Genomic DNA, 105,800 nt, shown 5'->3' with positions numbered 1-105,800 from the left:
CTCTGAGAGCTCCCTATCTAGGTTTATTAAATAATTGATCTGCAAAACAACTTCATGCGAGGATGTATCATTATCCATGTTTTGTAAGTGGAGCAATTGAGGCTAGGTTACTTACCCAAGGCCACAAGATGGAGTTAGTGTCCCAGGTGCTGTTGAGGCCTTAGCGCTGGTACCACTTGGAACAAAGATGACTTCTTTAGATGACCTTCAAGACATTTTTCCCCTTAGAAGCTTCCCTGGCAGTTAAATCGAAACCATCAGTTTGGTGGCATTCTGAAAAAATATTTCGGGCGTGTAAGGAAAATAACCAATGATGGGAGCAGATCTAACCCACATGCATGCACTACAGCAGTCAGTGGTGTAAATAAGGAAAGAAGCAGCAGGGAGAACACATAGTTTCTTGTTTTTATTTTGAAGGCTCTGTACAGCCTTTGCGGGGTGACTCTGCTGGAGGAGCTAGAAACAGCCAAAAATGTGGGTACGGCAGTCACTAAACATGCCCGGTAGCCATTTTGAAGCTATATATGAAACTTTGTGGGCAAGCTAACTGGCAGGAGATACTAAAAGTAACCATCTGAAGACTGAGCCAGTTGAGGTCCCTGAGGAGGAGGCTATAAATAAGGGAAGTTGGAGCCAGCCTGGGAGAACTTAGCAGCTGAATCATGCAGTGATAAGTGATGACCACTGCATGGTCTATATCTAAAGACTGTGCCATTCCATTTGGATCCAGATGGTGTACTCCACAACTCAGGGGGAACCAGAGAAGGCAGAGAGCTCACCCCATGAGGACATTGGAGGGAAGTGAATATATATGTGTGGTTACAAAATACACATTTCCTCAATATTTTGTAATAGCAACAAACGTGGCAATTTGGGTGAGAAACACATACCAGTTGTTAGCGAAAAATATTCACAACTAAGTCAAACATCAATTGAAGATTGTTCATACTTATTACATGTTACTTTCAAAAGAAATTGTGTCACACTCTCGGTCAGAAATGTAACTGTGTCTAATGTCAAATCTTTGTCCTGGAAGGACTGAGCTCTGCTGTGTGCGTCTGTAGAAGAATAGGCTGAAGCACAGGAAAGGGGGAGTGATTAAGTGAAATCTCAGCCCCCTGGTCAAGTACACAGAGATGTTCTCAAGTTCTGTCTTTCCCCAGTGCTGGGCACAAGCACTCTGAACACTTCACATTCTTGACTGAATTGACTTCAAAAGAATAAAAACTACATGTTGGCCAAATTCTTTGCAATATCAAAGCATTGACTTTCCCTAATTGGAAAATTGGGGGGGGGGGGAGGGAGGTGTCTAATTCCCATTTTCATAAGGCTCATAGGAGCCTAGGTCTCATAGAAACTCAATGGAATTTAGGCTGCTAATTGCGTATGGGTAATGGTTTCAAGGGACTTGGGAGACTACATCCCATTTTCAAAGGTGATATAAGGCCCAGATCCTCAAAGGCATTTTGGCACTTAACTCCCTGTGGTAGGATCTGAGCCTTGGGCACTTAGGACCAGATTTTAAAAGGTATTTAGGTGCCTAAAGATGCACATAGTGGTATTTTCAAAAGTGCCAAGGTAGGGAGTTAGGCACCTAGGTCCTTCTGAAAATCCTACTAGGTGCCTATCTGCATCTTTAGACACCTAAATACCTTAACAATTCTGGCCCTTAGGAGCCTAAAAGTCAGTGTGACTTAGGCTTCCAAGTGCCTAAGTCACTTTTGAAAGTGGGACTTTGGTGTTTTTGCTTTTACTGGAGGGTCTATATATAAAGGAAAATTTTCCTCTTGTGCATGGAGCTTGCGCCTCCTGAATTGTTGTTTTGCACCCATACTCAGCCCTTCCATACCTTTTTACACTTGGATGCCCCACGGCTTCCTTCCAGCTGCTGGTCTCTACCTTTTGCAGAGTATTACTGCACTTTCCAGTAAGGTGGAGATGCAAGGAAGGTAATGGACTAGTAACCCAAAGTGAATTAAGACATAATCTATCCTTGGAAAAGCCCGAGTTTCACATGTGTGGTCCCTTAACTTCACACATTGAAAATGTTTTTTAAAACCCAGAAAATGAATGAAACAAGCTCTCAGACTAGAATACTTGTGGGTGACTTGTGACAAATGCTGTGAATAAACACCCTGTAAAAGAGAAGAATGCATTTGGCATTTCCTGCCACCAGAGGTCTCCCTTCTCCTTAGAGAAATGTCTAATCATGCATGAAGGAGCCAAGAGAGAAGCCAAGCAGATGTCCCAAGTCTCAAGACTTTTTGTTTTTGTTTTTTTTAAAGTTTGTGGCTAAATTTAGCATTAATGAAAGAGACTAAAGGCAGGCAGGCTGCAGGCTGGGGCTCTGCAATTTTCCCTATGCAGCCCTACCAGGCACTTCAGTCCTTATCTGTAAAACCCTGCCTTCTACTCCCAGCCTGTTCTTGAGCAGATACAACACCATGGTGACACCATAAGGCCATGTTCACTTATATTGTGATCCGTGTCTTTCCAAGAACTGGACTCAGTTCTCCAGAGGTAACCTGCCATGTCCCCTTAGTCACAGACAGCCTCTTATTATTAATTGCAAATAATTACTTCACTTCCTACTTGATGTTTAAACCCTTCAAATATTTATAGTTCTTTCCACATTCCCCACTTTCAGCAGTTGTCTCCTAGCCAAACAATAGATATTTTTATCCCTTTAACCTTTCTCCATAAGTTGACCCTTCCAGCATGCTGATCATTTTTGTTGATTTGCCCTGAACTTCTGCCAATTTGTCATTATCTTTCCAGTAAGGAGCTGGCCAGAAATGAACACTACCTTCCAGATGCAGTTGCATCAGAGCCAGGGCCGGCTCCAGGCACCAGCTTGGCAAGCAGGTGCTTGGGGCAGCCACTCCGGAGAGGGGCGGCAGGTCCAGCTATTCGGTGGCAATTCGGCGGATGGTCCCTCACTCCCGCTCGGAGTGAAGGACCTTCCGCCGACTTGCCGCGGGGGGCGCGGGCGGGGGTTTTTTTTTTTTTGGCTGCTTGGGGCGGCCAAAACTCTGGAGCCGGCCCTGATCAGAGCTACCAGTCTATAGGGAGGGATGTTTACCTCCCTGCTCCATGACTCATGCATAAGCAGAAAAAATTGCACAGGTCTTTTTCACTGCCCCCAACACCTTGCAAACTCCTGCCCAGTTTGCTCTCAGCCCAGCTCTCTTTCAGCATTACTGCTTTCGAGGCTTCTCCTCCCACTGATTAGCTGTGGGTTGGATGATTTTTCCTGAGTATTTTTATTTTACCAAACTGAATTTCATTTTATTCTCTGCCCATGTTTCCAAGCTCTCTCAATCCCTTTGTATTATTCCTCTGTCGTTTGCAACTCCTCCCAATTTAGTATTATCTGCAGAGGTTATTAACATGTTGGTTACACCTTCTTCCAGGGCCGGAGGGTATAATTAATCACCACAGCAAAGGAAAGGACAGTTGAGTAGATTTTTTGTGCCTGAGCGCATGACAAATTTGCAAGACCGGTTTATGGTTGTAATTTGGTTGTAATTTCCAAATCCTGAAGTCCTTAACTCAGGGCCTAGTTGATCCACATGGAACGGCCTCTCTTCTATGGAAAGGAAGTTCAACCATCTCCACAGTAGCCTCTCATCCAATCATGGACTCTAAGGAAGGTGCTCTTCAGGTCTGGGGTTACATTTAGGGGGTGGGTGGCTAAAGTTGAGGGAATAGATATGGCACAGGACTCCAGACAGCCAGAGGCAACAGGAGGCTTTATAAAGCATTTGGAGAACCTTGCTTGAATGAAAGACACTGTATAAGAGCAAAGAATGCATGCAAATGAAGTGAGTAAGTCAAATTCCTCCCTTCATTTATAGCAAAGCCAATGGGGCTCTACCAGGGATGAATCTGTCATTGACTGTTCTGGACACATTCTTTGATTTTTGTGGTTAGCCTAAGCAACGTAGTAGTAACTTCAAATGAGATGCTTCTTCAACTCTGGCCATTGTAATTAAAAGAAGAGCAGATAAAAATAATTAGAAGTAAACTAAGTAAACATCCCAAAGGTTTCTCTCTGCTACTTCCATTTAATGGGAGTTCCTCAGCTAAAATTCCTACCATTGCTTTGAAAACTTACCTCTCATTGTCTATAGAATAAGAGAGGGATAGAATGTATTGGCTTTGGGAAGATATGGAGAGAGATTCATACTAGCAATAGGAAAAGTTATCTCATAATTCTCCATTTAAGAGCATAGCCAGTCTGTATTTACAGGCATTTAGTATAGAAAGGCCTCTTAGCCACCAAAGGGTACTTTTGATTATATAACACAAAGTATTCAAAAGGCAATTTCTATTTTATGGTACCAGCTGTGCTGCTTACCTGAATAGAAAATGTGCATCTTAAGGATGCACTACGCTGCTGGGAAGTGAGGAGTTACCAGATCATGTCATGCCAAACAAATAGTTGTTACAATGGAATTATTAATGACAAAGGAATAGCAAAACATAGCAATCAGCTACCTCATACCTAACCAGCCAAATTTATTAATCTTGTATCTGTATAGATCCAGCACATTCAGGTTCCGATCCAAGGCCTATTGAAATCAATAGGAGTCTTTCCATTGACTTTAATGGTCTTTGGAGCAGGCTCTGAGTGGGGAAGTCTAGTAGCTTTACAATTTTTAACTGAACTATGGAACAAACATGAGTCTGAGGGCACCTTCCTTGAGACCTCATTTCAGTATTTCTAAGGAAGTCTAGCACAGGACTCTTAGTGTGTTTTTCTAAAAGGACTTAAAAAAAAAAAAAAAAAAAAAAAGAACAGAGGCGAGGTCCCAGAAGGTATTTGTTCTGCTCCTATGTGACACCCTCAGGTTTGCTGGGAGTATGAGTGAACCCTCTACAAAGTTGTGTTTCAGAGGAACAAAGCCTTTCCTCTGTGTCAAAGCCACATTAGATGTTTATACTAGATGTATATTAGATGTAGCACTTAGAGACCCTAATCAGGAGTGGGTCTCCGAAGAAGTGGGTTGTAGCCCACGAAAGCTTATGCTCTAATAAATTTGTTAGTCTCTAAGGTGCCACAAGTACTCCTGTTCTTTTAATCAGGAGTAGGTTCCCTTTTTGCTGGGCACATTACAAACACATTGGATGACATTTGAGCTTACAGTCCAAGAATCAAAAATATCTCATCGCTTTTGTAAGGTGACGTCTGATGGAAGTTTTTCCCTGTTTCTAGCAGAGTGATAATAATGGTGCTTCTGGAGCTTGTAACTCTGGGATCCTTTTAGCTCTTTTCTAAATGTGAGCTGCTTTCTTTAATATTACAGTCTCAGAGATGACAACTCAAACTTCCTGATAGAAAGTTCCTCTCTCAATTTGTGCTGTGGAACCCCTAAAATGTGTACATAGCCTTGTTTTCCAGGATCTCCTACAGAGATGGGCCCCAGCCTCAAAGCTTAGATCAGGATCTGAACTTTCCCCAAGACTTAGAGGGGCTTGGATTTGGGGTTTTGGTAGGAGTCCATCTTAAATCCTGAGCCTTCTCTGAGCCAGGAAATTGTTTTTAGTTAAACCTGTTAATTTGGAGAGGTCCAGGTTGCTTCTGGATGGGGTCACAAGAGTGGGAGAGGATGAAGTCTTTTCCTCACACACATCCCTGTGCCTCTGCAAAAGGCCAGACACAACTGGTGTAGGGTGCATAAGCTCTGCACTACGGTGGTGCTGTCATTAGCTTTTCCAAAGGCATGGGGAGAGCCATAATCCCAGTTCCCCTCTATACCAGTGAATCATAACTTTGCATGTCAGGGAAGCAACTCAGTTGGCAATGCTTGCTCACCACAGGGTTGACATGGACCCATAGCATCCAGGCTTCTCACCCAGAAGTACCATACCAGTGACAGTCCCCCACATACACATCACATACCTTCACGATGACTGAAGTTCCTCCAGCAGAAAACTGGATAGGGTGTAAAACTTCTCAATGCAAGTGGTTGCAGAAGCAGTCTCACAATTCCAAAGGAGACTTTATGTTTTATATATTACTAGAAAACAAGTCAAAAGTCTGGCCTAAATGAGATGGAATGTGTCACTCGTCTACACTGGGGCTGCTAGAACACATCAGTGCAGTCTGCAACACGCGGTGCGGTATTTTGCAGTTTCCCCAAGAACAATGGAACTTTTAAACTTCCCTACAGAGTGAGGGTTCAAAGGTGGTTACAATTTCAGATTTTGATGGACTTTATTGTCTGACCTGGATTGAGAAACTAACCACTGGTGATCTCAGCACATATCCAGTATGGAGTTGGTATGTATGGTAAGCCCCTTAATCCAACCATCTGTGATAAATTCCATCCAACGCTGACAGATGGAATTAAACATTGCTAGCGAAGGGCACCAGTGGATGTAGGCATTACTGTGAATTCCAAAGTATTTCCTGTTTGAGGACCTGGCTTTCAAGGTATGAACTAGTTAGGGTGTCAAGCTATTTGAGACAGGAGGGGGCATCAAGAGAACGGAAGTTCGGGGGAGTAATTCCTTTTTTTTTTTCCTACTGTTTATTCTGCTCAATTAATTAAATCTGACAACAGGATTGCAGGTCAAAACAGGCTGTAGGGTTTTTGCTGCCTTCGGCAAATTGGAAAATGTACTCTTAGTGTTTGCTTGTTGTGAGAGCAAGTGCCAGCCATGGATGGCTACGTTTTTGCCACCCTTAGCAGTTTTTCTGACAGTGTGGGGGAGCAGGCCCTGCTTCCAGCATGACAAAAGCTGTCTTTTCAATGGCCTAAGCAGATGGTGCTAATTAGCTTTTGTTGAGTTGAAGATTATTGCACTGACATGGACTTGAGTCACAGAGTCTGGTTCTGAATCTGAACGTCCCCATGGTCTGAGAAGATTATAGATCTATGTGCAAATTCTGAACCATCTCTAGCACTAACCAGACCATAATCATGTAAAGACACTAGGCTACTATAAGGTGGGTGCATAACTGGCTGGATAACCGTACTCAGAGAGTTGTTATTAATGGTTCCCAATCCTGCTGGAAAGGCATAACGAGTGGGGTACCGCAGGGGTCTGTTTTGGGACCGGCTCTGTTCAATATCTTCATCAACGACTTAGATATTGGCATAGAAAGTACGCTTATTAAGTTTGCGGATGATACCAAACTGGGAGGGATTGCAACTGCTTTGGAGGACAGGGTCATAATTCAAAATGATCTGGACAAATTGGAGAAATGGGCTGAGTTAAACAGGATGAAGTTTAACAAAGACAAATGCAAAGTGCTCCACTTAGGAAGAAAAAATCAGTTTCACACATACAGAATGGGAAGAGACGGTCTAGGAAGGAGTACGGCAGAAAGGGATCTAGGGGTTATAGTGGACCACAAGCTAAATATGAGTCAACAGTGTGATGCTGTTGCAAAAAAAAGCAAACATGATTCTGGGATGTATTAACAGGTGTGTTGTGAGCAAGACACGAGAAGTCATTCTTCTGCTCTACTCTGCTCTGGTTAGGCCTCAGCTGGAGTACTGTGTCCAGTTCTGGGCACCGCATTTCAAGAAAGATGTGGAGAAATTGGAAAGGGTCCAGAGAAGAGCAACAAGAATGATCAAAGGTCTTGAGAACATGACCTATGAAGGAAGGCTGAAAGAATTGGGTTTGTTTAGTTTGGAAAAGAGAAGACTGAGAGGGGACATGATAGCAGTTTTCAGGTATTTAAAAGGGTGTCATAAGGAGGAGGGAGAAAACTTGTTCACCTTAGCCTCTAAGGATAGAACAAGAAGTAATGGGTTTAAACTGCAGCAAGGGAGGTCTAGGTTGGACATTAGGAAAAAGTTCCTAACTGTCAGGGTGGTTAAACACTGGAATAAATTGCCTAGGGAGGTTGTGGAATCTCCGTCTCTGGAGATATTTAAGAGTAGGTTAGATAAATGTCTATCAGGGATGGTCTAGACAGTACTTGGTCCTGCCATGCTGGCAGGGGACTGGACTCGATGACCTCTCGAGGTCCCTTCCAGTCCTAGAATCTATGAATCTATGAATTTATGAAGGTTGTGACCTGTATCCAAACTCCTCCAAACTTTTGGACATTCAGATTCAGATCTAGACTTTGTGAGTTAGGCCTGCACGTTCACCTCGCTAGCACCATCCATGCCTTAGAGTTTGGGGCTAAAATTCTTAAATTTAGGTCTCAACTTTAGACACCCATATCCATAATTACTCCTCTGAATAAGTGGTGTTTGTTTGTTTTTTTAAGGCACTGACCACCCAGAGCTCCCACTGGTTTCCTTGGGGACTGCAGATGCCCTGCTCCTTTGAGAATCAGGCCACTTTATTTAGGCAGCCTAACTTGGGACACTCAAGTTTGGAAATTTTAGCCTAGGGCTACGAGAGATTTAAATGTATAATTGTGTCTGCAGTCCCAGAGAAACCACTGAACTACCTGTGTAGCTTCACTTTGACAAATCATAGCATTTTTCTTTTGAAATATATACAAAAAATGATTTTTGTGGCTAGAGCCGTGACGTATTAAATGTGCAAGGTGCCTGCTATAGAGTAAGATGCCCCAGAGTGGTTTGAGGGTGTTTACTGTGCATATCCAGGTTCTAAAGGGCTATGGAGAGCTGGTTCAGTAACTTCACAGCACAGTGTAATCTTTAGCAAAGTGTATTTTTTATATGATCCACTGGCTTTCAAAGTGCTGCCATGATAAATAAGCAAGAGGCAAACATATGATTAGTAATTTCCTTATGACAGGAAGCACAGCTAAATGGTTTCTGGCCACAGACCAAGGCTAAATAAAAATCATGTTCTCAGTAAAACAGAAAATAGAAAGTTGTCCCACGTCCAAATATTGTCTGGCAGTTTGTTGGCTCTCCACCATACATAGTGCACAAGTACCTGCTGTTAGGTCAAGGGAAATAGAAGACAAACCTGCAAACAACCTGATAAGACTGGCTTACAGGTGCCTCTTTACATGAAATCAATAGGTTCCTAAATCCCAATTAAAATTAAAAAAAATATTTACTATAGTAAAGCAAATGTCTCAGCACTTCTTTTTAAAGCAGGGAGTTTACAGCATCCTAGTTTTCTTCCAATTCCATCATGTTGATTAGCCTAACATGCCCTTGGCAGTCTTAGCCAGTGTTATAAATCCCTCCTACCACACAGAAGCCATAGGGGTGATAGGGTAGTTTAGATAGCATGTCTACACTGCAATTAAAAAACCCTGGCTGGCCCATGCCAGCTGATTCAGGCTCGTGGGGCTCAGGCTAAAAGGCTGTTTAATTGCAGTGTAGATGTTCAGGCTCAGGCTGCAGTCTGGGCTCAAGGACCTTGTGAGGTTGGAGGGTCCCAGAGCGCTAGCTGCAGCCGGAGCCCAGAAGTCAACACCAAAATTAAACAGCCCCTTAAGCCTGAGTCTCGAAAGTCCAAGTCAGCTGGTATGGGCCAGGCACAGGTGTCTAATTGCAGTGTGGACATACCCTAAAAGTCTATCCAGTCCCTGACTTCTTCGCCTGAATTGTTCTATTGCACACCCATCACAGTGCCATCTGAGCACCTTCCAGAGTTAAAAACTGTAGAAGGCAAGGCATGGCAGTAATGTTTCTGCTGTCTCCCACTGCTCCTGAAGGGAGTAAGTTTTGTGAGGATCAGGCTTTTATCCTGCTTTGTGTTTCAGAGGTGATACTGGGTTCTGAATTGTTGTGTGGGAAATCAAGGTCAAAGAAGTGGGATTTGCATTTGGATCTGAAAGTGTTGGGGCTTGTGGTCTTTAAATTTGCTGTGGGAGTTAATTCCAGAACACCGGGCTTGCTGCCAAGAAAGCCCTATCTGTTGCATACACAAGCTTCACCCCTGTGGTGAACAGTTGCATTGTTCCTCAGAAGCAGAGCTGTTGAGGTCTGGAGGGTAAGCTGTTTCTTTAGATAACCTAGGCCCAGACCATGGAGATCCTTGAAAATGAAGACGGAGGGTGAAATCCAGACCTGATTGAAGTCGATGGCAAACTTCCACTGTCTTCAGTGAGGCCAAGATTTCATGCAGAGAGCCTGAGTACAGAGCCAGTGGCGAGCACTGCGTGATGTGCACCTTGTGACCTCTATTGAGGCAGTTACAATGCTGCACTGTAAATCTGTTTTTCAAAGATTATGCTTCCAGAATAACGTCTATTGCGCTGAGATAATCCCAATGGAAGTGAGAAGCCTATGATGCAGTCCCAGTTATCATTGCACAGGAGGAACTGCGATTTCCTCAATCGTTGTAGGGGAGAGAGTATGCTTTTTGTAGTGACTGACATCTGCTGCCTAGGAGCCCCGTGTCAGTGAAGAGCCCAAGAGGATCCTTAGAGTTCAGATTACTTTGACATACATTCTCAGCCAGTGGACCTGTCGTGCCAGTGGCAGACTCTTCAAAGAGTTCTATTCTGCCTACAAATAGAACCTCCAGCTTGTTGGATAGAACTTCAAGTATCTCTCCCCCTGAGGACAGGAAGGTAAGGGTGGCATTAGTGTGTGTTGTGACTGATAAATAGAGGGTGCTAATAAGAGCCAACTGTGATTGTTGTTTGTGTGGCATAGACACCTGTTCCCTGGGAACTAGAACCTAGACTAATTTCATACAGACAAAATCACCAGTCACTCAGCAGGGCTTTCAGTCACCACTAGGTTGGGTTAGATCAGAGCTATTGAGCTGGAGAGGAAAATATTCTTAATCCGGTTAGAAATGATAGTTATTACCAATCACTTGAGCAACACAGAGCCTCAGCCTAGTTGACTTTTTTTTTAAAATGATTGAAGTGTTGGTGTTCACAAGTTACAAGTTTTAAAGTTCAGTTCCCCTTAAAACAATCACTTCTCCTGGAAGTAAATGAGGCAGAATTTTGGACCTTATACACAAGAGTCACTTAGGAATACAAGAACATAGGAATTACTCTACTACCTCAGATGCATGGTTCCACCTAGTCCAGTATCCTGTCTCGAATAGTGGCCACCCCCACATGCTTCAAAGGAAGGTGCAAGAAATCCCACAGTATGCAGATGTAGGGAAATCTGCCCCCTTCTTCCCCAAGAAGGTCTCATCCTAATCCCTAATACTGTAGTTAGAGATTATTTTAGGCCCTGAAACAAAGTTTTACCTCCCTTCCAATACTCTGTTAGCACTAACTCTAACTCCTAAATCATTAGCTATTGTAGTACTGCAGTGATGATGGCACTTTAAGATTGGCTCTGTTTTATGGATCTGAATTAGTCTCTCCCCCAAGAAACTGGGGGACAGACAGCTGTTCTACCTAACAGGTAGTTTGAAATGTATGTGCAAGTAATTAGAAGAAAACAATGCAGAGTGTCATTTTTTTACTTTTCCGTTTGAAAAGTTCCCTGCCATCCATGTCATTTGTACAAAAACAAGAAGGAGAAAAAGACAGGGTAAACATCATCTTGGGCTACATTTTGCTCTGTTACACCTCAATAGATCTGGAGTAACTCCACTGATATAAGTGGAACAGAATCTACTCCCTCTGTATTTAATCAGATGGCATAACCCACATGTTTTTGTTTCCTGATCAACATCATGTCCTGCCAAAAATCACATGCAAGGGATGAAAATAACCAACCTTTCAGATGAAATGTTAAAAGCCTGCTATTCAAAATAGTTACACAGTTATTAGGTACCTACAAATCAAGAGATAAAGTACCATTTAAGCAGATGGAATATTTTGTCCCAATCCTCTGTCTGGCCAAGTAAAGCACAAGATGATTGTCTTCCAGAAAGCACATTCTCTACTTTAGTTCCTGTGGCTGTGCTGAAAGACTTTAATACATTACTTCTGTAGGTATCCTGGAAAGACAAAGAAACTCCACCTATAATTCAAATTACTACAAGTATAGGACCTCTGCAACCTTGTTCAGGGTATGGCTTTCTGATCCACTTTCGTTGAGCAGTGGGTTAGGGGAATTGGAAAGCAAGTAGTGTGACCCTACTGGAGACTTCGTCCTTTGCTGCAGTTCTAGTTACACTGAAACATACCTACTTATTGGGATCCTGTGCTGATCTTGGGTTTCTGTACTTTTCCTTTTCCAAGGCTGCAACCTTGAATGGCAGTCTAGATGTTGTGCACGTATCTACGTTCAGAGCATAAGTCTGTGAAGGGATCACATCAGTAGTTCATTTAGTCATGCAAAGGAAAGACTTAGCTGGTGTTCAAATGAACTCATTGGAGACCTGACCTCTCTGGAGATAAAGTCACCAGGCAAAAGAATGCAGCTGACTTTAAAAAAAAAGTAGATGCTAGTCCTTGTCTAATCCTATGCGATGAATGTGAATAGGTAGGAGATAAGAACACAGCTGGGTTTGGAGTACCGTTTGGGCCTGAACCTTGAGCATTTCAGTCAGAGCAGAATGAGTGATACACAGTTTAAACTCACATGCAAGCTGTAATGTAACTAAATGACGTACATTTCAAATAAACCTGTAGTGAGAGCAAGAACATACATCTACACAGCTCCGTAACCCTTTGGAAACTAGTTCCTCTCCGCCTCCTCCTCAGTTGGATATCACCCAGGCACTGGCTGATTTTCGGTGGCTTCTTTTTGTTCAGTGTGTGTGGGTGGAGGGGAAAGGGGGACCCACAAGGGTGTGACGTACTAAGAACAATCTAACCTCTGGAGGGTGGGGCCTGTTTGGGACTTCTAAGAATAAGTCCCAACATACCTTCCCCAGGCATGGGCCCTCCCCTTAAAGTGGGAAGGAGCATAGTGCAGGCACCATAACAGCAGGAATAAATCATTTTTGACATAGGACTCACACTGGCTTTATGCAATGAGACTAGCTGAAAGGAAAGAGGAGAGTGGTGCGTTAAAAAGAGGGCTCTCTTTCAAGGCTCACAGGGAAAGCTGGGGGAAAAGTAAAGAACAGGTGCAGAGAAGAGGACAGGTACTTTGAAGGGGAAACTCAAGTATATTCCTTCTCACTGTCTTAGCACATGTCTTGTCTCCAGAGTTAACTCTGGCTCTTATTTGGGTATTGCCTCTAACCCAGCTTCTGTCAACACACAAAACTGTCTCACCTGAGTTTGGTGATGCTTTCAACCCAGACTAGCCGGGCCAGCTGGAGGTATAATCTAAACCCCGACTGCTGCGTTCACAGGCCTGGTAACCTGCCCACTTTGCAGTGAGGATGCAGGCTAAATTATCTGAGTGCTGATAGTCCAGTGCCTCCCCACTATTCTCTACATGTGCCCAAAAGGACAGACAAGTTCTCCCACTATTCACTGGGAAAGAATCAGATTGTCTCAACTCACTACAGCACTAAGAACCATGGGATATGCTCCCGCAAGTGCTAATGACACACACAGGTGAGTGCAGCACCAGTGACGACACAGGAAATCGGGTAGGGCTTTGCAGTGTGGCTGATCAGATACAGGATACTGACCACCTGGGTGAAGACACCTCCGTAGGGTTAATCAGCTAGAGGATTTGCTGTTGAAGAATTTCAAACTCTTTCTTCACGCTCTAAGGAATGACTCATTCTAGCCATTATCCTGCCCTAGCAACGCCATTAAAAAAGCCTATAAGATTCCTTTATTAGTGATATTAGGCCGCATAGCCTTGATGTTAGCCAGCACACCTGGATTCTACTCTTGCTTTGCCATTGACTTGCTGCAAGTCACTTCACTGCTCTCTGTGCCCCAATTTCCCTGTCCATTAGAAAGGGATAAGGACATCTGTCCCCCTCCGTGACGTGCCTTTTGATTCTCAGATAAAAGGCGCTGGCAACATCAGTGGTAAGGATTATTAATAATGACATTCAATTGAAAGACTAGCTGTAGTGAGAGCAAGAACATCAACAACAGTTTAAAACTTGTGAAACTAGATTTTCAATTGTAAGTTTCATGACAACAGCAATCTGAGACAAAATGATTCCATGTTACAGCCTCATCTCATGGAGATGGCCAGACAAGGATTTGTTTGCCTACTGAAACTCTTAAAACCTGTAGCTACCAAACACAACCTGATCAGGGCTATAGGAGATGAATGAGTGATGTCAGCTGACAATGTTAACAGTAACCCCAGAGTGTTGAACTACCCACTCATCCCAGCCTTGACCCGATCAATCCAGCATGCTTCACTACTGCAGTTGTAATTCACAGCATTTTGGATGATGGTAGATCACAACTAAAGCAGCAGAGGAGTATAACAGCATAATGAAATTTTATTTTGAAAATATGGCAAGAGTCTAAGGCACTTCAAACATTTAAATACATATGACTAAAGTGAATGTGACAAGGTAATAGCATTCCATAAATATGCACTGAGAACTACTTAATTCTGCTAGAGAGGAACATATAGCTGATACCTCTAATTTTATTCTCTGATAAACATTATGTATAGATCCTATGGACACTGACACATAGTTAATAAAAATATGGTAACAATACGTGTAATTCTTCATATAGTTTTTAATTACTAGAGAATATAAAATGTTGAAAATACTGTGCGATTTAATTTTATAGATACAATTATCTTTAATATAAAAGTTATACAATACATCCAACTGGTGACAACTCATTTATTTAGCTAATTTCAGACCTGACAGAGAGCCCTTCTTCTATTTCTAAACCATCAACCCACCAGCCCAAGCTCCAAAGAGCTGATTACATAAGCAATTGCAATTTTTATAATTTTAAAATTAAAAAGAACTCAAAACCATATTGGAATGACATTTATGAAAATAATAATTGCCAATAGCTCCATGTACAGTAAATATAAATATTTTAGAGAACAATTAAAAAGTGCCCTGGAGACTATGACACTTGTCCAAAGGGGGGGGAAAACACTCATACCTGTGAAGATAGCTTAAAATTCCTAAACTGTACATAATGCAACGGAATAGACTCTACAGCAAAGAGAAACAGGATTTATGCTGTATCCTGCAACGATGGATAGATGACAAAAGAATGGTTCTGGCTATGTTACTAGCAGACTACTATCTAACTGTATGCTTTCTTCAAGTTTATAGTCTTCTACCTTTAGCACTAGGTTCTGCTTTCAATTTGCTGGTGAGTTCAGGCACAAGACAATTACATTCAGTATCTGTCTCTGTAATACAGTAACAATTAGCAGCTTAGAGATGGCATTAAGATTTACAGATATTCGTGCATTACTAATCAAACGTGGCTCTGCGGGTAGGACCAGGAGATGTCTTTCTGCTGAGCCTAGGTGTACTCTAGAAAGGGGAAAGGAAAGAACAGTTAGTTAACTGAATTCAGCTAATTAAATAAAGAGATTAAACAGATTGCACAGGAACCACTGTCCCTTCAGTTTATGAAGGCAGCAATTAAAATTCAACCTATATAGAACAGGTAATGTGTTTTGTTTCAGTCCAGGAGCTGCTGTGCTGGCTACATATAGCCTAGTGTCTGAAGCAGCACGGTATTATCGGTAGTAAAACATTTAGGAACTGTTTATCATGAAGACAAGTGCAGACTGTGAGAGTTGGTGGATATTTGCCAGTTTGCATAGGGTTGCAACAAAACTAGAGCTGACCTTGCTTTGATGACTTGCTCTGTAATAGGCATCGCAATTATGCAAAAGAAACTTTGTACATTGGCCAGTCTACGTGGATGTCTGATTTAACACAGACGATGAATTGTCCTCACCCAGGGAGAAAGGGGAGGAAGTATCCTCTTGCCAGGGTCCAGGCTGTCCTGGTCTGTATTGCACTATTCGCTTAAAGGTTGTTTTGTGGATAAACACAGATTGTCTTATCCTGTGCTGCCCACCCAATACCTTTCAGAAGCTAAGTATTTACCAAACAAGAGATACCCACAAGCTATATGCATTTGTGCATGCAGTGATAGGTAGCATATTCACAGACAGATTACCTACATAGCACTGTTGAAGTTCTTTGTATGCAGTGTTATTACAGCCATGTTGGTCCCAGGATATTAGAGAGAAAAGGTGGGTGAGGTAATATAAGTTGGTCTCCTAAAAGATATTATCTGACCAACCTCGTCTCTCTAAAAAGTTCTTTGGTTAAAGTGTGGCCTCTCCAGACACTAACCACGTGATTTTTTTCAATATTTAGTCTCAAGAACAGAGAGATACCACGTAAATTCAGTGTTCAGTGACCAGGAACATTTAACATACTAACCGGTGACTGGGGTTTGGAAAAGTTTACATGAGCATAAAGAAGAACTGCTATGTCCTTGTGTCCAGCTTCCAGGGCTATCGAAAGTGCTGTGCTGCCATCCTTAAAGAATAAAAAAGAAAAAAAATGTATACTCGGGTGCATTATCAAGCCCCTTAAAAGCTCCTTCAGTCTACAGAGAGTAGAAGTTACTGAAATGAGGCCCTATTGCTCAAACAGCCAGCCTAATTTAGGGTCCTGATTAATTTCCTTTATTATAATTAAGTGACAACAAGCCTTGTGCTTCTGTTTTATGAGGCAATCCAAGTGCCAGAGGCCTCATAATTTCTCTCAACAAGGGGACTGGATTATAGCTGAGAAAGAATGAGTGTGCCATTATCACAATAATGTTACAAGTAATTCTGTGTAAGACCAGTGATTTCAGGAGATTGGTCTGAATTTGCTTGAGAGAAATTGCATTGTTGGTGGGGAGGGGAAGAAAAGTGAAGGGAGGGATAAAAGTTAATCAGATACAATGAGAATTAGCTGTGTTATAACTCCCATTAAGAGTAAGAGCAGCTGCATTTCCAAGTGCACCTGGCTGAGAGTCTACCCACGAATATTGTCCTTTACAGATATTATTTTCTTGTGTCAGAAGATATTTTATTTATTTCAGAATCGTAGGGGAACTTAAGATTGTACCTCATTTATGTGTATGTGTGTGTTTACCTGCTTTAACCTTGTAAATAAATCTCTCGTTTCTTTTTCCTAGTTAATAAACTGTTAATTAGCTTATAATAGGATTGGATACAAGTGTTGTCTTTAGTGAGAGATGTAGGGTGCACTTGACCTGGGTAAGTGGTTGGTCCTTTGGGACTGGCACTAACCTGAATATTGTTGTGATTTTTGGTGTAAGGGACCAGCTATCACAGAGGCAGGCTTGCCTGGGTGGCAAGATAGATTGGCATCCCCAAGGCTGCCTATTAAGGTTGTTATAGTGCTGGAGGTGTTCACACTCGTTACTTGGTTGGTGAAATCTAAGGATAGAACTCACAACCCGTTTGAGGGTTGTGCCCTGGTTCTTGACAGTCTGCCCTGAGGGTGGCATCCATAGTCGTGAGCCATTCCAGACAGCGTGACAGTTGGGTCAGCGTGACTTATCTCTGACCCCCTCCTGCACAGCACACAAGTTAGTCAAGAGAGAGGCTCTCCCTGCCCTGACTCTCCCTCCTGTGCAGCTAGTGTTTGCTTCCCCTCCTGAGGCTGAGCTCCTGTGACGGATGCAGGCATCACTCAGCCATAGCACCTGCTGACCAGTGATTTTTAGCTCACAAGGCATGAGAGGATTTGCCAATAACAGCCCTTATATCACCAGAACTCACTAGTGTGCTGCCAGCCTCTTCTCCCCTTGTCCACACAAGTTTCCACTACAACACCAGTGTTACAACTGGCATCACAGTGAAATGTTTGGGAGGAGCAGGCTTGTTAACTATTGCTGGGGCATTTGGTATTAGAGCAGTCAAGACCAATCTAAAGGAAGCTGCAGCCTTGATCTCTGCATGAGCCACCTTTAAGTGAAATGCTTCCTTATCAGGTGGTGATGAGTGATTAACATGTTTAATTCTACTGAATGGGCAGGGGGTGGGGTGGTCAACCACTTGGATATTCGTGCTGAGCAAGGAACACTGGTACATTTGTGGTGTACACAGATTTGTCCTGGAAAAGCAGGAAGCATTCAGCAAAGTTCCTGAATCATTAGCAAGATGGCACAAATCAATAGCACAGAGCTCATTTCCATAATGGCAGCTGGAAACCAAATTCTTGGTCATTAAAGGGGACCAGTAGAAATATAATCCTTCCTTAAAAACGCCAAAGTACCCTTCATTGCAAGCAAGGTACTTGCCCATATCAAAGAACTGGAGGTAATTTAATCTCAACAGATCTACAACGGAATGGCTTGTGTAAGTGACAGCACCATAGTACCGAAGTCAGGGCTGGTGCCATAGCATCGCCTAGATTTTAGGCACCACCATGGTGAGTGACAGAATGTTGACAGGCTGCTCAAAATTAGCACCTGTTTCCGGTGGCCCTAGACTGCTTTAAGAAGGGATCTGTTACACCAAGGTAACCTCACTCAGATGTCTATGGGTACGTCTATACAGGAATATAAGCCTTTATGGAATGGCTATAGCTGGCCCGGGTCAGCTGACTCGGGCTCAGGCTGTGGGGCTAAAAATTGCTGTGTAGATGTTTGGACTTGGGCTTGAGCCTGAGATCTGGGACCCTCCACCCTCGCAGGGTCCCACAGCTCGGGCTCCCAGCCAGAGCCTGAACATCTACACAGCAATTTTTCAGCTTCAGAGCCCAACCCCCATGAGCCGGAGTGAGCAGACTCGGGCCAGCCATGGGTTTTTTATCTCAATGTAGACATGCCCTATGAGGCCAGCTGTTGTACACCACTCACGTTGAGGGCAGTAAAACCAGCTGAGCTTTCTGACTAAGGTGGATGTACTGAAAGTGTTATAACTGTTGTACAGGGAAGTTAAACCCCCAAATTAAAAAAAAGCCAGACTTTGTGTAAGGACTGAAAGTGAATAATTGGGTGACAGTAATAGCTAGAATCCAAACATACCCCGGAACAATACTGTCACCAAGAACACAACCATAATACTCAGTCAAGACATTCTCAAGTTTTAAAGGATATATTGATCAAATCCTCTCTCAGGGGTTCTCAGACTTTTGTAATGGTGACCCCTTTCACACAGTAAGCCTAAGAGTGTGATCCCTCTTATACATTAAAAACAAACACTTTTTGATATATTTAACACCATTATAAATGCTGGAGGCAAAGCAGGGTTTGGGGGTGGAGGCTGATAGCTCGCGACCCCACATGTAATAACCTCATGACCCCCTGAGGGGTCCCGATCCCCAGTTTGAGAACACCTATTCTATCTACTCACACAGGATGCAGTGATCTTTTCTAACCAAGAAATATACAAGCATATCATTCTCAGTTGAGCACACACATTGCCTCAACAATGAACAAATGTGCAATGTTGTTCAATGGTTGGAGATGGCAAACTGACACTCACAAACTCACGGCATCACTGCTTTGGGCAAGAGAAGAACTTATGAAGAATAGTCAGTATTTTGATTATTTGTCATGATCATATAGAGGCACTGAAGGAGGACTATTAAGTCATAGAAGAAGGTAATATATGGAAAATTAGGTTTTGGATTTTTTTTTTTTTTTTAAAGATTTCTCACCACAAGTCTTTAAATCATTCAGTAAAAAAATGAGGTTTGAGTACTAAGGCCAATTCCCGCCCTCAAACTTGTATGCGTGAAGTTAAGCATCTAGGTTTAGGCACCTTAATAAGAGTGACCTGATTTTTGGAACTGCTCAGAAAATCATGTATTTAAAAGAAAAATAATCACAGCATGCACTATGACTAAGAAGATGATTCTGGCATTTCTACTTTAGGTTGTCAGCCATAAATTTCATGTAAGTAGATCTTTGAATCTCTCCATTCAGTCAAAAATAAATCAACATTCCAAAAGTTATCTCGTGGAAAGGTAGAGCAGTGTCTGGAAAGGCAACTCACATTGTCCTGCAGGGTGCCATTACATCCGGATTGAGCCAGCAAGAGCTTCACAATCTCTACATGTCCATGTTCACTAGCACACATCAGAGCAGTGGAGCCCTCATCATCCTGGATATTGACATCTGCACCACAGGCCAGCAGAGCTTTAACCATGTCTACCCGTCCATGACTTACTGCCAGCATCAGAGCAGTTTGGCCGGCCTGTGAGGAAAATCACAGCTAAAGTAACAACCAACCAAGCACATGCACACACTCACTCTCATCTGCAACTGCTGAAAGAAGTCAAAACTATCACAAGAGAAGATTTGCTTTAGGACAAAAGCTGGGGGTAACAATATCTCACAAAGTATAATGAACTAAGAGTTCTACAGAGTTTACAAACTTCTCCCGAAATTCAGTTTTGTTTTTCCACATAGTGCCCCCCAAAATTGAAAGAGGGACAGTTGAGGCACTTGAAAAAGAAAAATCTTATTTAAAGCTCAAATATTTTTCCATGGCTCCATTTTGTAAACAGGAACCAAAACCATACACACAGATGTCAAGAGGCAGTGACTGGCTGCGTACAGTCAGTGCAAACTCTGAACTAATGGAAAGTCACACATCTGCTCTGTAGTTGCAATAAAGGCAACTTTATATTCAATTTACAAAGCAAAACAGCTTTGAATGGTATCTGAGTGTGACAGTACTGACCTGACTGGCTTTAGCATTCACGTCCCCACAGCCGAAGAGTTCTTCCACTATTCGCATGTCTCTCTCAGCCTCCACAGCTGCAAGAGCAGCCAGCATGATGGGGGTATAGCCAGCCTTGTTCTGATGATTTACATTACAAACATCTGCAGAGGAATGAGATAGTTTCTTTGGAAAGCAGGAATTGTACTAATGAACTGAATAAATTGCTATTAGAACAGCCTATTGAATCTGCAGTAGTCGCTCACATAATGAAAGCAATTCAAAGGAAAGCTGAGGAAAAAAGGGTGCTCTTGAACCAAAGAAAGAAAATAATTCTTCTTCATTACATGTATGACATACGTGCCACAAAAAGGACACAAAGCAATTTATTTGTCACTGTTGAGGCACAGTTAAATTTTAAAAAATGATTGGAAATTTTACAAGAATATTACAGACAATACCAGCCTCGGGTTGGAATTTGGGGCAGGCCATCTGGGTGAGCCTTTTAATTACATTTAGGGAATCCTCATTCCAAAAATGAAATAGTCGGTGATTTTGGCCAATGAAATTCAAGACCAAAAGTTTCCCCCACAGCACATTTTCCTTTAGCTACTTATATGGTGCTAACCATTTTAACGATTTGCACAAGCTACTCTGACCTGTTTTGGAGCTTTAGAAAAGTCTTTCCAGTTAAAAAGTTTCAAGCTCTAACAACTACTTGTCTGGGAATAAATACAGTAAGTCCTCTGAGGAAGTGTCGGGAACTAATAGAGCTGTTCTTTTTGTTCCAACCTAATACACCAGTCTGTTTTCTATTCCTAAAATTCTTGAGTTCAGTGGGACTAGTACTCATTTACCATCCAGTAGCTTTTGAATGTGTTCATATTTTAATTATCATTTGGAGGGCAAGAGGGGATTTATATAAGATTTCTGTAAGAGGCTTGAAGTTTCAGCTCCACTGCAGATTTACCTTTGGAAAAAAAATTCACAGCAACATCTTCATGTTTCTCCCTGTTTTTCAGACAAAAATGGCATTTGCAAAAGCGATGAGGGAAGAAAAAGCAGGCTGGGAAGGTGTGAGGAAATGTATGCATCCACCTCTCAGAGGAGTGGCAGTCAATTATGCTAGCTATAACCAGGGCCGGCTCCAGGGTTTTTGCCGCCCCACACGGAAAAAAAAAAAAAAAGCCGAGATCGCGATCTGCGGTGGCAATTCGGCGGGAGGTCCTTCGCTCCAAGTTGGAGTGAGGGACCGTCCGCTGAATTGCCACCTAATAGCTGGACGTGCCGCCCCTCTCCAAAGTGGCCGCCCCAAGCACCTGCTTGGCAAGCTGGTGCCTGGAGCCGGCCCTGGCTATAACCAACTACAGAGATCCAGGCTTGCTTTCCAGTGCCAACATGCTGGCCCCTCAGTTACCAGTGGGGAATTCAGCTGAAAGGATCAAAGGTTTTCAAAGAACAGAAAAGAATCTGACCCCTTTTAAGTGCTGCTCTGCGGCGGGTGATGGATGCTACACCTTGTGGTAGTGCCAGCTGAAGCCATTCTTACTTGATTGATCTGCCTCAGCATTAAAATGCCTCGTAGGAAGTGAGTTCTAAACTACCCTCCCTTTCTTTATAGCTAGATGGAAGAGGAGGGTCTTGAACCTTTTTTCTATTGTAACATTGGGTGACAGATTGCAAAAGGTTGAGAGCCACTGTGCGCTATGACAACTCACTCCATCCTTGCCAGCTGGGGCTTTTGCACCTATGCACATACCTGATTTGGGAAGTTCACTGTTTCATGCGTCCAGTGACCATTCACATACAGTAATTAAGGGAAGGGCTGTCCACACTGACACTTACGAAGGAATTCCACTACGTTTAAACCTTTTAACAGGATGCCTGGCGCAACAGTCCTTTTCACACGGCACTAGCCCATAATAGTTGGCATTTCCAATTCCAGTCACTTCATTTAATTACTAATGCAACTACACTGGCTATTGTGGACTGAGGAACAATGACTTCCCACACAGCAGCAGTGTGCTCATGCTACCTTGAGATATTCAGGGAGGTAAGAGAGAAAATTCTTTCCAACACAGTCTAGCACTTACATCAGAACTCAGTCCTGTCCCATTTCACTGTGCCCTAGACATTGCCCACATTCTCCTGCAGTGACTCATTGCTTCCACCCGGCCTGCGTTCAAGCCAGCCTACAGCATTTGAAGTGCTTGTTTTCCTGTCGACGGACGAGGAAATCTTTGGTGCTGGATGTGCTGCATTGTTACAGTACATTCAGATCCGTTCATTCTCTAGCTGGTGTTTCTATTTTTGTTGATGAACAATCATTAGCACAGCACCTTTCATTTGGGAACCTCAAACCACTTTACTAGCATTAATCAAGCCTCTCTACACCCTTTTGAGGTACAGCAGGTATGTATTATAGCTATTTTACAGGGACAAATTCTGTTCTGTACCTCACATGGGTGGGGTCTGGACTGCCCTTATGCTATCCACCTTCTGCCGGGGGCCAGCTCTAATTTACAGCAGCCTTACCTGGGCTGTCCACTGCCTGAACTGCAGCCCAAAGCAGTCACTATGGCAACTCTCCCTCCTACCACTACTTCCTTCCCTCCCCCCTTACACTGGGCTGCAAAGAGGGCAGCATAGGGCTACATGTGGCAGCCCCACACTGCTCCTGTGCTAGGGAAACTCCCCCCTGGCTGCTGCCGCACCTTTACAGTCCCCATTTGCCATCAGGGCAGTGAATAGGTGCTGAGGTGGTGGCCAGGCTCAACCCTTAAGTCAGTGGATAGATTAGCCATTCAGCAAGTCACTGGCAAAGTCTGGAATCTAACCTAGGAATCTAGATGCCAGTTGCCTAGTCTAACAACTAGACAACACTGCCTTCTCTTCTGCAAGTTAAACAAAAACCATCACCTCCAAAGCAAGTCTGGAATCCTTACTTCCTAGTGCTGTTTTACTGGGAAGTTGCTGTGGACTGTTCTAGAATTAAAATTCTGGAGGAATTCTGCTGGAGGAAGCCCAAACCCAGAATTCTGGAGCTGACCGGTGGGATGTTACCTGTGAGGATCACAAAAAAACAACAACCCACCCACCATCCCAAAATCCCCTCAAAAACAGCCAACCTACTTGCATCCAAAAGCAGCTTTACAATCTCAAAGTTAGAGTGTGACACACTGTAATGGAGAGCTGTGTTGCCATTCCCATCTGCCATGTTGATTATGTGTCTGAGGACAGGGGGAGAAAGCTCTTCAAAAGCAGCTATGTAGTCGCCAACCATTGCAGGAACAGCTGACTTTTGACTCGATACACGAAACCACTCATGCTGGATGGTATTTAAACAAAATCTCTGCCAAAAACAAGACAAAAAGATTTTCAGATGGATGTACTATTTATAGTGTTTTCTGGCCCATGAGCTGGCAGTTCAGGAAACCAAGACTTCTTTAGTCAGATGTGGGCAGGAAGTATTCAACTCAAACCCAAGAAATAAAAATTGAATCTTCTCCTCCCACAAATCTCCATGTGAAACTCAGGTTATTAATTTCTACCCATTTCACCTACTTTCCAGGAAGCTTGCCTGTCTCTCTGGTGGTACTAAGTTCGACAAATGTCTGGCACCAGAATTCATAGGTATCAAGTGTTGACTGATAGGAGCAGGGCTTGGGATGGTAACTCTCTCCTTACATAGTTAACTAAGTGTATCTATTAGTCTTGTTTTAGGGAAATGTCCCAGACTAACAGCAATGGAAACTGAAGTTTTTCAAGTGCACGGCTACAGTGCAAGCTTCCCTATATTGCCTCACCAAGGTGTCTTCATCCTAACCTGGAAGGACTCAGATATTTCTCCCTTCCCTCCCTCTCCATTCTCTAGTTCTGGTCTCTCCCCAGCACTGCTCCCTTCAATACAAAGCCTCACAGGCAGGGAAACTTACTCTCATCAAGAAATCCAGGGGCAATCAATGGTGTAGTCACTCAATGTGTTTCTTTAGGCCCTTATGCTGCATCAGTATTTGCTGGTGCTGCCCCTGGCACTTGTGTTAGCAGATCTTGAGACAGAATCAGGGCCAGAGATTGTAAGCTTCTCAAAGGAAGGATAGTGTCTTCCTTTATGTCTTGTTTTATTACCTAAGCCATGGCATTATGCTTGAAAACATACAACTTTTAGGGTGTAAACTGTTAGTATAGTCCCTTTTGTTTATATAACACCTAGCATATTGTGGGCACTACCAAAGAGAAACAATAAAACAATAATTATTAATACAGAATGCCCTTTAGTGTTACAAACAGAAATATTTTCTTACATTTCTTATGCTGTTTTGTAAATAGCAAATATCAAACTGTGAATAAGGACCATGCTTTCTACAGGTGGATGCCTACATTCAGGCACATCATATTTAGGCATCTAAATAAAAGTGTCCTGCAGCTCCCACTAATGTAACTGGGAGCTGAGAATGCCCAATACCTTGGTAAAAGATCAGACCACTTATTTAGGTGACTAATTTTGGATGCCCAAATTTGAACATTTTGCACAAGGTTCATTTCCAACTTACAGATAAAGGGAACTAGAGTGGATTAGACTGGAGTTCTTAACTACAGAGAACCACTTGTGCTTGCAAACAGTTTGAACATGAAACAATGCACAAGTTCAGATTACCCTTGCTGGGCAAAAATAATCGCCTGATTATCCCATTATGGACACTTTCAACACCCACTAGGCTTGAAAGTTTGTTCTTTTCATGAAAAACTACCAGAGCAGGCAGGACTAATATAGGGATTAAAACTATATGTCACCCATACATTAACCAACAATGTCAGGCCCAAATCAGAATTAGAAAGACATTAGGTTAGAGACCTTTGGCCTGATTATCAGAGGTGCTGAGCACCTGGAAATCAGGAGCTGCAGTGCTTCCCATCACTTGATTATTGTATCTCACACCTCCTCCAATTATAAAGCTGTAGTTGTAAGTACAGAACACAATTTCACATTATATTTATAGCAATCTACATTCATTCATCTTCAGAAAACCCTCACAAAATGCACAAAGATGATGGAGGTAATTTCCATATTTAACAAGTGACATTATTTCTTTAAGATAATATTAGCACAGCAACCTCATTCTGCTTGTTTGCACTATATTAAGAATATTTTCACAAGTGAGAAAGAAACAGTATGTACGTCTATGTTTGGAAAGAGGCAGAGCACATTTCACATCAGAACATACTTTGTACTTTTGTAATCAAAAGGAATGCTAACTCCCGATGCCGTATATTTTCCCACAGGAATGTGGTTACCAAATCCATATCCAACCTTGCCAGCCACATTAGCACAACACTTTCTAAAATATAAGTGGAATGGACTGATGCAATGAAACTGCCCTTTAATAAGTAATACTATTTTTATGTGCTTGTCTTTTGGATGAATACATTCCTGGTATGGATGGGTTGGTTGACAAAAGTCTTCTGATGTGGAACCAGAAATGACATTCTGAGACTGTCTAAAGACAGTCTTTATTCTGCCCAACTATTTAATTTACAGTCCTGAAAACAGGAAGTTACCCTGACTTGTGCTAAAAGAGACTGAATAAGTGAGAAACATTCAGAGTAGTGACTTTACACTGGACTGGGCTTACCATATCTTTGCTGGCTAAGGCCTTGGGATCATCTAGGTTGCTTTTAAGTAGATTACATGCAGACAACATCTTTTCACTTAATTCATACCTGTGGAGCAAAACCAAAATAAAAAGGCATTTGTAAATTAGGTCCTCTTGATTTAAATGTTTTACCTTGTAACTTTTCAAAAAGTTACAAAGGAGCAAATGGTTCTAGCCCTGCCACAAGTGCTGAACTGTGGAATCCATCCTGGCAGCAGTTTTCAGTGCGAAAAGAAGAACAGGCTACACCATTGCACTTCAACCACAGAACAAAAAGTAGGTTTCCCAGATGCCCCCAGCAGGATAATTAGTACTAATAAAGTTGAGCAATATTTAACTCCTGAGTTTTAGATGCACTTACCCTTTACATGAAATGCCAATTACATTCTGTACTCTCAGAGGTAACTGTTACCAGCATTAAAAGGAAATCAAACTAATGGGTGAGAAGCAATGTAAGCTCTGGCTCCTTGCCTTTTCTCATTACACCCCATATGCCAGGAGCACCCTTGCTAATCCCTGTTCAACATGTGATTTCACTCTACTCCTTCGAATCCCTATTACTTTTTCGTCACTGACCTCCTCCCCATCCCTCATTATTGACATGGTTCCCAAACTGCAATATATTTATTTTAAAATCAGAAGAAGAACTAAAAGATATGAATGTAGCAACTGGGGTTGAATTGCCCAGGTTGCTGATCACATGCTGGTCTGTGGGAAATGTCCTGTATTTTTGCATGGTCTGAGAGACCAGCGACAATTTCAAGCAATAGTCTTTTATGAAGCACTAGGGATAGAAGACACATCTACGGGAAAGTTGGAGGTTTTAGCTTTCCAGTGATATAAAGCAGTTTTTCCTAGCTTTGATACTTCACGTGAAATCAGATGTTAAAAATCACATTTTGGTTATGCCCCTGCACACCTACTGCACCCGTGCTTGTAGGATAGCACTTGGGAATCTGATCTAGACAGTCCAATCTGGTTAAAAATAAAAGGCTTATCTCATACACTTCACCACTGTAACCTTCTTCCCTCTCCATTCACCTTTTATCATCCCTTGCTATGTATTAAATCGAAATTCAAATGCAAGTTCCTTGCAGAATAGACCTGTCATTTTTATTTTGTCTCTAAAATGTCAGACCCACCTATGGCACTGTATAAATAAAATAGAGAAGACTTTAAAAGTCACCGCCTAAACACATGTATATTAATAACCCTTAATTATTTAGTAGTGGTGCATACTTGTTATTTAGCAGTAGATAAATATACACATGTTTTGCTATTAAGTTTTATCCCCATTGAAATTCCACAGCTGAATAACTATTATCTAAAGGGCTTGTCTACATGGAACAGCAACGCAGCCTATGGGATTATGTGATTTCTGAAGCGTGCAAATGTGTTACTTACTAATGGGTCCACGTAGACTCTGCTGGTGAGCACTAAAAGTTCTCTACTGTGCTTCTATGTAGTGCTGTTTGAAACAGCACTATATTACAGAGCACTAGGGTACTTTTAGGGCACACCAGCAGAGTCTGTACAGACCAATTAATGCACAACACACTAGAATGCTTTAGGAATCACAGCCCCATAGGACACATAGGGCTTGTCTACACGGAGCAGCACAGTGGCCATTATGACGCCACTTATTTATTTTTACAAGTAAGTGCACTTTTAGCATTTTACATTTTAGCAAACCTTATGTGTTAAATTGGTATTTTATCTTGGTTCAGATTTAAGACCCCTCTCTCTATTCTTACAGTACTTGTTATGTAGCAGGCAGCAACCCACAACACAGTACTGTCTGCCACCTATGGAAAGGGTAAGTATTGCCTGTCCAATGCTATCTTACCTAGCTCATCACCAGGCAACCTTATTAAAAAGAAGCTTGGTAGTTGTATGCTGTATAATGCATGATGGAAACTTTAATTTACATGGTCTGGGACTTGATCCACCTGACACATCACACCCCGCCAATGCATCATCCTGGCAGCTGAAATCAGCTGAGGCATTTCTGATGACAGGCCTAAGTTCAAGACTAGTATGGATGAGTGGTAAGTGTTCAGTTTGTTAACCTGCAGCGCCTGGTGCAAGATTCATCTGTTTGCTCTGGCTTTTTTCTGATGAGGTGGTTAGGAAAGTGTTAACCAATGGCACTCATTTTTAAAAACAAAAAAAGATATCAGGGGATGGTCTGTACTGGCTATAAATAACCTGGACCTAGTTATAAATGGACTATTTTAAATTGGACATGGGGCAAGCATGTATATTACAAGAACACAGTCAATTAAAAACAATAAAAGTGGCAAGAAACTATAGTCCTCTGATATGTTCTTACTATTCAGAGAGAATCCTTTTACTGTAACAATCCCTCTCTTCTGGGATTACCATCCCTGGCTACATTTTTAACAAGCATATGCAGATAAATTTGGGAGAAGTTTAGTATTTACATATTGGGATCCTGCTGAGTATAGTATTCAAAGAGTTGAATGGAGAACAGAGAAGAATACACTATCAGGAAGAGGCGTACTCAAAACAAGCCTAAAATTATAGTTTTTAAATGATAGTCTCCATTGACCTAGTGACACAGGAAGTGGGTAGCATGCCAGTAAGAGTCTAGTTTTGTGCTTTCCAGAACACAGTAATTAGCAATGATGAGGATATACTACTGAAAATAAAAAGGCCTGCTCTATGCAGCTCTAGCGCCATATTATATATTAAACAGGGAAATATACCACACCTTTCTCTGACTTCAACCTTCTCAGGCTCACTCTCTTGAGCCTGCACCTCTTCATCCACCCCAACACACCCAACATCTTCAGCATTAAGCTCATGATGTCCTCCTTCCATCTTATGCAGGCTGCGCCTCTGCTCCTGGTGGGAATACTCATTGCCTTCACACTCATCATCCGACTCTGAGGAAGAACTCTCTTCTGAACTAGACTCGTCACTCGATGTGGTTTCATACCTAGATGGCAATTGGGAGTTGTAGAAATATTCCATGAAAGATTTCATTCAGTGACATTCGATATTTGATCAATGCCAGATTAAACTAATACTTTGCACATGTATATTACTATCCATTGCTATCCAAAGAACTTCAAAGCCTTTTACAAGTATTAATCAAACATCAAGACAACTTTCTGAGGCAGAGATCATTCCCATTTTACACAGATGGGGGAATGCAGATGTGAAGAAATTAAGAGGCTTGACAAAAGGTTGCACAGTAAGCCCCCAATTCAGGAAAGCAATTAAGCACATGCTTAACTTTAATTATGTGCTTATGTCCCATGACACATTCTTAGTGTTTTGTTGAAAAGATATGCTCTCCTGCACTGGGGCCTTAGCTTCGGACCTGAAATAGAAATTCAATATGACACCAGCCAGTGAGACAATTTCTGAAGATAATTCTAATCATACACAGAAAAATTGAAATAACAGAAAAATGTTAGTAAGACATCCAATATTAGATTATTGGGTAATTCTTCATTATCTCAAGAGAATGAGGCAGCTGATTAGATTTGATCATTAAATTCTTTGATAGTCAAAAATGAGGATAAAAGTCTCCCAAAGATTTTCAGAATACTTATTTAAGAGTTAATGCCTAAATAAATCTCTGCTAAACCATATTCTCTCCCTGACACTTTGACCATTACATTCACATTGTCCCATGACTGAGACTGTGCAATGCAACTGGTAGGGGAAAAAAAGAGAGAAACATCCCTTTTAACTGTAGAAACCTTCTTACAACCCCAAATATTACCTGAGGCGCTCAAGGGAAAGACAAACTCCTGCTTAGAGGGGAATTTGTTGCCTTGGACTTCCATCCTTTTCCCTGCCAAGCTAATGTTATCTAAGATCAGAAGCAATCTCCCCCACCACCACCACCTTTTTTCTGTGTACTATGATGATGGGAAAACTTTTGTCATTTTAGATTAAAAATAATGGGGGGGGGGGGGTTAGACCATTTTGAAACTGATTCTAATGAATTACCTGATTTTTACTGAGTTTTTAAAGAACACATGTGATGCTCAGTGATTGTTTACACATACATCCTCACATCTGCAGAAATAGGTGAAGTCTCAGCCCCACTGCAGTCAATGACAAAACTCTAACTACAACAGGGTCAGGATTTTGCCCAATATATACAATAGTAAGTAATTGTTTAATGTGTAGGTAAGATGTTCAGGCTTTACTTTTCAATTACCTTTTAAAGTCTTTGTTTTTTTCTTTAACAAAAAAGCATTTCAAAAAGACAATGATGTGGCTATTTGAAAGTTCCTTCTTTAACTGATAATTTGATGTAACATTCTGAAATTGATAACATTTTAAAACTGAAAGATTTTTAAACTAACATTTGTTTTGCACTACTTATGTTTACTTTAGTCAATTTCATTTCTTGATCTCATACAGATAGCACAATATTGCAATATCTTGATTGTCCACTCTTTATTAAAACTGTATGTGTTGAAAAACAATTCCAGTGAAATTAGAAGTGTTCCCATGGGTCTTTATTTGTTTGATTGGTAGTAAGTTTTGTAAAAGCTTATATATACAAAAACTTAGCTTTGGGACCACGTGTGACATGGTAGCTTCCATAAAAACAAAAACAAAACAAGGCACAGCAATGAAAGGTCTCAGTAAAATCATCCCAGGCAAAAATTTCATTTCTCTCCCCCTCTAATTCATGCCCTTCAAGATTGCTCTCTCAAAATTCTGAGAGAATTCCTGCACCACTATGTACACTTCCCTTGTTTTGTCCTGGGAAAAGGAAGAAAAGTGTTTTGATGAATTGAATAGTCAGATATTTTTAAAGACAGGATTCCTCTTACCCTCCATTTATACCGACAAATTGCAGATTCTTCTTTGCACCGTTCAAATCCTTTTCCCCATCCCTTTTCTTCATGATGGACTTCAGTGTACTTTCATTATTTGCACATACTGTTGGAGAGAGTGCCAAATGCATGCATCAGTACAAGTTTTGCACCACCTTTGGGTGCAACTGCTTGTTTTAGATCCTCTTAAAACAAACAGCTCTTTATTTAAGCTGTAGATTTAAGGTGGATTTGTCTTATTCCTTCTATATACAGAGTCACTGGTACATTAAAGTTACAAACAAACTATTGTTGTTTGTGTGCAGGAAATAACAACACAAAAAGTTACCCAGAAAATCAGGTCCAGAAGCAGAAAACTGAGAGATAGGGTTATCTAAGGGGGTGTTTTAGTTTGCTTGATGACAACCTGGAGACAGATACATTTTCACTGTTTTGTTGCTGGTGTCAATTTTCTGACCATTGAAACTGGTTCATTTAGTCTGTCAAGAAAATCCTAATTCTTGGTGTCAAATGACAAGTACTTGAGTGCCAAGACTGAAGTTGCCAATATGTTGGAACAGAAGGCTAGATATATATGCACAGGAAATATGTTTGACAAATACTCATTTAACTGGGGAGAGGGCAAGGTTTATTTAGATTGGTGAATTTAACTTTAAATATTCATTGAAGTAAGTCAACTTATTAGTTTAAATTTAAACACACTACAATTACAAAATATCTATGTACCAGGCATTAAAGGGTAGCAAATGTTAAGCCACATTTATCTCTTATTAGATTTTGTCTGATAAATCATTAACAAACTGTACTCAACCATTTTACATTACACTGTAACCTACCATTTAAAAATTAAATATTGACGGGACATGATAGCACTCACAATGTCCCTCCCCTTCACTTCTGTTTCTTCTGGAAGTATTCCTCCTACCTCTATAACTATACATGAGGAGTCATGTGATTTACTCCAACTGTGTTTGAATATTAAAGACAATCAGCATTAACAGAGCTATGTCTCTGCAGATAGTTACCATAGAGGCCAGAGGCAAGCTGGTCATCTGTTAGATTAATCGGAGGTATTGCATTGTCTTGAGAAGACAAGGATTTCTTTCCCCATCCTCTTTCTACTGTGGCAATCATCTTCTCCTCTTGGATGGTTCCAGCCTCCTGTTCAAATTTCAGTGTCCGGGAGCTAGAAGTCAAGCATGCACTAGCAAGCTGACCATGTGGGATGTACTCCAGGTTAGCATCTGTCAGCAAAGAGGGTGGACATTATTAGTACTGAGAAGTCAAACCAAAATTACTGCTTAGTACCAGTAGGAAAGTATCATGCTGCACTACTGAATACATTGTACACTATATTGCTCATTATAAAAATCCATTAAAAAAGAGTATGGTGATTTTCACAAGTTTAAAAATTAATCAGTTCTATGGATTTTTTTCCTCTTTCAAAGTACACAATAAAAAGACGACTACTGAGATCCAGGCAGTAAAGGGCCATCATCCAGGCAAGCGTTTCTGGGGGTATGCATGCTCGTGCCCCTTTTTCCTTCCATAAACCCTGGATTTACTCCATTCCTGGATTCTATTCCTTAATTCCAGGATTTCTCTCTCAGGCTGAGCTTCTGTCAGGTTGTAATCCCTGTCCCCCAGATCTGTGGCAATAACTACCATGGCTGCTCCTTTGCCAGGGCTCTCAGCATCATGCTCACTTTCCTACCTGCTCTGAAGTCTGCTCCTACGTGATTAGGGTCATATCTGAAAGTAATTTTTACAGGGAATGACCTTGTCCATGAAAGCAATTCAGAAGTTAAATTTCCATATTTCTCAGGCTTCCAGTAATCCTGATAGTTCTGTACCTTGTCTAGTTATCTAGGTACTACAGCCTTTTTCCACCTGCCAAATTCATTTGCAGCATTTTCTGGACAGTGCAATTATAACCACCCCTTTAGGCTCTGGTGAGCTGGTTCAAGTCAAATTACCACAAATGTCCAGAAGTTTAACTGGCCTAGAGAAACGTGTATCTGGCATGACTCCATTTCTCCTCTCAGGTTAACAGGGTAGTCCCGATGTTATTTTTCTCTTTTACAATCTGGAACCTCTCATGTACCGCTCTACAGTCTAAACATGGAATCCACCCTAGTGTGATGGGGCTGGAAAGGCTGCACCACCAAAACATGCTCCGTTTGCAGTGGTGCTGTTTTTTTCCATACATCTCCACTTAAGTAAACTGTTCAGCAATGCAAAGGAGAGGATGTGTTTTTATCTATTCTAACACTGCCATCTCTTCACCAGGAAAGCAGTGGATCAATTCCTTCCCCATTATAAAGAATTTTTGCCTTCAGTAATTAAACAGGGTTTCAAAAATGTATCTGAAATGCACTAGTCCAAGGACTAAAGTGTACCAGTCAGAGTGACAAATACCTGTCCTTCCATACACCCAAAGTTCATTTCCCCACAAAGTCATGAAGCCTGTATTTATATGAGAGCTGTACTGTTTATGATACTACATTTAACTGTTGCATAGTGTCAATCGACCTTCTATTAGTCAGCTTTTAAAATATACCTGACTACATCTTTCTTCCTTGTGTTGTCTTTCCTCCTTGGCTTCACTCCACTTTTTCCTTTTCCTATAATAGCATATGATGTTTGTACAGCCCCTAGTGTAATGGGCTCCTAGGCAGCATGATAGTAATAATAATAATAATGGTGAAATATCACTTCGTGGCCGTTTCTTCTCTTGTTTTCTGCTCACTGTCCTACCTCAGAGTCTCCTAGCTGCTCTGAAGTCTCTGCTACTCTAACCTCTCAATCAGCCCCCATTTTTGAGTCATGGAAATATCTGCAGATTAAAGAATATGGCATAGCTCCAGTTTATACATAGCTCATACTTGGAAGAATGCTTTGCTACCATAAGGACTAGAAAGTTATATTTTATTTTCAGTAAAGGCTTATATTCTGCAAAAGTTAATGGTACTCCTCTGGGTAGCTTCCTACTAAGTCTGGGTGAGTGGATTTTTCAAGCCCACATTAATACCAATGAATAATAACCATGCACATGCAAGGTGCCAGTCTGGCTGAAATAGCAATACAAGCTGAATGAAATGCTGGGAGAGGATTCAAACAATCTGATGGCCCCAGGTGCAGGGAATGAACCCTCCAGAAATGTTCTGCACACACCAACTGAAATGGTCATCCTTACAAACAAAATCAAACCTTCTGCATAAAGTCCTTTCGTATCCCAAATTTTCACTGTATGACCTCAACAATTAACGTAACACAGGGCATTTCCTGGTGTTCAGTGACTGGCTGGGTTAACATCACTTCTCATCGTCTGGTCCTGATGACCTTAGAAGTGGCCAGCAGAAAGGTCATTATTGCTTAAAAACACCCAGTTGTTTTGCTACCAAACTCCCATTCCCTCAAAACTAACACAAACTTTATCCAACCCCTTGGCTGAAAAAACAATCACGCCTCCACAAACCCCTCCACACCCTTTTGGAGTAGTGAAAGTTCCAGTGCATGTGTAACAAATAGGATTTTAAATGACTCAGGTGTTTGCGTTAATTCCTGAAGAGGTTGTTTTAGGAACACTTTTTATTTCGGCAGGTGCTCCATGAACTGATAATGCACCACAGGAGTGGTTAGTAAGTGGTTTGTGAAGTGAGTGGTTTATGAGCTTAATAGAAAGTCAGAGAAGTGTGCGCGCGGCAGGGTGGGTTACAACATATAATCTCAGCACACACTGGATCAAAGACTGTCAGCTTTTCAGAAAGAATGTGTGAGATATATAGCATACAGCCCCCATTTCTCCTTCTTCTGGTCCTCTCTTCTCCTAACCCCGTCTCTCTCCTCACTGCACTGATGGACAGGGGCTACTGGAGGGACCATGAGAGATGGGTAGCTTTGAACAGTTTCATCTGGATGTGCTGTAGCACTTCATTTCAGTGTAGTATTCCTACTCTGCTGCATGCCGTGCTGACCAGCAGGGCCAGGCCAGGCCAAATAGGGGTGTTTGTCATGGAGCAGGAGAGGAACCTTGGCCCACAATCCCATACTGAACTCAGATGCTGCAGCAGGATTTGGGATCCATGTCACAGGAAGAAAATATATGTGATTTTGGTCCCACTATGTGTGGGATTCAAAATGGCTGATGGGGCTGTTGCAGGAAGTTGCTGGTCCTGGTTTGAGATGGCCGGAAGCTGGGTGTGGGTGGCCTGGCTACTCCTCCCCCACACAGTGCTCAACTCCAGAGGCTGGGAAGATCTGCTTCAAGGAGACTATGGAGCCAGGTCCACAGCCTTTTGGCGTGCCCCTTCCCCTGCCCTGGAACGGAGTGCTGTGTGGGTAGGGATGGGGATGGAGCAGCAGGAACAGGAAGGAGGAAGAAAGGGGAAGAAAATATTGATCTTTGCCACCACTTCCAGAATTTCTCTCCTCCCCACCCCACAAACAAAACAAAACCACTACTGATACAACAAAACCCAAAAGGCTTCCCCCGCATTCCTCACAGGTGAGAAATACTGCCCCTTGGTCAAGATGTTATCTGGGGCATGGGTAGCTTCATGTGTGCTTGAAGAATCCTCCAGCACTTTAAAAGGAGGAATATGAAAGCATTTGAGAGTGAGCAGGTGAAAATAAATGTTCAGCAGTCACCCAGGAAATGCAGGCAAGTTGACAGGCCTATGCCAAGTAGAAGTGGTGTTAGAAAAGCTACTGTCTGAGACAAGTTTAAGTTTTAATTTTTTTGCTCTTCCGTGGCTCAGTGCAGCAGCAACCCCATTCTTGCCATTGATTGTTTTATCTTAAGTTATTCAAGGAAGCAGAGGGGTTAAAACATGCTGTATTGCACCAGTAATCTGTCACTTGCTGCATCGGTGTTGGGGTCACCTCATAGTGACTTGCATTATACTGTCGAGGGGACAACAAATACAAATGGATGTTAAGTGTGTGGTTTTTATCAGCCACTGACATTCAAATGTGTTTGGTATATTGATATTTTTGTTTGTTTATTATTGTGGCACTGATGTCACATTCAACATGAGGTTCCAAAGGGTTGATATTGCTAGTTAATCACATCAAACGGCCGCCACTCACAATCCAGGAATTTTTAAATCCACTTTGGAATCTAGGGTGGGATTTTCATAAGTGCCTAAATGATTTAGCAGAACAAGTCCCATTGATATTTAATGGAATTTGGGAGTTTTTGAAAATCTCACTTCTAGTCTGTTGCAAGTACGGGTTTCAGAATAGTTAAGTCACACTGACCAAGACTATTAGGCCTGATTCTGCTCTCACACCACTTCTGTAAATCAGGAGTAGCTTCAATGAAGTCAATGGAATTAAACCAGCATAACTGATTAGAAACAAGTTTTTTCTGGAGTTTTGTGGAATTCCGTCTACAAAAGGACAAGCTAATTGGTCTACTCATTGACTGCAAGGTGGATTTTGTTTTTTAACCTATCTACGCAGATGCTTTATGGCCCTCACCATCACACTATCTGAGCAAAAGTATCTATTTGAACACTGTTTCACACTGTGAAGTATTAACATGAAAAACAGAGTACATGGGTTTCCTTGAGTGTCGTATGAATTAGACATAGGTGAAGGAAATATTTCCCTTATGTACTAGAGACATGATCTGTAACATACAAACACAGATACAACTCTCACTGAGCTCACTAGAATCTGAGTGCGCTCAACATTTTGCAGGATGTGGTCCAAAGTCTCCTTAGGAAGATATTCTACTTTTTACTTTATCAATGTACTTTTTAATCCATTATCCATTTGTTCTACGCTTCATATTAGAACACTTAATGACATTGAAAATATTTTACTAAGGTAAATAAAATGCTGTGCTAAAGAGATGTTTAATCATAAAATATATCTAAGCTCACATTGAGGAAAAACTTGAAGAACAATATTTTAAGGCACAATCAGAACTGTTCTTCTGTCAGAAAGGTATCCATATTAAAGTGGTTACTTTATTTAAAAAGGGACACCATTGTTCATTCCTGGTTCATCCTTTCTATGTTTATTAATTTTGCAGGGCTCAAATTAAGATGGGCAACAAGTTCTGATCAAGCTTCAACTATGACATAAGTTAAAGATGAAGATGACCTACCAAACAGAGAACCTACCAAACAGCACCTTAGAAGAAAGCCAGACTTCAGAACAGAAGGCATTCTTGTTTAAAAACTTCAACAGATAGAAAATTTGTTTAAAAAAACCTAACTACTGTATGGGTCATGAAATTACTGCAGCTCTAATGCCAACACTAAATAGGTCAGCCAGTTTCTTAGAAGAATACGTTATAATGATTTATGACAATGCTGTTGTCTAGAAAGTGCTCACAGGTCACAGGTGTGGGTCCTTTTTCTGGAGTTTCCAATTTAATCAAATGGGAACTCGCTTGTGACACAGACTTGTTTAGCTGACAAAACTGGAAAGGGAAAGCCATTGGTATTCTTGTGCAAGTTTGCTTTGAAAAGTGAGACTCTACAGTTAGTATGTTGGGTTCTGTATTTACTGGCTGGCAGTGAGTTACATGGCAAATGTTCCGAGTTTACTTTATGCCTCCCCTCCAAACTACCATCCCTTAAAACTCAACCTGGGATCTGAGAGTCAAGCTGGATACTTTCCATCTTGCACATCATGACCAATAATACAGGTTCTAGAGATCAAATTATGCCTTTAATGACACACCACAGCTGATAATGGATTTGCACAGGTGTAGCTGATTGGAACTTGATGAACAAGTCTGTTGTTGATGCCCAAGGAGGAACTCACCTCTCAGCAATGCTGACTCTGGAAGGCAATAAGAATCAGCACTAGTAACTCTAGTCCCTTTTCAGAGTAAACCTGCACTTTAAGAGGTTATTCATTGTATCACTCATGCCAGAGCATTGGAGGAACTTTCATAATTTCTTTATTACCTCATGAATACACTGGACATACAGTTTAGCTTCACAAGACTGATTGTTGTTTTATTAAAAAAAAAAACCACTTTTAAACCATTACCCACTTCCAGATAAGAGTCTGAGTCAAACCAAACAGCCAAGCATGATGGATTTATATTGTTAGCATACTAGGCCAAATGTAGCCCAAGCACAAGCAGATACAAGGGGAGACGCATCCTTTTACAGGGTTGAATTTGGCTCAAGTTTAGACAATGATCTCCTATTACTAATTTTGTTTTAACTCTGGTCCCTCTATTTTAAGAGGCTACTTTCCATGATCAGACCAGTTAATGCGACTGGTACATAAAAACTAGAAGAAAATGCAGGTCACTTGAAGTGAAGATGCTGGAACATAAAATAAGCAGCTGATCAGCTTATATAAGAAAGATTTTCTTCATTAAAAAATAGGTGAAGCCAGGTTAAAGTCACTATTAATGTTGCTGCTGAATGTCAAATCAAAGTATCATTTGATGCTGTGCATGGCAGAAAAGGTCATTCCAAAGCTCTCTTTTCTCTGGCTTAGGAGAATTGACCGGTTAGGTTGAAGCTTTACTGTAGCTAAACTGAACCTGTATTTTCTTGGAAAATGGGAATCCACCCAGATTAGATATTTATAAATGTGCTCGTTACCATGGGAGCTGAACTCTGAGTAAATTCATTGCCCGGAACATCATGTGTCATGGTGAAGTGGGGGAACTGAGGGATTTACCAAATTCACTCTAATAGACAGTACTGCTCAGCAAGTTCAGATACTGTATACAATTTATACAGATTTTTGTCAGGAAGAATCATTTACAACAGAAGCAATTTTTTAAAATTAACAAACTAGATTTAAAGTTGATGACGACCTCCTAACCTAATTACACAAAAGTTAAAATGATCACAGACAAATTCATAGCTCAAAACCTGTGCAAATATGTAGCATGTAATTCTGACCAGGAATGTGATTGATCACATTAATAAAGACTTTATTCTATGCTCTCAGTGCTAAAGATAATAGCATTACAAGCTCAAACAAAATTTTTCCTAAATATTTTTGGCAAGAATGTGAAATATAAAGCCTAGTAAAAATGCCTTTATTAGAAGATGATCCACCACTCCACCTGTGCCTAGATAGTTTCTAGGTTCTTCAGACTAAATGTCTGACATCATATATTAAAAGTGAGGGATAGAGTGGCAGATTAACAGTTTGTTAAAATTCTGGTTGACATTTTTAAGTGCCATTTTAATGCCTGTTGGATATTCTTATTATAGTACCATTACCTTTATGAAGTCATATGTATAATGTGTACACTAGAAAGATAATAGTGTAAATAAAATATTATGTTGTATGGATATAGACAGGATATAGGATGTACAGTACCTTGCCTCTTAACTCATGTATATTTCATTTTAAACATTCACTTTAATAAAACATTTTCTTTATCCCAACGTAAATGTTGCCTACTGCTGTACTGTAGTAAATTAAAAATTTTAATAGATGGGTCCAATCAATGCATAAGAGGCAAAATATTAGATTTACTCAGCTGTCTTTACAAAACTACAAGAAGAAATTTATTTAAGATAGTAAGTAAACTGTAAAAGCTTCATTTAGCAGTGTGCTAGATAATCACTATTAAATAGACTTTTTATTATACAGATTTTTCCTATTCAGCATCTATGATACAGATATTCAAGTATATTTGAACAACTTTCCTATCTTTCTAGTAGTCTTACTATTTCACTGTGGGAAGAGTGCATTGTGCAGAAGTTATTGTTGGTTGGTGATCTCATAACAATCTCTAAGAAGCCAACGATTATGAATTCACTAGTACATAGGTGGAGTTCACAGACATACGCTGTTAGAAAAATATCTAGTTAGGTTTTTGTAGCTGACAATATACTTTAAAGTTGTGAGCAGAGGTACAAAAGCATAAAAAACATCCCCAAAGTTAATTACGCAGATTCTAAAATAAAACAGGACACCAAGAAAAAGAAATATTTAAGCCTTTCCCGAGCACCACTAAAACCCAAGAAGTCAATATTACTTATACCTTGCAAATGTGCTGCTGTAACTGGAGACTATTACAAGCGCTTACTGAAACATAGATGTTCTTGTTACTAAACATTCCTTAGTGGCCCATTGGTAATCAATGCTAACAGAGGGGGGAACAGTACCTAACAGTGGTCTAATTGGGAGACGAGAAGATGAATGAAGAATGTGAACGCAAAGCCACCAACCTTTGAGAAAGAGGCTGAAGATGCCTCATCATCAGCTAGAATATTCAACTTACAAAAGATGAATGTGACTATGGGAAAGTCAAACATGCCTTGCCATAGTTTTAAAAAGCTGCACTCTGCCATTAAGAAGGGACAGGGGAGCAAAAACAATGTCAATCTGAATAATCTTAAATCATAAAATATCCCAGGTTAAATTCTGTCACATCACCCAATCACCGGATGTTTATGTTTATATATATATTTAAGCATTTCTACCAAGCTCAGCACTATTCTTCCCCACCTTCTGAGAGTGACAGGAATGCACACACACTCAACATACCTGGGGTAGCACTTCTGTCCATACATTGTTTCTGGACGTCTAAGTTCCGCAGCTCCTCAGTGCTTGCATATTTCATGACAGAGTTGATGGACGAAAGGGTGTTTATGAGCTGAGAATTAAGAGACCCAATTTGCGAGTGTGGTTCTCCAAATGCTTCTGCCAGTTCACTGTAGTTTTCAGCTAGCAGCATCTGTTGTTCCTGCAGCAGCTTCTGTACTTGCTCAATGTAGTGATCCAAGCCAGTCCTCATTTCAGGTGGAGGGAGAGGACTTTCCACTAAAATGCTCACAGGTTCATACACAGGCTCATCCCCAACACCAATGCTTCTGGTACTGGCTGACACAACAGACAATGGCGGTGGACCACACGCAATATTTCTCATTTTAAGACCAACAAGATAGTTCTCATGAATGTTTATCTGCCCTACTCCACAATCCTTGGTCTTTATCACAGATGGCTTGTCAAAGCTAGAGTCACTAGAAAGCAAGGTTCCCACTCCAACAGAACGAGTTTTGGCAGATGTGTTTATGTCCTTTACCCGACCATCTCCCACTGCTACAGTCCGCATCTCGACATTCACAGTGTTAGTCTGTTTATCGTAAGTGTTCAAAATGGTGTTTGTGCTGGAATCCATCAGAGAAGCGGTTTCTGTATTGGTGAACTGGTTCACCATTGCCAATACTGTACTGGTTTGCTGGGTAGCTGTCTGAGGCACTGCCATAACTGCAGATTCTACTTTGCAAACAACCTCTGTGTTTGTGCTGCGGGACACACACTCCTTTGGTGGACAAACAGTCACATTCACTGAACAATCTCCACAACCTATCGACCGTACTTCCTTGATTTCCGCTTCTGTCTTGCAGAGACTCAAATTATCCACAGACTCTTCAGTGTTGATGCCAGTTTCACAAACACTCATTTCTGTGCCCACATTCTTGTCGCACATCTCAGTAGATCTCCCCGTGCATTGGTCACGCATGTCTGCTCTCTCCTTCACAAGCCACCGATTCATTAGCAGTTCTGGACCCACAGCTGTACTCTGCAAATTAGGCCTGCAGGAGATTCCAATATCTCTCATTTGTAGATGGTTCCCCACACAGGAGTCAGCAACATCCACATGATCTCCCACCATTTGGTCTCTTGTTTGTACTACAGCTTCCACCATTCTGCTGAAAACCAGAGGTTGAGCCATCAATGCTTTATCCACTTTTTTCCTAGATCCAGCTGCCTGCAGCTCTTGTTTTAATTTGGTCATTTCCCTATCATGAGTAGTTTCTTTTAATTGCACCTCAAGTCTGTAGATCTTCCCCTTTAGGGCTTCAATGGTCTGTTGCTGAAGCTCTATTTCTTTTTCAGCTTCTGTGGTGATGCCAAGCATCACCTCTGTCACCCCAACCCCAGAATCTCTAGTTTCTGTCTCTGTTCCCACAGCTACCTCCATGCATGGCCGGGAAGACCTGTTATATATAACCACATCATTCATATTTTCATCAGCACCCACAGCAACCGACTTGCTTTCTTTTGTTATATTTTCTCTGTTTGTCCGAAGATTAGATGGGATTTCATAGTTGCTGTCCTGGATTTTTCTCTCTAATGCTTGCATTTCAAAAGTCAATTGCCTAAACTCCTCTGTCCTCTGAGAGTTCTGCACCACTTCTTCCTCACAGTCTATATATAATTCACCTCCTCTTCTGACCTGAGACAGATGTCCCCATTGCTCTGCGTTTCCCGCACTATAAGATCGCTTTCTGAAGCCATAAGTGTCATTTTGATTGGGTATTCTTTGGCTTTTGAGTTCCGCCATCATCTGTCTTTTTTCTTCCTGTAATACTGAAATCTTGACCTGGAGCACAGGAATAGTTTTGACTTGTTCCTCAAGCTCCTTGAGGCGTTTGAGGGCAACTGCCATTTGTTCCCTGATATGCTGCAGATGCACTGGGCTCACATTGGTCACAGGGGTTGATATTCCTGAACTCAATGGGCTATGACGGATGGAGCTGCCCAAAGAGGAAGCAAGATAGACATTATAGTCTCCATTACCCTGGTACCCATTTTGAAGCTGTTGAGACATCTGATTGTGCCCACTAGATCCTACAAAGGAAGGAAGGGAGCTTGCTGAGCCCAAGCCTCCAAAGCTGGAAAGCCTGGGCCTGCGGACATCCCCTGGAGTCACCTGCATTATAACCTTCTCCTGTTCCAGTCTTCTCCGGGTTTCCATGAGAGTTTTTGTTACATGAAGATTGTGCCTAGGAAGCTGTGGTGAAGGAGGGGGAAGTTGTCTGCTCTCAGGAATGGTTAAGAAGGTAGGAGAGGCTTCAAAGGAAACTGATGGCCTTGCAGTGACAGACGATGCTACTTGATTCCTTGCTGCAAAGGAGGACTGCTTATTCTCATCACTGTTTGATGAAGAGAGAGACTCTGTTGAGGTCCACCCACTGTATTGGCCACTGGAGTTCTTGGTACCTGTAAAAGTTGGTACTAGTTTCCTCTTCTTCTGGATATTTAATTTCTTAATCGTGTTTCCCTTTTGTATATCATCCACATACTTGAGAAAATCCAAGTCTAACTGGTAGCCGTAAGGAGTTTCCACAAAATAGGGATCTTTCTGTTCTTTGTCATCTTCTCCACTCAGAACACCTTCCTCTTTTTCTGTAGGAAAAAAAACAAAATCAATACATTTAAAATATATAAAAGAAGCTACTTCTGGCTAAACTATACAGCTGAAAAGCAAAAGATAATTGCACTCTACTCATAGCCCAGACTGAACGTTATAAGTTGGGAGACATATTACTTGTCTATCTTAATTTACCTTGAAAAACATCTCTCCCTCTCTCTCATGCACACACAGATCTGATGCTGAAATCAAAAGTAAACGTATGGAAATATGTTGCTTTAATTGATGAAGGCACCGCAAAAGTCACTACTGATAGCATGAAATGATACGTTGAGGAACTTCTGCAGTACTACAACATCACAACAAACTTTCACACAGGCTAGTGCTAGTCCGTCATGAAAGGATCAGGTGATTCTTTATGCTGCAGTGAACCATCTGGAGACAGTGCTCCCTTCGGGGAGTATTAAAAGGGTTACACAGAAATCATTTCCTCCCTAATTTACCAATGCAGTTAGACTTCAGGCAACAGTTTTTAAAAAGGTTAAAATAATTTCAGATCAGTTTTAAGTCTGAGCAGCAATACAGGCTCTCTTCTTGCTTGGGAGCACACTGATGTGTGTCTGTGAATCTGTCTCTTTTATATTTCAATCCTGCATGAAGCCCATACACTAAAAATATGCAGCGAGACCTGTTTCCAATGCAGTCTAAAATTCCACAGCCAAAAGAGAAACCGCCAGCTCAGATGTCAGGACAGCACAGCTTCCTGCAGACACTGGGCTCACATGCCACCAAAGCATTCTAAATAAAACTTCGCCAAATCAGTTGTGCTTCTGCAGACAGAATGTTTATACATGAGGTCGCTGCAGAGCCTGCTCCTCCTTCTCCACAAAAACAAATCGTAACTCACTAGAGGAATCAGGTACTTTAGAACTGCAGGGCAAACAATAAAAGTTAGTTTTCCAGTTACCTGAATTAGCTACATATCTCTGCTCTCAGACCATACATTTCCCATCCAAATAAAACAAGGCCTCTGATTTTTCTCCTTGCCGTCCTAGCTTCAACAAGCTCTCTGTTCACTAAAGCCCTGCCTCTCAATTTTCTCATTCTTCACCCCTTAAGGAAAAAAGTCCACATTAGTGTAAACTTAGCCAAGCAGAGCACATTTTCATAGGCTGAGCTTTCACCAATGAGTTCTGTTCTACAGCAGAACTGAAAACGACTGCCTTTTTAGCACCCGTAAGGAACGTCAGCAGTCACCATGCTCTATTGTCTTAATAATAAGAGAACTGTTAGTCTTTTAAAGGTGTAGTAATCTCCATCCATTTTCTCCTCTGTCCCCTCCCTACCCATGAATCATTGTTAATTTGCATATACATTTCTTTTTACTGTATATATTTACTGCATTTTAGTTCCTCCTTAAAAACAACTGTTCAGTGTCTCTGGGCATATAAAGTTGATCTGGCACTTGGGTTTACAAGCTACTATTGTATGTTTGCTAAACTGGCTACCCCTCCTGTATTCCCCCAACAAAGAAACACAGGCTACTGCAGGCAGCGATAGTACCTGAAAACAACTTCTAGCTCATTTTTTGAATATGACTACATTTTAAATTGGTGTCCCTTTTAAAGGGACATATGCAACTTAAAAAAAACCAAATCACCCTGAATCTACTATTGCTAGAAGTGACACCTAAGAATGCAGCAACAAAGATTAGAATAAAGAAATCTCTAGGTTTTTCAATTTACTCAGTGAATTTGACCAAAGCATACTTTTGGTGCTTTGGAAAACTTCCCATAGTTCTGACTGGTCTTTCTCTGCCCTGTGCTGATTGGGTATTTGCACCAACTCTCCCTCTCCCCCACAGTCTCTTCATCTCAGAGAGTCACTCCTCTTACCCTACTCTTCCCTTCCTTGTCCTCCTCAGTCACTCTCCCTTCAGCTTATCCCTTCCTCACTAACCCAACCAACCAAAAAATAAATAAATAAAAATTGTGGAACTAACATGACTTTTGACGCCATCACATTGTTCACTCGACCTGCTCGACACTCTTTCCCGCACCTTAGGTCTGTCTTGTCTATTTAAATTGTAAGCTCTTCAACAGAGGGACCATCTTTTTGTTTTGCATACGTACAGAGCCTAGCACAATAGGGTCCCATTCCATGACTACGGCAGGGTCCCGTTCAATGACTAGGGCTCCTAGATGCAACAGTAATACAAATAAATACTAGTCAGTTTCACTGTTTTGTTGAGGATCATAATACCATCTGTCTCTTAATAGCACTTTTAATCAGTAGATTCCAAAGCACTTCACAATCTTCAATGCATTTATCCTCAGAACTCCCCTGTGAGGTCAGGAATGCTATTATCCCCATTTTACAGATGGGGAACTGAGGCTCAGAGACTTGCCCAAGGTCACAACAGGAAGTCTGTGGAGGAACAAGAAATTGAACCTGGATCTCCCAATTCCTAGGGTACTGTCCTAACTACTGGACCATCCTTCCTCTCAGTCACTTGTGCTTCCTGACTCCTGCAGCAACCTGTGGGCACCACACTTTCCTCTATGGTCGGGGAGAACTCACACTTTAACAAAGGTCCTGCAAAACGGTGATTTGCAGTCGTAGCAGCAAAACTGAGCTTGTAGTTGGTGGGTGTATGCACTAAAAAGGGAGGGGAGGCGCCAAACCTGCAATTGACAGCATGGGGCTGGACTGCCAGATAAAACACTTCCGTTTCAGACTGGGGTCTTGATGTTTTTACTCATGGACTTACCCAAAATAAATTTCCAAATATCAGCAGCAAAAATATCCATGTGTATATATATATATATATATTACACACAGAAAAACTATAAAGAATATTATTAAGGTTGCAAAGTCAAGCACTCAAAAGACAGGAATTGGCAGAATTAAGGTTGCATGCGCAGCCTTAATTCAGCTCCCTTGGGTGTATGCATGATGATGCTGTTAGGATATTGTTGGGTTAAACCTCATTGAATCTAGAGGGTGTAAGTGCTGCCCTTCATTTAAGATAGCTGTAAGACTTCATTAAGCTCTTTTAGAGAAGCAGGTAGCTGAAACAATAGGGATCTCCAACCAAACACAGGAACAGGTGAGGCTGCACAGGAATTTGAACTATATGAGAGTAGAGGAGTCACTGGGTATTGTTTTAATAGAGATTGTGACTTTGCAAAAGAGAGAAGGTAAAGCAGCGATGAACACCAAAGAATTAAGAAACAGCAGGAAAGCTAAGGACAGAGTGGGGACAAGCACTGGGAACATGGCCCTGAGAAAAGCTATGAGGGAGATTTTGGGCTAAGTGCTGACTGGAAAGGGGGCTTGGAAATGGGAGCTAACATACTCTCATGTTGTTTTATTCCTACAGTGTTCAGGGAAACAGGACTTTCTGTACATTCTTTGTACATAAAAAGGATTGCATCAAAGAAATACCTGACCCCATCATCAATTTCTGCTCCTGACTGAACAACTCACAAGATCCCAAATTTTTCACTAATAGCTTGGTCACAAGGGGTAACAGTCTTTAGTGACATGAGCATATACTATTTTTCTCACAGGAGATGAATCAGGGTTGTGTACTGAAGGAGGCCGTTCTCTTCTGGATCTCTGCCTCATTTGTTGCAGAACGTGGACGGTGTGTAGTGAAGGAAGCTGGGGAATATGCTTGAGTGGGCACACAATTCTGCCTCCCCCCCTCACCGCACTTGGTCCCTTCTACCCCATTCCTGTCCTCTCCCTTCCCTGTTCCTGTCTCCTCGTCCCTGTCCCATTCTCCTCAACCAGATAAATTCTCATTGCCCAGGAAGTTCTAGTCTCCCTCTCCAGACTCCCAGGTGCAATCATAGTATTCTCCTTCTCCCCTCATGCTCAAATCCCATTCCTTGCCTATCCTACCCACTCCTGATTTCCCTCCTACTGGCTCCTCTCCATGGATATGATTTTGACCCCACCAATTGCTTCCCCACCCATGATCTCCATCTCCCCCATGGGTTCCCAAGTCCTAATTTCTCTCCCCAGGCTCTTCATCAAATCTCAGTCTCCCAACCCCCGTGGCTCCTTGTCCCAGTCTCCACCCCTCCGCCCCCCTTGGCTCCATGTCCCAGTCTCTCTGTCCAGCCAGCGCCAGTTCTCCCCAAACTCCCTCCCTGCATGTCAGATCTGTTTCCCCTCCCTGTTCCCCACTCCTTCCTTTCAACCCATTGGCTTGCAGGCCAGGGATCCTTTACCTTGCAGGCATAATCTCCTGACCAACATGTCCCAGTCTTCTTTGCCCTCCTGGCTCTCATTCCTGATCTCCTTGCCCAGCCAGTCCCGGTCTCCTCTCTACATCCCAACTACAGTTTCAGTTTCCCTCTCAGCCTTAAGCCCCAGTTGCCTCCTTGTCCTGACCTACTTCCCCCATCTCATCCTCAGATCTGGCTTTTGTCTCCCCTGCAGTTGATGCAGGAGACTTCCTCCTCCATAATGCCTGGGCCCAGCAGAGGGGTCGATAAACGCACAGGAGAGGCACCCTTCTTGTCTCCACTTCCATACACAATCCTGGCACAGAGATCTGCATCACAGGGAAAATCCTGTTCAGCCTCCTGCAGCCCCGAGGCATGCTCAGTGTGGATTGAATGTTTGCCATTTTTAGTTGCATAGCTCTGGGAAGTCTCTACTTGGCATGTGTAAATTATGATTTTCAAAAGGGTGTATAACGTGGTCAAATATCAGCAGTTTTTCATGAGGCTGGCAAAAGGCAAGTCCCTGAAATTTGGCAGAGATGGAATTTGTTAAAGCCAGGGGGTACTAGAGCTTTTCAGAGAAAAGGCTGCCAGAATTTCACATGGGCAAAACAATAATTTTTTTTTCTGGCCTTGTTCTCAAAAACTGTTGAAGCCTTTTGGCTGAATATTTCCAAAAATATTCAACCTGAGACAGATACCCAGTATGGACAATTTCAGCCCAAACAGTTAAAGCTTGGCAAGATTATACGCAACTGAAAACAGAGATGTAAAGAGAAGTGTCAGGCAACCCTAACAGTAGACATTGCTACCAGCCACACTGCCTCCCTCCAATAATAGACATTTATTCATGACATATTATGTAAAGGTTATCTCAGAAAATTAGCTTTTGTTTTTTTAAAAATACAAGATGACAGTGTCACTTTAAGTGCCAGATGTTCTCACTGACTTTCTTCTCTGTAAAACCAGTTTACAGAAAGCAGAAGCATTTGGTTTACTGCAAGGACTCAGAACTTTGGCATATACCATAGAAAAGATTGTATTGTTTTCAAAATTAACCAGTTATATTTTTCTGTCAAATTCAAAACCATAAAGGTGAAAGGTTAAAAAAAAGTAGTCATAATTTTATTAAACATTTAACCCTTCATATCATGCATTGTGCTTTTGTGGCAGGAAAGTCCCAAGATTCCAGAATTAACCTATTAGTGGAAAATTACTCAAAACGTCTGAAGACAGCTCATTTAAGTTTAAGTCATAAGAGCTAAACTGTCAAATATTTCTCCCTGAAACAATTCAGGTGGAAATTACCGAAATGAAGCCTCTCCAAGACCATATCAATTCCTTGCATCTTTGCAATTAAGGCTGTGGCTAATTTGGTGGTCTCTAGGTAAACTGGCTATCATAGTAATGTTGACATTTTGCACCTGCCAGCCCATAATAAGAATTGCTTGCTTGTATTTTTTTTAAGAGATGTGTGCAGTTAATCACACACAATTTTTCATTAAAATAACACCGGGTACACTCTACCAGCACAATTACACCACGGTAGGCGGATCATTGCAGCAATGGTTCTTGATGCTACAGATAAACAAGGAGAAGTTATGTAATCTGGAGAAGAAAAAAAATCTATGATGCAGCATGTCAGAGCTGTGCCAAGCCTTTACGCATTTTACAGGCACATCCATTTCAGACTTTGCTGTGAGGCTTCAAAGTACAGAAACAAAGTGAAGTGGGTTGCTATTTTAGGGGAATGGAAAATGATTCTGCCAGTTTCAAAAATCTACTAAAAAGGAAAGGAAATAAAACTCTGTGAGAACATTATTCTTTTCTCTCCTAGCCATGATATATTGGATGCACCATGGATCCACTTGCTCCATTAGCATTTGGTGGATAGTACTGTGCTGCACAAAGCAACATTGATTAACTTTTGAGGAACTGTATCTATCTGCCATTTAGCCAAGAGGAAAGGTCTGCATATCTTGGGACTTTAAGTGAGCAAGAAATCCCAATGCCACTAAAAAGAGCGGCAACAGAGAACACTAAAGAGATACCTGTTGAGCCTCTTATTTTGTCCTTGGCTAGCTGAACATGGGCACTGCAACAAATAAAAGACATTCGCAGATCTCTGCAATACTTCAGACAACCATAAATTACAACATTGCGCCACACTGAACTTCTTTTCTTTGCGTGTTAATTTGCAACGGTTAACTTTAACACAGTCGCACAGACACACACAGAGACTTAAGTCCTCAGCTTGGTAATTTAATATGCATTGCTATTTCATCTGCTGAACACTCAACCGTTAGAAGCTGGACTTTACATTGTACGTGCTCATTTTGGACAAGTGGTTGTGAAGCAAGATATTCTGGAATATTTTTTAATTTGTAGAGGCCTCGTTGTGTTACTGTCACCATTAATTCAGTTATCTAGAAGTGTGCACAAATTGCATTTCCGTCTCCCTGCTGAATAATAATCACAAACTGGACATAAGCATCATTTAACAAACACACTGTTCTGTTCTCTCTTCCTGAACTGCTGTGACCAGCTCTGTCTAAACACTGCAGTCTTGCCAATTTCCATTAAATTATATCCTATCCGATGCACTGCACAAGAACTTCAGTATATTAAAGCACTGAGTCAGAGCTAGCATAGCCCACAGAAATCGCTTCTTCTCCCTGAATGGGAGATTCAAAGACTACAATGTTTAATTGATGGGTTCAAATTAGTTAAAAGCCTTAATATCACGTAAGCGTAAGGAATAGGAGAAAAAGGGAGAATTTGGACAGATGTAGTTTCAGTTCAACATGCTAATTAAGACAACAAATCACTACTGTATAGTGTCCTGGGAGGGTCAAGAAGTAGTGAATAGAAGAGAAGAAAGGCAGCCTGAAAACATTTTAAAAGCTTATTCTAAATCTAAGATGCTTTTAAGAATATATAGCTTGCATCTAAGCCATACGGTCATGGTATGTGCACTCAGGCATTTTATTTTCAGTCTGCTAACTATTTAAAAAAACCCTTTCCACTGAAATGTTATGAATAATACATTCTCCAAGAATAACCACACAGAAAAAGATCTAAGGAATGTTGCAAAGAAGCAGAACATTGGTATAACTGTGAAACCACATAGTATTCTTATGTGCCGGACTCAAATTTAAAAGGTGACACAGAAAAGGGAGAAAAAAATGGGGTCTCTATTTTGGTTCTTTGTTGTGTTTGCAAGGAACTTAATGGGTTTTCTGAACCCCTCTCTCACCCCCCATTTGTTCTTCTATCTAAGGACTATCAAGCAAATAAGGAGAGGAAAAAAGCCTGTCAGGCCTTCCTTATGCCTCAAAGCAGCACCAAATCTCGTTTTTCCTTTCCAGATTTTTTTTTAAAAGCATGACAATAAGTTTTACAATATCACCTCCCCCTCATCACCTACTCTGGCTAAGCAGGGCAAATGCAGAGAAGGAACCACTACCCTGGAGAGGAACAAGATTTCTCTTGCTTCCAGCCTTGCTACACCTGCTCCCAACCGGAAATGAAGAGGAGCTGATATAGCTACAGCTCCTTCCCATAGGCAGTAAAGGTATGGACTTCCAGAACGTACTCTCCATCCCACCCTGAACTACCACAACTGCAGAAAGCGATGAGAGACTCCATTACCACTTCCGAAATGAAAAGGAAGGGATTTTTGTCCTGGTTCTCCTGTTATAGAGAAATTTCATTTACAGTAAAGGTTGCTGGAAGAATAAGCCTACTTCACTGAAGAAAGGTTCACAGTATATTTAATAAGTAAAACAAATCACAACAGTGGTAAAACATGACCTGTTATAGAGTTAAGGAAAGCACATTTCCGACATCTATAGTTATAATATTCTTAAATTAAGACATAAGTTGTATTTTACATTTTGGAAAAGCACTAAGAGCTTTTCGGATAACAACTTCTTTTTGATGTTAATAAAGTGAAATAAAAATCCAACACCCAGACACCACGGTGAAGGCTACAATACAAATGTCTGTAGTGAATAGCATTTTCTTCCATTTTGGGTGTTGCAGAACACCCACACACTTGCATGCTGTAGATGACTGTTCTATAGTTTCCCCGATACCGTTATATCTGCTGTCTTTTATAATAGTTTCCAGAGAGAACACTGCCCTCATGATGGAAGAGGATGATGAAGATTTGTATATTATGTTAATTTGTTCTGTGCTGGCAAAAAAGGGTAAACTCTTACATATTGTTTAGATATCTGCAGTACCTAATTCCATAGTGGTGAGTTAAGGACCCAGCCTTAGGGCCTGTCTACATTTAAAAGGCTGAAGTGGTGCAGCTGTGCTTCCGTGAAGATGCTACCTACATGGACAGGAGGGCTTCTCCCATCGGCGTAGGTAATCCACCTCCCCAAAAGGCAATAGCTATGTATGTCGATGGAGGAAGCCCTTCTGTTGACATACCATTGTCTACATTAGGAGTTAGATCATTTACTAGTGAAGACCAAGCCTTAGAATCAACGAGAATAAGGAAAGTGAGCTAAACGAAAGACTGTTCGTAGATCACTATGTTGTGTTTGCATGCGAAGGGTCTTAGACCTAAGCGTTGCATTACATTTACTGTAGACATCACAATACTTTGGCAAAGGAGGTATTGTTAAGATGGATCTTATGCCTTAACTCTTTACTCTTTCTAGCTTAAGTGGGCCCATTAAGAAAACAAAGAATATAGGGCATGATCCACAATCTGCTAAAGTCAAGAGGTGTGTCTTTCCACTGACCACACTGGGCTTTGGATCAGGCCCACAGTGAACAGACTTTCTTCAACTGAATTAATTTTTCTCCCCCCCAAAATCACCACATGATAGGAACAGTGTCAGTGATGGCACTTTGGTCTGGTTCTAAGTGATCAAATCAATTCACTTGTTTATACATGTCCCATGACTATTTACTGCTCAATTTTTAGTTCCTAAAATAATGGAACCATTTCTTTAGCTCACAGGAAAGAAGCTTTGGCTTTTCATAGAATCACAGAATTGGAAGGGACCTCGAGAGGTCATCTAATCTAGTCCTCTGAAGTTCTATGCCCTGTTCTGCAAGCGTGCTGACTACTTGTGCCTGACCATGGTACAAGTAGTAATAGTTTTATTTTTTGGAAGCATGTTCAAGAGCCACCTTAGGACCCAATCCTACACACATGTATGCATGTGCAGAACTTCATGCATGTGAGGAGCGCTACTAAAGTCAGCCTGACTACTCATGTGCTTAAGTTATATATGGGCATAAGTAAGTGTTTGTAGGACTGGGACCTCAGTAACATCGTTCAATTACAAAAAAGTTTACTTTCAGAGTAACGGTCCAACACAGTTTGATGACTTTCATGACACTATGTGAGACACTTTTTCCATATCTGTATTTACATTATCTTCACCATGAATGTCAACATATTTCTGGAGGTAACTGGTTATTTTAATTAACACAAGCCATTGTGGGTGACTTACACAATTTATATTTCAGTTAGGCGTGGATGGATTAGTTTTTTTTTTAGTAAGTATCGGCAAATGTAGATTTCATCCTACACACAAAAACTGATTAAAAAACATTTCGATCAATAATCATCAAATGTACAGCTAAGCAGCATTTTTCTTACTTTGCCTAAGAACTTTTACTAGAGTTTGATTTAAGAATATTTACTTTGCATATTTTGACATGCGAGGTTGACAATTGGTGTTTTAACTGTTATAAAACTAACTTTTTGAATATCAACATCTGCTATCATTAAAAAATTGTCTGCCTCCCCCCACCATAATTCCCCAAAGCTGTGAAAATTTAAATAAAAAAAATCGTCAATATCTGTAAAATAAAAAAATAAAAATTGAATACTGCCGAGTCTAATTTTAGTACCTTTAGTACTTTAGTACATTAGTAAAAATGTGCCTAATAACTATGTCTACAAATCACATGCTGTAAGTTACTATTTAACAAAAAGACGCAAATGCAACAGACACACATAAGAGGGCAGAATTAAATTTGCTATGGGAGCCTTATCTTGGAATTTTCCAATTTTACATTCATGTGGAAGTAACTAAGAGCAATAAACAGTGGGTTTGGGCAGGGGGTGGGGGGAGGGATTTTGGAATCTCTCAAAGGGGAAGAGGAAAGAAAGATGAAGTATAAATAGTGCATTTTAAAAGTATTTTGCCAAAAATAGTTACATGCATTTATTTGAATGTTTGATCCTGATATGATTGAGCTGAACTTCCTTTTTCTTTAAAAAATAAAAAAACCTCTGAGCTGAGAAGTTGCAGCCCAAAAGGTGGCAATTTTGTAAAGTTATATGCCACTGCACCTCCAAGGTTAGCTATGGCTGAGGTGACATTTTGATTTTAAAATCAAGAACAGCTTATGAATAAGAGCATTCTGGTAAGAATAAATGAAGGTTGACAAGGCTAGTCTGGACAATGAGTGCAGGATATAAGGAGTCACCAAAGCTAATTAATACCAATAAAGGATTATGCTTATTTATGAGGAATTGTTGCACACACACACATACACACAAAATTGAACTAGGATCGTCTGCATTCAAATACAATATGGTTCTTATCACACTTAAATCAATCTACCTTCTCTGTTAGTAATCCCCTCATTTGAGGCCTATAAATTGTAGGCTGAAGCCTACTCTCTGGTTGTACTAGTTTTCCTGGTACAGCGCTAGTTTTGGTGATACTGCAGCACAGACACTTTGTAAGTGTACCAAATCAAGCCTTCTGGCTACTGAAAAGATAACTTAGGCCTTGTGTATGCTACGGGAGGAGATCGATCTCAGTTACGGAACTTCAGCTAGGTGAATAACGTAGCTGAAGTCGATGTACTTAGATCTACCTACCGCGAGGTCCACACTACGCTATGTCAACGGGAGATGCTCTCCCACTCGAATTCCAGAGCGCCCTGGAAAAAGGGCAGTCAGAAGAAAGTGGGCAGCTATCATGGGCTGGAGGGAGCGCCACAGAAAGCAAGTATTGGCTCACCACAGTCTCGCTGCCTTCAGAAAAGTTGCTTTAACAAATTGACTTTCTCTCTCTCTCAAATGTTGTGCTGCTGCATAAGAACTACATGGTGAATCTGCAGGCTCCTTTTGCCTTTAGCGGTCTCCATATCCAAGCACTGACATCCCAACCCAGTTTACTTTGCTTCCAAAACCAGATGCAAATCAGGCAGGTTCAGGTGCCCGGCTATTTTCAAGCATACTCTAAAATTGCAACTTTCTGCATCTCTCATGATTTATCTACTTGAGGATGCATCTCCATCATCTGATCATATTTATTTTATTCCACTCACTTTATTACATGCCTAGCCACTTGTTTTAGGCACGTGTCATAAAAACTAAAGTATAAAAGGTACAAGATCAATCAATGAAAAAATAAACTCCACCTTATTCATGTTAACCTGTCATGGCAATCAGTAAACACCCCCTAATTACACATTTCTCAAAAGCCTGAATGGAAAAAGGCCGTAAAGTTTGCACTGTCAACTGACTCTGGTGCTGCTGAAGTAGAGGAAAAGCCAGTGCTGGACTGGCAGGTAACTTCATGAGAATGCCAACTGCCCCTTCCTTTAAGTCACAGGGGTCTGTACTAGTTTAAGCACCACAGCTGATTTCAGCAACCACAACACCTCCAGGTTGTGAACTTTTCATACCAACGGCAGGCATGGGGCAACAATATCTTGTCACTCTTCCCAGTTGCTCCTCTAAGTCTTGTCTGAACTGCGTCAAGTAACCAGCCTCAAAGCCACAGGTTGCCATTTAGCACTAGGCAAATCACTCATCCACACAGACCGGTCTGAGGGAGATGGAGTTATCGAGCTGGGTGACAAGCAGCACAGAGAGGCCCCCCACTCCCCCCAATGTAGTATAAAAACTCCACAGCCCTGCAGTGGGGGATGGGGGAGCGGGGAGGGGTGGCAGCGTGAGGCTTCAGCTGTGGGGGGCTCTGGATTTCAGCTGTGTGTGTGGGGGTTACTGCTCCACGGGACTGAGGGGGGATCTCAAGGTCTCGGGGCTTTATCCACACTGGGGGGTAAGGGTGGCTTAGGGATTTAGCCTCGTGGGGTGGCTTCTGCCAAGGTGCCAGGGCTTCTGCCCCACCGGGCGGTTTCTGCCGGGGCTTCTGCCCCATGGGGCGCTGAGGCTCAGGGCTCCAGGCTTTAACCCCCCCAAGGCAGGGGCGGGGGGGATCCACCCCACAGGATGCCCACCCCACAGGGTGCCAGGGCTCAGGACTCCAAGCTTCAGCTGCTGGGGCTCTGAGCAACCCTGCTTGGTGGACCCCCTGAAAAGGCTTGTGGACCTTCAAAGGGCCACAGACCCCTGGTTGAGAACAGCTGACATAGAGGATGAAGCTGCCCATGTTTCCTTGCTAGTTACCCTATAGGGTGCATTTTTACTAGGAAAAGTGTTGCATTCTCAACTCATGTGAGCTAACTCTCCGTAACTAACATGAGGTAAAATTGTAGTGAAGACTAGGCAGACTGACTTTAACACAAGTTAAAACTACAATCTGCCTGGTCTCCACTAGGATTTCACCTCAAGTTTGTTACTGTGAGTTAGCTGACAGGATTTGAGAATACAACTTTTTCTTAGCAAAGACAAGCCTATACACACGTTGAACAGGATGGCAACAGAAGGGAACCCTGTGAAACTCTGCCTAAGAGAGCTCTTGATGCAGAGGAGAGCAGCTAACCAATAACACCTTGAATCTGTCAAAACGAAAGGAACACAGCCACTCATCCACCCCTGCTGGGGTCCAAAGGCAGGTCACCACTTCCTTCTGGTCATCTGTATAAGCACACACACCTGCCATCTATCATCAACAGATTACCAACCAACTGCATTCATGCAGACCTAAACCCAAATCAGCTAAAATCAAGGACAAACACTACTTCAGAGGTCTTGCCATAGCCTTCTCGATAACATTCCCTAACAAAAAGAGAGTAATGAGACTTGGCACGATATTGTTCAAGAGAGTCTAATTAGTGCTTCCTTAAAGAGAGAGTGTTGACAAGCAACTTCAATGGCTCCAGCGCCTTCTTGCTAGCTTTTGCCAGTCAGGATGGACACAGATAAAACTCAGGTCTTAACTAGAGGGCTTCTCCCATCCCATATCTATATCCCCAACCTAACCCTCAAACCAACTCTTCAATCAATTACATCAACTGAAACTCAAGCAAAGGCAGCTGCATTTGTCTCCTACCCAGACACAGCTGTGTACTCACAGAAACAGATTGAGTTTGTTATGTCATTACCTTTCTAAGTTTATAAACCTCTGAACAGGTGAGAAGTTGAGAACAGTTACATAGGTTACTGTTATAGGGAAAGGGTCACCATAAGGAAAGTTTCCAACCTCTTTAGCATATATAAGCTTATTGTATGAAACTATAGCGGAGACCCCCATTTCCAGGTGATCCTCTCTGCAGCTGTAAGGTCAGCTGGAAAAAACCTGTCTTATAGAATAATGATTCCACAAATATTTTCACTTCTGAGCACTGGGACAGCTACCTTTTGGTATGTGCTTAGGCCAGTACGAAAAGTGATATACTCTACATGCACTCAGTATGCAATTTCAAAAACAGGTTAGCTTTGTTTTTCCATTTGAAAATCCAGCACAGATTCCTCACTTGGGATTAGATACGTGCTGCCTTTGATACTTTAAAACAAAAGCCGTTTGTATTATCTGAAAACAAAATATCTGAACCATAGTCTCAACAAGACAAAGAAACCAAACAAACAAAACAAAAAACCCCACAAAACAAAAAACACCTTTTCTCCATACTTGGATAGCTCCGACTGCTGACCTGATTTTTTTCAAACTTTATTTTTTTTGTAAAGTTCAGCATCAGCCAGAATAAGCATATAAAATATCAGCCTAAAAGGTAGTTTTATGAGCAAATTATAAATAGCTGAAAACAGTGGTTTAGAAGTAGATCACTAGCAGCATAATCAAGCCACCCAAAGGAGATTTTGCTACCTCTGCTGCCAAGACCTTGATATAAGTAAATATGTCTGGCGCTTCACGCAACTGAAGAAAAAAGTATCCTGATATATAAGCACATCGCTGAACAGAAAATATGCATCCTTTCAAGAAACTAACTACTCAGTATGTAACAAACATAGGACAACAAAAACAACAAGAACCACGACCAGAGTTGACGTAAACCATAAACACAAACTTTCTTCAGTCTGCAGCCTAACGCAGTGCGACTCTGTCAAAGAGAACAGTCGAAACTTTATAAACCAAACCACAGCAAGAATGTATGCAACTAATGTGCATGTACCAGGACTTGGTGGTTGGCTTTCAATTACACCAGTTGGGGGGGAAAAAAGGGATATTTTTTATTCTTTTTTTTACCAATGGCAAACAAATCTAACATCCATTTTCCCCTCTAACTTCTCCTCTATTTGACAGCCTTACTTACCATTCCGCGAAGAGGTAATTGTTGAATGTTTCAGTGTTTCGTTTTCAGGAAATTAAGTCTGAAGCATACTTTTCCTCAGCCGTAAAGGGAATGCGTACTCCTAACACATCAGCAGGCAAGGAGCCCAGGGTTTGCTACAGAGAATTTATTTATACTCTTTTGGAATTTCCTGACAAAATTCTAGTCTGCCTGCCAGCCAGTGAAGCTTAGTTCCAATGTTTTTCTTTGCATCATAGACAGTGATAATTGACACTGAGGATTACTCCTCACAATGAGTTAAATGTATAAAAACAAACAATGACAAACGTACTGTACTAAAACATAAGCAAAAAAGGACTAAATCTTTCTGATGATGTCAAACTAGGAAAGAATGAAAAGCTGTCATGATTTCTCTTACTCATTCCCCTCTCCTCCCTGCTGTCTGTTGGTCTCTCTCTCTCTCTCTCTCTCACACACACACACACACAGATAATTTGGGCAAATAATTATCTCTATTGTAGCTGCCATCATCCCAATGCATTCTGCTTTTCTTTACTCTTGTCTAATGCAACTTATAATTTGAAGGATAAAAATAAAACCTTTCTATATAAATTAGACACAAGCATTTTTCTTTTTCAAGGAAATGGTCAAACTACAGTTGGTGCCTTTGTTTTAAAATGATACATACGCTTATTTGGTTTCATAGCGATATGACATCCCTCCTAACTCAAGTCCATGTAATGGGGAATCCAGGCCCAGAGATTTTAATTCACAGCATCTTAGGGCTAGTCTACACCGGCAACGTTAAAGCTCTGCCGCAGCAGCTTTTTAACGTGGCTTGAATAGTTGTGGGAGAGAGCGCTCCCAGTGCTCTAAAAAATCACCTCCACGAGGGGCGTAGCTCCCACTGTCTACACTGGCACTTCACAGCACTGAAACTTGCTGTGCTCAGGGGGGTGTTTTTTCACACCCCCTGAGCGAGAAAGTTGCAGTGTTGTAAAGCGCCAGTGTAGACAAGCCCTTAAAGAGATTCCTGAATCTCTCAGCTAAACCGCTTTTCATCTCTGCCTAAAATGCAGACTGTAAACATCAACTCAGGGCCAGCTCCAGGCACCAGCTGAACAAGCAGGTGCTTGGGGTGGCCAAGGGGAAGGGGCGGCACGTCGGGCTCTTCGTCAGCAATTCGGCAGGAAACGGTGCAGGCCGCAGGGACATGCTGGCTGCCACTTCCCGCAGCTCCCATTGGCTGGGAACGGCAAACCGCAGCCACTGGGAGCTGTGGGCGGCCATGCCTGTGGATGGGCAATGTAAACACTGTCTCACGGCCCGCCAGTGGTTTACCCTGATGGGCCGCATGCTGCCCACCACTGCTCTAGAAGAAAAGGGAAGTGGAGACCCCTTGCAGCACCATCCCATGCAGGCTGAGCACTAGAAACTGTGTTAGAAGAATAGCGTATCAGTAGTGTTTCCCTGGTTTCTGTTTGAATGCCTCTCCTCTGCCCTCGATTTACTGGATCCTACTACTGTACTTCACCCTCAAAAATGACATATGTCACCACAACAAGTGGGAAACTTTTTACGTCAAAAAATGCAGATTGAGCTCACATGAAATATTTAGTGAATTCATGTAGAATTTGGTGAACGGTTTGGGTTGAAAAAAATATTCCTAAAACATTGACATGTTTTCTTTCAACATGCAACATTTCAATTTTTTTATACAAAATTGTTTTGTTTAAAAATGTACTTCAATTTTATTTTTAAAAGTTAAAAAAAAAAAAAGCTCAAAAACCAAACAAAACACTGCGTTGCAGGTTGAATTAAATATTTTGTTTAACTCACAACGCGTTCTGTTTTTTTACTTTTCCATTTGCTAAAGTTTTTTGCCACCAAAACAAAACAAAGAGTTAATCTCAATGCTCTAGTCACTACCTTTGTGCCACAAAGGCAGCAGTGCGTCTCATCGCACATCTCACATGCTCAGGCCTGGTCTACATGAATATTTTTTGCACTGGTGCAACCACACTGACATAAACGTATAATGTAGACTCATGGTCCCAGCTGAAAATGGGCCTTGTACCAGTGTTGCGTGTGTACGCCGACATGAAACTTGCTACACACCAGCATGAAAAAAACCCAAAAAACTAGCCCGCAGCGAGATTATCTGAGCTGTATTTTAAGGGACATCCTGTATTTGTTGCCTAATATCAACCTGTATTCAGTAAGGAGCAAAGTAATATTTAATGAGATGAAAAAGAATTTGTTCAAGCATTGCTCATGAGTAGAATAACACCCTTGTAATATAAACCCAGGATTTTCTAACATGAAAAAAAAATATTTTTGGGGGGAGTGGTCTCTTAAAAATAAGCTTTGTCCAATTGTCTTTTACTTCCTTGAAATACAGGTGGTCACTATATACGTACTGCAACCCAGCCCTCTCCCAGCTGTCATGCCACTGTCAGGTGAACGTAGAGCAGATCTGAAGTTGATTCAAGAAGAAAGGAGGAAGTAACAATAAGTATCTGGGCAGAGTAAACAAAATTTTGCCCATGGTACTAAGCAGAAGTATGTGCCCAAATCTTGGGTGGAAACCAAACAACTAAGGCACTTGCCGATGTGTCAATGCACAATCTGCCTCATTCTTCATTGTGTACAGCTAATTGAGCAGCACACAGGCAGCTGGGACCATGCCCACATTTGGTCTTCACAGTACTCTAGCGTATACTCCCAGTTAGAACGGTGGCCAAACCCTGCATCACCCATTCCATGTAGAATGCTGCTCTCATTGTTCTTCTATACAGGATTCCTGCCTGGGGAGAAATCAGACCTAAAATTTGTCCCTTTCAAGCAGTTACCCATTTCATTTAAGAAAAAGTAATTCATAGGAAGCCCCTGAACTACTAGTACAATTTCTGGTTTGATCAACAGGTTCTTAACAGTGGTAAAAGAAAAACAGGACAACCCATCTTTAGTTTTCTTCCATAGAAGTTTGTGAGATACAGGAGAAATCACAAAAATAGAATACATGTATGAAAATGAAACAGTTCCTCCTCTTCCCCCCAAACTTGAAGTTATGCTCAAAAGTAGATGTCAAAATTCTTTTGGAAAAAACTGAGTAATGAAAACACATATTAAAGGATAGCGAAACATTCTGGAAAGGGAAAGAGAACAGCAGCTGTCCCCACATGTTCCATCTGCTTCTTATTATTTTGTGGTTTCAAGTGCTTGACATCTGACAGCGATTTCTCCCATCCAAGATCACGCACCCATAATAGACCTTCTTCAAAGCTCTCTCAATAATCCAGCAGGCCCAAAAGTTCTGCCATAAACATAAAGGGAGAAAAAATATCTGAAAATGTGTCAGAATTTTCTCCATAGATTGACTGCACATGTTGACATCTATTTGGACTAATGAATATTCAAACCAAAGGCAGAGATTGTGTGTTTATTCACTCTCTTGGCCTTCCAGATTATTATGGTGCCAAACAAAAACATTCAGCTACTGTTTACAGTGGAAGCAAAAAAAAAAAAAAGTTAGAGAACCGCACTAATGACTGAGTACCTGATCTGTCGGCAGAAAACAGAGGACCCAGTGTATAGACAGGTGTCTATTGGTGGCCATTCAGGCTTCATACAGCAACAGATTATATCACATCCCCTTCCAAAACAAAGATCAGACAGACCAAGAGACACAGGTCCAAGTGCAAGCTGGACAGCGTTCATCTCAGGCCTTGGCTACACTTGGGAATTCACAGCGCTGCCGCGGCAGCGCTGTGAAGCGCGAGTGTAGTCGCGCCGCCAGCGCTGCGAGAGAGCTCTCGCAGCGCTGTATGTACTCCACCTCTCCGAGGGTGTACAGCGCTGCACTCGCTGCGCTCGGGTGGGGGGCGTTTTCACACCCCTGAACGCAGCAAGTTGCAGCGCTGTACAGCGCCAGTGTAGCCAAGGCCTCAGACATTTGTCCAAGAGGGTCTTTGTTCCACCACTGATGGAAAAATATAGATGAAGTGCTCGCTTTTTAAAATGTTCAGAACACCCCATCCCCCACCTCTTTTTTAAAGGCGCATCTCACTAAAATTTGTGCCAATTTAGTGTATAAAATGTCAAACATGTATTTTTGGCTTAAATAATTGCTTTTAAAGACTTCAAACTTTAGCAGATATACCAATGATCGAAGCAGATTTATGGTCACCTTTCCAGCCAGCCCTAACTCAGCCTCTAAGCTTTCCCATGCATAATCTGCATTAGTATGCAAATAATTTGAGAGAACAGACTGGGTACTTAGCTACTCCAGTTCATGTGCAACATCAATTTGCATGTACCCATAGAGAGGTACAGCTGAAAACGTGACCTTTTATGTCATGAAATGTCCACTTAGTTGACTTACATGCCTGCATAAAACTTACATGCACTTTTGATGGCCAAGCAGGGGAGCTAGTGTCAATAATGGAGTACAGCTATTAGCATATTGTTAATGATTTCCCTGTTCAAACTCTTGTAAACTGGAGTAATAGAAACAGGGTGAAATGTAATAGTGCAAAGTACAAGGTCATGCATTTAGGGACTAACAATAAGAATTTTTGCTATAAGCTGGGGACATATCAGTTCGACGTGACAGAAGAAGAAAAAGACCTGGATGTATTGGTTGATCACAGGATGTCTATGAACCACCAATGTGATGCGGGTGTGGAAAAGGCTAATGTAAACCTAGGATGCATCAGGCGAGGTATTTCCGGTAGAGACAGGGAAGCGTTAGTACCATTATACAAGGTACTGGTGAGACCTCATCTGGAATACTGTGTGCAATTCTGGTGTCCCATGTCTAAGAAAGATGAATTCAAACTGGAACAGGTATAGGGAAGGCTTGAAATTAGGTGAAGGTTTCTAGCCATCAGAGGAGTGAAGTTCTGGAACAGCCTTTGAAAGGGAGTGAGGGGCAAAAACCTAACTGGTTTCAAGACTGAGCTTGATAAGTTTATGAAGGAGATGGTATGATGAGATTGCCTGCAATGGCATGTAGCTTATCTGCGACTGCTAGCAGCAAATGTCTCCAATGGCTGGGATGGGACACTAGATGTGGAGGGTTCCTAGTTATTACAGAGAATTCTTTCCCAGGTGTCTGGCTGGTGGGTCTTACCCACACGCATAGGGTCTAACTCATCGCCATATTTGGGATCAAGAAGGAATTTCCCCCAGGTCATATTGGCAGAGACCCTGGGGGAGTTGGGGGTAGGTTTGCCTTCCTCTGAAGCATGGGACACGGGTCACTTGCAGATTTAAACTAGTGTAAATGGTGAATTCTCTGTAACTTTAAGTCTTTAAACCATGATTTGAGGACTTCAGTAACTCAGCCAGAGGTTAGGGGTCTATTACAGGAGTGGGTGGGTGAGGTCCTGTGGCCTGCAGTGTGCAGGAGGTCAGACTAGATGATCACGATGGTAAAGTCTAAGAGTGTCCTTCAAGAATTTAATTGTTCTGACACCAGACCAGTGCTGTGCACTCATGGCTCAATGTCACCTTTTAAAAGAAATCTTGGAAGGAGTCTTTATTACAGAAGCCAGAATGCCAGTTTAAGTGAGAGGAGACTAACTTGAGCCATAAGACGTATGCAGTGTTGTTGTAGTGGTGTTGATCCCAGGATAGAGAGACAAAGAGGGTGAGGGAATATCTTTTAGTGGACCAACTTCTGATGGTGAGAGAGAAGCTTTCAAGCTATGCAGAGCTCGTCTTCAGGTCTGAGAAACTAACTCAAAAAGTGTTACTGCTAAATACAAAGTGGAACAGATTGTTTAGCATAAATAGTTAACACATATTTCAAGTGACCATTTAAGGAGAAGTGGCCATTATGCCATAAGATGCAGTGCAGGCCTTTTTTCGGTAAGTAAGATAGGCATGGCTCATCATATTTTGACTCAGATACCATATGATCTTTGCTCATGACACCCTCTGAGCACACCTGTGGAGAATGTGGGAAATTTCTGGACTGTTTTTATGAAAAGTAGGTATATGACTCAGTTTCCCCCAGTTCCTTTTGTATTGTTACCCACCAGGAATGAAGGAGGTAATTTCTTTCTTGGGACACAGCAGAGGGAAAGCAACGAAGTGACTTGGTGTTTACCACATAGACACTGAGCTGAGGTAGGAGTGGGTATGAATGGTCTGTCAAGACCAGTTAACATATATATGGAGTTACCTTGGAGATAGAATGGAAGATGAAGGACTGGACATTAACTTTTAAGGACTGCCAGGCAATGTGGGCATAACATGTGGAAACAGCATGACTGGAGCTTGAGATAAAGAACAGACATGTTAGCAGACTATAGTAAGAATGCTGCGAACGAATGAACTAGGGGGTGGAATCCTGGATGTTTGGGTGAGACGGGTGGACTGTGCTGTATCATGCACGTGCAGGTAAGCTTTGCTTTACCATTCTAACTCAATGTCCTAAATACTGTATTGCAGTTGACTAGTAAGTGGCATCTTGAACAGGCTGTCCTGTGTCACTGCAACACATCTGCTGGCTGTAGAGCTCACAAGAGGGCAAGTCTCCCACAGAGTTCAAACTCTTTTAGACCTGCGGAAGGAGCCATTGTGAGAAACGGATATGCTGAAACCAGAGCCTCAGTCTCAGAGTAGCGGAGCCACAGGGCTTCACCCTTGTAAAAAGCAGAGGCTCAAGGTCTAGCTCTTAGAAGGGTACACTGCCAGAGTCATAGCATGCCTTGTGGATCTGTGACAGCACCTTTATGTAAAAGGTATGGAGACACTTACCACTAACGTGGAGCAAAAAAATAATAATCCACAATTGCAGCGAGGAAGGAATGAGTTTTTGAACCTTGAAAAATATGCACTGCCTTTTTCCACAATGCTTTTCCAGGGAAAGATGTAAAATAATCTTGTGTCTATTTGCCATGCCTGTGACAGATATGGCAATTTCCTGCAATACCTTTGGAAGATCTTACTGAATTAAGTATCTTTGGAGTCCATCGTATTAAATGCAAAGGCTGCATATTATTATGAGTGTGGATGATCGGTGGACTATATTGAACAATGTGGCAGCCAAGTCTGAACTTTTGGGATAATATGTGAAGTGGATTTTCAAGGAAATTTCTAGGGGGAGGTAATCTATTCGCTGAATATAGGAAGTTCCTATTTATTCAAATATTGTGAATGAAAAGGAAAAAGGAGCTCCAGGAAGTTCCATATTCAAAATATTTGTTCTTTGTAAGTTACCACACACAGCATATGGGGTACAGGACAGTAGTATAATAAAATAAAATGCAGTAAAAGCCACATTCATAAAAAGTCAAATGACAGGACAAATAGGGAAGGGTTACCAGAGAGGCAGTAGTCATACTGTCCACTTTGAAGGGAAAAAATGTCTAGATGTTTGTAACTAGACAGAAATGAAGCAAGATGGATGTGAAACAGCAGCATCTGCCATTCTAAATCCAAATTTTGGGATCTCTAAAAAGCTGGTTGTGTCCAAGCTCAGACCAGGATCCATCAGAACAAGTCTCCAAGGGGAAGTCTGTAATTTAAAGTCTATCCAGCCAACTAGGAACTGTGTTATTCAAACACTGCTACTATTCTAAGCACCATGTGCTGTGAAAGCTGCAGTGTGTATCATACAGATAACAAGTTCAACCATTTATTTCAATAACTATGATAGTTATGAATTTGGATGAAAGAAGAAGGAAGCATGAGTATGTTCACATACAAAGTTACATCCCATTGGGAGCAGAGTGGAATTGCATTTCAGGAGGAAGGATTACAAGATATGGGGGTAATGCTGAAGTATGCACTGTGAGAACTCACTCACTCCCTAGTATTGTTGAGAAAGCAAAATCTGGTAGAGGCTGTTTTTATGTAATCTTTGGGCTTATGTACTATACAAAAGGGTGTGGAGTGAGTAAATTATTACAATAGCCCAAGTAAGGTCATTCCTTCATTCCTGTTGCAGAATTATTAATTGGAACTAGATTAAAATCAGACATCAGGCACTAAATTACTAGCTGTAAACAAACTACCAGTACTTCAATTAAGTCTATGGATTTAAAAACCTAGAAAACAGTGACAATCTTATAGATAATTCCCGGCTTCTTTTCCCAGGAGAAGCTCAGAGAAAAGTGTCAGGAATACTACAGAACAGTGCCAGAAAAATGTTTTTGGATCAAATGAATACAGGAAAATTTGGGACTCTTGTATCTGCACTTATCAGTGTCAGGTGGTAAAAGCTCATCACAGCCCCGCAAGTCTCAGGAGAGTTTATTCCAGTGCTTCCTCTGAGACACCTGCATGCACATCTACTGCTGTCTCCTGTGTGTGCTAGATTGCTCCTGGAAACAAATGAATTAAACATATCTAATACACTTCACCATGGGGCCAGATTCTTTTTTTCAGATCAGTGCAAATCTGGAGTAACTCTATTGACTTCAGTGGAGTTCCTTTGGATTTACACTAGTCTAAGTGAGAGTAGAATCCAGGCCACAGTGTCATATGAAAGTGAGAATCACATAAATTCTGCAAAGTTTCACACTGGGGACTGTGAGCGTCCATGCCCCTATTGATCACAACCACTGTGGTGGGGATAGGGAACAGGTGGTCGTTGAGATACTTTCGTCCCAAGACCATTAATGATTTTAGAAGGTAAGGGCCTGCATCTTTAACTGGATTCAGAATCGGAGAGGGATCCAGTTCATCCTGTTAAGAGGCAGACCACACAAGAAGGACTAGTTGCCATCTCCATGCAGCTTTCATGGTCAGGACCAGGCAGAGTACACAGCAGAAGTCTGAGAAGTGAGAAGAGGATGATGACCACAGGCAAATCTGCACTAGAGAGGAAGGGGAGTAGTCTTTTGGCTAACCAAAGATAGAAGGTGTTTGGAGCAATCCAACAAGATACAGATTGCGCTCCACCTTGGTTGCAATGCTCCTTGATGTAGAACGTTAAGTGATTGATCCTGTCAGTTACTCTCAGTGCTTTGCCCTTCCTATTAGCATCAATGCCATTTTATCTGGCTTTATCTTCAGCCAGACTTCAACTTCCTCCCAAATAAAGGGACATCTGGGAGAGTATTATTCACACATGAAGAAACAGCGGAGGCTTGGTCTACACAAGCAACTTATGTCAATATAACTGCGTCACTCGGGAGTGTGAATTTTCCACACCCCCGAGCGACAACGCAATTACACCAGTCTAGCTCCCAGTGTAGACAGTGCTCTGTTGCCAGGAGGGCTTTGTTGACATAGCTATCACCTCTCAGGGAGGTGGAGTACCTATGAGTATGCCCGTGGGAGAAGCCCTTACCTCAGCATAGATAGTGTCTTCACTGAAGCGCTACAGCTGAGCCACTGCAGCATTTTAAGTGTAGACAAGCCTCCAGTGTCATCAGCCACTAATGACATTTGTTTGTAAAATTACTGGGGAAGCTTGAGAAAAACAACACTCATAGGGAGTGGAAGCAGGTGAGGAGAGAGACACCAGGACTGAGTCCTGGGACCCCAGTCCTTCGGTGAGAGCTCTCAGGAAAGAGAAGCAGTTGCCCATTATGACTCTTTAGGATCTATCAGAGATGCATGAGCAAAGTCAGGCTTTGCCGGAGAGGATGCAGTGGTGTCAACAGCACCCCTAGAGTAAAATAATTAGTGTGTAAGATACTACTATAAATCCACTCTAAATAGACAGGTAGGTAGTCAGCTATTAAAACATGTGTCCATTCAGAATCGTTAGAAATTTGCCCCTTAGGCAGATTTGGAATCGCTATGTAAGAGATGTTGGGTTTAATGAAAATTTAGGTAAGTTTTGTAATGGCACCGTGCTGTTGAAACTGCTTGGGGCGCATTCAACCCTCCACCCCACTAATGTCAAGGTCTCCACCCTAGTTTGTTTTAAAGTGGTGTGCATCATCAAGGTGAATCAGCACATCTCCAAGGGTGAGGCACTGGTAAGGTACCAGCTGCATAAATCTTGCGGGTATTGCTGCAGTCTGCCCATTCATGGAACACAGAAAGAGATTCAACAACTCAGCACTGTTCTCTTGTTTGGAAGCAAAGGTGCCAAATCAACAGCCAAAAAAAGAGGAAGCATTCACTTTATTCTCTTTCACTGTAATCATGATAAGATGTATGCCTATCGCACTCTGAATACTGAAGGAAAGGCAAGCCATAGCTACATATTTATACTGTGAGTCACATTGTCCCATTGAACCAAACCAGCACTGGTTGGGTGACTGGTTCAACAAAAATATGAACTCATCTGAACCTGATTAGCTCATAACAACTGAACTAAGCAAACACTATGAAGTTTGAACTAAGGGGACTCAAATTTGCAGAATCAGAAGCACTGCAACACTACTCTGGAAATCCTGTTCTTCAGGAAACAATCCCTGGAGTGTAGAAGAATGCTAACAATTGTCTATATGCCTGCCATTCCCAGCGGTCATCCATGATGTTCAAATAAGTGAAAAATGATATTGAAGTTTCAGCCTTCATCACAGAAGCCAAATGTCTTGAGCTGCTAAGCTCTTAAACACTCACTTCTGCTCATCTCAATTTAGTGTTGAAATTCACAAAAAAATTATGTATTTTAACTTTAACCTAGATGACAAGAAAAACAACTGCCTTCCTAAGAGAATCATCAAACAACAGATTCCATTAACACTCTAAAGTTCTATTACAACCTCGTTTCTCCTTTACTAGCATACATTACAAATCCTGACCCTGCAGGGTCTGCCAGAGGTTTGTGCTTAGTTGTACATGGCCCAAGATCATATATTTTATGAGGAGTTTCCTGTAGTCTTAAAAAAAAAATATCAGGGAAGCTACTGTAATGATTTATCATAAAAATACCCTGGTAGCTCAAGCAAACTTGTAAGCAATGGAGAACATGCCTATTTTGTAAAATTTCCTAGAAATCAGTGAGAAGTTTTGCTTTAAAATAGTCATACCTTGTAAATGCAGCCTTAATATAAAGGCTTAATAAATTATTAATAGATGTTTTAATCAATGGCTGATCAATTATACACTGTTATAGAGCCCAACAGATGAGATTTCAAAAGTAATGCTGGATTCTTTTTATTTGTGTTTTGGCCTTGGGTGCCCTTATGATTCAAATTTTCAAGCCTCTTTTTGCAACCATGAGGGCTTGAAACTTTATTATGATTGCCGTATTTTTTAATTTAAAAAAGTAAGCAGAGATTCTCCCAATCAGATGATCCCAGGAGATGGGGCTTTAAGAAAAACTCCCAAGACTTGTGATAAAAATCACAGGAGTTGGCAACACTTCCCCAAACCTGTAGTACAGCTTATTCCTGCAGAGCTGGCCGCTCTTCTCCTCATGCACTACTTGTGCCCTGCTCCCCCTTCAAATCTAGAGAGTGTCAGTATGCTCCCGCAGAAGCAGGTCTCTGAAACCTAGGGCTTGAATCCATGTCCTGCTGAAGTCAATGGGAGATTTCAGTGGGAGCTGGATTTTATAGGGACAGTCCCGATATTCGGGGCTTTGTCTTATATAGGCACCTATTACTCCCCACACCCTGTCCCGATTTTTCACACTTGCTATCTGGTCACCCTAAATTGGATTAAGCCATTAGAGAACAAACACTCTGCCAAGTGGGACAGCAGTTTTTGCTGTTTTCCCTTTAGAGTCAGGGAACCTCGATCAGTTGTATTTGAGAGCTAGCTGACTATCAGACTTCAATATTTAAAATTAAATATAAATAAAATTAGGGGAACTGGATAAGCTGCTGCTTGGAAGCCTGTACGCTAGAGCAGGGCCGCCGAGAGCGGGTTCGGGCCCCGGTGAAAAACATTTTTCGGGCCTCCCAGCAAGGGTGGACCGGCTAAACAGGGCCGATGAGGGGGTGGGGGGAAGCCGGGCCCCGGGCCCCCTTCTGGACTGCCGGGCCCCGATAAGGCGACAGGGGGGGGGGGGGGGAGCCGGGCCGCGGGCCCCCTTCCAGACCGCCGGGCCCCGGTAATTTGTACCGGCTTTCCCACCCCCCCCCTCGTCAGCCCTGCTCTAGAGCTCTAGATAAAGGCTTGGTTGCTTATATGAAGCGGGTCTCCAAACCCTTTTAAGGTCACCCATCATTGACTCTCACTGGATTACACTGGATGCTCTGAGGATATATTCCTCTACGTACAGAGGAAAGTATGAAAATTAGTTGGGGGACAATATTTAAAATCTCACTCAACCAAAAAGATTCCATGCAAGATCTAATCCATATTCTCAGAGATTTCAGCTCACTTACATGTAAAAGACAACACCCTCCAATTAATGTATCACACCCACACACCCAGGACAGCGTACAACACCTGTGCTCCAGCCCCAACCCCAAGAAGACTGGAAAGTGAGCATGGGGCAGAAAAAGGAGAGAGGGGAAAGGGAAAGGAGGAAGAGGAAGGATGATCCAGAGGTTAGGGCTCTAGCCCAAGACATGGGAGATCTAATTCCCTGCTCAACCACAGGCTTCCTGTGTGAACTTGCATATATCACTTGATCTCTCTGTACCTCAGTTTTCTATCTGTAAAATGGAGATAACAGCACTTCCCTCCCTCCCAGGGGTTGTGAAGATAACTACATTAAGAATGAGACATTCTGATTCTACAGCAATAGGGCCCTGTAAATACCTGAGACAGAAAACCCTGCACTGAAAGTAAAACAGGCAAGGGAGAAGGTAAGATAAGTTTGAAAAATCCCCACATCTTTTAGAAAGAGGGTTTTAGAGGAAAAATATTCTAAAAACAATGAAAAGTTATAGAAAAAATTTAGCCTGAGGGAAAAAATACAGAGAGACAAGGAAGGTGAAGTAATATCTTTTATTGGAAGAGCTCTGTGTGGCTCTAAAGCTTGTCTCTCTCACCAACAGAAGTTGGTCCAATAAAAGAGATTACCTCATGGGACTGATCTGGGAACAACAACACTGCATATGACAATGGAAAAAATACAGACACTCACCGCCCCAGAAAAAAGATTAAAGCAAAGAATAAATTGATTTGGGCTGTGGCAAAATTGCTGCCCCAACACACCCTCTCCTGGCTGGATGTGGCACTGAGGCAGCTGTGCCTCAGTGCCCCTCCATTGTCCTGCTCCAACCATAGGCTATCCTGACCCTCCAGCCAGACCAGGCCCCTTCCAAGGCCACAGAGTCCTTTAAAAAGTCCAACAAATGTATACAAACCAAACCTTGAGCCCAGCTGGGCACAGCTGGCAGCCACCTCCTCAGGAATCTCTGCTGCTCTAGACTGTCCTCCTGTCTAACCACAAGCTTCTGTGCCTGGATCAAGCCCACAGTCCAGGGGCTGGGATACACCTCCCCTCACTCAGGGGTTCAGAACGGCTACAGCTTTTCAAAGCCCTTATCTCTAGTCAGGCTTCCAGCTGGAGAATCTTGTCAGTTCTTTGCTTCTCAGCCTTCTTTCGGGCTGCTTCCCAGAGGGAGGGAACTCTCCACCTCCTCTCCTCTGGGTCTCCTCCTCGAACTAGGCTCACCCAGCTCTTTAAGGGGAAAACAAATCAGCTCTTCTCCAGCTGGGCTTTCTCTCTAGGTAGGCCTGGCCCTTTCAAATGGGTGCAAGTGTAACCCACACACCTTCTTGGTTCAATCCTGCCTGCCGACAACCAGGGTCTGTTGGCGTTACAAGTGGGGGCTCATCCACGATTTCAACTGGGAAGACTCTGAAGCTTGGGATGTGCTTCCTCAGCTAGGGGAAGTGTGTAACCCACACACCTCCTGGGCGTGGTGTTCTGTCCCATCTAGTGGTACCGAGACCACATAGAGAGATAAAATGAGTCTGCTCTATAGCCTTAGCTAACAACCAGCTTGGCTTTTAGCTCATGCGGTAGAGGCTCATGCATTAAGCTCCAGAGGTCCCCAGTTTGATCCTGCCCGCCAAAGACTGGGGTCTGTCGGCGTTGCACAAGCAGGTGAGTTAATCAGCTTCTCAGGCCCATATTAAACCATTCACAGCATTTGTGGGGTAAATACCCCATCACAGGGCCTATGCTACCGTACTATTATACAGACCCCTGTGGCCTTACCTATTGCACAGCAATGGAAGGATGCCTTTAAAATGTTAACAGTTCCTCTCAAATTGACTTTGGGTTGCAGGAAAGATATTTTCCTTGCTAAGCATAGATGCATGGCACGCTTCCGCAAGCTCTACATGCAAATTTGCAGAGGTATCAGTAAGAAGAATTATGATTAGTTTCGCTCTTTGCCTTTGAGGAGAGTACAAGGTTGAATCGTGACCCTCTTGATCAATTCTCTAGCAGTGTTTTCTAGCTTTGTTGTATTGTAGGGATAGCATAATTTCTAGGGTATTCATTGCACCAGTGAATCCCCTTTCATATTATGGGATTTGTTGCTCATCTGATCCAAAACTAATTTGTTTAAGTTAAAACAGATCAGAAAGCAGCTAAGAGACTCAAGACTTTTGCATTCAAAATAAAGTATTAAAGATTTTTCAGTGGGGGGCACTGGAATTACTTCCAAGGAACCCCCCATATTGTAAGTTTCAGGTCTCATGGTCACCTGCAGCAACTTGGGCTACCTCCTGAACAGGCTATACATTGACAATGCTTGATGTTACTGAGACCTAAACCAAGAATTAAAAGCGAGTCCCTATTAAAAACTCATTTCCTTTAACATCTGAGGATGATTAACTAAGCTTATAGTTCACGCAAAAAAACTTTTGTAATGCAGATGAATACTGTGCAACAAAACCAAAAGAGGAACAATTAAACTTGACTTTAGTAATTTAGCAGCAAACTGAACCACTGACAGAGAGGTTTGAATTCCATTACAGTTCCAGTTATTTATTAGCCATATTTAAAGGACACCATCTTTGCTGAAATATACAAGAACTATTAACATTTATAATCAACAACGTTTCTCACAACTAGCTTTCATGATAAAGTTATCATTTGCTTTGTAGATGGCCTCACATGCGCAAACAAAATATTTATAACTAAATGTATTTTCATTTCAATGCATACTCCTCAAAAAAGTTCTCAGAGTACTTGTATATACATGCTAAATAGAGAGAACCTTTCCTACAAACAAACCTGAAAACTCCCTCAAGATTTTGTCTGCAGTTGCCAATCCGTAGTATACCAGACAGGCTCAAGTATTCAGAAAATTAACCAAAAGGACACAGTAGGCATACACATTTAATGGTCTCGGTACTCACATTGGTAAGTTAGCAGCTAAAGCAAAGCACTGTTCTTTAATCACCTTGTAGATGATGGTGGTTGAATTTGTACTCAAAGCAGTCAAACTATTTAAGTAGCATAAATCTAGTGCTGAAGCTCATTACACAGCTACCTAGTTCTTTTCCTGGTGACAACTGGTTCAGAGGGTACGGTGTGCAGAAAATCCCCACCTCTGAAGTTTCTTTTCACTCTTAGAACACTGTGCAATTAAGAAACCTGCTTTAATATGTCCAACGCCCAGATGAGCAGGAGTTAAAGGCAATCTCCCTCACGCAGTAGAGCAGAATAGCAATTCATACGTCTGTAGTCCAGCGCTTAACCCATTGTGAAATAGTCAAGGATTGGAGAAGCATGCACATACAAAACTAAGTGTTACACATTAGAACTGCGGCCTCAAGGGTTTATATAGCAGACAAGTCCTGACAGTCCTTTATGAAGCAGTGGAACAGTATACAACCTAACTTTCTGTTTTGACACAATTGATCATACTTGCTCTCAATGAGTAAGGGAGCAAACAGTTTCTACTCTGCATTGAATCCTATTTACATACCAATCCCCAAACTAAAGATTCTTGTACTAATATATCCCCATTTCAAACATTTAGCTTCTTATAAGTTGAAGTGTCATCAGACTATCACCATTTTCTGTTATTAGGCAATTTTACAATCCAAAAAAAGGCAATTAGCTATAGTCAAAAGTAAGGCTGATGCACTGAATCTATACAGAACATTCCAAACATTTTTTAGGAGTGAATAGTTCTGCCTGGCCTGAATCAAGAGTATATATTTTTTTAAAAAGCCAAAACACGTGGGGGTAAGGAGCTAACCCTGTACTCCTGTGTCTAATTCAGAATGCAAGACTTTTATAAAGCTTTTTTAAAATTAACTTTGTATTTATTTGTAGAAAAGGTTACACACACAATACAACTTTTTTTCTTTATATAAAAAGAGAAAACCCTCCCTTATCATATGATAATCTTGAATCTTTTCAAAATAATTTTTTTTTAAAATGAAGTAGTTTCTGCTATCACCATGTTTTAAGGCTGTTTTTACCAGTGACATAAACAATTATCAGAAATTACTGATAGCTTCACTTTCAATAAAGTTTTCCATGTATCCTACCAGTCTGTTAGGATTGGGACACAAGAGTTCTCATCTCTTTGCACAACCAAAGACAACTGTACTCCTTTTTGCCCAGAGAGAAAACTTTCTAGTCCTTTGTATTGATGAATTCTATAGCAAAATTCTATAGCAAATATAACTGATGCAGCCAGTACCTTATGGATTTCATACTAGTCCCACAACAGAAGTTTCTAAAGTTAGGACATTGCCGAACAACATGTGCATCAAATACAAATACTGTCCCTGTCAATATCTATCAGACTACATTTCAACAAGCATGCGTGAGTCCAGTAAATACTTTGTATGATCTTTAAAATAGGAAGAATTTGATTTTTGACTCACCAGAAAGCGATGTTTAAGGTTTCACATGAATGCCATGGGGAAAAAATGTAACACCCTTCCCACCTACCCAAACCTCAATTTACACGCCCATGCTGCAAGCGTACATACATTAGGAAAACTCAGTGCACTGGTGTTAAAGGAGTATCCATACGTTTCTGCCTTGCACCCGAAATTCTCCATGTAGTCCCTGTTGAAGTCCTGACTGTAGTATGCTAAAGTCATGTTTGTGGAATGCTCCAGAGATCAAGAAAATATTGACAGAACAGTGAGGAAAAGCGCTGCAGCACTTTTATCAACTGTCCTCTAATCTCTGGCCCCTTCTGATCTATCAGCCTTATCAATAACCCTTGAACATCCCTTGGACTCAAATGTTAAAGAGTACCCAGACCCAAATAAATGCGCATGGATCTTCATAGCTCAAAGAAGGGAAAGTAAAATGAATAATTAAAACTCATTCTAAATGATGGTGGAAACCAAAAGAAGTACTAGTTAGACAAATAAGGGATGTTTAGCACCATAGGCTTCCGATGTCACATGAGAGCTCCTTAGGCCTAAAACTCCACTACAACTATAGCATAATATCTATTTGTTTTTCTGCAGTGAAACTCTATGAGACAGATCCATCTCTGGTGCAAACTAGTGCAGTGCTGTTACTTCCGTGCAGCTAGGCTGGTTTACACCAGGTGAGGATCTGCCACTAGAACCTTAGTTTGAATGTTCAAGTTAGGAGAGCTATTTGCAAAACCCCTCCAAAGAGGACACAAAAATAACTAAGGAGAAAGCAGGAAAAAAACTTTGAAATATTAGTTTAGAGTCATTTGCACCTTGATCTTTCTCACAGATTCACAATTTTATAGAAAGAGAGTTTAAAACAACAACTCAATAGGGAAAAGCGTCCCAACGTTAGTTACCTGAGGTACTGCCACTAATAGTCGCTGGGTAGGCCATTTTTGTTCACTGACAAATCCAGAAATACGTTGTTAGGAGTCATGCAAATTTCATGCATCAAGTCCAACCAGACATGCAACCTGAAACAACAAGAAAAAGGCAGTTAAAATTTGACAGTTTAGACAGCACTGTACGGCATCTCCTTTCCAATATATATCTCCAACAGCTGATCATTTTGAGTGTCCGAGGGCTTATCTTCACTACAAAGTTAACTTGAGTGTTGCCCCTGATTTGAGCCCTGTCCACCCGCGATACCCTTATCTCAAGTGTGGTGGTGTTTTAATTCAGAGTTGGCTGGCTTGTCAAGTGGGATAGGCTGAAGCCCATGTGCTGCCAACACGTGATCTACTATAACAGGGCCATTCTGCAATGTGGACTCAGGGTTAAAATATAAGCATTAGGATTTCTAACTGCTTTGTCTACACAGGATTTTTAGCAATTTTCCCATGCTGATCTAGCACCAGAGCAGCACCATCAGTGCTGGCAACGGCGGGGAGCAGGTGATTTTTATCACCGTTGTCTAAGCAGGGTTAGGTAACCTGGTGGTAAAAACACCTACAGCACATGAAGCTCCCACAGTTGCTGGCATCAACGCAGCTGCACCTGTGCTAGACAAACCGTGGGAGAATGGCTGAAATTTCTCAGTGCAGATGTAGCCTAAAAGAGGATCCTACAGTGTCTCAGCATAGGAGAGGTGGCCAGGAGACATGTGGGGTAGGGGTATCCCTACCCACTGCTAACCCCCTATACCATACAGATCCCTTGAGAACCTGGTAAATGCACCAAGTTAGGAAGGATTTACACTGGGGACCAGCCTAATGCACAGCAGACTCAGGATCGATAAAGCACAAAGGTGGCTTAAAGCTGGTTTTCCATTCTGGCCACACCCTCAGTTTCACAACACCCTCCTTGGCTGCAGCAGAGATCTGGGCCATTAATTTCAACCTGAGGGCCAGGACTCAAATAGCATTCTGGCTCCGCTCCCATGCTGCCTTGTGGTTCTATCATTTCGGCTTTTTGGGGGGGGGGGTAAGAAGTATCTCTCTAGATGTTATGTTTATGAAGTAAACGTGACCAAAGTGTCAATGATGTAGAGGTAACTGAGTTTGCAGACAGCCTGAAAAATAGCTAGAGAGACAGGGTGGATGAGGTAGTATCTCTAACATCCTGACAGCCACATGGATACAACACCACTGCATGAAACAATAGCTGTAAGGTGAGGTATTCCGTTCACTTCAATAAGTGCCAGTGATAATAATTTAGAGGTCAACATGGTTAGCTATTTTGCTACTCATCAAGGTATATTAGAAAAGGAGAAGAGGAGAGACTCTTGCCAAAATCTACACAATCTATTCTGAGTGCCAGGGTCATTTTGGCCCCACAAGTTGAGTAGGCTTGGCAAGAGTACCACCACTTATTCCCTCCCAGGCCCCAACTAAGAAGGAGCCATGCCAGCAGAAGTTCAGCAGGGCATCTGACTGAGTCCCACAGAGGAACCCAGCAGAGCCTATGGATGTATTAGAACTCCAGTAATGGGGAGCAACCAAAAAGAGCACAGCATGTGTGATTACATTTTTAAAATCTGCACAATCTGAGAGTGCCATCTCATTTTGTTGTCTCAAACAGGTGGAGTTTGGAGTAGAACCATAGAATCATAGAAGATTAGGGTTGGAAGAGACCTCAGGAGGTTTAGTCCAACCCCCTGCTCAAAGCAGGACCAACCCCAACTAAATCATTCCAGCCAGGGCTTTGTCAAGCTGGGCCTTAAAAACCTCTAAGGAGATTCCACCACTTCCCTAGGTAACCCATTCCAGAGCTTCACCATCCTCCTAGTGAAATAGTGTTTCCTAATATCCAACTTAAACCTCCCCCACTGCAACTTGAGACAATTGCTCCTTGTTCTGTCATCTGCCACCACTGCGAACAGCTGAGCTCCATCCTCTTTGGAACCCTTCTTCAGATAGTTGAAGGCTGCTATCAAATCCCCCCTCACTCTTCTCTTCTGCAGACTAAATAAGCCCAGTTCCCTCAGCCTCTCCTCATAAATCATGTGCCCCAACCCCCTAATCATTTTCATTGCCCTACGCTGGGCTCGCTCCAATTTGTCCACATCCTTTCTGTAGTGGGGGGCCCAGAACTGGACACAGTACTCCAGATGTGGCCTCACCAGTGCTGAATGGAGGGGAATAATCACTTCCCTCGATCTGCTGGCAATGCTCTACTAATGCAGCCCAATATGCCATTAGCCTTCTTGGCAACAAGGGCACACTGTTGACTCATATCCAGCTTCTCGTCCACTGTAACCCCTAGGTCCTTTTCTGCAGAACTGCAGCTTAGCCAGTCGGTCCCCAGCCTGTAGCGTGCATGCGATTCTTCCATCCTAAGTGCAGGACTCTGCACTTGTCCTTGTTGAACCTCATCAGATTTCTTTTAGCCCAATCCTCCAATTTGTCTAGGTCACTCTGGACCCTATCCCTACCCTCCAGAGTATCTACCTTTCCCCCCAGCTTAGTGTCATCCACGAACTTGCTTAGGGTGCAATCCATCCCATCATCCAGATTATTAATGAAGATGTTGAACAAAACCGGCCCCAGGACAGACCCCTGGGGCACTCTGCTTGATACCGGCTGCCAACTAGACATCGAGCCGTTGATCATTACCCGTTGAGCCGACGATCTAGCCAGTCTTCTATCCACCTTATAGTCCATTCACCCGATCCAAACTTTTTTTAACTTGCTGGCAAGAATACTGTGAGAGACCATATCAAAAGCTTTGCTAAAGTCAAGATATATCACGTCCACTGCTTTCCCCACAAATACCTTCCCTTGACCCCCTACTGACAGTTCCGCTGTAAATTAGTCACATGTTTCCAGTTACACTTGTTTTAAATACTTTGCTACATGAGTAAAGTTTTAAAACGCTAATCAGAACGAGGTAAAAATCAGATGATGCTTTAAAAACTCATTTGAAGCACAAAACAGGCAACTCACACTTGTTTACATTTAGTGAAAATTACAGAAGTTGTGTTAGTAATTATTTGTCCCTTGTGACGTGCATGCAAGTATGTTGTTTCCCAATAGGGCTTATGTATTTTATTGTTGCATACCTAGAAAGGGAGGGATAAACTGATTTAGCCCTCCGTTTTCTGAGAAACACAAAAAGAACCTCACTGCAACAAGTGTTTACCATTTGTGACCTCCTATGTGGAAGGAACTACGGACTAGGGCAATACTGTAATAAGCAGGGAAGTGAAAAAGTTGTTATATGGGCCACATGAACAAAGGTTATAATCACAAAATAATAATGAAAGCAGCCAAGGCAGCCTGCAAAGCAAACACACACAGCTTCTGAGGTCCCAGATGTGGCCTGTTGCACAGTTAAATTCCAGTCATAACAGGATACAGATTTCTGAATCAACAAGCACAGCAGAAAATAGAAAATGCATCCAACTTGTCAAATTTGCACTGAGAGCCAATGTTTAAAATATGAAAGCTTTTAACAAAGTATAACCATTTTCCTCCCAAAGAACAAAACATAGAGCACTGTTCCAACTTCCAACTGCACAGCGTTCACCTCTGTATTTAGGATACCTGAGATACTGTAAGCTCCATGGAAAGTTTGTCAATAAAAAAAGTCAACTTTTAGCTTGCCATGCTGAATGTTTAAGCTTAAGAATTATCAGCTTCTAATATATTCATTGCAATATCAGGCATCCTGTTCTTTGTTAACACAGACACTGTCAATTCGCAGCTTTCCATTCAGCTTGAATCTGTATCAGGGAAATCCAAAGCAAACTTCTGTTGAGGAGCTCTGAGGTCTTAGAATCATAGGACTGGAAGGGACCTTGAGAGGTCTTCTAGTCCAGTTCCCTGCACTCATGAACATAAGAACATAAGAACATAAGAAAGGCCGTACCGGGTCAGACCAAAGGTCCATCTAGCCCAATATCCTGTCTACCAACAGTGGCCAATGCCAGGTGCCCCAGAGGGAGTGAACCTAACGGGCAATGATCAAGTGATCTCTCTCCTCTCATGGCAGGACTAAGTATCATCTAGAGACCATCCCTGACAGGTGTTTGTCCAACCTGCTCTTAAAAATCTCCAATGATGGAGATTCCACAACCTCCCTAGGCAATTTATTTCAGTGCTTAACCACTTTGACAGTTAGGAAGTTTTTCCTAATGTCCAGCCTAAACCTCCCTTACTGCAATTTAAGCCCATTGCTTCTTGTCCTATCCTCAGAGGTTAAGAACAGTTTTTCTCCCTCCTCCTTGTAACAACTTTTTATGTACTTGAAAACTGTTATCATGTCCCCTCTCAGTCTTCTCTTTTCCAGACTAACAAACCCAGTTTTTTCAATCTTCCTTCATTGGTCAAGTTTTCTAGAACTTTAATCATTTTTGTTGCTCTTCTCTGGACTTTCTCCAATTTGTCCACATTTTTCCTGAAATGTGGTGCCCAGAACTGGACACAATACTCCAGTATTGTAAGGCCTAATCAGCGTGGTCTTGTCTATGCACAATACAACACAATAGTACTACACACAATATAAGCACACTTTTAGTTCTTTTCTATGTGGAAAAGCTTTTATGGTATAGGCTGAGGTGTGAACTTAGGCCAATAGTGTTACTGAGGTATAACACTCCCCCCTTCCCCCAAAAGCAATGGTCTTAATCCAGTATAAAAAAGGGCCTTTTTCAGTTTAGTTTATATTACTTGGGAAGGGGTTTAAGATAAACCAACCCCCATGCTCTCCCCCACTTTTACATCAGAATAAAATGTGTCAGGGTGGGGGAGGGGAGGAGCGGGCGTGTTATACTTTATAGCTATCTAACTACACCTGTATAACTGGTAAAACTTTCCTGTGCAGACAAGGCTTTATACTTAGAGCCCTGCATGGATACAAATTTATATCCGTGGAACTGCAGGGCCCTCCCAGGAACCACAGCAGCAAAAGGAGCAGAATGTGTGGCTGCCGCTCCCAGGAGCCAGCACCCCATGCCGGCAGCTCCTCTGGAGCAGCTGTACCGCCCCAACCCCGCTCCCATCCCTTCCACGCCGCTGTCTGCGTCTCCTGTTTAAGGGCAGTGCAGCCGCGCCAGTAGCTCCTCCGGCACAGGGCGCTGGCTCCTGGGAACGGCGGCCCTACCTTCTGCTCCTTTCGCCGCTGCGGTTCCCAGGAGAGCCCTGCGATTCCGCAGATACTGATTTATATCCACGGATATCCGCATCCACAGATATAAATTTGTATCCACGCAGGGCTCTATTTATACTGGTATAACTGATCCACACTGGGGGTTGTACCACTTGAACTGTATTGGTGTTTAAACATACATGATTCAAGTGATACAAAAACTGTGTGTTGACAAGCCCTAAAAATCACAGCTTCAAATGTGTAGCTGAACCCCACAGCATAGATGCAGCATAAGGAGATGGAAGGGGTTTTCCATTGTAGGAACACCACCTCCCTGAGCAACAGTAGCCACATCAATGGAAACATTATTTCATTGACCTAACTGCGTCTACACCAGGGGTTAGGTCAGCCTAGCTATGTTGGTCAGGGGTGTGGATTTTTCACCCCCTCCTCCCCCCGACTGCCACAGCTACAGTGATCTAAATTTTAAGTGTAGACCAGGGCCTGGTCAAAACTAAAACCTTAGGTGAACCTAGCTACATTGCTCAGAGGTGTGAAAAAGTCACACCCCAGACAGACATAATTAAGCTGATCTCAGTCCCGGTGTAGACACCACTAGGTCCATGGAAGAATTCTTCCGTCAACCTAAGTATTACCTCTTGTGGGTGTGGATTAACTACAACAGCCGAAAAACTCCTTCAGTCACTGTAGCATCTATGCTACGGCACTACAGCAGCACAGGCCTGTGGGTAGGTCTACACTAGAGACACTATAACAGCATAGCTACATCACTGTAGCTATGCTGGCATAACCTTGTAATGTAGACACAGACTACACTGACAGAAGGTTTTTTTTCCTGTTGCTGCACAAAAGACCACCTCCCCAGATGACAGCAGCCCTCTTCCGTCTACAGAGCTGTGTCTTCTCTGGCACTTAGGTCAGCATAGATTTTTTTCATACCCCTGTCCATCACAGCTATGTTGACCTAACTTACGTGTAGCCATGTCCAAGTTGAGCTGAGGCAAAACCTGTATGGCCACACATGTATCAGTTTCAAAGTTGCACAGGTTTTTAACTAAATCCATTTAAAAATTGCACCTTTAAAGTGGTGTACTTCTATGCATAAAACAAGAATTAGGAAGCAAGAAGAAATCACTGCAGCAATTTAGCACAGTGACTGGGAAAGAGAACCCAGACAGCTAACCAATGTACTATGAAAAAACACTAAGAATTGATTCTTGACTTTCTGAAACGAAATGCAACTGTAGGTAATACCTCAACTGCCAAGTGTCTGTCCCAAGATAGAAAAAGCTGGCCTTCCTTGATATAAGCCAAATATATTCAACAAAACAATCTTTTAACATCTCTCTCTCTTTTCACAGTTCATGCTGAACTGTACTGTCTGCATAGGTGCAGCTCAGCTAAATCGATGCTCAACTGTGTTTAACAAGCACAGACTCAGAAACTGTGGTACAGCAAGTTTTAACCATTCCTGGAATAGTGCTGTACATGGTTTACTTGGAGATGCAGGCCAAAATAAACCATATTCAGCTGCACCACGGTCAGCGAGAAACTTTCCTAACATGGACAAGGCTATGGATGACAGGAGAGTTCAAATGAAAAATGCAACTCCATAAAGAGGAAGAAAACACAAAACACACCCTCTAATACAGAGAACGTACAAAAGAGAATTAGAAAAGGAGCTTACATTTTTCATTCCCACCCTTAAGGTTTCTGCCCTTACTAGCCCTATGTTTTTACATGCTTATCCCATGCCTGCGTGTGAATACTATGAACTAAAGTCTTAAGGGTAAATGCAAAACAAGCAGAGACTAGCTATATAAAGTGCTATTGCTCAATGAAGCAGTTTTTAAATTGTTTTGAATTAGATATTCCAGCTCTCCTCTGCCCTGAGATTCAATTTTGTATCTTTTGCAGAAAGTGGGTTTTTTACCAACACACAAAGCTTTGCTAAAAATCTCTACTGGTCACAAGAGACCAAGGGGCCCAATCCTCCATTGCACCCTGTCAGGTCATTTATACCCAGACAAACCCTACCAAGTTAGAATTATCCCCCAACTTACACCGCTGGTGACATTTTGCATAGATGTAGATGTGAAATAGGTGGGGTGTTCTGTAATTGTCTCTTAACCCCTGAAGTGTTTATATAGCATTCAGAAACTATGTCTGGGCTATTAACTAGGAAGATCCTACTGGCCTGGCCCCATTTCACAGCTTGTTTTGTCAGTGCTGAGACCCAACAGATCAAAAGGCTATAAACACTTCAAGTCTCTCTCTGCCCAGAGGAGGTAGGCAGTTGTTTGGGAGCAGTTTGCAGGGAACAGACAGACACCTACCCACTTAGGGGCCCGAAGCTAGACCTTCCATCCTAGGGTGATAGGGTAAGAGACGTGCATATAGAGTATTTGTTGTTTGAAAAAAACTTTTTCTATTACTTTATGAACATAAGAACAGCCATACTGGGCCAGACTAATGTTCCATCTAGCCCAGTATCCGGTCTTCCAAAAGTGGCCAATACCAGGTGCTTCAGAGGGAATGAACAGAACAGGGCAATTATCAAGTGATCCATCCCCTGTCCTCCAGTCCCAGCTTCTGGCAGTCAGAGGCATAAGGGCACTTAGAGCATGGGGTTACATTCCTGACCATGTTGGTTAATAGCCACTGATGGGCCTATCCGCCAGGAACTTTACCTCATTCTTTTTTGAGTCCACTTATACTTTGGGCCTTCACAACATCTGATGACAACGAGTTCCACAGATTGTCTGAGAGTTGTGTGAAATACTTTCTTATGTTTGTTTTAAGCCGGCTACCTATTAATTTCATTTGTTGACTTTTGGTTCTTGTGTTATGTGAAGGTGTAAAACAACACTTGCTTATTCACTTTCTCCACACCATTCATGATTTTATAGACCTCTATGATATAATATCCCCTCTTACTGGTCTCTTTTCCAAGCTAAAAAGTCCCAATCTTATTAATCTCTCCTCATATGGAAGCTGTTTCATACCCCTAATCATTTTTGTTGCCCTTCTCTGTACTTTTTCCATTTCTAATACACCTCTACCTCGATATAACGCTGTCCTCGGGAGCCAAAAAATCTTACCACGTTATAGGTGAAACCGTGTTATATCGAACTTGCTTTGATCCACCGGAGTGCGCAGGCCCCCCCCGAGCACTGCTTTACCGCGTTATATCCGAATTCATGTTATACTGGGTCACGTTATATCGGGGTAGAGGTGTATCTCTCTTTTGAGACTGGTCAACCAGAATGGCACACAGTATTCTAGGTGTGGGCCATGGATTTATACAGTGGCATTATGATATTTATTGTCTTATTATCTCTCTCTTTCCTAATGGTTCCTAACATTCTGTTAGCTTTTGTGACTGCCGCTGCACATTGAGCAGATGTTTTCAGAGAACTATCCACGATGACTTCAAGATCTCTTTCTTGAGTGCTAACAGCTAATTTAGACCCAATCACGTTGTACGTATAGTTGGGATTATGTTTTCCAATGTGCATTACTTCGCATTTATCAAAGTTGAATTTCATCTGCTATTTTGCTGCCCAGTCACCCAGTTTTGTGAGATCCCTTTGTGACTCTGCAGTCTGCTTTGGATTTAACTATCATGGAGTAATTTTGTACCGTCTGCAAACTTGGCCACTTCACTGTTTACCCCCTTTATCCAGATCATATATGAATATGCTTAACAGCACTGGTCTCAGTACAGATCCTTGGGGGGATCCCGCTGTGCATCGCTCTCCATTCTGAAAACACACCATTGATTGTTACTCTTTGTTTCCTATCTTTTTACCAGTTACTGATCCATAAGAGGACTTTCCCTCTTATTCCATGACTGCTTAGTTTGCTTAAGAGTGAGGGACCTTGTTGAAGACTTTCTAAAAGTCTAAGTACACGATACCTACTGGATCTCCTTTGTCCACGTGTTTGTTGACCCCTCTCAAAGAATTCCAGTAGATTGTTGATGCATGATTTCCCTTAAAAAAAAACTGTGCTGACTCTTCCCCAACAAATTGTGTTCATTTCTGTGTCTGATAACACTGTTCTTTATTATGCATTGTTCTTACTGTTAAGATTAAAGACACTTTGGTTTAAGAAGGCTGTGTTAACCACTGGTCACAAGCTCCCGAACGGAAAAACCACAGGTGCCTGAATCCAGTTGGACCTGTTGTAGGTAAGCACAGGACACTGTGGGCTAGGATGTGGTGTAAGAGTGGGAGAACTGCAGGATTCCATCCTAAAACAGGTCTGACGTGCTTGGGATGTGCACTCAGAGACCAGGGAATGAGTCAAAGATGTAGCTAGTCCTGTAATCATGACAGCAGATAACTACATCAAGTGCATGGCAGTGGGCCTAAGATACATAGAGGTGTATATCCAGAGCAAGATTAATCATAGCACCATTCTTCCTAAATTTAGGGTATTAGTGATTGACTTATTCCCTGGAGAATGAGGGTTTATATCCCTTGTCATTTCTTTTTAGTCCCATCTCATGTTGCCGTGAATGTTCTCAGGTTCCATATAAACACCCAATTTATTTTTTAATCCTGCTAAGGTTTTTCACATTGCAGGTGAAGAAAATGCACAAGTGAATTAATTTCCCAGCTAAAGTCTGATTGGTTGGGGGAATTAAGTTGGTGATAGTGGCTGTTCACTCAGCTGTTGCTGGCCTGGCTCATCCCACATTGCAAAAGAAACAATCTTCTGATGATATCACTCTCTAGTCTGTACCCATGTACTCTGCCCCAAGGAGGCATCCTCTGTGAATCAGTCCCGTACAGAGATGACAACGTGACCCTTTATGATTTACACAGTCACCACATCTAACCACATCCTGTAATGCAGGTATTTGCTTTGGGACTACATTGAACATTACAGCAAAGTCATCCACCACTGTGACACCTTTCCCCCTCCCACAGGCCCCACAGAAGCATCTCGGCAGGATTTATGGAAAGAGGGATGAAAAAGGAAGCCTTGTAGCTGCCTTGGAAATCCTTTTAGCTTTTGCAGGCAAGTAAATGCAGATCCTAATCACGTCACATTAACTTATCTGCCTTCCTCCCAGCCTCTTCTGTATAGAGACCTGTACAGTATGGCTCCTGCAGGAGCTGAGTTGTAAGGAAGCAGGGAGCCAGTGAGATGGCCCAAGGCCTCTAGGATCTAAAAGGATTCAGCGAGATTGGGAGTGGAACACTCCCAGCTAGATCAATGGTGGAGCATTTATTGCTCCTTTACCCCTCCCCCACCAATAAGAGTATGTCTATACAGCAAAAAATAAAAAGACCTGTGGCAGCAAGTCTCAGAGCCTGTGTCAACTGACTTGGGCTTGTGGGGCTTGTGGTATGGGACTAAAAATAGCAGTGTAGGTGTTCAGACTCAGGCTGGAGCCTGGGCAGAATAATAAAAGGGCAAAATGATGTACAGTGTAAGAGTACACAGTAAATAAACGTTCCCATAACAAGCTATGTAAGAGCATGCAGTAAACACTAATGGGGGAAGTCTAGCAGGTTTTGATGTTTAGCAGAACTTTTAAAAATGGTAGAAGCCCTCGTCACTGGTTGGACCCTCCTCCCACCCCCCCAGAAAATTTGAGTGAGAAACCAAGAAAAACGTGGATAGCTTCATTGTGTCCTTTGGGGCTCCCCGTCACAGCTGGCATTCCTCATAGCACCATTCTTCTGGCAACGAATCCTGCATCTCCCTGTGACTTTGGCTCATCAAGCCAATGCATAACGAAAGGAAGTGTTTTCTGCATCATTCCCTGGGAATTTCTGGTCAAACATAGCATGTCCTACTCTGTATTGTTATTCTTCTACCTCGATGCAAATAGGAAAAGTTTCTAAAATATAATGGTGTGCAGTCCGTAGAATTGTCTTTTTAAATTGATTCAACAAAAACATGCTTTGGGATGATTTTTGCCATCAGTATTGCCTCAGAATTTTCCATTTGCTACAGAACTGACTGGTGGGCTGCTGGAATTGTGAGGCCAGAAGTTAGAACCTGTGTGTCACCAGCATACAAATAATCCTGATGAAGATGAGAAGGGGGTTAACTGAAATTCACACTCTTACACATGGTGTCTGCTTCTGAGTCTGCAAACACACTGAAGTAAGCAAACCGTAACACTAATTTCACGTAACTAGGATATCTTCACTGCCAGGAGCTCTAGAAACCCTTTTTTCCTTTTAAATAAAAGCTTAAATTCTGGTGACTAGAGAGAAATTTCAAACAAAGACCTTTTCTACATTTCAACACTGAAGAGCATTCTCCCTGCTGATTAGTCCTGCTAGACTTAGGTCACGGGGTTATTGCTCACTCACCCTAATATATATTAAATGATACTTTAGGGATTGTTTTTAACCTCAGCCTGTTTCAGGGAAAGCTGCTTGCTTCCTGTACTGCAGATGAGTTTGGTTGACATAATTCTGGTTTGAATAACGTCTGTCAAATAAAAATTAAGCCTTAGCTTCCTTTAGAGGAGCTGGTTACTGAAGCCAGACTCAGCTGTACTTTACAAGCGTTTGCTCCATTTACATAAAGCTGTTCTTGGCAGTTGGCCTGTATTTCGTGAGATGCTGGTTATAATGAGGGTGTTTCACATAGTAAGTTAAGGATGCGTCTATACTGGCTATATTCTGTAATTTTCCCACCACTGCTCTGGCATTAGTGCAGCTCCACCAATAGTGAAACAGCTCGTGTCGAGCAGTCGCTGGCAGTTTTATCACTGTCATCTGCAGCTGTTCAAAGTAAATATAGATCATTGAAGGTTAAAAATCTGGTAGCCTGTCTACTTAGCACTGCCATCATTATTAGTGTGGGTGATAGGGCAGCTTTGAGAGAATTTTAGAAAACTACTCATATACCTTAGCTCAGGGGCAGGCAAACTTTTGGCCTGAGGGACGCATTGGGTTTCCAACATTGTATGGAGGGCTGGTTAGCGGAGGCTGTGCCTCCCCAAACAGCCAGGCGTGGCCCGGCCCTGGCCCCATCTGACTCCTCCTGCTTCTCGTCCCCTGACGGCCCTCCCGGGACTCCTGCCCCATCGAACAACCCCTGTTCCCTGTCCCCTGACCGCCCCTGGAACCCGTGCCCCTGACTGCCCCCCCCGCCCCATCCAATCCCTCCTCTCATTCCTAACTGCCCCCCCGGACTCCTGCCTCCATTCAACTCCCCTGTTCCCCGCTCTCTGACTGCCCCGACCCCTATCCACAACCCTGCCCCCTGACCACCACCCCGAACTCCCCTGCCCCCTATCCAACCCCCCCTGTCCCCTTACCACACTGCCTGGAGTACTGGTGGCTGGCGGCGCTACAGCCGCACTGCCCAGAGCACCAGGACAGGCAGCCACGCTGCCCAGCTGGAGCCAGCCACGCCACTGCACAGCACAGAGCACCGGGTCAGGCCCGAGCTCTGCAGCTGCGCTGCTCGGCAAGAGCTCGCAGCCCCGCTGCCCAGAGCATTGTGCCAGCGGCGCAGTCAGCTGAGGCTGCGGGAGAGAGGGAACAGCAGGGGAGGGGCCGGGGGCTAGCCTCCCGGGGCAGGAGCTCAGGGGCTGGGCAGGAGGGTCCCGCGGGCCAGATGTGGCCCGCGGGCAGTAGTTTGCCCACCTCTGCCTTAGCTGGTGGGAGGAGAGGGGATGCAGACTCACGGAGAGTAGTTCAAGGGTTAACATGCATAGTGTATAGGTTTCAGAGTAGCAGCCGTGTTAGTCTGTATCCGCAAAAAGAACAGGAGTACTTGTGGCACCTTAGAGACTAACAAATTTATTAGAGCATAAGCTTTCGTGGGCTACAACCCACTTCTTCGGTGCATAGGTTGTTTGATAGAAATGGTCAATACTGCTTCTTAATAAAGCAGCCCTATTTGTGAAGGCCAGCTCCATTTCTGTGTAAGTGGTCTCCAGAAGTGGAATAGAAGATTTCTATAAGATCAACAAAAGTATTCGGTACAAAAAGCCTGGTTAACTTTAACTAAAGGTTATTAACTTATTCTTCACTTGCTAAAACACTGTGCAGACTTCACAATGTGTGCATACACTTTAAAAAAAGTAAAAGTTCAGAAATTCTCAGTTAAGATTGTTAATGAATATTCTCTAACATATTTAATTTATAAATCTCCAATTTGTAAATTAGGGACAGATGCCTTAGAAGGAATTTTCCTGTGCAAAAGCAGGGAAACTCACGAACTGGGACTCAGTTTATCTGGGACTCATAGGGTACATCTACACTACAAAAAAAAGACACGCAGCAGCAAGTCTCAGAACCTGGGTCAACCCACCCGGACTAATGCAACAGGGCTAAAAATAGCAGTGTACACGTTCAGGCTGGCTCCCGGGCTCTGAGACCCCACAGGGGGATGGGTCTCAGACGCTTGGGAAGAATTATTTAAAGGAAGGAGAGTTATGTCAGTCAGAGTCAAATGAGAAGAAGAACTTGGAGAGTATAAAATATTCCATAATTCTAGATTCCGATAATTAAAATACCAAGAGCATCATAGCCTATCTCTAGATTTTATGAAGCTGAACAATTGACATTCACCTACAAGGAGCAGCCAAATACATTTATGTATAGCTGGGTGGGAGTGACCCCATTTTTTCTTTCGGTTCCTATTGCACAAGGGCCTATCACTGAAACTCGCTTTACTCCCTTTAAGATCTGTGGCAGCTGCTCTGCAGGAGATCATCTTTTCGGTATCTATCAGATATATATTACATTTTCATTTGCAAACCCTCAGTCCTATGATTCTTGTGTGCAGTTAAGAGAACACATCACGTAATGCTTTGGCTACCACTTAGGCACAGTGGGAGGAGAGAAAAGGGCATACACACCTGCCAAAGTCTTGCCTCTTGGTAGATCATGCAGTTGGATTCTGGTGCAGGGGCAATTATACCTCTATGGGTACACTGCCTACAGTGTGTCTGCATGGCTATGGTCCTTATATGCCTGGTCTAAGGCTATGCTTAACCTGAGACGTGAATTCAGCACAGCACTGCAAAACCCTATTTCTCATCCATTAAGTATCCCCAAACCATGAGCATTGTTTTTGTCATTCATCATCAGCTAACTTCAGTTACTAGGCTAGCTGCACCACTATCCAATCTGAGTGCATCTGCAAAGGCGATGAGCCTCGAGACATCACCTCCTTTGGGGTGGAATTACGTGATTCTCCCACTAAAGGCTTGTCTACACGGCTGCAGTTGCACCACTGTAGTTCTTTAGTGAAGATGCTACTGCGCCAACCGGAGAGCTTCTCTCATCGATATAGTTAAGCCACCTCTGTGGGAGGTGGTGGTAGCTATGTCTCCTGTCAACATAGTGCAGTCTACACCGGGGGTGAGGTCAGTATAAGTACATCACTCAGGGGGGTGGATTTTTCACCCCCTCACCCCTCTGAGCGACATAGTTATATCTATGTAAGTTGGTAGTATGGACCTGGCCTCAGACTAGGATCAGGGTTATAGACCCCTGTGTGTTAACTGTGATTACCTCAGCAGGCTCTAGTTACATTCAGTGTCCACAACTCAGCTGTGAGCAGTTATTAACTCTCTCACCCAGGATAAATAAAATGCAGAGAAAAGGAACTGCTCATCTCTCCCTAGTGTAAGCATTACATTCTATCAAAATGAAGGAACGATGATGAAAAGGAAATATTCCCTCCATTTACATTTTCTTCTCTGCTCTCTTTTGTGTTTATAGTGAATTGCTAAAACCTGGGATAAGAAACAACCTGGGATAAGAATATTTGCATTGTTCGTTTTAAATTCATTGAGGTTTGTTCAAAGTATCTACAGTAGTTAGGAAACATTTCTGTGCAATACTGCCATATAATCATCTTCTCTACTCAGGTGAAAGGACAGGTGTGGGAAGCCAAACAGCCATTACGAAATGCAAAGCTATTGATAATCCTCCAAAACAAAATGTTAATAAAAATGTTTTCATCCACCAGGACAAAGCTGCTAGCTGAGATGAAAATCACCCAGCACCAATGCAGAGTGAAAGTCTCCCAAAGCAGGTGTTAACTGGAGGGGGTTGGGGAGGAGACAACACACAAATCACAAACTAGGCCTTTTCAGGATTCTGTATGTAGGTCAGTTGTGCACTGGCCTTGGCCTGCAAACACTGAAAATCCTGGAACGGCTCTTCCTGGCACAAGAAGCAATGCAAGCTCCACACATCTCCTCCCACAGCACATAACAGACTATGACAATCAGAGCTTTGCATTCCACAGGGTAGGACAAAATACAGCATCCCTTTTACTTACATAATTAAATGTTCATTCATAACATTCACAAGTCAAGATCTTACTAATACAAAACTGTTTTTCTTCAAAAGGTTTAAGATAAGTTGGTAGCAATAAATGCAGTAAGGACATTTTTAACAGTGTGGTAAGCTCATTAAAGCAACTTTGGCAATTGCTTACAGATGTACTGTCAAGAATTTTAAGGCCAATCCTTGGTAAATAGAGACATTTAACTCCAACGAGCCTGGATCTTGAACTTTGGGGTGAAGCTTGGTATAAAATGGCATATTGGTGAGAAGGGTTATGGGTTAGAGATGCTGCAGTTGATGCCCCCTTTATGACAGCAACGTTTCAAAAGATGCCTACAGCTGTAATCCCTCTGCTGAGGAAGCTAAGCACAGAAAAGGAGTCCTGAGAAGCTGCTAAAAGCAGTGGCAGATGCATCCATTCTGGTAAAGAGGTGACATATTTCCTTTAATCCTAATACTGCATGACAGTCACAGCAGTTAATTTAACAGAACAGCTCTTCCTGGTGACTAATCTCTGTGGGCTTGAAAATGTCCAGAAGCTTCTTGCCCAAGGAACAACCTACCTGGCCAGGTGAGAAGTACTCATTGCATCACCACCCCTAAGGCAACACCCATTAAAGCCATGTCTTTTTAGTTTACACTGTCACGACTTCACTTCCTCAGCAACAAGTCATCTTGATCCTCATCCCGCAGCCCCATCAGTTCTGCTCCCCACCAGATAAAATCAACTCTGATCGCTCTCTCCAACATACACACTGGCACTCTCCTTGTTAATACACTCTGGGATCTAATCTCTCCACCAAAACAATGACTCTAGGTTCTCTCGTGTCATGCAGCAGCGATAAAGGATATCACAAAGACTCGCTTTCTTCCACTGCTGAACGTGGAACTATTGGAATCAGAACGACAGCATTAACCCTAAAGCTCCTGTCTCCCTGCTTCACTGCAGAGCTCCTGCCCAGAATGTCCCCAAGCCTCACTCTGCACCTTACCCCTCGCCTGGCTTCCTGATACACATTTCAAGAAGCAGTACCCCTCCTCACACCCCACTGCCACCATTACTGAATACTGGGCAATACATTATTCCCCAAACAAATGAACATGGGTCCCCTCACCTCTTTGCAGCCTGCTCTTAGGTTACCACTCTCCTGGATACAGAGGGGAGCCTCAGCCTTCCAGCTCTTATCCACATGGACTTCTTTACGCATTGCTCCCCATCCTGTTCAAGAAAAGCAACGCCTATGCTGCTCTCCCTCTCCTCCCTTTCCTTAAAACACTGGTGCAGCTTTTCCCCCTTCCCAAACAAGAGCAAGTGGCTCAGAGACCACAAAATTCAGGCCTTCCCCCGCTCCGCCAAGGAAGGAGCCAGCAGTTCCCCAGCCGCATCTACTCAGGTAAAATTTCTACTCATCCTGGACAAGTGGGTTTTTCAAGCCCTTCCTGTGGAGCAACTGTTCTAGTGTCACAGCCTGTATAGCGCAAGTGTGGACACTCTTGAGAGGGGGCTCCACGAGTGCATCAAGTCTTAATTGAAGAGCCTGTTTGCTCCCACACAGCACTTTCAAAATTGCCTTCAATGAGTGAGCATGTGACAAGTTACAGTGCCTCACTCAGTGTTTTGACCCAGAGCTGACACAGGCTACCAGGAGACTGTCTGGAAGCAGCTGCAGCTCAGGACAGCCGGGAGATTGCAGGTGTATTTTCAATACTTTACATTTAATGGATCACGAAATAAAGGAGTTGCCAACTTCCTGCAATCTGCACTGCCTCAGCCTCACATATGGGTGACGTTATCACTGTGCATGGTTATAGGGACAAACGGAACTGACCCAGATAAGGCAGATAGGAGGCAGCATGCTAGAATGCACTTGGCTTTCCATTTAGGAGAGTGTGAGGTTACCCTCTAGCAGCTGCCACACAGAGGGGAAAGGAACTTGCTTCTAATGCCAGCTGTGGGATTTCCCACTTAGCTCAAGTGGTAAAGGGCTCTGTTTTGGGAGGCAGAGGCCAAGCTCAGTTCTAGCTCATGCTCTCCCCCTCTTGCCTAGAGAGATTTACATAGCAATTTTATCAGTTGTCTGAAGCATACTGATCTTTCTTAGGGTAGATGCCCGCATTCTTTTCAATAGCTGAAGCACTATTAACCTCTTGGTACTGGCTAAATTAGCAATACACCCTCCACTACTGCACACACGAGAATACACTGCATCACTGCACAATTATTTTGCCTCTGAGAAATCAGATGTTTAAATTCAGCGCAGAGCTGTGGGAACCCTCTACCTTCCCACTCCCTACACGCCCCAAGTGTTTAAATCTCTCTCGGGACTGTGCCTGTCCTGTTGCTTTTACCTACCATGCTTCTCCACTACTGTTGTCAAACACCGAGCAGCAGTACATGGACAATGATAGCGGTGTTCTGCTTCCCACAAAGAAGTTTCAGCACAGAAACAATAGAGGCACAGGTGCAGTCCTTTGCTGCTGCTATTTGAAGACAGGCAAAGCAGTATTTTATAAATTCCGATGTACCCTTTTCAGCTCTAATTAGGGTTGCCAACTTTCTAATGGCACAAAACCGAACACCCTAGCCCCGACCCTGCGCAGCCCCTTCCCAGAGACCCTGCCCCACCCTGAGGCCCCGCCCACTCCATCCCCCCTTCCTCCATTGCTCGCTCTCCCCTACCCTCACTCACTTGCTCATTTTCACCGGGCTGGGGCAGAGAGTAGAGGTGTGGGAGGGAGTGAGGGCTGCGGCTGGGGGTGCAGGCTCCAGGATTCAGGAAGGGACTCCAGGCTGGGGCAGGGGGTTGGGTGTGGGAGGGGATTCAGGCAGCACTTACCTCAGGCAGCTCCTGGAAGCGGCCAGCATGTCTGACTCCTAGGCGGAGGGGCCAGGGGGCTCTGCACACTGCCCCTGCAGCTCCCATTGACCGTGGTTCCCAGCCAATGGGAGCTGTGGAGCCGGTGCTCGGAGCGGGGGCAGCGCGCAGAAGCCCCGTGGCTGGCCACCCCTATGTCTAGGTGTCGGAGGGACATGCCGGCCGCTTCCCAGGAAGTGCGCGGAGCCGGGTAGGGAGCCTGCCAGCCCTTTGCCAACTGGACTTTTAACAGCCCAGTCAGGAGTGCTGACCAGAGTTGCCAGGGTCCCTTTTTGACTGGGTGTTCCGGTCGAAACCTGGACACCTGGCAACCCGAGTTCTAATACAGAACTAAACTGACAATAACAAGCTGAGAGAGACACAGTAAGGTCATGAACTAGTTTTTCATCTCTAAGCCCTATATTAGAGTTCTGGATTACATGACTGTTGTGAATGAGTTTCCTAGCCCCTAGTACGGTGTGAACTGTTTCTTGTAGAATGGGAAAAACTCTAGGCATTTTAAAAGAGAGCGTTTGCAACTGTTAAATTATATTATTTTTGTAGCCTGCATTTTACAACAATTTTGAAATGCTCCAATTTTTCAGTGGCATTTAAAGATAGATCCTCAGTCCCAGTCTGCCTCCTGAGGCTCAGTTACTGCTGGGAAATACAATGACACTGTACGGTATATTATTAAAGAAGCAGCCCCCACAAAGAGACCAGTCACTTTCACTGAGTGGATATACTAAAATTGTGTTAGGCATTTATAAAAAAGTTATTCCTTTAATGAGAACAAAAACTAATAGTGAGCTAAATACATGCTAATTTCTACTTCAACTGACACAGAGGTGTTTAATTTTAAGTAAGTAGTACCACTGGCATTTGCAGGACTCAGATCTACAGCACAGCAGCTCTCTTTTTAACAAGCAGTCAGCATTCAAGTGCCAATAAACTAGACTTTCATGTAAACTCTGTATGGGACAAGGCTACAGCTCTATGCTGACTCGAGCAAATAGACATTATCTGGACGGCTCACTATGTACCTCACTGTGCGTTCCAAGCTATAATCAGACACTGATTTCCTAACTGAAGTTTAGATCTAAAGGTCACATTCCAGTACACTGAAATACTGGACCAAACCCAATCCAGGTAGAATCATAGAATATCAGGGTTGGAAGGGACCTCAGAAGGTCATCTAGTCCAACCCCCAATTTTTGTCCCAGATCCCTAAATGGCCCCCCTCAAGGACTGAATTCACAACCCTGGGTTTAGCAGGCCAATGCTCAAACCACTGAGCTATCCCTCCGCCCCAACAGGTAACTGCTGCCCAAACTCCACACATCAATAAAGGACCCATAATGTAACTAATTAACTATCTTTGGCTTTGTTTTACTGATTTTCTTTTAATATTTTTGTAGCTAAATATTGAATGGGGAAAAAACAAAGTATTTCTGTGCTAATCATAGTATGATGCAAACTCCTGGTAACATATATGGTTCACTAAAGGTACCCTGGAAAACCCTAGAGATATATGATAAATTAGGGGGTTTTTTCTTTCAAAAGAATGCTCCCAGAGTTGCATTTGTTTACAACTGTGAAGCAATAAAATCTGCAATGTGATTTATTATTGGTTTCTCTGTATGGGCTGCCTAGTAGGCAGGCAATTTTGTATCGTGTACAATACTAAAAATAAATAGGATATTTTTAGTAACAAGGAAGGGTGGCTTCACTGATAGTCACATTGTCCACAGGACAAAATAAGCCATTAATCTCTCTTCCCAAACTATTCAGGATGCCTGAGCAGAAGAATATTTTCTTTGCAGTGCTTATTCCAGGCTAAAAAGCTAGCTCCCCTAAAAGCTAACAGCCCTTCTCACTACTCCATACTACCAGCTTGCTACAGACACCCAGTCCAAGGAGAGTCCAGCATAGCAGCAGGAAGTGAACTCATACAGGAGGCAGCAGCAGTGCTTTCTGTCCTCTCACTGGCAAAATCCCAGACTCGTTAGCACCTTGCCAACTTTCCTTCCACCAATGCAGTTTGGAATGAAACAGGGGAACGTCTTTGACCCACTCCAACCCCAAATGGAAACAAAGTTTGGAAAATGTTTAGATACTAAGCCACTGAACCAAGGTGGGTAACACTGGGTAGGGTGATTTAGGATTCTGTATTGCAGCTGGCCCTATGTTCCCATATAGGGGTTCAGTTTTTAGTGCTGCTGACTCTTAGCTGGCTTTCTGCCTGTTGATGAGAGTTTTTATTTTGTCTGTTTGTTTTTATGTTAGAGATTCTCTGGCTTGAAAGGCACTGGGACAGGGAGGAGCAAGTGCATTGATTGGCGGCACTCGTCACTTTCACTTCTGTTTCTATCATCAAGGAAGTGCAAGCATTACTGAGAGCTAGCTGTATTTTCCACCTGCTCCAGTTACTGAGTGTGATAGAGTCAGTGCCAAAAGCAGGTATCACAAGGGATTTGTTACACTTCTGTGAATTTTTCCTGGGAGGGGAGGAAAGGAAGAGAGCCAAAGATGTTACAAAGTAATAACACCTAGCTGGATTTAAAACTTCTGTGGCTAGCTATTTTCCTCTTAATTTAAGTTTTTTCCTTGACATATTTCTTTCTTTTAATGCTTGTATAGATTTGGAAATGTAACAAGCACTGACAAAGAAAGTATTAATTTGCACCTATCTACACCTACACTGGGATTATTCTCACTTTTCCTACTAATAAAATAGCAAGACAAAAATAAGTTATAATGCCCTTCCTTTAGAAACTAAATCAATAGTTTTAATAAGAGTTTCTATTGATTCATTTGTTAATATTTTAGCTCTATTTCTATAATTCCTATGGCTGCACTGCAGTTCAAGGCAATTCAGCATTCTTCTCAAGAGTGCAATACGAAGGCATCATTGGTATTAGTTAACAAGCAGACAAGTAAGAGTGTAAGTTTCAAAGGCAGTATGGGCAAAAATCTTTTACCTTCCATTTCAAGAGAGTACAGTAGGTGTTCTATCCATCTGTGGCTACAGATAGTCTGTGTTCCATGTGAGCCAAACCTTTTCTGTCCTCTATCTATCACAATGCATTATAAACAAGGGATTAGCTAACATCATTACAAAATATTTTAGCTCTTTTCTATATTTTACCACCCCAAAAGTGATTTTATTTTATACCTCAGGAAGGAAGCCATCAGCTGAGAGTTCCTCGGAATTGTTCCTGCACAAGAAACAGATGAAACCACAGAACGCTCTGTGTACAAAGTGCAAAGTACAAAAGCTAGTTTACATTTGCCAGTGTTTGTTGTATTTTCTATGCCAAATACAATAAATACGCAGTAAAATAAAATATGGAGGTGTGGGAAATGTTGATTTATTTTATTTATGTTTATTAAAGATAATGCCAAAGTCATGGTTGCCAATATTTATCTTTAACTACACATTTCTGCCACTACAATGCAGACATTGCTGATTCAAGCTCAGGCAAAAAGAGATGCATTTATTATGGGATGAAAGTTTAATTTTCCTGCAGATTGGACCACAAGGATAAAAGAAGTGGAAGAGAAAAATGAAAGGTGAAACTGTGTTCGTTTTGCCCAAGCTATTATGTATAGTTTCTCTGAGAGCTTCTGTGCTATTTGTTGTACCTTGTTTACAAATATACAGTTTTTAATTTAAGCTATTTTGCCTTACAAACTTTTACTGTTTTAGACCTCAGTCCTGTAAAAACTGAGCACATGTAAATGGCTGCAGGAGCTGGGTTTAATTTAATATACAAACTTCTTTGCCATTGTAGCGGGGTGGTCACCCCACTACGGCCCTCAAGGGGCCTACAGCAGCCCTGGAGAGGGCTCCAGCTGGGAAAAGGTAGGCTGATTGGGAAAGCAGCCACAGCTGTGGCCAGCTTAATCAGGGCCCAGCTGGCCCTTGTAAGAGGGCTGCGGGCCAGAAGCTAAGACACACACACTCTCTCTCTCTCGCTTCTTGGGAGAGAAGGACCTGGCTGCCTGGGAGTTGAGAAGGGTACCTGAGGTGGAGCAGTGCTGGCGAAGGGAAGTGCAGAGGGAGCTGGGGAGCTCCAGCCAGGAAAAACCCCAGGCTGCAGGCCTTGCTAAAGGGCAAAATAGGTACCGGGGCTGCAGAGGGGAAGCCCAGAGATAGGCAAAGGCAGCAGGTCCTGACCCCATTGCTGATGATGAGTGGTTTACAGACTGCAATTGGTCCCAGGGAGTGGGGGCTAGATGATGACTGGCAGTAGCCACTGAGGCAAGGTGGGTTTAGAGGGTTGGGGGTTCCCCTGGGAGGGGAGTCCCAGAGCGATGGGGCACTGTGGTGGGCAGAACCCCTGGACAAAGGGCACTGGGGTCTGGGAGGGACATGGGGCCAGTGGCAGGTGAGACACTGGCCTGAAGACAGCGCTCCGGGCTGGAAAGAGCTAATTCCCGAGACGGCCAGCAGGAGGTGCCGCGTTGGTGAGTCTTCACCCCGCCACAGCCATGGAGAAAGTAACACTGCAGCGGCTTACCCAACTTTGGTTAATTTCAGGAAGAATAATGCCACTCTAGTGGTATAAAGATACGTACAAGAAGCTTTTAACATACTGTTACTACCATAACAATCCTTTTTTCTTAAGTATTTTTATACTTGTTGGCTGAATGTAGCAAAAAGGAATTCCATCAGCAATATCCTTTAAATTATAAATGATGCTTGTATTCTTGCTGCATTGTTCTTCCAATTTTTGAATACAGTATGCTGGCTGCAGTACTAGATTGTACAATTGTTTTATTCAGTTTATCCTTTACTGAACAGAAGTAACATTAGAGGCATACAATGTGCTTGCTATTTTCTAAATATAAATAGAAAAGGTTAAAAATATCTATTTTCATACTAAATATTCATATGCTTTGGATAATTTGATTTTTTTTTCTCAATGTAAATTGCCTAGAGATGCTTTGAATTTTAATTTCAAAACAGTATTTACACGAAATAGGTTGATTTTACAAGACCTACCCAAAGCCTACAGAAATCAATGGGAATTTGTCTACTGACGTCAGTGGTCTTTGATCAGGTCCCATATAGAGCTACCAGAACAGTTTTAACATAATATTAACTGGGGGAGCAGGAGAATCATACGTTTATTTTTAGTTTCTGACCGGCTCTAAGTTTTGTAGTGGCTAATGCCTTTTTCTGAAGTACTTTTTTTTTTTTTTTTTAATCGAATAGGTATGGAATATATATGCATAAAAAAAATTTTAAGGTACCACCAATGTAGGTCTGTAAATATGACAACATATTTTTCCCAAAATAACTTTAATAGTAAGAATGACATCATTTGTTTCATTCGAGATAAACAGGAAAGTGGAGAGAGGAGAAAAAAATTCAAAAAATCACTATACAAGTCCTGCTTTGGAGAAGGAAATTCACAAATATTAAATATGCTCTGTGTGCTCAATCTACTGCCTGAATAATTTTTTTATGCTTCGGATAATTAAGTAGACCATACTTTGCAGAAAGACTACAATTTAAGTCTTTACTTTTGCAGCAGACTGATGTTTTACAGCACTTGAAAGATGGAGAAGGGAAATGTAAAAATACTTTGTATACAAAAGATAAAAGTTACTCAGACATGAACAGATTTCAGTTAAGTTTCTTACCTGCTGCCATCATACTGAATTTTGACATATAAAAATAGAGAATTATCAGCAAGGAGTAAAAGCTACCAGGATCACAACCCAAACTAAAGTTCTTAAAATACTGAAAGATAACCCCCATCTAAGTTTAGCTAAAAGTCATCATATGATAGCTACACCACACCACCTATAAAGGAGATACAGACAAGTTCTATTTCCACAAGGAAATGAAGTAATGCATTTACCTCCTGAGAAGCCAAGTTTAGGAACAGCAGATGGCATTTAAATAACGAAACTCATTTGGAAATGCTCTTTAATTTACACTATTCCCATTCCTAAAAAATAATAAGCTACTTAGATGGTCAAAGTGTACAGATCAAAGCTGCTTGTCAGTCTTACGGGGAGCACATATTTTACAAATGAATGTGGCATTTAATTGCTTAAGAGTTCAATTTGCAACAATTGAATTGCAAATTATTGATATGAGAAGCACAATCTATACTTATTTCTAACCCTAGAACTGTACCTGCTGTGTAAAACCTGACAGATCAGCTACTCCTCCCTTTCCTTCATACTTTTGACTGAACAAACACAAGGCAGGTCAGGAGAGCTGTGGTAAAAATGAAGCTAGTTTTTAAAAAGACATGGAAGTCACATTTTTCTTTTTGAGCCCAAGTCACAAAACCAATGATAAAAAGTGTTTTTATTTAAATTAAATACTTGTAAAAATAGATCTATTTAAAATTAAATTTGAAATTATGACAACATGAGACCTAACCCTTACTATAATCTATTAAAATCATTTAAATTAAAATATTACATATAAAAATAAGCAGTGCGTGTTTGCTGCCGAAATTTTAAGAGTCAAAGTACAGAACTGCGGAATGTCGTTGGCTAAGCACCTGGAAACAGAGCCTGTAGAAATGCTAAAACCAGCATTTGACAGCAGTAGCCTCTTCTACAGGTTCAGAGAAAATATTTTCTTTGTTTCACCTTATTCACCTAATTCAGTTAATTCAAAGTTGAGAAACAAAATTGAAAAAGCAGGAAATCTTGTTATTCTCTTTTCATCTCTGGATAAAAATGAGGTGAGAGGATGAGATCTACTACTTTAAAAAAAATCTCAAAGGACATGGTGACCAGAAACAATCCGTTCTATTCACAAATGATAAACGATACTTCCTTTGTTTAACAGTCCAGTTTCAAATGGAGAATATGTTTTCACAAACTTTTTTTTTTTTTAAAGTACCCAGCACATTTAAGGTAGATTTATTTGACTAATAAAGATCAAAAAATGAACAAACATTTTAAAATTGAAATCTAATTTTCATCCAAATACAGCTTGACAGAAGTCACGAGTAAAAAAATTAGTCCTCTAGTAAATAAGAAATGCATCATGCACCATTTCGTAACAAAAAAGTAAACATTAAGAATGTGAATCAATGCATGGTAAGCTGTATAATTCTTAAATAAATGTGTCTAGATATAGTATAACCTCCTGGTTAGCAAAAAGTACCACCAAATGTAGTATAAGGGCTATATTTAGTTGCAAATCAACATGTTTTACCAAAGCAATGAGAATTAAACTTTCTTTAGGAAAAGTATAAATAGAAAACAAGATTAAAATTGATTCTTTAAATCAAGGTTTCCTGTTTGATAATTTGAAGTCAGTGGAAAAGGGCACTCAGTTCCTTGCAGGACAGAGCTCCAGGTGCATGGAGAGAGAGGTGGCCAGCCTGCATGACACAGCTGTACAACCCCTGTGCTTCATTACCAACTCCAAAAGGGAGCTGGGTGTGTTGAGCTATGGAAGTGCATTCTGGGAAAGAGCTTTGAGAACACGGTCTGCATATTTTGTTGCACACCCCAATAAATCATAGTCTACTACATCCACAATCACCCTCCATTTCCTCTGCTACTGGATCAGTCTGTCTGTACCTGGGTCCCATGCATAGGAAGTCTACAAACATGAAAACAACACTGCAAAGGAGTGCCAATTTGCACCTGTTCAGAGGTCAAAAGAAGAGTAATCCAAGGTGCAAAAGACTGGGGAGATTCCACTACCGTTTTACTGATCATCAGCAAATAAACAATAATGCAAGGACTAGTACTGGTAGAATTCATTTAACTTTGGGCATACAGATAATTACAGAAAATTAGAACAGAATGCCTATGAATCATTTCTCATCTCCTTTAGATTTGTGAACATACTGAGCATATCCTACGAGAGCTGGAGAGGTTATTATATTTATTTTACTGGAATAATAAAATACAGTACAAAATCAATTAAGAAAAAGAATCTGAGATCATTTAAGAATTACAGTGTAACAACCCAATACATACGTATCATTTTATCAGTTAGCATAGCAAGAAATTTTGTCTTACGAATTTCAGAAAAGCATTGAAAATTACACCTCTACCCCGATATAATGCGACCCGATATAACATGAATTCGGATATAATGCGGTAAAGCAGTGCTCCGGGGGGGCAGGGCTGCGCACTCCGGTGAATCAAAGCAAGTTCAATATAACACAGTTTCACCTATAACGTGGTAAGATTTTTTGGCTCCCGAGGACAGCGTTATATCAGGGTAGAGGTGTATATTATTTATTCATGCATGAGCTTGCCTAATACTTCTAAGGGGTGAATTAATTTCAAATCTTGAGTGGCTACAGACTTCAGCTACATTTAAAATGATGAGCCTTATAGGCCGGATTGTTATTTGAATGATCAGAAATGAAATGTTAATAAAGATGACAAAATAAAACAAACAGATTAAACAGGCAGCACAGAAAGTTTTAGGAAGTGCCTTCACAAACGCCGTAAGTGCCATCAAATAGTCATCCAGAAAGAAATACAGTAGATGAGCCTGGCCCATAAGACAATACCCATCTTATCAACTCAATGAATGATTAAAAAAAAAAAAAACCCACACACTTATGAGTTCCTCTCTCTGGCACCTGGGAGTACTAGCCTTATCAGTGGAAAGACAGACTTCCATGTCAAGAGCACCATTGTTATCCATTTCCATCAAGGATCAGAGGACATCATCACCTCTCCAAAAATTGCATAGGGTTTCCACATATGATGCCCTTTAAAATTCTGGGCAATAATACTGAGTTAGTTATAAAGTTTATTTATATTATATGTTCAAAAATACCTAAACAAGACAGGTGTGGCAAGAAGTTGGCAATTCAGTGGAAGATTTGTGTAAACTTCAGGATAGTGAAAAACAAGAAACTGCAAAACTGCAGTCTAGTTAGCCTGTCTTTATGAGCAAATCAAGTTACTGTAATTATCATTTCTATGGAAAGCCTTGTTTCTTGATCTTGAACATTTGCTGTGTAACTCCAAGTAGTGGCCTCATTAATAACCTCATCAGATTCCCCAGATACTGAGCTGAACACGTTTTGTGAATACTGATTAATGGTAATAAAATTCACCTGCATGTACTTCAAGCCATAATATTTAAGTACTGCCTACCAGTTAACTGTTTGGTGGCCTATGTGAAGTGAGTAAGTGGTCCTAATTCAGCTTCTAGTACAGGTAGCCATGTCAACACTCAAGTGGCACTTCTTGGCTATCTCAGTAGAGGCACCAATGTCTAAAGGGCATAAAGATTGAACTCCCTACTTCTCCTAGAAGTGGTCATTCTAAAGGATGGTTGAGGAACATTAGCAGGATGGTGTGATGAAAACTTCCATTGCTCTTCTCACTGATGAAATATTGAAAAATAGTAAGCTGTTTATGGTTTGGTGCAAAACATGTTATAATGTGGGTGTAAGTTTACCCTAGTTATAATGTAGGAGTAATGATTACTAGGAATGTTTATAAGATCACCAATCTAATATAACCTGTTTTTAAATTATTTCCTGTCAACATAATAAGCAAGAGTAACTCTCATTAACTCAGTTAGTTTAATTTATTTGTTTTAACTCCTCCCATGCTAATTATCACCTGTATTCTTCCCCCAACCATTTTCTTACCTTAACTGCTGATTTTCTTGCATTAGGAAAATGAAAAAGTAATCACAATAACTGATGACTATGACATTTCTTAGCAGGCTGGCTTGTACTTGCCTTCAAAGAAGAGCAGCTTCAAAATTCTTCCAAGTCTATCCATGGGGGGGGCATGGCAAGCCAGGGCAAATTTGAGCGAGTGGTGTTGTGACTGGGTGCATAGGGTCGCACTGCCACTCATTCACATTTGGCACAGTAAAACAAAACAAAGTAATGTTTTGTTCATTTTGTCTTTTAGCAACCTGAATAAAAAGAAATTCTATTATGTGGTGCTATACAGACCCCCAGCTTGGATCATTAGCAGGGTTCAACCTTTATATTCATTGAAGAGATCTCTACCACTTGAACTAACAGAGAAACTGGTAGCAGTAGTAAGCTGTTATCCTCTGTGTGCACCAATCACTAGAGAGAGAGAGAAAGATGAGACACCCATGCTGTGCCAGAGGGTGTCTCAGCTACTGAGGACAGCAGCAGAATGTAGAGACTCAGGACTGCTGGTTCAATTCCAGGGTGTGTTCTCTGGTCATTATGAACCCTTCTGCCCCTGTGCTCACAGCTTGTTCCCGTTCCCCTTTGTTTTTATTAGCATTCCTCCTACATCTATATACCCCTCATCTCCTACTTCCTCTTTTCCGTTCCCTGCTCTGGCCAGGGCCGGCTCTAGCGTTTTTGCCGCCCCAAGCAGAAAAAAAAAAAAAAACCCAGCCGCGATCGCGATCGGCTGCAGCTCTACCACCGCTTCATTCTACGGCGGCAATTTGGCGGCAGGTCCTTCGCTCCGAGAGGGAGCGACGGCCCCGCTGCCGAATTGCCGCCGAACGGCCGGACATGCCGCCCCCCTCTTCATTGGCCGTCCCAGGCACCTGCTTGCTACGCTGGTGCCTGGAGCCGGCCCTGGCTCTGGCTCCTGCAACCCTTCTCTCTACCCCAATACCGCTCACCTCTGCATTCAACTCTGAATGCTTCCTCCTCCCGGGCACCAGCACAGGCAGCACTGAGACCACAGAAGTGACAGCTGATGTCCTTTCAGTTCCTGCCCCTGGCACCAGGAGGAGTAACTGCAGGGAAAACCCTAGTCAGCTTCTGCAACCCTGGGCTGCAGCATGCTCAGTACAAACAGAATCCTTAAAGAATTTCGCTGCCAGAACACTGAAGTCTCTACCGAGCAAATGCAAACCAAGAATTTTCAGAGGCTCTTAACTGGGCCAAATTGGAATAGATTTTCACAGGAGAACATAAGGCACATCCCTGACACCAGGAGGACCCCTGTACCAAATATGAAGTCCCTGCTCCAAAACATAGAGGTATTAGAGCTTCTCAACAAACTGTGGTAATTTTTTAAAACAAATATGGGCAAGTTTGTTCTGAACTATTTTACCTGAAACGTTCCAGAAAAATCTGGATCGAAGCAGATACACAGCATGGAAAATTTGACCCAGAATGGTTTAAGTCTGGCAGAGTTATAGGCAACTAAAAAAAAGTGTTATAATCAGCAAATGTTGGGCAATCTCAACTACAGGTGGTGCTACCAGTCTCATCTATAGTCCCGATGAACTGAACCTTAGAATCAAGCTAGCTCCATGAGATGAAATGGACAGTCAACTTGAAACCTAGCCAATTTCAAAACATGAATTAAAAAGCAATTTTAGATACTAAACCTACCTTCAATTTCTATGATTTCACAACTATGTTTTTCTTTTTTTCAGATGTGCCCTCTCTCAGAGCTGTGTAACAGGCACAACAAAAAGGCATTAATTGCTGTCAAATGCACAGAGTAAATTAACAGGGTGAGGAGTTTTGGGGGAAAACATTTCCTCTCTAAACTCTTTGTTACAGCCCTCTCCGGTGTTACAAGTAAAGAACAATAAGTAAAAGATTCAGAGATTTTTTTCCCCAGTTGACAGGTGTGTCTTGCTGAAATAAAGCATCTTTTCTGCATACACCTTGTTTTGAACACTACTGTTATAATGACTGGTTCTGAGTGCCTGTGCAACTGTTTCTTTTAAATTACGTCAGTGGATGTCAGTAATTGGGCAAAACAAAAAGCCAATTGCAAATACCCATATATAATATTACCAAGTCATCACTTACAGAAATATTGTGTAGAACATTAACAATAGGTGACTACCGGATGCATGAACACCCAAGTTTCCTGTGGATTAACAGTGAAAATGTGAAAACCTGACTCATATCAGCTAACAAGCAACTGCTTCAGGAAATTCACAATAAAATCTAGTTCAGGTCAGTGCAGTTGCTGTGCATATATTTCAGCTGGATCTGAACTCTTGGGTGAATTATTTGCTTTACTTAATATGAGCCTATTTCTCTGTTGCTAATTCCTAAAATGTTTTAAATACTTAACTAATCTGTTACAAATAGTTTATCTCCTCACGTCCCTTTCTACTAGGAAACATAAGAAAATTGTAGCCAAATGTTTTCAAAAGCATTCTGCCCTCTAAATTAATTTCCCTTCTGGAGGGGATGAAATCTTTAGATTTAATGGGAAGCTCTCTATTTATTTTTAAGACTATGCTCACTCAACCTAATAAACTTATTATGTAAAAAGCAACAGAGGGTCCTGTGGCACCTTTGAG

At 42.1% G+C, this 105,800-nt stretch overlaps 1 protein-coding gene across 2 annotated transcripts; it reads right to left on the bottom strand.

The window, feature by feature from the left end:
- Positions 1 to 14,186: 14,186 nt before the first annotated feature.
- KANK1 (KN motif and ankyrin repeat domains 1) lies at positions 14,187 to 96,811 on the bottom strand. Of its 2 annotated transcripts, XM_024200164.1 has the most exons (12): positions 96,735 to 96,810; positions 75,228 to 75,344; positions 40,357 to 43,005; positions 31,890 to 32,108; positions 30,862 to 30,970; positions 28,770 to 28,997; positions 26,015 to 26,102; positions 23,514 to 23,733; positions 20,403 to 20,545; positions 19,713 to 19,913; positions 16,132 to 16,230; positions 14,187 to 15,204 (listed from the first exon to the last, which is right to left on the bottom strand). In XM_024200164.1, the coding sequence occupies exons 2-12, from the start codon at positions 75,262 to 75,264 to the stop codon at positions 15,142 to 15,144; spliced, it is 4,056 nt and encodes a 1,351-aa protein (XP_024055932.1). In that variant the 5' UTR covers positions 75,265 to 75,344; positions 96,735 to 96,810; the 3' UTR covers positions 14,187 to 15,141. The 2 variants fall into 2 exon arrangements, with proteins under 2 accessions (XP_024055932.1, XP_024055933.1); XM_024200165.1 differs by lacking the exon at positions 31,890 to 32,108 and having other exon boundaries at positions 96,735 to 96,811.
- Between the last annotated feature and the right edge of the window lie 8,989 nt (positions 96,812 to 105,800).

This window comes from Terrapene carolina, unplaced genomic scaffold (assembly GCF_002925995.2).
Source record: "Terrapene carolina triunguis isolate 2854851 unplaced genomic scaffold, T_m_triunguis-2.0 Scaffold113, whole genome shotgun sequence".
Classification (NCBI taxonomy): Eukaryota; Metazoa; Chordata; order Testudines; family Emydidae; genus Terrapene; species Terrapene triunguis.
This window is presented reverse-complemented; position numbering and strand designations above follow the sequence as displayed.

Bases quoted from the DNA above. Each gene is read 5' to 3' on its own strand.
- KANK1 (XM_024200164.1), bottom strand. From the start codon at position 75,264: ATGGCCTACCCAGCGACTATTAGTGGCAGTACCTCAG. The intron at 32,109-40,356 runs GTATGTTGAGTG...CTTTGCTGACAG, and splicing joins GGACAGAAGTGCTACCCCAG to ATGCTAACCTGGAGTACATC. The intron at 16,231-19,712 runs GTGAGTTGCCTT...TTATTCTTTAAG, and splicing joins ATGGCACCCTGCAGGACAAT to GATGGCAGCACAGCACTTTC.